The 144,179-nt window shown below is 44.5% G+C and overlaps 1 long non-coding RNA gene across 1 annotated transcript; it reads right to left on the reverse strand.

Moving 5' to 3' along the window:
* Nucleotides 1–15,278: 15,278 nt before the first annotated feature.
* On the reverse strand, nucleotides 15,279–76,133 carry LOC144689255 (uncharacterized). Its single transcript, XR_013578609.1, has 5 exons — nucleotides 75,974–76,133; nucleotides 67,841–67,970; nucleotides 65,692–65,869; nucleotides 15,753–15,881; nucleotides 15,279–15,507 (listed from the first exon to the last, which is right to left on the reverse strand). It is a non-coding gene; the product is annotated as an uncharacterized LOC144689255 (long non-coding RNA).
* Between the last annotated feature and the right edge of the window lie 68,046 nt (nucleotides 76,134–144,179).

Consider the following 144,179-nt stretch of genomic DNA (forward strand, 5'->3'; position numbering starts at 1 on the left):
GCAGACATGGCTTAGTGAATAAGTACACTGTCTAGAGTGGAACTTAACCATATAGACCAGGGAGGAACCTAGTTCAGTCTCTTCTCTGTGCTCAACTTGCGGATCTCACTTGGTACAACAGCTCGGGGCACTATACTGTGTACCTCAGGGTGAAGGATAATGCTGCAGTGCAATCATCCAGGGTTCCTATTCTGACGGGACTTCAGCAACTCTCTGTTCCTCTGACATCTCCCTTTCCCTTTACTCCACCTTGACTGTGATTCCCATTCTAACTAAATAAGTTGACAATATAATGCTAATTTACTGACCCCACACTCCCAGGATGTATGAATTATCTGGTGTTTGTTGGCAATCATGTTAACAACACCTGACCTTAAGGGCAAGCCTATTTTTTGCCACAACCTGAACCAGACACAGCAAGAAACACTGAGATGTTGAACTTAATTCTTTGCTGGAGTTCAAGTGTTGGCCACACACACACTCTACATGAACCTTCATGCCTTTATTATTCTCATCATCTTAAATAAAACAAGACTCTTTCACTGATTTGAAATTATCAAACAAACTCACTGGTCATGGCAAAATAAACTGTAGCAGATGTTGATGTTCCAGCAGATGGAACATGCTCTTGGAACTAAATATTATACCAAAGGGCCTCAAGACATTTAGCACTCAGTACCATATCTCAAGATGTTTTCTATCCTGTGTATTGGTAAATGAGTAATGTGTTCTGTCTCTTTCTGTACATTTCTTTTCCACCCCTGATGTTCTCTTTGCACATACTTCAGTCTCAGTAACATCACTCGCTGCAACACCTACTTCAGCACATCTACTGAAACTCTCCTCAAGCCTTAATACCATCTCCAGGCTCAACTATTCCAATGCTCTCCTGGCCGGTTCCCATCCTCCATGCTGCATAAACCTCATCTCATCCATAGCTTTGCTACCCTGCACCAAGACTGGCTCATGCATTGCCCATCCTCCATGTGCTTATCTAGCTTCCTCTTAAATGCATTTATGCTGTTTGCCTCCATGACTCCCTAAGGGCGGGTTCCACATTCTAACTATTTAACTAATGCGTGGAATATTTAACTGCTATGACTCGGAGAACTTTTTTTGTGCTCCTGATACAATCAGAAGAGGTGGTTTAAGATGTCTGACAAACTCTGAATTTGACAAGCTAACTAGAATTCTATTTTATCATTAGCTTATAGGAGCAATACATGGGATTGCTGCATTTGCTATAGAGAGCAAAGGTTTCCATTCTATATTAAGCATGGCCAAAGTTGTCCTGATCTCTAGTAATCACACAGACAGCATTCATACCTCATTCAAGGGGAATTGACTGGTGCAGTAGTTCTAGATGATTATCATGAAGCTATTAATGTATATAATATTATTGGAAAATATTTTCTTTCAAAATAGAGGTTTAGTCTGTGGGTCTGTCTTAATTGGATTAAAGCCAGCTAGTCTGCGTGCTTTGATGTGTACTAGTTTTGATATGTGGGAGAGAAAGAGTGTATTTGCATTTTTTGAAGCGAGCATTCAAGAAGTGGGGTGAAAACTGACACCTATCCAGCAGATACAAAGCAATATGTTTACATTACTAATAAAATTGGTACTATGAAAGGGGTTTTATTGTTAGAGAGGTTTAGTTGAGAGGTTGGTGATACAATGAGAATTTACATTCGATGTGTGGTGCTAGGTATAACTTCAGCAGTGTTGTGTGTGCAGGGGCAGATGCAATGTGAGATCAACAGCAGCTATAAGGCTCCAACTGTTTCCACAGGAACCAAAGTGAAAAGAGCCTCATTTTGAATTTGTAAGGTGAAAATGCTTTGCCTGGTGTCTAGTTAAGCCTATGAGTTGCTGTTGCCTTAATGGAGATGAGTTTGAGAATTTGTTAAAAGTTATGATGGTAGTAATTTGTAGCCATATGTATATCTCTTTTAACCTGTGTAAATTAATAAAATGTTTCATTTAGGTTAATATAAAACCTCGAGAACTGGTGGTCTGATTCCTGAATTTATAGCATCTCAAACATAACACTTAAAGTTATAGGCTATGACAGTTGTTTAAAATTTCCCTCTGGGATTTTAAAATATCTCAGCTGTACTAATTACATCGGTCTTATAAATGATAGACCAGTCTATATTGCCTGGAGAGAATCTAACCATCGCACCTTGACATTCAATGGTAATGCCATCGCTGGATCGCTCACTATCAACATCCTGGGGGTTACCATTGAGCAGAAACTGAACTGGACTAGCCATATAAATATTGTGCCTACAAGAGCAGGTCAGAGGCTGGGAATCCTGCGGCAAGCAACTGACCTCCTGATTCCCCAAAGCCTGTCCACCATCTATAAGGCACAAGTCAGGAGTGTGATGGAATACTCTCCACTTTCCTGGATGAGTGCAGCTCCAACAACACTCAAGAAGCTTGACACCATCCAGGACAAAGCAGCCCACTTGATTAGCACCCCATCCACAAACATTCACCCCCTCCACCACTGATGCACCATGGCAGCAGTGTGTACCATCTACAAAATACACTGCAGGAACTCACCAAGCCTCCTTAGACAGCACCTTCCAAACTCATGACTACTACCATCTAGAGGGACAAGGGCAGGAGATGCATGGGAACACCACAACCTGGAAGTTCCCCTCCAAGCCACTCACCATCCTGACTTTGAAATATATCGCCGTTCCTTCACTGCCGCTCGGTCAAAATCCTGGAACACCCTCCCTAACAGCATTATGGGTGTACCTATACTAGATGGACTGCAGCAGTTCAAGAAGGCAGCTCACCACCCCCTTAAGGGCAGTTAGGGATGGACAATAAATGCTGGCCTAGCCAGCAATGCCCACATCCCATGAAAGAATAAAAAATAATTAGCTTTCAATTGATTTGGGATTTGCCTTTCAGACAACAGCTCAAAAGGATGCCATTCAGTCTATCGAGCCTGTGATGGGTGACTGTTTTAAAGAACTAGCCAATTAGTCCCAATCCCTTGATCTTTCCCTATAGCTCTGCAAATGTTTCCTTTTCAGGTTTATATCCAGTTCCCTTCAGGAAACTATCACTGAATCTACTTCCACCACCCTTTCAGGTGGTGCATTCCAAATCATAACAACTTGCTGTGTAAAAGAAAAATTCTCATTTCCTCTCTGGTTCTTTTGTCAATTACTATCCTGTCACAGGAAACAGTTTCTCCTTATTTACTCTATTTAATGTACTCCTGTACAGATAATACCCAAGCAGCGGCCTTAAAGGGCAGCCAGGTTAAACACAGTTTCACCTTAAGTAGCTCACATTGTAGCCGATAGTGCAAGTGTAACATCTGTTGAAACATAAGTGCAGGCTCTCCATCATATATCCGTTTGCTGCATTGAAACTCAAGAAGAATTTATCCCAATGCGTCAACTTTCATAGTTACTAATCATAGAGTTACACATTCAGCGCCACATAAAACTCCATTGTTTCAATTGTTTATGTAGGACTGAAAATCTCTATCTGGTGTGGGTGGGAGTGCTTGATGGTGCCTTGGGCATCTAGCAGAAAGATATTGAGTTCCCGACAATGTCATCCTTCATATATAGCAGTGTATATATTATTATAAGCCACCTAGAGGCTCACACCCAAAGCCTTCATAATGCCTCCCATGCATAAGAACTGCTCAAAGGTAGATTCTGTTGGCTAACATCCCAAAACAAGGGCATGAGAATACTACACCCACTCCTAGGCTTTCCATCATTAGGGCTTCATACTGAGTCAGCAGGTTGTAGTTTCAGGTCCCACTCCGGAGATTTCAGTATAAAATCCGGGCTAGCACCTTAGTGCAACACTGTTGGAGGTGCTGTGCTTTGGATAAGATGTTAAACTAAGGCCCCTTCTGTCCTCTCAGGTGGATGTAAAAGATCCCATGGCATTATTTCAAACAGGTGCTCTCCCTGGTGTCCTAGCCAATATTTATCCCTCAAACAGCATGTCTAAAACAGATGATCTGGTCATTATCACAATGCTTTTTGTGGGAGTTAGCTGTGTGCAAATTGGCTACTGAATTTCCAACATCACAATCGTAAGTCAACATTACAAAATAGTACTGCAACATTACAAAAGTACTTAATTGGCTGTAAAATGCTTTGAGACGTCCACTGGCCAAGAAAAGTGCTATATAAATGCAAGTCTTTCTTTTCGTTCTTTTTGATTTATCCAATTCGTGCACATGGGAATTAATGTAGATAAATTGAAATCATTGTGATGTGGTGAGACCTGAACAATCCTCACATTATAATTGAACAACAGGTAGAAACCAATGTGGGGTGGATGTTTAACTCACCAACCAACGCTACAGGAATGGGGCAGAAGTAGAGTTGAAGTATCTTTGCAAAGACTTACTGTCCTGATCCTGTTAGATATTTGCCCATCACCATCTTACTGGACCATAATTTTCATGCAGCTGGTGCAAGAGGGAGCCTCATTAATACATGCAAATTGGGGTCCTTTGACTCACTGAATCGGGTAATTCGTGGGTTAGCATCAGTAAAGAAAATGACTGAAAGTTGACCGATTGTTGTAAAACCCCAACTCATTCTCCAACATCCTTCAGGGAGGAGAATATGGGCCAACACTTTCTTCTCTGGGCTACACAGGATTCCAGTTCCCATGTTGTTGACTCTTAATTCCCTCTGAATAGGGTTGCCAATTCTGGTTGGGTATGTCCCTGGAGGTTTTATTGTGTGATACACTGTCTCTAACTGCCCCACCCAAAGAACAACCTTTTTGTTTTAATCCAAACACCAGTATTTTGACAACTCATAAATGGAAGTGTTCAAAGAAACTGCAAAAATCCACAACTTCTTCAGTGGCAATAGTTTTTTTTCTCTTTTCAGATGGCTCACAGGCCATCCTTAATTCCTGGGGCTCCAAGACAATCCTGGAGGATTGGCAACCCTGTCTCTGGAGTGGCCTAGTAATGCATTCAGTTGTAGAAAAACATCTTCCATGAATAGAAGGGACAAGCCTTCTTCAATGGATGGGAAAATCCTGTTAAAATCACCAATTCTGCCATTAGTTCTATAATTGCACATTTACTGCTGGTATAAATGCAATTGCCCACAGCAATTTCTAAGCTTAAAAAGCTTATAATTTTTTGACAATGTTTTGGGAGGAAAACCTCACTTTTCAATTAAAATTTTAATTGGAAACTGCACCAAAAATCCATCTCTGTCTGAAAGCCCAAGTGGATACTGAACGGTTACTCAAAATTTAGTATCTAATTATCCATCACATTCTACAGATTAAGACACTACCTGCTCCAAGTTTATTATTGCACTGTCTCTAATCTATTTACTCTAACTGCGATGTTGAGACCTTTCCATGCAGAAGATCATTGATGTAGATATGAACATGATCCTGGGGACCCATTCTGGAAGATGGGTGTCAGCTCCTCAATGGTAAAATGATGAAAAACTTGCATTTATATAGCGCCTTTCATGACCATAGGACACCCCAAAGCATCTGACAACTAATTAAGTATTTTTAAAAGTCTAAATGCTGCGGGAAATATAACAGCTAATTTGTGCTCAGCAAGCTCCCATAAACAGCAACACGATAATGAGCCGACAATTTGTTTTTTGGTGACATTTTAGCCAGAACACCAGGGAGTTAACTCATCAGCTCTCCTTTGAAAGAGGATCTTACACATCCACCTGAGAGGGCAGATGGTGTCTTGATCTAACGCCTTATCGAAAAAACGTTAATGCCAACAGTGCAGCACTCCCTCAACACAGCACTGAAGCAAAGACAAATAGTGTGAACATTTCAGAAAACCTTTTTTTAAATCAGTTCCTCAAGGTAGTGTCCTTGGCCCAACCATATTCAGCTACTTCATCAATGACCTTCCTTCCATCATAAGGTCAGAAATGGGGATGTTCGCTGATGACTGCACAATGTTCAGCACCATTTGTAACTCCCCAGATACTGAAGCAGTCCATGTCCAAATGCAGCAAGACCTGGACAAAATCCAGGCTTGGGCTGACAAGTGGCAAGTAACATTTGTGCCAGGCAATGACCATCTCCAACAAGAGAGAATCTAACCATCGGCATTTGGCATTCAATGGCATTATCATCTCATTGTCAACATCCTGGGGTTACCATTAACCAGAAATGGAACTGGACTAGCCATGTAAATACTGTGGCTACAAGAACAGGTCAGAGGCTAGGGATTCTGTGATGAGTAACTTACCTCTGACTTCCCCAAGCCTGTCCACCATCTACAAGGCACAAGTCAAGAGTGTGATGAAATATTGTCCACTTGCCTGGATGAGTGCAGCTCCTACAACACTCAAGAAGCTTGACACCATCCAGGACAAAGCAGACGGCTTGATTGGCACCCCATCCACAAATATTCACTTCTTCCACCACCAATGTACAGTAGCAGCAGGGTGTACCATCTACAGGATGCACTGCAGGAACTCACCAAGTCTCCTTAAACAGCACCTTCCAAATCTATGACCACTACCATCTAGAAGGACAAGGGCAGCTGGAAGTTCCCCTCCAAGCCACTCACCATCCTGACTTGGAAATATATCGCCGTCCCTTCACTGTCGCTGGGTCAAAATCCTGGAACTCCCTCCCTAACAGCACTGTGGGTGTACCTACACCACAGGGACTGCAGCAGCTCAAGGATGCTTGAACTACCTTCTCAAGGGCAATTAGGGATGGGCAATAAATGGTGGACTAGCCAGTGACACCCACATCCCATGTATGAATAAAAGAAAAAGAAATACCAAGCAGATAAAATCAACATAAATGATAAGGTATTTTGGAAATACAGTGCATACAGCATGCACGGTGTAACCTAATGTTGTCATAGACTCCATTGAATCCCTTCATGACTCTCAGTTTGAGAACCCATGAATTGTAAAATGTCACTTTAAGGCATCACCTCCTTTTGTCCCACTTGCATCTCATTTGCATTCCAGTAGTTCCACGTGATAGGATAAGTGAGGCTGGGTTGCTAATTAATGCAAACATCGCTTGTCAACCAGTGGCGGGATTATCAGGATTGATAACCCTGTCAGTTGATGGGCTGCTAACCTTTTCAAAACTGCCCCGGTAACCTTGCTCGGATAACCCCTGCTTAACACTCACTGTATTCTACATTCAGAACTGTTGGGCTTGCAGATTGCAGCTACACATGTTTAACTGTTGAGATGTCCTTTCTAATGATACCACAACAAGACTGATAAATGCTAATGTGTGATTTGCAAAAGTGGCAAAACAGCCTGAGATAAACAAAGTTCAGGTGGTTTGACACTTGACCCTTAGAATCATAGAATCTTACAACACAGAAGGAAGCCGTTTGTTATTTGCTTGTGGGATATAGGCACCGCTGGCAAGGTCAGCATTTGTTGCCCATCCCCATTAACTTTAAGAAGGTGGTGGTGAGCCACCTTCTTGAACAACTGCAGTCCCCAGAGGGGAGAGAGTTCCAGGATTTTGACCTAGTTGGCAGTGAAGGAATGACAATATATATATTCAAGTTAGGATGGTGTGTGATTTGAAGAGGAACTTACAGGTGGCGGTGTCCCCATGCGCATTCAATGCTTGTTCTTATAGCCGAGGTCACGGGTTTGGAAGGTGCTGTTGAAGGAGCCTAGGCAAGTGGTTGCAGTGCGTCTTGTAGACTGCAGCCTGGTAACTGTTTGTCTTTTTTGAAAGAGTTATCCAATTAGCCCCAAACCCTTGCCCTTGCCCCATAGCCCTGCAATTTTCTCCCCTTCAAATATTTATCCAATTCCCTCTGTTATTGAATTTGCCTCTACTGTCCTCTGAAGTAGTGCATTCCAGATTAGAATAACTCTGGTAAAATCCTCTCTCTTCATCTCACCTCTGGTTCTTTAGGAAACTTCTGTAGCTTGAATTGTGACAGTAACAATATATGACAAGTTTCCCTAAATGCTGAAACTCATATTTTCATTAGTCGTTCTTTTTCTCTTTTTTTAAAAGAGGTTTTGAAGGCGATCAAAGGTCTTGATAGAGAAAAACTATCTTTTCCAATGAGTTAATAACCTGCAGTCATAGATTCGAAATCATCGGTGCAGTTCTTACATTAGAACAGTAATTACACCTCAGAAGTTCTTCATTGGCTGTGAAGAATCTGTTTTCCCTTAGAGCAGAGAAGGTTATAGAAGATTTAATACAGGTCTTCAAAATTATTAAGGGTTTTGTTAGTGTAGAGATGAAGAAACAGTTTCCACTGGCAGGAGTGTCAGAAACCAGAGGGCACAGACTTACGGGAGTTAGCTAAGGAGGAGCGGATGAAGCAAGTTATGATGTGGAATGCACTGCCTGAAAGGGTGGGGGGGAACGCAGATTCACAAGTAACTTTATAAAGGAAGTTGGATAAATACGCGGAGAGGAAATATTTACAGGGCTACGGGGAAAGAGCAGAGCCAGAGAATGGATAACTCTTTTGAAGAGTTGACATAGGCCTGATGAGTCAAATGTCTTCCTTCTGCACTGTATGATTTTAAACTCTAATCTTTGAACTTTCATGGCCTGTATAGACCAGTTCTTGGCTAGATTAACTCTGGGAGACAACATACAAGTTTTCTGACTAGATAGTTACCATTAGAGTCACCTGCTGAGTGCCAGCCAATCCACTGGGCTATTTTGCTTTTCTTTTATCTTAAAATGAGCTTTGCATTAATGGGAAAAGAAAGAACGTGTTTAAACAAGGTAAACCATCCTGAAAGAACAACGAATGACAAGACCTTGTCCTGAGAAATGTCCTCAAGGCAGCCTAAAAGGAGAAGCCCTATGTTTAAGTTGACATATGTCAACCAGTGGTGTGTGCAGTTTAATTGGCCAGTTGTATAAAGCTGTGTTGGCATCTTAAATATTCATGTTGGTGCCTGAGGAGCCTGTAGCACAGGCTGGGAAACACATTGTGTGTGGGGTGTAGTATCCAAGTTACAGGAGTAGGGCAACATTCCAAGAACCTAGGAAGGACAAGAGGTCCCTAAGGGGCCAATCTTTCAGACGGCTGAGACCAATTACTTCTAACCTATTTTTCTTGTCCCTTCAACAACTATTTTAATTAAACCACACGGATACTTCTAGTAGACCGTTTTTTTTCCCCCTGTCATTTTTCCCTGAAGGAACTAATTCATCGTTAGGTGTCTGTTACCCTCTGGTAACATCTCCAAGTGCGCATCTGGTAACATCTCCTTCATGTGCAAGCCTGGGTAGTGAGAACCAGAAGATTGTACAGGACCTAGAGTCCAGTCCTGCACTTAACTGACATGCATATGAGTGAATGGCTCTAGGAGAAATGGAATAGTGATCAGGGACAGGAACCTTGGCTGTTTAATACCCCCCCCCACTCTCCTTCTAGCCTAGTTACTACCACCCCAAAGATTCAGGTAAGCATGAATGTGGGATCCTGCTCTATTTGACTCAGTTCCTGGATGCTGCACTGAGCCACTGGAGTCTGTCATATTAAATTATTTTTAAGAGGAATTTAACTTCCAACATTTGCCTGCAAATATATCTGAAGTCTATTTACAGATTACAGGTTTAGTGGTGTGTGTTTGGATATTTAATGCATTGAATTGGTGAGTTACAGATTAACTTGTGTGATTCCTCAAACTCTGATGATCTGATCTTTATATGTTCTCCAGGGAAGTGATGGGAGGTGGCAAATGAAATCTGGGAAGATTCCTCAAATCACTCACATGGTTCTCCTTGTGTCAGACATGGCTCTGTGGTAGCATTCTTATCTCTGAATCAGGAAAGTTGTGGGTTCAGGTCCAACTCCAGACTTGAGCAAAAAATCTAGGTTTGCATTCCTGTGAAGTAGTAAGTGCTGAATTTTCAGAGCTGTCTTTCAGATAAGTTGCTACACTAAGGCCCTGAGTGTCCTCTCACTTGGCTGTAAAAGATCCCATGGCATTACTTTGGATAAGATCAGCACGTCTTGGACAATATTTATCCCTCAACCAACTTCAATAAAAGATTTGGTCATTATCATATTCCTGTTTGTAGAAGCTTAATGTGTTCAAATTGGCGGCTGCATTTCCTACATTACAACAGTGACAACACTTCAAAATGTACTTCATTGGTCAAAAAGCACTTTGGAACATCTGGAGGATGTAAAGGGCGCTATATAAATGCAAGTCATTCTTACGTTCAGTGTGGCATTGATCTGGAGGGAAATCACTAGCCTGTCCTGGTAAACTGGAGCTTGGAGAAATAAAAAGACTGCAAGGAAGGAAAATCTTAAAAATAATATAGAAGATGCTTGTGGCGGAGTGTGCTGCCGCCCTTCCATGACACCTCATGCTTGAAAGCTTCACAGCCTCGAAGTTTGGGTATAATGCAGGTACTGGAGAATTATTATTCAAGGTTCTACTCAAAAAACCAAAGACGCTCAGTGGTAGCATCCCACCTCTTGAGTTAGACAGTTGGAAGCTCATGTAGGTATAGGGGTAGGATTGAGGTACTGTTACAGGGGACGGTTGAGGTTACTGCTTGAGGATGGGACTGAGGCATGATGGACCAGAGGAGAAGGAATTGGCTTTTAAATCTAACTGTGTTTTAACTCTCTCCGCGTTGCTTGATGCAGACACTCGGTGCTGGGATTGTTTTTGTATTCCAGCACTGACATCCCTAAACTTGATCATCACGCAAAACAACTAATCACCAAAAAAAGGGAAGTGTCATTTTGTTTTTTCTCCACTCATTCCACCTTCACACCTTGCAGCATCCTAGGTGCAAGAAGAGTGTGGAACTTTCCGGATCAAAGAAGTCGTCAGCAGGACTGTCAGTGCCACTGTGTGTTCATCTGGCAGCAAACTCGCTTGAGCTCTCTCTTCACCTGAGATTCAAAGCCATGCTTCAGCACTGAGCTGTGAAAGTCTGACTGAGAAGTGCTGAAATTCCATCAACCATGCCCAGCTGTGTCTGACTGACAAGCAGCTTGGGACTTCAACTTGCAGCCTTCACTTTTCCTGCTATTCTTTATGCATCCTGCTCGATTTTAACCCCTCAAGTGCTGAAAGTTTCTTTACTTATCAGTATAGTTAAGCAGTAGCCCCATTCCTCTCTTTGTTGTACAAAACTGCAACAAGTGTTGGCCTTTGTTGCATGTTGTATGAGGTTAGGGTTCCCAACCCTGCAGGAGCTGCTGTCGTCATCGGGGCATTAAAAAAGATTGTTTTTTTCTTATTTTCTTTGAACATTTCTCTTTACCAGATATAAAAGTGTTGAAAACAGGGGTATAAAAAGCTGTTTGCACATCATCCAATTGGGTAGGGAGTCTTTTTGCTTTCTTATTGGTGTAGAAGGCAGTGCATCACAGGGATGGGTGTCAGCTGACTAATGGCTGGAGTGTGGGGGCAAGTCAACTGATGAAACCTCCAGGAATACATTTAATCACAGTTGGCAACCCTATGTGGGGAGATCACTCTAAGCTTGGGCTTTCAATTGGCTGAAAATTTAACCTTTACAACCAATCTTCAGCCACAAACATTCACTCCCTCCACCACTGATGCACTGTAGCAGCAGTGTGTGTACCATCTACAAGATGTACTACAGAAATTCACCAAGGCTCCTTAGACACCTCCTTCCAAACCCATGACCACCACCATCTAGAAGGACAAGGGCAGCAGATAGATGGGAGCACCATCACCTGGAGGTTCCTCTCCAAGTCACTCACCATCCTGACTTGGAAATATATCGCCGTTCCTTCACTGTCGTTGGGTTAAAATCCTGGAATTCCCTTTCTAGTAGCACTGTGGGTGTACCTACACCAGGTGGACTGCAGCGGTTCAAGAAGGCAGCTCACTATCACCTTCTCAAGGGCAACTAGAAATGGGCAATAAATACTGGCCCAGCCAGCAAAGACCACATCCCATGAATGAATTTTTAAAAAATGAAAATATGAGGTTTGGTTTAGTAGCTTAAAATAATAGGCCTACAGGTGTCAGTTGTGGCTCAGTTAGTAGCACACTCACTCTGAGTCAAAACATGGTGGGTTCAAATCCCACTCCAGAATTTAAACATAAAAATAAAGGCTAACTCCAATTCTAGGGGAGTGCTGCACTGTCAGAGATGCTGGCTTCTGAATGAGACTTTGAACCAAGACCCTGTCTACCATCTCAGGGGAATGTAAAAGCATGGCACTTTCCTGAAGCAGAGCTAGGGAGTTCTCCCCAAATATTTATCCCTCAACCAACATCACTAAAATAAGTTATCTGGTCAAAATCGCATTGCTGTTTGTGGAATCTTGCGCACAAATTGGCTGTCACGTTTCCTATTGCAACAGTGACTACATTTCAAAATTTCTTAATTGGATGTAAAGTACTTTGAAACATCCAGTGCTTGTGAAAGACACTATATAAATGCAAAATTTTCTTTTTTATTCAAATCTTCTTAGAAAAGTAATGTCAAGTTCACAACACGTATGTTCCAAATGCACAAATCATCCAGAAAGTTCCAGGGATAAACAGCCAGGCCATTAGCGTTCAATTACCAAACCTGCTGACCGGTTTACACCACTCCTCCACTTTCCTCACTCCTAACAGTCTTACTTTTTCTTTCTGTCTATTTTGTTGCTCTCTCTTGGTCCAATCTTTTTTTCTCTCTCGATTTCTCTTTCTATGCCTGATTTGACGCTAATTCACCCACATTAATTCAGCCGATGTCTATCTCCATTGTTCCTGTTTCCCTCTTAATCTTTAAATCTCATTATTCAAGGAGATAGACTATTGGTTCCGTGATTCCCGAGATTCCCTGTTATCAGCTTGCAATTCCACCAAGTTACAATGCAGTTTAAATTTGAGTTGAAGGATACAGGAAAAAGTCTAATTAGCAGTGTATATCACATGGTGTCACACTCCAGCCAAGATTTAGCCCGTTACTGATGCAACTTCGGCCCAGCTTAGGTGATAGTATGTCAGGACAGAAGGTTGTGAGCTTTATCACCACACTTGGGTTTGAATACTACGGAAAGCATGGAGGATATATTACATTTTAGCTTAGGCAGCAGCCTTCTAATGTATATTTTGAAGTGTAGTCACTGTTGTAATGTAGGAAATGCAGCAGCCAATTTGAGCACATTTCTACAAACAGGAATGTGATAATGACCAAATCTTTTATTGAAGTTGGTTGAGGGATAAATATTGTCCAAGATGTCCTGCTCTTATTCAAAGTAATGCCAGAGGACACTCAGGTCCTTTGTTTATTGACTTCTCTGAAGGGCAGCTCTGACAATCCAGCAATTAGAACTTCACTGGAATGCAAACCTAGATTTTGTGCTCAAGACTGGAGTGGGTCCTGAACCCACAACTTTCCTGACTCAGAGTTAAGAATACTGCCACAGAGCCATGGCTGACACAAGAAGAACCATGAGAGCGATCTGAGGAGTGAGTCCTTTTCTTTATCTTCCCAGGTTTCGTTTGCCACCTCCCATCACCTCCCTGGAGAACATATTAAGATCAGATCATCAGAGTTTGAGGAATCATTCAAGTTAATCTGTAACCCACCAATTCAATGCATTAAATATCCAAGCACATATACCGAAGTAATCTGTAAATAGACTTCAGATATATTTGCAGTGGGTGTGTAACCAAGGTCCTATTTACTTTTTCCAGTGGATGTCAATGATCTTATCGCACTATTAAGAGAAGTGCAGAAGATTCTGTGCAATAGAATAACCGACAACAAAACTAATTTGCATCTACGTAGCGCCTTATCAACCCAAAGCACTTCACAGGAGCTTTACCAAGTAAAATTTGACACCAAACGACATAAGGAGGTGTTAGGATAGATGACCACAAACTTTGTTTTAAAATAACTTTTGAGGAGCATCTCAAAATAGGAGAGAGGGGTAGAGATAGGCAAAGAGGTTTAGGAATCGAGGGAATTCCAGAGCTTAGGACCTCAGTAGCTGAAGAGACAACCACCAATGGTGGAGTGATTAAAATCAGGGAATCATAAGAGGCCAGAATTGGAGGAGCTCAGAGACCTGAAAAGTGTAAGGCTGGAGGAGATTACAAGGAAGGGAGGGGTGAGGCCATGAAAGACTTATAAACAAGGATAAGAGTTTAACCAGGAGTCAATGCCAATCAGCAAGAAGCTACGGTCATGGACTTGGTGCAAGTTAGGATATGGGCAGCAGAATTTCAAAGGACCCACAAAAAATGGGTTAAATGATGAATGAACTCATTATTGTTTTAGATGAATGGCGATTCATCTCATTGCCACTGGTGGAGATGTTGTTGGTGACTCTGTGACCTAACAATAGTCATAAATTTTGCTCAGATGGTGCTTTAAGACATTTCAATATATTTCAATATTTAAGACATTTCAAATGCAAGGACTATTGATATTACACAAGTTAGCATATCTCAAAATGACTTTCATAGAGTCACATCAGTTTGTACATGAGCTGAACACCACCAAATTCTATCAGCCAAGGGCTACAGAAATATCCCTGGACCTCCTACTAGTCTAAGAAAGGAAGAATTTACATTTGTATATCAGCTTTCACAACCTCAGGCTGTTGAAGTACTTGTGAAATAACTGTAGTCACTGTTGATAGCAAATGTACTCACAGCAAGGTTCTACAAGCAGCAATGTGCTAGTGCTTAGATAATCTGTTTTTTAAATGTTATTTATTGAGCGGATAAATATTGGCCCAGGTCACCAGATGGAACAGTCAACTGGAAATTGGGACACCTGGGCCAGTTCAGTTGGTCTCCAAATGGTCCTGGGCCAGTTTAGGCTGGCTAAATCTATTGGCCTAACTGGTTCCAGTTGAGATAAAAACAAAAAACTACTGCGGATGCTGGAAATCCAAAACATATATCTTATAAATCTTATATTTCACTCCTCTGCTAACTTTACTCAGTTCTGCTGAAGGGTCATGAGGACTCGAAACGTCAACTCTTTTCTTCTCCGCCGATGCTGCCAGACCTGCTGAGTTTTTCCAGGTAATTCTGTTTTTGTTTTGGTTCCAGTTGAGGCCAGTTACAGACCAGGTCAACTAGTTCAAGTTTGGCAGTTTGGTTCCAATCCTAAACTTGCAAATCTAGAAAATTAATTCCACTCCATATAAGCACCATTAGTAAACATCAGCATGATGCTATGCCCAAGTGAAAAAAAATCACTGAAGTGCCTGTCTGTGTGTGCAATTTAGGTGCGTCAGTCAAGTAAAAACAAATATTCTAGTTTGACTACACTATAAGTTCCAAACATTAATGGGATGCAAGAGAAGCACAGCAATAGTTAAATTGTAGAAATCCAAAACACATACAGCTGTAATCTGTCTTATCTAGGAAATACAAATTCATACTTAAGCATTATTTAGATGTTTCGCCATGGATTTCAGTGTCTTATTGAGCTCTTGGATTTTCTCAGTGATTCATCTTTCTGATCTCTTTCATGACGGTTTCTCTCTTAGCCCCTGGCTGTTGGGGTGACAGGTGAGACATGCTGTGACAAAATAAGAGAAAAAGATTAAGCTTGGAATTATCTGAACCTTAACCACAGTAGAAAATGGACTTTCAAAACAGGTACAATGGGAGAGATTTATAGATCAGAAATATGGAACCGTGGCCAGAGGTGACAACTATTTGAGGTAAGAGGTGACTTGTTAATTCAACTTGCGTGGTGAGAACAGAGGCTTTGCAGTAGCTCCAGAGTTGACAATCTGTGGCCTTGTTCTCCCACATACTGACCTGTCCCTGAGAGCGGTGGTCCACCAGACGGCAACAGCCAGGGACTTAACAAACAGCAAATTCGTCCTTCAGCCAGGTACAATATTCTACACTCTCTCTCTGGGACCTTAGTGCCACCAACAATTGCACCTGTAAGTAAAATCGGGGGCATACTCAGTATCCCGCATGTAAAATTGGAAAATAATACAGACGCTAACTACAGACAATACATGAGGGCAAATTATTCAATGGTTCAGTCTCACTGTATGACTTAAGCCATTGGCAATGGAGGCAATTTTAACACTGCAGTCACCTATATCCCATCATAATGATCGATCCTCACTAAAGAACTTTTGCTTAAACAAACAATGATATTTAAATGTTTTGAAAATTAATTATAAGGATCATAATTACCTTGCCATCATTTAGAGTGTACAATTGCTTGCTGGTTGCCTCCTTGAGTTGCTTAAGTGTTGGGGCTTGACTCAGGGTGTGAGAGAGGAGGTGCATATAATGCTAAGGGACCATGCGTGGTGGGGGTGGGGGAGGGGGTGGGGGAAGGGGGCCCAGACTCAGGCAGCACCGCTCATGTCTCAATGAACCCTGCCCCGAGACAAAGCCTTAGTGTTCGAGATTGTCCTGGAGCAAGAGCCCAAGTCCGTACAGCCATTTGGTTTGACAATCAGGGTGCATTCTGGCTGATATAGTGCGTGCCCACTTTTGGCTGTGCTCTTGTCCTTCCGCACAGGCGCCAGCTCCCTAAAGGCCTCCATGTCCTATTTTCAGAACACGTTCTCTCCCATGGGCAATTGAAATTGTCTTTGCCTGAGTTTGGTGGAGTGAAGATGTGGGCAAGGCTTGTGAGTGTTTAAGTTTCTTATTTCCCTCCTGTACAATTTCCTCTGATTTATTACAATGGCTTTAGCATTGTTCTAGTTTTGTACGTGCATGACAAGTTACACATAACTAGTGGACCATTACCATTGTATCATTACATTTTTATTTTACTCTTGCTCTCACTTTATTATTTCTTTGATTAATTGCTGATTGGCTAATATCTTAATTACCACCATTAGTCATGTTAATAATCCCTGTACTATGAATTTCTTCATTAGGTCTTTATATTTCTTAATTACTAGGTTTCTATATAGTTTATAAAATCATTTTCTCTGTTTTGACTACTAAAGTCAAATAACATTGCTATATACATGTGGAATGATCTTTGCAGCTATATTTCCAGTTCAATTATCTAACTCCTTTCTAAATTGCTTTCTCATTTGAACTGGCCATATGTACGCTATTTCAAAAGTAAATTGCCACTCGATGGTGTGTGGTCCTGGGTCGGGCCCTTCCTAACCGACGTCCTCCCTCTTGATGGTGTGGCGTGACAGTGAGTGTGAGTGAGTGAGTGTGAGTGAGTGTGATTGTGCGCCATCAGAGGTGAACACAAGGTTGGTGTGAGTTAAACTCAACTCCTTAGCTCAGCCCTGGTCCCTTCCCCTTCCCTGGTGACCAGGACTCTGGGCCTTTGCCTTCTCTAGCTCTGTTTCTTCAGTGAAAAGGCAAAAAAGATTTTGTTAGTTCTGTTGCTTCTCACTTTTTAATGGTCATTTTTTCTTAATTACTCATTCTTAAAAATAATCAATCTATTGCTTTGGCGTTGATTTTTTTTTTTTGCTCAGCAAGTTGTTTATGTTTTCTTCAAACCATAATTATTTTTTTTGAAATTCATGTTTAATGTTGTACCAAACCAGATCTCAGGCAGCAGCTGCTGGGTTCCTTGCTGAAGGGGAATGAAAGGCTCACAACCAGTCTGATTGCTTTTTGGAGGGCTGGCAAAAAGGGTTATTTCTGCTCCAACAGAAACAGCAAGAATTGGAAATGCTCAGCACATCAGGCAGCATCTGTGCAGAGAGAAACAGAGGTCAGTGACCCTTGGTCAGAGCTAGTGCAGGTTGTGGACCTGAAGCGCTGACTCTGTTTCTCTCTCCACAAATGCTTCCTGGCCTGCTGAGCATTTCCATCTTTTTCTATTTATATTTTAGATTTTCAGCATCTGCAGTATTTTGCTCTCCTGTTATTATGCTTCATGCTGGGCATTTGTAAGTATGGTTAGTTTCAATTTAAAATGAGAAAATGTTTATCACTCAATGCAAAATGTAATTTTTCTGTTAACAAAGTATGGTTAGAAATAGCACATTATTGCAGGTGAATTGGTTGGTGCTAATTTACTGGAAGGTTTTCCCATTTTTAAACTTGGGAATTAAACCGGGAGTCATGCGTCAGTAGAATGTGTCACTGTTAGGTCACAATATTCTCATTTCTACATAGGATTGTTGTTTGTGGTGCTTGTGAGGTTCAAGTCTTTTGGATGTTACTGTCTGATATTGCATAGGGCCAGGCTCAAAGAAACAGAGATGGTTGCAGAATATGAAAGACCAAGTTGTGTGCAATTGTCTGACAATGCTGTGGTTGTAACGTGAAACCTGAGCTCTCGATGGGGTTTATAAATCGAGGCATAGAGTACAAAAGCCAAGAAGTTTTGTGTAACCTATATAAAAACAGTTTAACCCCACTGTGACTACGGTTCCCAATTCTGGGCATCTGAAGGATGTGGGAGGTGGGGTGGGTAAAGTGGGGGAGAAATAAAGGGCTTGGAAACAGGAGAAACACCAGGACCCATGACTTCCCCCCCCCCCACCCTCCCACCTGGCCCTGGCTTGACTCTTTGCTTAGTGCTGGGTGGTGCATCACCAAGCCAAGGAATGCCTGGCACTCTTGCTGCAACATGGTGAGAAATAATTGGCATCATTCATATATCAGAGTGGTGGAAGGCCATTTGGACAACTCCAATTTACTCGATCAACGGTTTCCAATCAGAGCTGTTTGCTAGTCACAGAAAGAGGTGTACTAATAACATTAAAATAAGTTATATAAGTAAATATATCATCCATTTTTTGCGAATGCACCAATTCATTTTGGAGCTTGGAGTTCATAGCTTCCAGCTTCTCCTCCTCCTGCCAGAGGGCTGCCCTCTCTGCTTTCAGCCTCAGGATTGTCTCATCTTTTACCTACGCCCAGGACTGTGAAAGCACACAGGTGCCAGCTGCAATGGGGGAGGCTCAGGCACTGTTCAGATTGGGAAGGACTTGCTTTTCCTGGGACCAGGAGACTGGAGTTTTGCCCCTGATGCCCCGAGCTTTGTAGAACCAGTTGTCCATTCTTTTATTCTCCTTCCCCAAGTTGTGCTCCACTGATTCATGTAACGGGGTCCATTGTACCCAGTGCACCTTAGGAGAGAATTTTCCCCCGTTGGAGGGGTTGTGCGGGGAGGGGCGGGAGCAGGCGCGAACCTGATTGGCGTCCCCGATCAGGTCCGCGCCGCCATTTTACGTGGGCGGGCCAATTAAGGCCCGCCCAGCGTGACGTGCGCCCTGAAGCGTTGAGCGCTCCCTGTGCGGGCGGAGGGTGGGGGGCTCCCTCAGTCAGGGCCTGCGCTCTTTCGCACATGCACGTGAAAGAGCGCAGAAATCTGTGCCTCAGGGAGAGTGGTTTAAGGTTTAAAAATTTAACTAAAGAAAAGAAAATAATTTAAGGCATGTCCTCTAATGTGACAGTGTCTTTAATGAAAAAAATTATCCTCAGTTAATAACTTTAATTGATATTTAAATGGCCTTAATAGGCCTTTGACAGTTTGGCGGGTGCGCAGCTAAGTTGGCTACGTGCCCGCCGAACTGAAAATCTAAATGACACACGGTGACATCAGGACGCATGCCCGAAGTCATCGCGCATCATTTTACACCTTGGTGAGCGGGCCCCACCCCCGCTCGCCAAGCTGAAAATTCTGGTCTTCGACTCACGAGCGGTCAAAATTTTTGATGTCCCCTGCGATGTGTACAATTCGATGGACATCATCTTTGAGGCATCTAATGTCAGTGAACTCAACAACAGGCATAATGTAAGAGGAATAGATATTTTGCCTGTTAGTCATTAATGAAGCAAAGATGTAGATGTTAGTGAGTCTGGTTTGTTAGGTGGTGAAGAATTAAACAAAAAAAAAATGGAGTGATAGGTTGTATGCCTAATTTGTTTGTGAAAGTAGAGGTAATAACAAAGTGAAATGTAGTAAAGACCAAAGATTTTATAGTGAATCTATCTGTTAAATTAGAGGTGTTAATAAATAAACCATGATAAAACAGCTCTAGATAGCTTCTGTCCCCACTAGATTTTGAAGACAAAATACTGCCAGATTTCTGCCTACTCAGTCAACTATCTATATCTGTCTGCAATCTCCTTATGTCCTCTTCACAACATACTTTCCTACCTATCTTTGTGTAATCTGCAAATTTAGCTATCATGCCTTCACTCGCCTTATCTAAATCACTGATATAAAGGTAGTGGTGTAGTGCTATTGTCACTGGACTAGTAATCTAGAGACCCAGGGTAATGCTCTGGGGACCCAGGTTCAAATCCCACCATGGCAGATGGTGAAACCATTGTCGATTTTCATTAAGAACCCATTTGGTTCATGAATGTTCTTTAGGGAAGAAAAAATCTGCAGTGCTCACCTGGCCTGGCCTACATGGGACTCCAGACCCACAGCAATGTGGTTGATTCTTAAATGCCCTCAGAAATGACCTAGCAAATCACTATAAAGTCAATAAAAAGGAATGAAACTGGATGGCTCACCCGGCACTGACCTAGACAACGGCAAACCCAGCTCTGTTGACCCTGCAAAGTCCTCCTTACTAACATCTGGGGGCCTGTGCCAAAATTGGGAGAGCTGTCTCACAGGCTAGTCAACAAAAGGCCTGATATAGTCATCCTCAAGGAATCATACCTTACAGATAATGTCCCAGACAGCACCATCACCTTCCCTGGGTATTCTTGACCCACTGGCAGAACAGGCTCAGCAGAGGTGGTGGCAGAGGCAGGAGGGAGTTGCCCTTGGAGTCCTCAACATTGATTTTGGCCCTCATGAAGTCTCTTGGCATCAGGCAAACATGGGCAAGGAAGCCTCCTGCTGATTACCATGAATTGTGTCCCCCCACCTCAGCTGATGAATCAGTGCTCCTCCATATTGAATGCCACTTGGAGAAAGCACTGAGGGTGGCAAGGGCACAGAATGTACTCTGGGTGGGGGACTTCATTGTCCATCACCTCCACAGACCAAGCTGGCTTAGTCCTAAATGACATAGCTGCTAGACTGGGTCTGTGGCAGGTGGTGAGGGAACCGACAAGAGGAAAGAACATACTTGACCTCACCCCCATCCTGCCTGCTGCAGGTGTATCAGTTCATGACAATATCGGTAGGAGTGACCACCGCACCGTCCTTGTGGAGATGAAGTCCCGACTTCACATTGAGGATACCTTTATTGTTTTGTGTGGCACTACCACTGTAAATAGATTTTGAACAGATCTAGCAACTCAAGATTGGGCAACCATGAGGTGCAATGGGCCATCAGCAACAGCAGAATTGTACTCAACCACAACCTGTAACCGGCATTTCCCCACTCTACCATTACCATCAAGCCAGGGGATCACCCCTGGTTCAATGAAGAGTGCAGGAGGGCATGCCAGGAGCAACACAGGACATACCTAAAAATTAGGTGTCAACCTGGTGAAGCTACAACTCAGGACTAATTGTGTGCCAAACAGCATAAGCAGCAAGTGATAGACAGAGCTAAGCGATTCCACAACCAATGGATCAGATCTAAGCTCTGCAGTCCTGCCACATCCAGTCATGAATGGTGGTGGACAATTAAACAGCTCACTGGAGGAGCAGGCTGCGCAAATATCCTCATCCTTAATGATGGAGGAGCCCAACACATCAGTGCAAAAGATAAGGCTGAAGCATTTGCAACAATCGAGTGGATGATCCATCTCGGCCTCCTCTGGAGGTCCCCAGCATCACAGATGCAGTCTTCAGCCAATTTGATTCACTCCATATGATATCAAGAAAAGGCTGAAGGCACTGGATGCTGCAAAGGCTATGGGCCCTGACAATATTCCAGCAATAGTACTGAAGACTTGTGCTCCAGAACTTGCCACTTCCCTAGCCAAGCTGTTCGAGTACAACTACAACACTGGCATCTACCCGGCAATGTGGAAAATTGCACAGGTATGTCCTGTACACAAAAAGCAGGAAAAATCCAACATGGCCAGTTACTGCCCCATCATCTGTAAAGTGATGGAAAGGGTCATCAACAATACTATCAAGCGGCACTTGCTTAGCAATCACCTGCTCACTGATGCTCAGTTTAGGTTCCGCCATTACAGCCTTTATTCAAACATAACAAAATAACCGAACTCGAGAGGTGAGGTGAGAGTGACTGCCCTTGGCATCAAGGCAGCATTTGACCGAGTGTGGCATTAAGTAGCCCTAGCAAAACTGGAGTCAATGGGAATCAGGGGGAAAACTCTCCGATGGTTGGGGTCAGACCTAGCACAAAGGGAAGTGGTTGTGGTTGTTGGAGGCCAATCATCTCAGTTCCAGGACATCACTGCAGGAGCTCCTCAGGGTAGTGTCCTCGGCCCAACCATCTTCAGCTGCTTCATCAATGACCTTCCCTCCACCATAAGGTCGGAAGTGGGGATGTTCACTGATGATTGCACAATGTTCAGCACCATTCGCGACTCCTCAGATACTGAAGCAGTCCATGTCCAAATGCAGCAAGACCTGGGCAATATCCAGGCTTGGCCTGACAGGTGACAAGTAACATTCCTGCCACATAAGTGTAAGGTAATGGCCATCTGCAACAAGAGAGAATCCAACCATTGCCCCTTGACATTCAATGGCATTACCATCGCTGAATCCTCCGCTATCAACATCCTGGGGGTTACCATTGACCAGGAATGGAACTGGACTAGCCATATAAATACTGTGGCTAAAAGAGCAGGTCAGAGGCTAGGAATCCTGTGGTGAGTAACTTACCTCCGACTTCCCCAAGCCTGTCCACCATCTACAAGGCACAAGTCAGGAGTGTGATGGAATACTCTCCACTTGCCTGGATGAGTGCAGCTCCCACAACACTCAAGAAGCTTGACACCATCCAGAACAAAGCAGCCCATTTAATTGGCACCCCTTCTACAAACATTCACTCTGTCCACCACTGATGCACTGCCGAAACTCACCAAGGCTCCTTAGACAGCACCTTCCAAACCCACGACCACTACCATCTAAATGATCGAGAGCAGCAGATGCATCGGAGCAGCATCACCTGGAAGTTCCCCTCCAAGCCACTCACCATCCTGACTTGGAAATATATTGCCGTTCCTTCACTGTTCCTAAATCCTGGAACTCCCTTCCTATCAGCACTGTGCGTGTATCTACACCACATGGACTGCAACGATTCCAGAAGGCAGCTCACCACCACCTTGTCAAAGGCAATTAGGGATGGGCAATAAATGCTGGCCTAACAAGCGATGCCCACATCCCGTAAATGAATAAAAAAAATTGTAAAATGATGAGGCCCCAGCACAGATCCCCGCAGGACTCCACTCATGTGGAGGGGCATGTTAGTGGGGTGGTGAAAAAAGCATATGGGACACTTGCCTTTATCAATCGAAGCATAGATTACAAAAGTAGGGAGGTCATGCTGGAGTTGTATAGAACCTTGGTGAGGCCACAGCTGGAGTACTGTGTGCAGTTCTGGTCGCCACATTATAGGAAGGATGTGATTGCACTGGAGGGGGTGCAGAGGAGACTCGCCAGGATGTTGCCTGGGGTGAAACATTTAAGTTATGAAGAGAGGTTGGATAGACTTGGGTTGTTTTCGTTGGAGCAGAGAAGACTGAGGGGCGACCTGATCGAGGTATACAAGATTGAGGGGCATGGACAGGGTGGATAGGGAGCAGCTGTTCCCCTTAGTTGAAAGGTCAGTCACAAGGGGGCATAAGTTCAAGGTGAGGGGCAGGAGGTTTAGGGGGATGTGAGGAAAAACTTTTTTACCCAGAGGGTGGTGACAGTCTGGAATGCACTGCCTGGGAGGGTGGTGGAGGTGGGTTACCTCACATCCTTTAAAAAGTACCTGGATGAGCACTTGGCACGTCATAACATTCAAGGCTATGGTCTAAGTGCTGGTAAATGGGGTTAGGTAGGTAGGTCAGGTGTTTCTCACGTGTCGGTGCAGACTTGATGGGCCGAAGGGCCTCTTCTGCACTGTGATTCTGTGATTCATCACAATCAGATGAAGACCCACTTATGCCTACTCTCTGTTTTCTGCCAGGCAGCCAATCTTCTATCCACGCTAATATGTAACCCCCCGACACCATGAGCTTTCATTTTCCGCAGTAGCTTTTGATATGGCACCTTATCAAATGCCTTCTGGAAATCCAAGTACAGCACATCTGCAGACTCTCCTTTATCCACTCCTCATCTCCCATGTATGCGAATAGTTCTACACTTATCTGCTCAAAACACAATGGGTTTTAACAAGTGACCTTGTTAGCTGAATAGCTCGACTCGAAACCACCCTGTCACATGACTGAGACTTGAGCTGCTTGAATGATACAGTTTTTGGATTCCAGCTTCAGTTACTGTTTAACCTCAGAAGAGATAACAGGATTCGAGGTGAGAGCAACCTGCCTCTGGCAGCTAATAACCACCTAACAGGTAGCAACAAAGGTCTCTGCCCAGGTTTTGAGTTGCCTGGCCCTCATCTATGCCGGGTTCTACTGGAACATCTGAATTTCTGTATCTGTGCCTAGAAGACTAATTCATCTCTACGTGCATTCTTCCATCGTGGGAGTCATTGCTTCTGGAAAAGTGGATTGGTCTGCAACAGTTTCAGCCTGCTAACCCCTGAAGGAATGCACCAGTGGGCTTTTTGATTCTAGACTCTGGACTCACATGAAAACATAATTCTTATTTTTATCATGGTCTTTGCCCTGAACCCCTTTCTTTCCCCTGTCTATTTTTTATTGTACGAATGCAAAAAAGAGTGGATGTTGCATAACCCCTTCCTGAGTTTTGTGTGTGTGTGTGTGATTGGATCACTCCGAAAATGAAGGGTTGGGAAAGGTCCCACTACTTATAAAGGGGGAAATCAAAAATCAAAAAAACTTTTCCATTTACGGATTGTTAGTGAGTGGAGAAATCAGAGCTGTTCTAAATTAAACCCCCTCCTGTGCATAATGAATACTTTATTTTGATTGAGGATTAAGGGAGCACGGCGAGTACACAGGTCACTTTTATCAAAGAGCTAAACCGGCCATGCAAAGCTGAGAGATGAGGGTCAGAGAGAAAGAGGGTAGAGAGTGAGAAAGAGAGAGAGAGAGAGAGACAGAGAGTGAGAGAGGCACAGAGAGTGTGAGAGAGAGAGAGAGTGAGACAGAGAGTGAGAGAGGCACAGATAATATGAGAGAGAGAGTGAGACAGAGAGTGAGAGAGGCACAGAGAGTGTGAGAGAGAGTGAGACAGAGAGTGAGAGAGGCACAGAGAGTGTGAGAGAGAGAGTGAGACAGAGAGTGAGAGAGGCACAGAGAATGTGACAGAGAGAGAGTGAGACAGAGAGTGAGAGAGGCACAGAGAGTGTGAGAGAGAGAGAGACAGAGAGTGAGAGAGGCACAGAGAGTGTGAGAGAGAGAGAGAGAGTGAGACAGAGAGTGAGAGAGGCACAGAGAGTGTGAGAAAGAGAGAGTGAGACAGAGAGTGAGAGGCACAGAGAGTGTGAGAGAGAGATAGTGAGACAGAGAGTGAGAGAGGCACAGAGAGTGTGAGAGAGAGAGTGAGACAGAGAGTGAGAGAGGCACAGAGAGTGTGAGAGAGAGAGAGAGAGTGAGACAGAGAGTGAGAGAGGCACAGAGAGTGTGAGAGAGAGAGAGAGAGACAGAGAGTGAGAGAGGCACAGAGAGTGTGAGAGAGAGAGAGAGAGTGAGACAGAGAGTGAGAGAGGCACAGAGAGTGTGAGAAAGAGAGAGTGAGACAGAGAGTGAGAGGCACAGAGAGTGTGAGAGAGAGATAGTGAGACAGAGAGTGAGAGAGGCACAGAGAGTGTGAGAGAGAGAGTGAGACAGAGAGTGAGAGAGGCACAGAGAGTGTGAGAGAGAGAGAGAGAGTGAGACAGAGAGTGAGAGAGGCACAGAGAGTGTGAGAGAGAGAGAGAGAGTGAGACAGAGAGTGAGAGAGGCACAGAGAGTGTGACAGAGAGATAGTGAGACAGAGAGTGAGAGAGGCACAGAGAGTGTGAGAGAGAGAGAGAGAGTGAGACAGAGAGTGAGAGAGGCACAGAGAGTGTGACAGAGAGATAGTGAGACAGAGAGTGAGAGAGGCACAGAGAGTGTGAGAGAGAGAGAGTGAGACAGAGAGTGAGAGAGGCACAGAGGGTGAGAGTGAGAGAGAGAGTGAGGGGAGAGCCCTCAGAGAAAAAGCTGCTCTTCTTCACTCGAAAGGGAAAATGGGCCTTACCGTCTCATCAAGACAAAAGAAGGGTTAATTTTTTTTTTAGTTGCTCCATTATGTTTTCTAGGGCCAACCAGTATCACAAATCATTCTGGCTGGAAGGTGTAAGAGAGTTGTGTGACTTGCTCTCCGATTTCTTATTCCTGTTCCCTCAGGAGAAGCAATTCAGCTCCTCCTTTCATAATGCTTTACTCAGACAGCGAGTCAAAACCATAAACTCACAACGGAGACAACCCAGGGGGAAGTGGGGGTGGGGCTGGGTGGAGGACGGTGGTGGGAAAAGGGAACAGCACCGCTCCAGACAGCATCAACACAATGCCTCACCGGCTACCCTCATGACCTTGACCCTGGGAGTCGGATGTTCAATTACCTGACGGAGCAGACATAACCCAGGCAGACATTGTTCAATAAAAAAAACAAAACTGCACATTCCTCAGAAAGTGGGGCTAGATACTAAGCAGACCTCTGTTAAAGGCCTTTTCCCTGAAATGGTGAGCTGCAGGTGGAGTGAAAATGAAGAAGGAAGTCACGCCAAAGAGGTACTAATTCTGTTTGCAGATTGAGCAGCCCAATGGAATAGGGTTCAGCCCACTGGTCAATGAGCAACAGCTATCTGGAACAATATCTCGGTGAAGATGTGCCAAAAAGGGTACTTGACCACAAGTCAATTTTAGTTATTTCAAAATGTTTTCATTTCTTCCAACTCAATTTTATCCTCAAAGATGCTTAATACCTCAGGTACCATAGGGCTGGAGCTGTTCAAATCAAATGATTTCGCCACCTCAATCCTCAGTCTCTCTATCCATGTCTTTCTTCATCATTTGGGGCTGTTCAGATCAGTTAATGTCCCCGTCCCATCCAATATCCATGTTCTCCTTTAACGCTAAAGCAGAGTGGGATGTAGGTGGTGGGGAGCTTTTCAGGTCAAGTGATGTTCCATTTATGATCTTTTACTCCAGTGGTGTGGGGCTGATGGAGTCCGCCATCCATTATCTACTGACTGCAAGGGGGAGCTCCAATAGCTACTTGCTTTCACTTCATCTTGACCATCATCCTACGCTGTCAGAAGGGACATTCCCTCAGTCATCCTGTTCACTGGCTGGCGGTTGAAGAACAGCAGCAGATCCACCGGGGTGAAGGAGGTTTGAGGATCTCCCTCGTGCTGACAGGATGAGTAACTCTACCAACCCAGCTCCTCCAATCATATCCTCGGCGCTCACAGGTTGAGAACAAAACGAGTTTGAGTTTTAAAACACACTTCTGATTGATAAGAGCTCTCTGCTTGTACAGCAATCCATAGACCACTGCGTGTTGCAGTGACCTGGGAGAAGAATACAATACTTTTTGCGTAGGGCAGCAAACCAGGATTGAATAGCAGAGATGTGAGGACGCGCGAATGTTCTGAAGCCTTTGCTTGATTATGTTTGAAGTCAAGAGAGTAGAACGTTCCCTCAGGGGATGGGGGCTTTTTCTCGACAGAAAAAAAGGGCGACGTAATCAAACTGTTGAAAATAATGAAAGGGTTCAACAGAGTAAATGTAGAGAAGATCTACATGTCCAAAACTAGGGCAATAGGATACTCACTAATAAAATTAATAAATAATTTACGATAAACCTCTTTATCGAGAGAGTGGTTAGAACGTAGAACTGGCTACCACAAAAGTAATTGAAGTGAATAGCATAGAGACCTTTAAGGGAAAGCTAGAAATGTACACTGCGGATATGAAAGGGTTAGATGTAGGTTGGAAGGAGGCTTGATGAGCATAAACAGTAGCACAGACCAGTTGGGCTGAATGACCTGTCTCTGTGTTGTTTTATATGCAATTCTACCACGGTACTTTTTTTGTTGGGGCAGTAGTTGGGGGTGGGGGAAGGGGGGGGGAGGCTGAACCCAATAATTACCCTGAACAAGAGGGATAGCCATAATGAACAATGAAAAGTCCGCCATCCACACACACTGTAGTTCTGTTTGCAGCCGGCCTTCTGACTGGACTAACAGACGCAGTCACCTTCTGTCACCTGTGTCACATCCAGGTGACTGATTAAAGCTCTGCTGATCTGGAGGCCTCAAATGCTGTTTGTGATGCACATCAAACAGATGCTTCCACTTATGTGGAAGACCACAACTAGGGACCGCAAATGTAAGATAGCCACCAATAAATGTAGCAGGGAATTCGGGAAAAACTTCTTTACCCAGAGTATGGTTAGAATGTGGAACTCACTACCTCAAGGAGTAATTGAGGTGAATAGCAGAGATGAATTTAAATGGAAGCTAGATAAGTAGCTGAAGAAGAAAGGAATAGAAAGAGATGCTGATAATGTTAAGATGGTAAATGGTGGGGACTGTAACTGAGAGAAGCTAACTGCTTTAGGGAGCTAGCCTTTTAGCAACTATGCCTTAGGAATGATCATTATTTAATCATTATTATAATTTTATAACCTGTTATGCATTGACCAGTTAGATACGCAAGCCTGAATTTTCTGATAGGTGATATTTCAATGCTGGCACTAACCCACTCAAAGTAAGTGAGTTTGCCACTGGCAATGGAATGATCAATTGGATAATCTACCCTGGTTTGTTAAAGACAAGAAGAGGAAAAATTCGCAAGGGTTCCTGCTCCTGGTTGCTTAAGTGACCTTTCCCCTGAGCGCGTATGCGGGATGTCGGACCAGATCAGGATATGCTCAGCTGTGACGCACTTTGTGGTTGAATAGTCAACACCTGCGCACACACAGCAGACTCCACTCAGAGACGAATTGAAAGTACCTAAAGCAAATGGAACTCAGTCACAGCAATGGGGGAGAAAAGTAAAAGTAAAACTGCTTTTCCACCTTTCTTTGAATTCAGATGCCTTCTGAATCTATTTGGCTACATGTACTTGGTCATTTTCTCCTAAGTGAAGGACAAATTTTAAGAATCGTCACTGAAAAGCATATTAAAACTAGGCTGAATGTTGGCCCCCACACTATGATTTATTCATCAAGTGCTGGTTCAACTCTAACATGCACGTCACAAACACACCAACCAGTTCCCCAGGATACAGTTCCAACAGGCAAACACAAACCAGCACAGGTATTGGAATTGCCTCAGGTGGGCTGAACTCACCTTGCCTTAGGCCACAGAAACCAGGCCTCACCGATTCAATAAATTCACTGGCTGCGGATTGCAATACTGACCCTCGTCATGAGGTAGGTGATGTGGGGTGGGTTGTGGGGGCGGGGTGGGTTGTTGGTTGTGCATGGACTGTGGATGTGTCTCCACAGAGATTAGGTGGGAAAAGGAGGTTGTTGCACTAGACTCTGACAGACCCAGGATAAACTGGAGGGGAGGCGCATGAGAGCAGGATGGAAGGACATCATCGCCATGGGCAACAATACTCATTGAAAACACAAGGAAATCCAATTGCATGATGCTCAATTTGTGTCAAGTGTGCTGAGAACTGTGGCGTTTGGTAACTGTGCTGCTCCTCCATCAATAGTCTATGCTTCCCATTCCATAACTTTATTTAAATCTGGTTGAGGTGTATTTTACTCATTTACTCTTTTGCCACCTGACGATTGACCCATTGACTTGGCCCGTTGAAGTTCATTATTATATCAGGAGAATGCATTTCCTTTGGGATTTTCCCCTCTGCTGCTGGAACCTCGGTGGAAGCTCCCATTGACCTGTGCAATCAGGGCGTCAGTTGAATTTCCAAAGGACTTAAGATGACAGAGTTGAAAGGAGACTGTGAGGAAATTCACCCCCTCAAAATTTTCCATTCTGTCTGGCTCATTACAAACATTGGCCTAGAATTTGCTGGATTGGGGCATCTTGCATAAAGGGGAGGTGATGCGTAGTGGTATTGTCGCTGGACTAATAACCCAGAGACCCAGGGCAATACACCGGGGACCCAGGTTTGAATTCCGGCATGGCAGATGGTGGAATTTGAATTCAATAAAAATCTGGAATTAGAAGTCTAATGATGACCATGGAACCATTGTTGATGGTTGAAAAAACCCATCTGGTTCATTAATGCCCTTTAGGGAAGGAAATCAGTCGTCCTTACCTGGTCTGGCCTACATGTGACTCCAGACCCACAGCAATGTGGTTGACCCTTAAATGCCCTTGAACAAGGGAAATTAGGGATGGGCAATAAATGCTGGCCTTGCCAGCGATGCCCACATCCCACGAATGAATAAAAAAAGAGCTGCGATTGAACAGTTCTTCTTCATCCCTCAGCTCCAAACATTTTTGTGATGCAAATTGCTGGAAATGCAAATTGGTAACTAATAAATGCGAGGTCAGTAGGCATTTGGGATCTTGGTGACTGACAGGAGCAATATTCTATCTCCTTAGCCAATGAAATGCAATCATAGGGAAAGAAACAATGTGAAAGACGGGGAAGGAAATGTGAAGTGGAGTCAAATTAGACACAGACAAAGAGGGAAATAAAGATCAGATTGAGGGAGGAAAAAGAAAAGAAAGGAAAATGAAGAAAAAAATTAAATGTTAAATTTTATAAAGATTTTAGGTTCCTGCCTGCAGGGGTGAAAGTCCAAAGTTTCAATTATTCCCTTTCTGGGTCTCCAAGTTTGAGCTTCATGTCAGACCCATTAATCACCCCATTGACAGGGTCCTTACGTTGTTAAGTATCAGCCCTAACTTTATGCACCATGTTCATTTCTTATTTAGGGTGCATATCCAGCATTATTGAGGCACTCATGGGGACAATGGCACCCACTGATAGCAAGTTCCTGTTTCAGCCTTGTTCTCAGGATTGCAGTAAAAGCCTCAGCCTTGCTCTCTCACCCAGAAGGACACGGCAGAATCGTTCACCAACTTGTGGTGATCCGCAACTCTCGGGCTATATCTTCCTCACTACAAGTTGCTGGATCTTTCACGCACTAATAACACTGTGCATTGTGAACTCACTGTTATTTCCCCAGCAAATTCTTGGCTAATACCATGAGGCCTGATGGCTCTTTAATTAGTAAACCAGGTTCAAGTCGGAAGCAAAATAATGCTGGAAATCTGAGATAAAACCAGGAGATGCTGGAAAAACTCAGCAGGTCTGGCGGCATCTGTGGAGAGAGAAACAGAGTTAACGGTTCGAGTCCGTATGACTTTCCAATGTTTCCGGTCCATACCGAAATATTGGGCAGAATTTTCAGTTTGATGTGTGAGGGGGCGGGCCCCACACCTCCGTGTGTAAAATGACGGGTGGTCACTGCGTGCCATCGCGATATTTCACTGGGCAGGCGCGCGATGAAGTCCGACGCACGTCCGCCCGCCATTAATTAACGGGCCAGTTGAGGCCCTTTAGTTTTCGATCAACGCCGATTTTTAGGCGCCCGTGCGATCTTCGGGTCTGCGCACGGGTGCAATGGGCAGGCAAGTAAAAGACTTTTCTATGAACCTCATCCACGGGCGGGATAAGAGGACTCAGTGGAGTCGTCAATCTGCTTTGTGGAGTATTTATTGGAGAAAGTATTTTAAACTTGCCTGTGTGATCTGTAATAGCTGAGAACGCATTCCAGCAGCTTCCTGTGTACTTTCTGACCTTCAGGTCAGCTCTCTGCTGTCAGGGATCTTTTGCAGGACTGTAGCATTCAGGAAGCCTCCCCTTAGCCTGGGTATGGGATCTGACATGTCCACTGAAGGGAGCTCCTCTGAGGAGGAAGGGAGGGCTAGAAGGAGGAGGCGGCCAGGAGTGCACATTCAGCTTCCAGGGTAGCCACCTTTGGAAGGCGCAGGCACAAGGGGCGCAGGGCCAAGAGGTAGTTCAAGGTGGTAGGGGCTGCAGAAGACACCACTATCCTGCTGCCAGGGTATACAGGCGGCGAAGTAGCTACCTCAATATGACTGAGGTGCAGTGCCAAAGGAGGCTCCGACTGTCAGGGGGACAATCAACTATATCTGTCAGATGATTGGCCCTGAGATCTCCGCTAACTGTGTGGGTGGACACCCCATGCCAGTGGCTCTGAAGGTCACAGTTGCCCTCAACTTCTATGCCTCTGGCTCCTTCCAGGGCTCGGTGGGTGATCTTTGCGGTGTCTCCCAATCAGCTGTCCACACTTGTGTCAAGCAGGTGACAGACGCTCTGTTCAGGCGTGCATTGACCTTCATCCACTTCCGCTGCGACCAGGCAAGTCAGGCACAGCGAGCCAGAGGCTTCGCGGCCATTGCTGGCTTCCCCGTGTCAAGGGTGCAATAGACTGTACACATGTGGCCATCAATGCGCCAGCAGGTGAGCCCGGTGCCTTCATCAACAGGAAGGGCTTCCACCCCATGAACGTGCAGATAGTGTGTGATCACAGGATGCTGATGCTACAAGTCTGTGCAAGGTACCCAGGCAGCTCCCATGACGCCTACATCCTCAGACACTCCCAGGTGCCGGGGCTCTTCAGTGCTCCAGCCCGGCTGGATGGGTGGCTGCTGGGTGACAAGGGCTATCCCCTCAGAAGGTGGCTCATGACACCTCTCCGCCATCCAAGAACAGAAGCTGAGCAGCGGTACAATAGGAGCCACGCCTCCACAAGGGCTGTGGCAGAGAGAACCATCGGTCTTCTCAAGATACGCTTCCAATGCCTGGACCGCTCAGTGGGTGCACTCCAGTACCCCCCAGATCGTGTGTGGGTAATAGTGGTTGCATGCTGTGCTCTCCACAATCTTGCGCTGGAAAGTGGGGACACAGTGGATGATGAAGATGTCGACGCAGTGGCTGCTCTGCACACGATGAGTCCAGCACTGATTCTGAGGATGAGCACGCACAGGGCAATGATGAGGGGGTAGACGCTGACCCGAGATTACACCAAGGAGGCAGCGACACCCAGGAGGCTTTAATCCAACGAACATTCAGCTAGCACAACACAAATGGATCAGGAGGACCAGCCTTGCCTGGCGCTTCCACACTCAACACCTAAATGAAAAATCAGGTCATCAGCAGGAACTAAGGGCCTTGTACATAAACTTGAATGTCCAAACAAACACTCATGACAGTTTTCTTAAACATACACATGCAGAACAAACAAGCCACCCTCAGCCATGGTCACACATCTGAATTTTAATTTTCAAATCAGATGTTCTCCCAATTGTAAAACAATACTGTAAGCAAGCGAAAAGAAATTCTAAGGACCTAATCTCGGGCCAACACAGACGCACCAGTGAGAAACCCATGGTGTGCCTAATGTGCCTTATGTTTCCATTTGCAGGTGCCACGTCTTGGTGCTGTCCCATCGCTCGGAGTGGCTTCTGAGACAGCCTCCTGACTCTGCTGTCCTGTTGGCCTCCATGACCTTGGTGGTCGCCCTCTTACCCGTGGAGCCTGTGCTGGCCCCGCCTGGGAGGGAGCTGCCAGTTCCACAGCTGCCATCTCCCCAGTCATCGCTGCCTCACTAGAGGATATGGTCACTGGGAGAGCGGCGGAGGAACTGGTGCCCTCATCCGGAGCGCCCTGAGAGGAGCTCGCCGCAATGACAGGCAGCTGCTGCGCCGACGTGAGGTCGCCTTGGACCTCCCTGCTCACCGTCGATAGATGGGCAACGAGCTGGGAAGCTTGAAGCCCACACCATCTCCCACACTGGCACTGACCAGCTGTGGCCAATGCCACTGTGGGGATTTGTAGGTCCGAGCGCAACCCCAGGAGGACCTGATTGTTCTCCTGGAGGTGCCTCTCCATGAGAGTCGCCACTCTTTCCATGGAGGAAGCATGACACTCAGCCATGAGGCTCATCAGTGATGCTCCGCATGAACTCCTCCACCATGGACACCAAGCGAAGCACAGCCTCATGTATCACATCCAGATGCTCCCGCACACCCGGCTGCATTTCCTGCAGCTGCTGCATTGCGGACGACTCCAGAGGCACATCATCACGCCCCGACTCAGCCTGTGCCTGGTCCCCTGCAGTCCTCCGGCTGCTGGCGCCATCGGCACTCTCTGTCTCTGCCAACTCCTCCAGCGAATGTGAAGTGCCCTCTCCACTGTGCCCCGGGACACAGCCGATGTTTCAATGCCCACCGAGGTGCTAGTATCTGCACTGGTGCCTGCCTCGCAGAAATGGTATGACACTGGTGAGATTTGGGGGCCCTCAGGTGTGTGAGAGGGGGCATCTGCAGCTCCTCCTGCTGGCTGTGCTCTGATGATTCTGAAATTAATAACAAGGGTAGTGGATCAGTTAGTGTGCATATAGTGACACACTACATCCCTTTCCCCCTGGCTCATTATGTACTCAACCTTCCAGAACCAATGGACATGAACATTGGTGGGGTGCTAAATAGTGAGGAGGATAGCCTTACATTACAGGAGGATATAGATGGGCCGGTCAGATGGGCTGATGAGTGCCAAATGGAATTTAATATGGATAAATGTGAGGTGATTCACTTGGGCAGGACAAACAAGGCACGGGAATACACGATGAATGGTAGGACCCTGGGAAGTAACAAGGGTCAGAGGGACCTTGATGTGTACGTCTACCGGTCCCTTAAGGTAGCTGGACAGGTAGATAAGGTGTTTAAGAAGGCATATGGCACACTTGCCTTTATTAACCGAGGCATAGAATATAAGCGCGGGGAGGTAATGTTCGAACTGTATAAAAGGCTGTTTAGGCCTCAGCTACAGTGCTGTGTGCAGTTCTGAAATGCGCAATATAGGAGGGATGTGATTGCAGTGGAGGGAGTGCAGAGGACGTTTACCAGGATATTGCCTGTCCTGGAGAGTTTCAGTAATGAGGAGAGATTGCATAGACTGGGGTTATTTCCCCCGGAGCAGAGGAGATTGAGGGGGGACATGATTGAGGTGTATAAAATTATGTCCCCACTCAATCTGCTCTGCTCCAGGGGAAATAACTCCAGTCTGTGCAACCTCTCCTCATAACTGCAACTTATGAGGGGCATAGATAGGGTAGACAGAAAGGAACTTTTCCCCTTGGCGGAGGGATCAACCAGGGGGCATAAATTTAAGGTAAGGGGCAGGAGGTTTACAGGGGATGTGATGAGAAACTTTTGCACACAGTGGGTGGTGGGAATCTGGAACCCACTGCCTGAAAGGGTGGTAGAGGCAGAAACCCTCATAACATGTAATAAGTATTTGGATGTGCACTTGCGATGCCATGGCATACAAGGCTATGGGCCTAGTGCTGGAAAATGGGATTAGAATAGTTAGGTACTTGTTTGACCCATGCGTCCTTGATGGACCAAAGGGCCTTTCTCTGTGCTACACACCTCTGACTCTATCATTCTATGATCGAGCAATGTTGCAACTTGAACTGGCCACTGTGAGCAGCCTACAGGAGGCTGCCAGGCCTTCTTTTAAACAGACTGCCGGGTCGCCACTGGACCCGGCGGCCTGTGCACGCCCGCCGCTGCCCGCACACTCCCGCTATCCTCGGGAGTTGGCAAATACGCTGGGCAGGCCTCAATTGGCCCACCCGCGTAAAATGGCGGCGTGGACCTGATCACGGACGGCGATCAGATCCGCATCCGCCTGTGCCCTCACCCACTCTCCCCCCGCCACCCCCACAATGGAAAATTCTGCCCATTAACTCTGTTTCTCTCTCCACAGTTGCTGCCAGACCTGCTGAGTTTTTCCAGCATTTTCTGTTTTTATAACAGGTCCAAGTGTCTGGCTTTAGTCCGATGCTCTGCATCCTTGCCATGCATCCCAAGCCTTTAAATACATCAGTACGCTTTCTCTTGTCACTTTTAGGCAATTATTGTTTCTGACTTCATCAATTCTTTTGATCAGTTCTAACTGTTGCTATACAGCAAGTCCAAGAACTGGCTGGTCTCGCTGTACCTGAACTTGAAATTGGTTTGGCTTTATTCTCCCGCTCATGCACGGCACTAGAGTTTCCTATCTGGCCTGATATGCATAACCAGCTTTGCATTAAGACTTGCTCAATTTTGTGCTTAGCTCCTTGCCAACTGACAGTGGCACAACATGCCCATCTTAGAATGAATAGTTCCATAATTCACCTTCAGGTTGACAGTTCACTCAACATCGTCTCCCATTTGAATTGCAGCCAAAATGAAAGTTGTCATTCTCGGTCTCAGGTTTCCCTTCCAAATGGACCAACTTTGTTTTTTAAGATCCTTTGCTTCTCCATTGGTTTTTGTTTGCTTTACACAGCAAAAACATTTCCAATTTTTACACCAAGTACCTTTTGGCCATATCCCAGGGGGAATAAATAAATCCAAACAGGGAACTCGGGAGGAACATTATTGCCTAGAATGATGGTTAGAATGTGGAACTCGTTAGAACATACGCACACAAGAAATCGGAGGAGGAGTAGATGGTCCAGCTCCTTGAACTCAGGTTACCGTGCAATATGATGATGACTGATCCTTGGCCTCAATTCCACTTTCCTGCCCACCTCCATATCTCCTGATTCCCTGAGAGACCAAAAATCTATCTCAGCCTGAAATATATTTGATGATGGTGCATCTACAACCATCTAGGGTAGAGAATCCCAAAGACCCACAGCCCCTTGAGTGAAGAAATTTCACCTCATTTCTGTCCTAAGAGATTGGCCCCTTGTCCTAAGACTGTGCCCCCCCATGTTCGAGATTCCCCAGCTCTCAGTATCTACCCTAGCAAGACCCTTCAGAATCCGGTATGATTCAACGAGATCGCCCTTCATTCCTTTAAATTCCAGAGAGTCTAGACTCAATTCAGAACTTTACCTTCCGCGGGCAGGCACGCACCCGATCCAATCGGACGTGAGATGACGTCAGGCAAGGGTCCTGAAGCCATTGCGCGCTCGCGTGATATTACAGTCATGGGGCACGCACGGCAGACGGACAATGTGCCCACCGACAATTAAGCCGACAATTAAGCCCATTAACGGTGCAAATGAACGTGATTGTTCGTGGCCCATCCAGCCTTACGGTTGGCGAACACTTATGCATATCAATTAGTTCCTAGTTAATTAGCTCTTAGCTCTTTATAGATACTTACACATAATACAACAATAGGTGCCAGTTTGATTTTCCCTTCCCTAGCCCAGGATCCCTGAAGCCAATTGTTGGAGGGGAGTGGAATAAAGAAACTTCTTTCATACTAAGGGTAGTGGAAGTGAGGAACTTACTTCCTCAAAAGGGTGTGGTTGCCTGGGGTGATGGCGGTGGTGGTGGTCAGTGGAATTTTATTTTCTTTATTCATGCATGGGGTGTGGGTGTCACTGGCAAGGCCAACATGTGTTGCCCAACCCTAATTGCCCTTAAGAAGGTGATGAGTCACCCTCTTGAACCACTACATGTGGTGTAGGTACGCCCACAGTGTTGTTAGGAAGGATGTTCCAGTGACAGTGAAGGAACGATGATATACTTCCAAGTCAGGATGGTGTGTGATTCGGAGGGTAACTTGCTGTGTGGATTTGTTGCTATGTGCCTGTTTCCCTTGTCCTTCTGGGTGAGAGAACAAAGCTGAGGCTTTTCTAGCAATATTGAGAACAAGGTCTATTAATCCCGAGATTGGTAGATTTTCATTAGGTAAGTTTATCAAGGAATATTAAACGAAGGTGCGTAAATGGATTTGGGGTATAGATCAACCATAATATAACTGAATGCTGGAACAGGCTTGAGGGGCTGAATGGTCTACTCCTGTTCTTGTGTTCTGTTGCTCCTATATATGTGGGCTGGATTTTACGGCCCCCTGCTGGTGGGTGGGGGAGGTGTCAGGCAGTCTGCCTGCTCTTGGGACTATTATGGCCGCTTAAGTGCCTCCATCTGCCTCCGCCAGTATTTTACCCACAGCTGGGGAAGCCCACATTAGGTGTAGGCCAACAGCTTTTACTGCACGGCCTGGTGTCAGGCAAGGCAGGGGTTGGGGGAACCTCCTTTGGGCTCCCTTATGCCCAGCGGAGGCAACACCCACAAGGCCATAACCCCCTTTAACCCTCCCACCACCCGGCTTCTCAAACCGTGCCCCACCGATACCCCGGCACTAACCTTGAAGTCTGGTTCCATGACCTCCTCTTGTTTGGGAACTGCCTGTAGTCCCAGCAGTGGCCACTACTCGAATCTGGCACTGTTGGGACTACAGAGCCTCCAGCCAATCTGATTGGCCGGCAACTATCTAAGACGTGACTTCCCCCCGAGAGGGGGGCAAAAGTCTCGAACCTTGGGCAAATGTTGGTACTTCCAGCGTAAAATGGCTGCTGTGCAGCTGGTGTTTTTCCTCAGTCTCCCTGTCGACATTTTAGTCAGGGTGGGGGTTGGGCAGGAAATTACGCCCCATAAAATCCAGCCTTTTATTTCTGAAGCTCTGAATGACCTCATTCCAGAAAACAATGATATTGTGCATATTATCTACAAATTGGTAACCTTGAGGTTTTTTTCCTCTCCACTTCCTTTTGAATTTTCAGTTATTTTTTCTGACAAGATCAAAACAAATGCAAAGAAATCCTACTGATCCTCTGAACCATTTGTGCTACATTTTCTTCCTCTGTTTCTAAAGGCGCTGAATGATTGCACTGATGTTAGCTGCCTTCCACTCAGTGGCCACTCTTCAAAACACGTCAAAATAACTCCATTTCACTCATTGTCAGGGAGAACAGCTCTCACAAACTAATCACCGAGTGATTGTGCCCAGATATTCCTGATAGGTTCATGTCATTATGAGCAAACTGTTGATAACCGGCATTATATTAGCAATCTTGAGAAATCACAAGAATGCCCTGCTGAGGATCCCACATTACAGCGACCAGTAAGACTTTCTGCGGTCCATTCAGTCAGTCCCCTTTTAACTCAATCCTCAGCAAATCTGCAATAGATTTGAGGGCTGCTGAAGGTTATTGAAAAACTAACATGGAATGTGATTGACAAGAGAGCAAGAGAAGGTGAAAAACACAGCAATTTCCTCTGGGTAGTGAACTTGTACCTATGACCCTTGTGTTGCTCAAACAGTCCATCTCCCAGTGCAGAAAGAACGTACAGTCAGATGTGAGAAAGGTCTTGGCTTGACAGACCACTTGCAAGGACCTTCTTGTTGGTGCTGTTGATGCATGCCGAGGATCGTCACCTGATCGCTTTCACTATTACTGTTATGTTCCTTCTATCGGCTCACTTTGTTCAATGAACAGGGTTGCATGCCTATCTACTGATGAGTGAGTTGGTAATCAAGACGATGTAGACGAAGAGACCATTGTAAAATGAAGCACATGCTGTTTATTCACATAAGTAACGGAGCACTAACACAAGTGCCTTCTCAAACCCAAAACCCATTCTAAAACTACTGATTAACAATGTAGTCCACGCTACACAGCGCGTAATTGGGTAATATAATCACGTGTCACTCTGCCCACATTCTCTTAAAGGTGTATTGCACCTCAGATTACCACAATTACACTGCCACGTTTTCTCCATCCTCCTGCCATATTTTTCCTGCACAATATTGACCTAATCAAAGATGGCAGTCGCACTAAAAATGGCTCCCGCCATCTTATCACATCCAAAACATTGCACATCAAATCCTGTTCACCCACCACCCAGGGCTCGTTGACCTGCATTGGCCGTGAGTCCATTATTGATTTGGTCTTAAAATTCTCATTGTTGTTCCACGGTTTTGTTTCTTAGTCTTTCTATAACCAGCTTCAGCTCTCCTGAGAAATCTGAATTTTTCTAACTCTGGCCTCTTGTGAGTCACCCACTTCCTTTGCCCCACCAGGCGGATGCACCTTCTAGTGTCTGAGCCCTAAACACTGGAATTTCCTCTCTAAACCTCCTTGCCTCTCTTTCCTTCTTTTAAAATGTTCCTTAAAACTTAGGCCTTCGACTGAGCTTTTGGTCCTGTCTCATTCTTTGGTCCAGTATCACTTTCTCAGTCTGATTGCATTGCTATGAAGCACCTTGGTACATGTTATTAAGTTAATTTCATTATCTTAAATCTATCAATCTAATGGCTGGAGATTGAATAAACAGCACATAGTCAGTGAAGGAATTAAGCATTTTAAGTAAAGCTTGAGGCATAAACTAAAACTGAAAGAATGTCCTACCATAATTTCAGGGCAGCCCAAATTGTTTTACAACCAATGGGTTTTGAAGTGTAGCCAGTCACATTTTCAGAAATGCAACAGCTAATTTGGGCACAGCAAAGTCCCACAGTATCACACTGAAGTGTCTGCTTAGCTTTTGTGCTGAAGTATCTGAAATGGGATTTGAATCCTCAGCTTTCAGACTCAGAAAGATGAGATTGCTGCCAACTGCGCCATGATCAACATACTACAGACAGCCTCTTGTTATTGTTCCTTAAATAGACAACAAAATTGTACATGGTGCTGGAACTAGGAAAGGAATGGAAGGTTTACAGATTCTTGATCATGTCAGACGAGGGAAAATTTGGAGAGGCATGGGAAAAAGACCCTGATTTTGTAATAACCTGGAGAGTGCAGGATGAGTTTCTTGTAAAAAAAAGTAAACTTTATTTACAGACTTCAGAGGAGACTACATGCTTGTTCCAAGACCAAAGCTAAAAAGTTCCGCCCCTAAGATTCTCCACGCTTAGGGCTGATTGGTCTACACAGTCACATGATCCCTATAGCGGTAAGAAATGGTTTAACTGACAATCATTACAGATTTGTATACAAAAACAGGATAAATATTTGGCACATGACATAGATAGTAAGCACGCCCGCCGACAGTTAAGCTGGCAATTAAGCTCATTAATGGCGCCATTGAACGTGATTCCTCACGGCCCATCCAACCTTCCGGTTGGCAGATGGGACAATCGACCAGACGGCCTTTACATTTTTGATGAAACCTCATCCGAGGGTGGGATGAAATCTCCGTTAGGTTATTAAAATAAAAAAAAGTAATATCTGGGGATAGCATTTTTATGAGGTATGCTTTCAGGTGCTTGATTGTGCTGCATGGGCATTTTGTTTGCAGGTTTTGTGTGTGTTATTTTATTCTTTTTAGGTCTGCAGCTCCCTGAGGCAGTTAGTTGCCTTCAGGGGGCTCTCTCGAAGTGCTCACCTGCGCCTGCGGTGGCATCGTCGCCTGCCCTCTTCCTGCCCCCATCCCGGCAGTGCTCAGCTTTACAGCACATCTTTCGTGCTGGCTGGCCGTTAATTGGTCAGCCAGAGTGATATTGCGATTGGCGGCCGATCTTGGTCAGTGGCCCGTTTACTGACTGCCCCCCGGGCCCGCCGATCATGCATGCCCGACGAGGGAAAGGTTCAGGCCCCAATTTACTCAGCCTCTCATCGTAGGTCAACCCACTCATCCCAGGGACCAACCTATTGAACATTCACTGTACTGCCTCCAATGCAAATATATCCTTCCTTAGATATTAAGACAAAACTGCATGTGGTACTCCAGTGTGGTCTCACCAATGCCTCGTACAATTGTTGCAAGACTTTGTTATTCCTGTAATAAAAGCAAAATACTGTGGATGGGAAATCTGAAATAAAAACAGGAAATGCTGAAAAAACTCAGCAGGTCTGGCAACATTTGTGGAGAGAGAAAGAGAGTTAACATTTCGAGCCTAATATGACATGACATCAGAACATACTCCCATTTCTTTGCAGTGATGGCCAACATGCCATTTGCCTTCCCACTAATTTGCTGCACCTGCATGCTAACTTTCTGTGTTCCTAGTATGAGTACACCCAAGTCCCTCTGAACGTCAACATTTACTAGTTTAATGCTTTTTAAAAAAATATTCTGATTTTTATTCTTCCTACCAAATATATGAATAACCTCACAGCTCCCCACATTATATTCCATCTGCCACATTGATGCCCATTCACTTAACCTGTCTATATCTCGATTTTTGCAGCCTCTTTGTTTCCTCCTCCCAGCTTACATTTCCACCTAGCCTTGTATGGTTAGCAAACTTAGATATTAGTTGAGGGGAATAGCATAGATGCATTTAAGCAGACGCTAGTGTTATGGCATGGCTGATGGTAAATGCCAAGCTGCCCAGGTCCCAGAAGGAAATGTGAAACAGCTGCTGAAACGATTTTTGCAATTTGTATAGTATGAGGAGCAGTTCTGAAATCAGGAACTGATGTCCCCAACTTCTTGTGATGATTTTATAGTAAAGTAAACATTTATTAAAAGAATAAAGGGGAACAAACACAATTACGCTTAAACACAAGAATGGCTTTACCCAGTAAAGAATGCTTTCAAACAGTTCCACAAGATCTTAACCACCTTCAGAGGTAACCTTCCCCTTTTCTGTTCAGCAACTATCCTCATAGATGTTAAAATCTATAGAATTCCAGCAATTTTTACCACACAGTGCCTTGTTTCCTTGGGTTTCCTCTAAGGCTGACAACAACTGCGTTCTCAGGTCTGGCCTTGTTCACACTGTCTTCTGGGAATTCTTCCCTACTATCCTGCTGTCTTCTGGGAGATCTGACAAGCTACCTCTACCTAGGCATCAATATTTCTTAAAATGCATTTCTTCCCTTTGATCTCTCTATTGTCTCAACCAGTCTCTTCGGAAATGCTTTCTTTCTGGAATTGATTAAATTAATTTCATCACCCTAGCTCTTGGACTTGTAAAAGCAAACTTTCCCTATCTTTATCTTACTTATACCTTTTACAACCTGCATATATCCCCCTTTGAACGAAAACAACTCCAGTCATAAACAGTCCTGTTATTGCTTTACGTAAAACTCTGATTGAAGTTTTTCTTTGTTCATTAACATACCAAAGCTACTTCTTACTGTTGGTTTTAGACTTGTGCAGTCACTTTGGCTCTTACTCCAATTACCTCAACTGCCTGTCTTCCAGTACATAACCAAAATGACTGATATTAGCAGATGAAAAATGTTACAATTTCTTGTTTTCTTGACACTAGATGAACACTTGAGGGCAAATTGCATAGAAGGGTATGTTGATAGGGTTAGATGAAGAGGGTGGGAGGAGGCTTGTGTGAAGCACAAACACCAGCATGGACCAGTGGGGCTGAATGGTTGGTTTCTGTGCTATAAATACAATGCAATAAAAATAAAAGAAATAGAAAGTTTCCAGCTCAAAGCAGTCCAAGTCGGACAAGTGCAATGTGGCATCATACAACAGAGTTGCTGATTTCACCTAAATATTAACATGGTCAGTTCACCAAGGCTCCTTAGGCAGCACCTTCCAAACCCATGACCACTACCATCTAGAAGGACAAGGGCAGCAGATACATGCGAAGACCACCAGCTGCAAGTTCCCCTTCAAGCCACTCACCATCCTGACGGTCACTGTCCACTGTCACTGACTCAAAATCCTGGAACTCCCTCCCTAACAGCACTGTGGGTGTACCTACACCACATGGGCTGCAGCGGTTCAAAAAAGAGCTCACCACCACCTTCTCGAGGTCAATTAGGGATGGGCAATAAATGCTGGCCCAGCCAGTGACGCCCACATCCCATTAATGAATTTTTAAAAAAGCTGGCCTTTTGCCCATGAAACCACTCAGGAGGAAAGCGAATCCTGGACAATGTTTTCTCTCTTATACTACTCACAGTCAGCCAAGTAGTTGTGAGTTTTTTTGTATTGAGATGAGATCTCTCCTCCACTCATGTTATTTACAGTACTGCAAGGGTTGCATTAGTGCTCAACTTGCATTACATTGTCTTCCATTGTTCTGCAATTGTTCTCTCCTTTTTAGATTTTTATTCCTAGTGAGTTGGCTGTTCGCTTGATAGCATAAATTACCCAATTTTTACAAGCCTGTGTATCACGGACCATCACTTACTGACCTTATTTCTTCTGAGATAGAATATCCCTTAAACTTTATAATACCTTCAGACTCCATTCATCTTGCCCATTATATGTAAATGTATTAGACATTTTATCACTTACTGTCTATGGCATGTGCTAAAATATTTATCCTGTTTCTGTATACAAATCTGTAATGATTGTCAGTTAAACCATTTCTTACCGTTATAGGGATCATGTGACTGTATAGACTAATCAGTCTGAAGCGTGGGGAAGCTTAGGGGCAGAGCTTTTTAAGATTTGGTCTTGGAACAAGCATGTAGTCTCCTCTGAAGTCTGTAAATAAAGTTTACTGTTTTTTACAAGAAACTCATCCTGCACTCTCCAAGTTATTACAAAATCAGGGTCTTTTTCCCATGTCCCTCCAAATTTTCCCTCTTGTCTGACATGATCAAGAATCTGTAAACCTTCCATTCCTTTCCTAGTTCCAGCACCATGTATAATTTTGTTGTCTATTTAAGGAACAATAACAAGAGGCTGTCTGTAGTATGTTGATCATGGCGCAGTTGGCAGCAATCTCATCTTTCTGAGTCTGAAAGTTGAGGATTCAAAACCCATTTCAGATACTTCAGCACAAAAGCTAAGCAGACACTTCAGTGTGATACTGTGGGACTTTGCTGTGCCCAAATTAGCTGTTGCATTTCTGAAAATGTGACTGGCTACACTTCAAAACTCATTGGCTGTAAGACAATTTGGGCTGCCCTGAAATTATGGTAGGACATTCTTTCAGTTTTAGTTTATGCCTCAAGTTTTACTTAAAATGCTTAATTCCTTCACTGACTATGTGCTGTTTATTCAATCTCCAGCCATTAGATTGATAGATTTAACATAATAAAATTAACTTAATAACATGTACCAAGGTGCTTCATAGCAATGCAATCAGACTGAGAAAGTGATACTAGACCAAAGAATGAGACAGGGCCAAAAGCTCAGTCGAAGGCCTAAGTTTTAAGGAACATTTCAAAAGAAGGAAAGAGAGGCCGGGAGGTTTGGAGAGGAAATTCCAGAGTTTAGGGCTCAGACGCTGGAAGATGTGCCGCCAATGGTGGGGCAAAGGAAGTGGGTGACACACAAAAGGCCAGAGTTAGAAAAATTCAGAGTTCTCAGGAGAGCTGAAGGGGGTAACAGAAATACTAAGAAACAAAACTGTGGAGCAACAACAATGAGAATTTTAAGACTTAGGCATTAGTGGACTCACGGCCAATGCAGGTCAGCGAACACAGGGGTGATGGGTGAACAGGATTTGATGTGCAATGTTTTGGATGTGATAAGATGGCAGGAGCCATTGATAGTGCGACTGCCATCTTTGATTAGGTCAATATTATGCAGGAAAAATATGGCAGGAGGATGGAGAAAACATGGCACTGTAATTGTGGTAATCTGAGGTGCAATACACCTTTAAGAGAATGTGGGCATTGTATTACCCAATTATGCACTGTGCAGCGTGGGCTACATTGTTAATCAGTAGTTTTAGAATGAGTTTCGGGTTTGAGAAGGCACTTGTGTTAGTGCTCCGTTACTTATGTGAATAAACAGCATGTGTTTCATTTTACAATGGTCTCTTCGTCTACATCGTCTTGATTACCAACTCACTCATCAGTAGATAGACGTGCAACCGTGTTCGCTGAACAAAGTGAGCCGATAGAAGGAACATAACAGTAATAGTGAAAGCGATCAGGTGACGATCCTCGGCATGCATCAACAGCACCAACAAGAAGGTCCTTGCAAGTGGTCTGTCAAGCCAAGACCTTTCTCACATCTGACTGTACGTTCTTTCTGCACTGGGAGATGGACTGTTTGAGCAACACAAGGGTCACAGGTACAAGTTCACTACCCAGAGGAAATCGCTGTGTTTTTCACCTTCTCTTGCTCTCTTGTCAATCACATGTCATGTGAGTTTTTCAATAACCTTCAGCTCCCTCAAATCTATTGCAGATTTGCTGAGGATTGAGTTAAAAGGGGACTGACTGAATGGACCGCAGAAAGTCTTACTGGTCGCTGTAATGTGGGATCCTCAGCAGGGCATTCTTGTGATTTCTCAAGATTGCTAATATAATGCCGGTTATCAACAGGTTACTCATAATGACATGAACCTATCAGGAATATCTGGGCACAATCACTCAGTGATTAGTTTGTGAGAGCTGTTCTCCCTGACAATGAGTGAAATGGAGTTATTTTGACGTGTTTTGAAGAGTGGCCACTGAGTGGAAGGCAGCTAACATCAGTGCAATCATTCAGCGCCTTTAGAAACAGAGGAAGAAAATGTAGCACAAATGGTTCAGAGGATCAGTAGGATTTCTTTGCATTTGTTTTGATCTTGTCAGAAAAAATAACTGAAAATTCAAAAGGAAGTGGAGAGGAAAAAAACCTCAAGGTTACCAATTTGTAGATAATATGCACAATATCATTGTTTTCTGGAATGAGGTCATTCAGAGCTTCAGAAATAAAAGGCTGGATTTTATGGGGCGTAATTTCCTGCCCAACCCCCACCCTGACTAAAATGTCGACAGGGAGACTGAGGAAAAACACCAGCTGCACAGCAGCCATTTTACGCTGGAAGTACCAACATTTGCCCAAGGTTCGAGACTTTTGCCCCCCTCTCGGGGGGAAGTCACGTCTTAGATAGTTGCCGGCCAATCAGATTGGCTGGAGGCTCTGTAGTCCCAACAGTGCCAGATTCGAATGGTGGCCACTGCTGGGACTACAGGCAGTTCCCAAACAAGAGGAGGTCATGGAACCAGACTTCAAGGTTAGTGCCGGGGTATCGGTGGGGCACGGTTTGAGAAGCCGGGTGGTGGGAGGGTTAAAGGGGGTTATGGCCTTGTGGGTGTTGCCTCCGCTGGGCATAAGGGAGCCCAAAGGAGGTTCCCCCAACCCCTGCCTTGCCTGACACCAGGCCGTGCAGAAAAGCTGTTGGCCTACACCTAATGTGGACATACCCAGCTGTGGGTAAAATAGTGGCGGAGGCAGAAGGAGGAACGTAAGTGGCCATAATAGTCCCAAGAGCAGGCAGACTGCCTGACACCTCCCCCACCCATCAGCAGGGGGCCATAAAATCCAGCCCACACATAAAAAGGAGCAACAGAACACAAGAACAGGAGTAGACCATTCAGCCCCTCAAGCCTGTTCCAGCATTCAGTTAGATTATGGTTGATCTATACCCCAATTTCATTTACCCACCTTCGTTTAATATTCCTTGATAAACTTACCTAATGAAAATCTGCCAATCTCAGGATTGATAGGCCTTGTTCTCAATATTGCTAGAAAAGCCTCAGCTTTGTTCTCTCACCCAGAAGGACAAGGGAAGCAGGCACATTGCAACAAATCCACACAGCACGTTACCCTCCGAATCACACACCATCCTGACTTGGAAGCACATCACCATTCCTTCACTGTCGCTGGAACTTCCTTCCTAACAGCACCGTGGGCATACCTACACCACATGTAATGTTTCAAGAAGGTGGCTCATCACCACCTTCTTAAGGGCAATTAGTGATGGGCAACACATTTTGGCCTTGCCAGTGACACCCACACCCCATGCATGAATAAAGAAAATAAAATTCCACTGACCACCACCACCGCCATTACCTCAGGCAACCACAGCCTTTTGAGGTAGTGAGTTCCATACTTTCACTACCCTTAGTATGAAAGATGTTTCCTTATTCCACTCCCCTCCAACAATTGGCTTCAGTGATCCTGGGCTTGGGAAGGGGAAATAAAACTATTATCTATTGTTCTATTATCTGTAAGTATCTTTAAAGGGCTAGGAACTAATTGATATGTGTAAGTGTTCCGGTGGGCCACATTTCACAGCTACACAAGAGACTGATATCACGTGATCAAGAGAAGGATTAGTTGAACTCGTCCCTCTTTTGTACAAGGTAGCTTGGCCAGTTAAAAATAAAGAGTTATGATCTTTCCAAGCTTAAAGTGGAATTGTTACCAACATCTGGAAACCAAAAGACTAGAAGACATAGCACAACTAACGTTTGAAAACAGTACTGGGCTACGACTGGGTCTGTCATTGAATTGCCTATCGATACTCACCTTCAGTATTCACACATAATTCGTGGATGAGGCATCGGCAAGGATGAAGAGGGGCAAAAAAGAGCTTCTTCTCAAAACTACATAAATTGGTAGCATCAGCTGTATGATATTTCGATATATCACCTGGCTCCTAGAATTGCCAGTGTGTCTGTGGGAATTAACAATTGCACAGTAGTGTGCTATGATGGGTACTGTGACTTGTTATTTATTTACAATATATTGCTACTGCATCTGCAAAGCCTATGATTTGTATACTACATATTTTAAAGGTATGTTCAAGAGCCAATGCATCATGAGAATGAAGTCACAATGACTCATGTTACAACAGTTTGTCAGAACTCAATGTTTTAATCTGTGGGCACTGGCAAATCAGAGCCAAACTTTAATACCAGGATATATGGAGCTCATTTCAGTCTCAGCAACTCTATCGACCAAAGGATCCAGTTATGTTGACAAATAGGATCGCTGTACTCGAGTTATAAACTGTACCAGACTGTTCAGAACTTTTACCCTTTGTTAAAGACATTCCTGATGAATATTTAACTATCAAGTGACTGGTTCTGAATGTCCTAATTGAGATTAGAGGTTGATACGGCTGGGCCACCAAGAGTTTGGACACTCTGAAGGAGACTCGCCACCATCTTCTCAAGGGTAACGAGGAATGGGTGGACATAGGGCTTAATCCTGCACAAAGAGGCCACAATGTGGTTTGTGTGTGAAGTGGGAAAAAGTCATATGGTTCAATATGAATTGCTCTTGAATGCTTATGGAGCTTTATCTTGTATCTAATTCACAGCACATTAGGCTGAAGCGTGTTTGATTTTGTTTGTGGCCCACTTCAGTCATACTGCCAAGCAACACTGAGAAAAAGAAAGGATGAGCTTGACATATATAGATCAGAGATGTTTCCTAAAATTAATCTCTCCCTGTGAATACTATGTAATCAAGCAGCAGAAAGGATGCTGAAGAGCACAGACTGAAGGCTTCCTCTAGAGCGTATGTACCATAAAAGTTATGTTACTAATGATAAGCCATAGGCCTGGATTAATGATTCAGAGACATGAATTCAAATCTCACCACAACTGCTATGGCAGGCGGATGGTAAATGCCGAGCTGCCCAAATCCCAGAGGTAAACTTGAAGCAGCTGCCACAACTATATGCAATTTGTACTTATTTTGAGATGCGGGCTTTGAATTCAGTAAAAAGACGGCCATCAAGTCTTGCAGGTTTCTTATAAAACTAAATTAAACCTTTATTAATAGAAGAAATGATTTTGAGCACATACATAGATCTACAAATTTCTATTATGATAACTTCTAAATCCCATAATTAATCTAAACCACAGTTCCACCTCCGTTAAGGCAACAGTGAGACACATAAATTCTAAAAGACCCAGGCGAAGTAACACAGTATCTTGAACAGTCAAATTCAAAGTGAGTTTTTCTCAGCTTCGGTTCCTTGTAGGCAGCAGCTTGAGGCTTAGATGCTGGAGGCTTTTCGCACTTGTGTTAGATCTTAGAATTCCCACCCTTACACAGTGCCTTCTCTCCTTTATACATATTTTCCCCTTTGAATGCAAATTCCCATTGTTTCACTATGTCTTTGGACTTTACCTCTCCAATAATAAAAATCTATCATAGTACCAATTTTACCAATAATATTTGGGAAAAATAAAGACACAGTTTTTTAACTTCTCCTGGCTAGGTGTAACATTTCACTCCCTCGTTTGAATTCAAGCTAGTCTGGTTTATTCAAAAATGGAAATGTTCTCTTTACACCTTACATTATAAAACTTGCCCTGTGTTTACCTACTTAACATTTCAAACCTAGCTTATCTTCTGATACATCAAAGCCTTCAGACCTGCTGCCTTTAATTCAATTAAGTCCCATATACACACACGCACGTAGACACAGATCCCACTGTTACTCTAGTTTACAATAAATTCCAATAACAGTGTGAAAATTATTATACCTTCTTGACAACAACCCAGAGATATCACAGACAGAGAGGGAGTTGCAGTTTAGTCTTTGTATAGTTTGCAGCTGACTGGGAGCTGGAGAGCAAAAAGATGGATGTTAGCCAGGCCTGCACCTTAAGCAGAGAAATAGTGACTTTACTGTTCACCACACGGGATGCCTGTCGGAGCTCGGGCTCAGTTTGAAGACGAAGTTTGTGAGAAGTTAGAACCAGGCTGGAGAGTTCGCCTAGCTGGAGCTAGAGGAAGAATCTCCAGGAAACCTCTCATGGTGGAAGATAGCATTGGGAAAGGAAAAGAAAAGAACTTGGGAGCCACAAGACACTTTGGATTGGTTCCGGGAGAAGTGAATGTTTACTTAAGAGGCCGAGTAAGGTAACAGAATTGGGTTTTTGGTTGTCATTAAAAGCAGAAAGGGGCAAACTCTGTTTGGTAGATTAAAGTATAAATTGCCAATGAAGAGTTAATAGTGCCTAATTAATAGTGCTTAGTCATTGATACAGTAAAAGTTATTTTAAAAGGTGAAATTTTGTTGTGTTAACCTTTCAGGTAATAACTAGAAGCTCCAACTTCTCATTTAACTGTGATCAGTTTCCATAGAGATCATAACACCCTTTAGTTCTTAGTCTGTACCCCAATGCACACAGCATTTCCTCTCATACTGTACCAATTATTGTATTACACAACTCACAAGAGCACTCTCTCCATTAATGTCAGCCAGCAGAACCAACAGATATGAACAACAAACATTAACTCATCCAAGATTCTGATGGAATATTTAGAGATACAGACAGTTTAAAGAGGGAAAGAGTCTAGAATTCCTGTCCCTAATCAACTAATCTGGCAGCCCAGATGAGATATATAACTCTCTCATTTTATTTGGTCAGACTCTCTTTCAGGATGGCATTTCAAAAAGTTTAAAGCTTAACCTCAACATCCTTTTATTTTTAATTAATTGGTTAGACCATAAATAAATCATATCCTTTAAAAATGCTGAATACATGGGAAGGCTTTCATGTTTCCCACTTGCCTGAGCGTTATTGGCAGGAACACTTGTTGAGACTTTGGAATGGGAAATATTGATGGGGGGAGGAAATCATCCCAGATTTGCCCTAAGTGTGGTCACGGGCGGGAAAGAGGACGTTTAACCCGCCAACCGCCATGGCAGATTTTTGCGCTGTATCGTCCCAATCCCACCTCATTAATCTTGCATTCCTGGGAAACATGCTGTTTCACTGGTGGTCGCCCTCTGATTCGCCTGCCATGCCGCCACCTCACCATTTCCTCATGCCGGGCGCCATATTTAAGGCGCAGCCGCGCACATACCTCTCAGTTCTTCCAGCCCAGGGCTGCTGCACAGAAGACATGGCCCCGAAAGGCAAGGAGACTGCAGCCCCCTGATTCAATGATGCATCCCTGGGATGCCTTCTGGACACCATTGGAGCCCATTGCAATGTCCTCTACCCCCGCTCTGGCCACAGGAGGCCCATCAGTGTCACCACTCTGTCTTGGGAGGCAGTGGCAGTGGTGGTCAGTGCCAATGCTGTAGAGGAGAAGTTCGTCACCCAGTGCAGAAAGAGGATGAATGATCTCATCTGTATCACCAGGGTAAGGCAGCCATCTCATCACTCCAAACCCACAAGCCCATCATACATTCCCTGGCATCTCCCTCACTGCCAGCTCAAAGGACATCACCACTCACTCTCTCACACACACCTGCCCATCTCCATCTGTCCTCATCTCCTCTGGAGACTGCCTCCTCAGCCCTCACCATCTTGAGGCCACTTGAACAGGTCAACTTGTGTCCCCACACACACCCTGGTATACGCCCCCTTCGACAGTACAGCCCTCGCCCTGCAGCCTCTTTCCTTGCCTGAGGCAACTTCTTCCCCTCCCCCAATCAAGCCCTAGCCTTGCAGCTGTTGAAAAGCCTTACGGCTGGTCCGGTAAGTAGAGACTCGCTAGTGAGTCCTCCTAAAAGTGATGTGGTGATGCCTGTGAAGCCTGGCGCTGATGACTGTGAGTGCTGCCCGAAACAAGGTAGGCAAACAAACCTCAAAGTCCCGAGCGAAGTGCAGCTCACCAGGTGCATGTCCCTTATGTATGGTTGTGAAATATATTGGCATGTAATCCTGCCAATGTGCCCGGATGGGGGGGATGATTCCGGCGAGCAGGGCTTATAATGATATGCAGATGTATTAAAATGAAGTTCCTGATGTCCAGTGGTGGGAAAGGCAGCCCGCCATTGATGAGTGGAGCGGATGATTGCAAACTGATTTTTGGCATTCCTGCCATATTGTCCACTCGTGCCCACGTTGACGTCCGTTGCCTACGGGCACCGAAAATTCCGCCCTACGTGTCTGCGGAACAATAGTCACTGCTGGGTATGCAGAAACATATCACTTACTTTGTGGCGTTTGCTTAATGTTCTTATTACAGAGACAGCAGGGGAGTGTTTCAACCTGACCTATCACCCTGACCAGTTCTCTTAATGGAATGTTTAACTTGCATTTATATAGCACCTCTCAAGATTACAGAATGCCCCAAAGCACTTTTCAGCTCATGAAGTAATTTTGAAATATAACCACGTTGTAATGTAGAAAACACAGCAGCCAATTTGCACACAGTAAGCTCCACAAACAATAACGTGACAATAGCCAGATAATCTCTTTTTTTCAGCGATGTTGAATGAGGGATGACTAATGGCAGGACACCATGGATAACTCCTCAACTCTCTTTGGAATATTGCCATGAGATCTTTCATATCCACCTGAGAGGGCCGACGGGGCCTCGGTTTAACGACTCATCCAAAAGACGCCACTTCCAACAGTGCAGCTGTCCTTTACTAGCTACAGCACTGGAGTGCTATCCTCGATTTCATGCTCGAGTGTTTGGAGCCGGGCTTGAACCTGGCCCTTCTGACTGAGAGGCGAGAATAGTAAGATGAAGCTTTATCAATTGGTGTGCTAGAGGAAGCATTGTTACACAGTCAACAAAGTTATGGGAAAAATGTAAGGGGAAGAGTGTTATGGGAAGCCAGTGTGACCCTTCCTGGTAGTGTGGGCTGTACAAAGAATTTTAATACAATATAGATGCAACATGAAAATAACAAAACTGCAGATGAGAGCCCTGCTGAGGTCAATAATGCAGGAGTAGGCCAAAGGGGTTATATTTCTTCATTCAAAACAGATGTACATCAAGTCTACACATACCTAGTCAAAATATAGTTTCATTTAATACATTAAAAACAAACTATAACACATGTTCATAACCACATAAGTCTCTCTTCCTTTCTTTCATTAAGCATTCCTGTTATCTGCTTGTTATCTAATACTGCCCTAAGAATCTGCAATAAACCAAATAATTCTTCCCCAACTTATGATTAAATAATTGTCTGCCTTTTTTTTGCCCTCTGCCAGAGATTGAAGCTTAAGAAAGGCAGGAAAATTGCTTGCTGATTACATAATTATTGTCCTGGAACATTACTGGACACTGAATTCTGCCACAATCAATCAACGTTTATCCTTGAAATCTGCACCAATGTTGCTTATGAATGAAATATTCTGTTCCTGTCTCTCTTCCTTTCCTGGAGGTGTGACTCAAGCTGAGGCAATGCCCCCACAGGTGACATTCAGTCTCCCGTACCTTATTTAAATGGACATTATGGTAATTATGGTTTTATGTAATGTGTAGTATATCTTTAAGGAGGATGTGATAAAGGAAGATCACATGATTTTATGTAACCAATAGAGGGGTAGCGTGGGCTACCTCTGTAGTCAGTCGTCTATAGTTAGTAGTCAGAAGTATGGAGACAGGATTTGAGTTGAAAGCACTCAAATGTAGCTGCTGAGTAAATAAACAGAATGTGTTCCACCTAAGAAGTGTCTGCTGATCAACTTTGTCTATTATTATATAATAATTCTCATTATGTTATTGGAATTTATTATAAAATAGAGTGATAGTGGGATGTGTCTATATGTGTGTGTGATTGAATTGGATTAAAAGCAGCAGCTCGGAAGGCTTTGATGTAAACATGGTAAACATGGGGGATGTTTAGAAGGTAAGGATATTTGCATTTTTAAATAAACCAGATTAGATTGTTTTCAAAGGAGGGGTGGAATGTGTCACCTAGTCGGGCGAAGTTTAGCTGCAGTGTGTTTATTTTTCCCAAAGATTACTGATAAAACTTTGTGCTATGAGAGGTTTTTATTATCATGAAGATAAAGTCCAAAGACATAGTGAAACAATGATAATTTGTATTCAAAGGGGAAAATATGTATAAAGGAGTGAAGGCTGTGTATAAGAGTTGGCATTTTAAGATCTTAAAAGTGTGAAAAGCCTGCAGCATCTATGCCTCAAGCTGTTGTTTTCAAAGAACTGAAGTTAGCAAAACACACTTTGAATTGAACTTGATCAAGGTATCATGTTTCTTTGCCTGGGTCTTTCAAAATCTATGTGTCTTACTGTTGCCTTAACGAAAGTGTAACTGGGAGTCAGATTAAGTAGGGGATATAGAAATTATCATAGTAGTAATTTGTAGATCTATGTATGTATTTAAAAATCATTTCTCTTATTAATAAATGTTTAATCTAGTTTTGTAAAACCTATAAGACTTTGTGGTCTTATTACTACTGAATTCAAGGAACACATCTCAAAATTTATATAAACTGCAAAACAAGCTGTGGTGGTTGTTTCCAGTTTCCCTTTGGGATTTGAACAACTCAGCATTTACCATCGGCTCTGCCATAACATCTACCAATTCGTCCATCCCACAACAAGCATGCAACAAACTGTTGATTACAAACTGGTGACAAGGAAAAACCAAGGAAAAAGTGAGGATAAAGTGAAGATACAATAAACTGGCTTCAAGAATAAAATAAATTAACCGAAGAAATCAAGAGAAACGAAATTGGGCTGTAGCTCACACGATAATTGTGAGTAGAATTTCCATCCTAATCGTTGAAGCAATCCCCTCACAGAATGCCGCAATTTAGAGAATTGATCCTTTCGATCCAGCTGCGGACGATTGGTCTCATTGTATTATACACCTCAAGTTCTTTTTCCAAGCGATTGACATGACGTGGGAAGAGAAGAGGTGAGTGATCATCTTATCTACGTGTGCGAATAAAGCCTATGGTTTGATGGCACCCCAGATTCGAAAAGTTTTGATGAATTGGTGGATCTCCTGAAGGGTCATTACCAGCCAAAGGCCTTGGGAACAATGCAACGGTTCAAATTTAACTCAGGAAATAGAACCACGGGGGAGATAGTTGCTTGTTATGTGGCAAGTTTGAGACAGTTAATGGAACATTGCGAGTTTGGTACGACTTTAAATGACATGCTCAGAGATCGTTTATTGTGCGGTGTGAATGAGGACACAATTCAGAAGCAATTACTGTCCGAAACAAATTTGGATTTTAAGAAGGCACTAGAGATAACACTGGCCATAGAAAGCACAGTAAGGGATTCAAAAGCCATACAGGGAGTGCAAAATGACATCGTCCTTCATGTTGGGCAGGAAGCCGCAGCCTAAAAGGGTGCAAAAATGTAAGACTCTGCTGTGAAGCGGGAAACAGCCAACACTAGCAGAAAAATAAGAAGAAATTACTTAGCAGTGAAAGCAAGGAACGGAGATGGAAACAAGCAACCTTATAACGATTGGCAGTTTTTTAAAAATTGAATGTTTTTATTGTCCTCCAAACAGACACATAATGAGACAGTACAAGGAAAGAATCAGGCAGCCTTTCAAACAAAAGAAAAAACCCTGTGGGATCGACAATGTAGAAGAGCCTGAAGCAACAAATTCAGATGTTTATTCGTTAATTAATTTCAAGTTTGGAAAGACAGAACCAACATATGTAACAGTGAAGGTAAATGACAGACCTATTAGAATGGAAGTGGACACAGGAGCTTCCACTACAGTAATTGGTGAGCACACCTTCAAATGTTTGAATTATGGTGAACAGAAATTAAATTTGGAAGAAACTGGTGCCAAATTAAAAACTTACATGGACGGAGACATCCAAGCCAAAGGCATAAGCAGAGTTACTGGCCATTATGGAAACCAGTTGGTAAAACTACCCTTGATGGTGGTAGCAGGTGAGGGGCCAAACCTCCTTGGACGATACTGGTTAAAGGAGATTAAGTTAAAATGGGCTGAAATTTTTCAGCTGAGAGCAAGAGGTTCTACAAAAATACACCTCAGTCTCCAAGGACGAACTTGGGAAGATCCAGGGGCTACAAACAAAAGTTCATGTGGATCCAGAGGCAACTCCCCCGATTCATGAAGGCAAGACCAGCACTCATGCACTGCGGGAAAATGTCGATACCGAACAGGACAGATTAGAGAACCTGGGCAGTTCTCAGAACGGGCAGCACCAATAGTCCCTGTCCTTAAACCTGACCTAAGCATTCCAATTTGTGGAGATTGCAAATTGACAGTTAATAAACTGGCTGAGCTAGACAGACACCTCATACCAAAAACCGAAGACCTGTCTGCCGAGCTGACAGGTGGAACCGTCTACACGAAGCTTGATATGAGTCATGCTTATCAACAATTAGAGTTAGAGAAGGCCTCCCGGGAACTTGTCACAATTAATACACACAAAGGGTTATACCAATATAGCCATTTGCCATTCAGCATCTCTTCAGCTTGCGCCATATTCCAGAGAACAATGGAAAGTTTACAGCAGGGACTGCCCCACATCGTAGTTTATTTAGATGATGTTCTGGTGACAGGATTCATTGAAAAGGAGCATTTGGCGAACTTAGAAGTCTTAAAACATTTCTCGCAGGCTGGAGTGCGTTTATTAAAAAGCTAAGTGCATGTTCCAAGCGAGGGAGGTAATCTATTTGGGTCACTGGGTAGATTCACAGGGCCTCCACCTGGTTGGGGAAGAAGTAAGGCCCATAAGAGAGGCACCTGCGCCAAAGAACGCCTCGGAGCTCAAATCATCGCGAGGAATGAAAAAATTTTGTGGGCCATTCTTACCCAATTTGTCTACAGAACTGGCCCCCCTGCATTATCTACTCAAGAAGAACCAATGTTGGTCTTGGCAGGTACCACAGAAAGAAACTTTCATAAAGGTGAAACAATTGTTGCACTCGTCCAATCTACTATGGTTGAGACCATTATGACCAGAGGAAAGAATTGGTATTGACATGTGATGCATCTCCCAACGGAGTGGGAGTAGTGCTCTCTCATCGAATGGACAATGGCACGGAATGACAGATAGGATATGTATCAAAAACGCTCACCTCAGCGGAAAAGGGAAACTTGCAGATAGGAAAAGAAGACCTGAAAATTATCTTTGGTGTCAAGAAATTTCACCAGTATGTACACGGCTGTCATTTTACTATCCTTTCAGAGCACAAGCCATTGTTCGGATTGTTCAGCAAGGACAAGGCTATACCACCCATCACCTCAGCAAGAATACAACGATGGGCGTTGATCCCAGCAGCATACGAGTATACTTTCGTCCATAGGGCTGGAAATCAAATTGCAAATGCTGATGTACTGAGTCGTTTGCCCTTACAAGAAAAAGTTGAGGATGTCCCAGTTCCACAAGGACTAGTTTTATTGCTAAATTTCTTAGATTCATCGCTGGTATATGCTAGGCGGATCAGAGACTGGACAAGTCAAGGCCCAGTCTTATCCAAAGTACGAGATCAAGTGCTTCATGGTTGGTCACAAGAGCAGGTATGTGATGAAATGAAACTTTAAGAGAAGACATGAAACAATGAGCCAGGATGGTATCTTATTTTGGGGAGCACGAGTGATTGTTCCTCCATAAGGATAAAAGCCTTTGTTGATTGAACTACATAGTGCACATCCAGGAATATCCCGAATGAAGACCATGACATGCAGCTATTTATGGTGGCCTGGATTGGATGGAGAAATAGAGAGCTTAGTGAAGAGTTGTGTGCAATGTCAGCAATTGCAAAAGTTACCTCCAACAGCTCCGATACACCCTTAGGTGTGGCCAGGAAGGCCATGGGTACGATTACACATTGACTATGTGGAGCCTTAATTGGGAACAATGTTGATGCCCACTCAAAATGGATCGACATATATATGAGGTGAATTCACCAATGTCTTCTGCTACAATTGAGAAGCTACGTCAAAGTTTTACCATTTACAGACTACCAGAAGTGGTCATATCTGATAATGGCACAGCATTTGCGAGTGTGAGTTTCAGCTGCCTATCAGCCTCAACGGTATCACTCATGTAAAAACTTCACCGTACCACCCTTCCTCAAGTGGATTGGCTGAAAGAGCAGTTCAAACGTTCAAGTCAGGCATGCAAAGGTTAACTGGAGATTACGTAGCAACCAAGCTAGCACGCTTTCCTTTCCATTATAGGATGATCCCTCACACGACAACATGTGTCACACCTCTGGAATTATTGTTGAAACACTGCCTCAGGGTGAGATTGAGCTTAATAATGCCGAATTTATGGGGGAAGTTGGAAAGGAATCAGGGAAGTCAGAAAACTAGACCAACTGGCATAGTCATGACAGGAAGTTTAAGTGGGAGAGACAGTATACATGAAGAACTTTGGAGAAGGACCAAAGTGGTTACCGGGTGAAATATGTGCAGTGACTGGACCTCTACCTTACCACATGAAGGTGGAAGGTCAAGTCATACAGAGACATGTGGGTCATCTAAGGAAGAGAGAAACAAATCACCAAGAAATTATTCTACTACTGTTCACGACCAGGCCAACGTTTCCTGTTGAGAGAACTCAACCTAGTACAGATGTGTCTGATGTGTCAGTTGTACCTGCAAGAGTTGAGGAAACAGATTTGCAGGTGCCCACCGAAGAACCTGATGTTCGGACAACTCCAGAAAAGGAGGTTCCTGACAAAGCATCTGAAGTTGTAGAGCTGAGACATTCCACATGCATAAGGAAACCCCCAGAAAGACTGAATTTGTAGATTGCTTATCTGTGTAAATAATTTGCTATTTTGAGAAAATTGTACTTGTAAATGTAAAATCCGCTTCTGAGTAAAAGGGTGAGGGATGTGGTAATTATGGTTTTATGTAATGTGTAGTATACCTTTAAGAAGGATGTGTTAAAGGAAGATCATATGATCTTGTGTAACCAATAGAGGAGTAGTGTAGGCTATCTCTGTAGTCAGTAGTCTGTAGTTAGTAGTCAAAAGTATGGAGCCAGGGTTTGAGTTGAAAGCACACAAGTGTAGCTGCTGATTACCATTGTAAATAAACTGAATGTGTTGCATCTAAGAAGTGTCTGCTGATCAACTCTATGTATTGTACCAACTCGGCCCACAACAAGTGTGCAACCAGGATCCATAAGTCTCAACAAACTGCTGACAAGACATCCATGTGAAATCTTAAACACTCTGTGTAAGCTGGCTGTTGACCTCAGGAGCAGCTATTGTATTTATATAGCACAGGAGTGTAATCAGACAAATGTTGGCACCAAGCCAAAGATGGGTATTTTGGGCTGAATTTTACTGGCCCCCGAATGGTGGGAGTGGAGGTGGGTGGGGCAGGAAGCTATGTCGGGATGGCTGCCTGACGCTGTCTTCCAGCAATGGGCCGCAAGATGTATCAGCTGGCCACTCCACGAACGGGCAACCAATTTGCATAATTAAAGCCCCAATTAGGGGCCACCTTACCGGGCCATTTTGTTGATGGCGGGCCCGACCATCCTCTCCCCCCCACTCTTCCTGGGGAGGATGCCAACTTCATGGAGGTGCCCCCTGTAGTAGCCAGAGGCTCCATGGCCCAAGGAGGGGCCTGCTGGAAGGGAAGGCTGCGCCTGCAGCTGTAACATTCACCCCAGATGGGTTTCTCCTATAATCAGCATGGTTCCTGCCCTCAGCCATCCTAAGTTTTAATTTTTACTTACCTGTCCAATGGCATCTCCATATTGTGGTGGTCCAAAGGTCTCCCATCTGCCTCAGCAGCACCCACCACTCCCAGTGGGACTGCTGAAGCTTCAGGGCTGCCGCCCATCGGACTAAGCCAGCAGCATCAGGAGCGGACCTGCCATACTTTAATTCGAGAACCCAAAGCTCACGGTGAAATTCGGTCCATTTGGACACATGGCCAACAGCGCAATCAAAGAGGTAAGTTTTAAGCAGCATGTTACAGGGGGAGAGAGAGGTAGAGAGGCTGAGAATTTGGGGAAGAAATTCAAGGAATTAGGACCTAGATGACTGTAGACATGACTAATAATGTTAGAGCAAAGAAAGTGGGGTTTGCGCAGGGACCAGAGTCGGAGGAATGCTGCGTTGGGGGAGGGCTGTAGGAGATTACAGAGATGGCAAGGGGTGAGGTCATGGAAGAATTTGAACATGGGCTGAGAAATTTAAAATTGAGGCATTTGGCTGCAGGAGCCACTGTTGATTAGTGAGATCATTAGTGAAGCACAATCCTGTCCTCACCCAGTGTCGACAGATAGGTATTTTCTAATACTGGGCACTACAGAATAACAGAATTGCTATAACGCAGAAGGAGGCCATTCAGCCTATTGTGTCTGCGCCACTCTCTGAACAAACAATTCCCTTAGTGCCATTCTCACACCTTCTACCTGTAACCCTGCTCAATCTTTCTTTTCAGCTAACAGTCTAATTCCCTTTTGAATACTTCTATTGACTCTGCTTTCGCCATACTCTCAGGCAGTTAATTCCAGACCTTAACCACTCGCTGAGTGAATAAGTTTTTTCTCAAATCGCTTTTGCTTCTTTTGCCAATTATTTTAAATCTGTGCCCTCTCGTTCTCGATCCTTTCACAAGTGGTAACAGTTTTTTCCCTATCTACTCTGTCTAGACCCCTCACCATTTTGAATACCTCTATCGAATCTCCTCTCAGCCTTGTTTTCTCCAAGGAGAACAGTCCTAACTGCTCCAGTTTATCTTCATAATTGAAGCTCCTCATCTCTGGAACCATTCTCGTGAATCTTTTCTGCACTCTCTCCAATGCCTTCACATCCTTCCTTAAGTACGGCGCCCAGAACTGGACGCAATACTCCAGCTGAGGCCCAACTAGTGTTTTATAGTTCAACATAACCTCCTTGCTCTTGTACTCTATGCCCCCATTAATAAAGCTTAGGATACTGTGTACTTTATTAACCACACTCTCAAACTGTTCTGCCATCTTCAACGATTTATCCACATGTACACCCAGGCCCCCCTGCTCCTGAGCCCCCTGTAGAATTTTACCCTTTATTTTATATTGTCTCTCCGTGTTCTTCCTTCCAAAATGAATCATTTCACATTTCTCCACATTGAACTTCATCTGCCACCTATCCACCCATTCACCAACTGGTCTCTGTCCTTTTGAAGTACACTATCCTCACAATTCACAATGCTTCCAGGTTTCGTATCATCCGCAAACTCCGAAATCGTGCCCTGTACACAAAGGTCTAGGTCATAAAAGCACTAAATGGCAAACAAGAGCAACAACCATCGCCCTTATTTCCTTTCTCTCTCCCATGCCACCCCCACCTCTCCACCCACCCCTCCAAGCCTGAAGTTACTAAGAACAATTCTGGCATCCCCTGCTGCCTTCACAGCTGAGATCAGCCAACTCAGCACAGGCTGGGGGATAGAACCAGGAGTATTTCACAGTTGTATGGCAGAGTTCAACACAGGGCAACATGCTTGTGAATGGACACAACAGGAGAGCATACAAAGAGCATTGTGTCAACTGTTGTATTGTCCAGTCTAGTTCTGTTGTGAATAGAACTTGTGGCACAGAGTCACCTCACGGGCTGGAGTAGAAAGGCCATGCTGCTTACTCTAGGAGTTGTTTCCCAGAAGGGCACATTGCCAACCACTGAGGAAATAATGAGGAGGAAGCAAAGGATTGTCTTCTGAAATTGGCTGTTGTGCTAAGTTCATGACAGTACAAATCATGGAATTGAGGAGGGGGAAGAAGGGGCTGAGACTTTTTGAATTTAAGTTTTATCAGGCATACTCTGTGAAACCGTTGAGTCATATAATACATCATTGCATAGATCGCTACCAACAAACTTGGCAAAAAGAACACTGTACCAGATAACAATGCTTTCTTAATATATGCTAATAGAATTGCAGCTTAGCATTCCCAAATCCATAAACTTCTTAATTAGGCTTCATGAATATAGCAATGACACAAACGTTTCCCACCATGTTACCAATCAAATATTAACTGTCAAATACTATCATACCTTGGTATCATATTTGATCCCGAGATGTGCTTCTGACCACATACCTGTGCCACCACTAAGACCGCCTATTTCCCCGACTTTGCCCAGTCTCAGCTCATCTGCTGCTGAAAATCTCATCCATTGCTTTGTTACCTCTAGACTTGACAATTCCAATGCTCTCTTGGCTGATTTCCCACATTCTATCCTTTGTAATCTTGAGGATGTCCAAACCTCTGTTGCCCGAATCCCATCTTGCACCAAGTCCCTTTCATCTATCACCACTGAGCTTGCTAACCTAGGTTGGCTCCAGGTTGAGCAACAACTCGATTTTAAAATTCTCATACTTGTTTTTAAATCCCTTCATGGCCTTGCCCCTCTCTATCTCTGTAATCTCCTCCATTCCCACCCTTCAAGATATCTATGCTTTTCAATTCTGGCCTCTTGAGCATCCCCAATCTTAATTTCTCCACCTTCGGATGGCCATGCCTGCAGATGTCCAGGCCCTAAGCTGTGGAATTCTCTTCCTAAACCTCTCTGCCTTTCTACCTCTCTTTCCTCCTTTAAGGCGCTCCTTAAAACTACCTCTTTGACTATAAGCTTTGGGTCATCTGCCTCCTTAGGTGGCTTGGAGTCAAATTTTGTTTCAGAATGATCCTGTGAAGTGCCTTGGGATACTTTATTGTGTTAAAGGCATGAATGGACACACGGTGTTTTTATCATACCAGCAGTATTAGTAATTTGTAATTTGACAAAGCTACGTAATCAAATATTGATTGAGTGATATATCTGTCTTTACCAATATCTCAACTTGTTATAGACGAGAACCAATTTTAAACTGCTGGATGGTGCTGAGTTGCAGCCTAGCATTAACAAGCGCATAAAAATTCCTTGACTGAACATCAGTGAAACTTGAACTCCCTAAACTGTTTAACATCTGGACTTTGTAGAATTAAAGGAATATTTGTTCATCAATCTACCACATTAGTATGCTTAATCAGCATTCATAAATATTCCTTGCTATCATAATTAGTTCACAGTAACTTATATTCCACACCACAATATCATTAAACATTTTTTTCCTTATTAAGGTATGTTAAAAAAATGAGATTTAGTAAGCCACCATGTCCAACTATTTAATGTGTATCAATAATAGATTATTTTCCCTTCAGAATATTACACTGGCCATCATGTTGCATTGCCTGGTTAAGACAGTGTATCACCCAATGTATTGTGAGTGACGCCACTGGAGATCCACTAGAATAGAAAACCTGACATCTAATGTGCAGCTGTTAAACTTCAAAGTGTCAAAAGAAGAAAACCAGTGATTTCCTAGTGGTTTTTCTGACCTTGTTAACCCGGCTTCTCCCCAAGGAGGGGAACGAGGGATGTACAATGGCAGCTAATCTGCAGTAACATCCTTCAACAGTTAACTGTCTGTAGGTTCAGTCTCTTGTCTTTTAAGATGATGACTCGCGGGGAGCCCTCTTGGCAATGGCACATTACAAGGGATAGGCCAGCTAGGATAAAGACAGCTGCATCATCGCAAGCAAATAGCAGTGCCAGGGGAGGTCGCCTCGTTTTTTGTAAAATTCTCACTTCAGGCAGTAATGAAGACGGCACTCAAAAAAAATCTACTGCCTCCTGGCAGTATGGCTCATGCTTTCCCGCTTGTAGTTGGCCCCTCACCATTATCCCTAAACTCAGATTATAAACACAGCCTCCGCCGCATTTACTGGGTGGGCTTGTGGTGAAGTAATTTGCCTATCATGCACACTGAATAGTTTAAACCCATGCAATGAAATAACTCCAGGGGTGCAAGAAGTCTCCCCAACCACTGGGATGACTTAAACTTGAGGTGGAATTTTATGGCCCCATTGCGGCGGGGGCGGGGCTGGTGAATATGGCGAGCCGGTGAAAAGTCCATCGCCTTATGCGGTACGGGAAGATCACGCCTGCGGGAGGAGCCGTAAAATTCAGCCCTTGGTGTATTTTCTAACACGTTTACAGGATGAATGGCTGATGGAGACCTCGGGCAGCTTTATTCAGCTGCTTGCACTGTTAATCACAGCAGGAGGCAGCCTGAAAGTGAAGTCTTCGAACTGATGAATGAAGATCTGACTTTGTTTCAAATCAGCAGAGTCTTTTCAACAGGGCTAAACACTTACTGAAATGCCCGAAAAAGCCTGTGCACTTAAATACATTATAAGTGGTGCCTTCTCCATTGACATTTGTGGTAATGGAAAATATTCAGTGTCATTTTCCTGATATGGACAGTCTGGGATAAGAATGGATGGTGTAAATGTGGGGAACATATTGGCAAATTCTACATACCCATTATAATAATAGTTCTCAGTGAATCACTATCGCTGTATTTTGATGTACTGTTGTTTGGTTTCTGCTCCTAGGAAACAGTGGAAGTAGACTGTGCATCTCTCAATCTCCCTTGAAAATGCACTCAGGGAATGTGGATAGACAAGATCCCTATAAACTATAGTTGTGCAAGTGGTTCCATACCGGAAGTGCTCAGCATGTGGGTGGTGTTTATGCCTTGGTCGCCTCTGGATTTGACTATTCCAACCCACTCCTGGCCAACCTCTCACATTCTACTCTCTATAAACTTGAAGTCATCCAAAACTCTGCTGCTGGTGTCCATACTTGCACCAAGTCCTGTTCACCCTTCACACTGTTGTGCTCACTGACCTATGCTGGCTCCCAGTCGAGCAACACCTCGATTTAAAATTCACATCCTTGTTTTCCAATTCTTCTGTGGTCTCACCCCTCCCTATCTCTATAGCCTGCTCCAGCCCCACAACCCTCCGAGCTACCTGCATTTATCCACTTCTGGCTGCTTGAGCATCCCCGATTTTGATCACTCCATTATTAGTGGCTGTGCCTTCAGTTGCCTGGGCCCCAAGCTCAGGAATTCACTTCTTAAACCTCTCCAACTCTCTACCTCTCTTTCACCCTTTAAGATGCTCCTTCAAACCTAAGTTTTTGTCCATGCTTTTGGCCCTCATCTTCCCTAATATCTCCTTTATGTGGCTTGGAGTCAAATTTTGCTTTATAATGCTCCTGCAAAGTGCCTTGAGATATTTTATTACATGAAAGCATTATATAAACATAACTTGTTGGTGTTGTTGTTGTTCCACTGGGACCCTTCAGAAAGCAGACTCCTGCAAGCTATTGACTGATGAAAATCGATATCACTGTGAAATAATACTGGTCTTCATATTCAGTGGTATTACCCAGTGGTTCAATCAGGAATGGTACATAAGTGGAAATGTTTACAATTTTGCCCAGGATTAGATGCAGAATTTTAAAATGTATTCTTGTAAAGGCCAATCTCCCCCTCCCCTTTCCAAAAACATGTGATTTTAATACAGCCGTTAACTTGGCAGACTATTTGACTGTTTAGCTCATTGTCCCTCTCCTCCCAGTTGCTGCTTTTTATTGCTTTCTTGTACATATGGTATCATAGATTCATACAGAACAAAAGGAGGCCTTTCAGCCCATCATGTCCATGCCGGCTCTTTGAAAGTGGTAACCAATTAGACCCATACCTGTGCTCTTTCCCCTTAGGCTCTGCAATTCTTTTCATTTTCAAGTAATTCAAATGCAAGAGCAAATATTAGCCTGGACTTTGCAATGAAAATTATAGTAAGGCTAACAGTACTCACTGTATTTTGGAGTAAATTGAGTAAGGACTTCTGGAGTCTGTACATGTGCAGTTAAATGTGGAGATGTGGAGATTGCTGTCCAAGTTGCCCTACTCCTCCACTATCTTCACTACGTTGGGCTCTTGCTGATAGACTCAGCATTAAAATCCATGCAAGGACATGAAATTGCTGTTCTTAACTAGTTAACAACAGAACATGCTAGAAAATTTTCAGTTTGATGAATTCAAACGTAAGTGAATTTTTAACTGTGATGTCATAGTTACTGCCAAATAACATCTCTGGCACTGAAATTTTAATTTTACAAGTGTAGAGTCTATTCCTTCAGAATTTAATTATTGTTAGAGATTTTAACAAAGATAGAAATTAACATTTATTTTTATGTTTCTTTCTGTCTCTTGTATCCCTCTATTGATTTGATCTTTCCTTTCCTTACTTTATTTCACTTTCTGTACATGATTTTTTATAGAAAATTAAATGTTCTAATTTATACTTCCTGGTTTAGACTTTGTATGTTTCGGGGAGGATTCTTCAATCTGATTAGTTGAGGAGCTTCACTGTTGCTTTCCCTGCTCACACTTGCTACAGATTCCCTGCAGAGGGCACCACACTGGATCAAATGCCCAATGATATCTTGTTGCTGCTCAAAAGCCCACAAAAAGTCTGTGGGTAGCTTTAACATAGTGAACAATGACTTCGCCACTGACTGCAAAATCTGGGCCATTGTAATTTACAGCATTGACAGATAACACACTATATCTGAACCGACTGTGAAGACTGGTGACCTCATCGCTGTGGGCCTAATAACAGTCCACAGGCTGGGAGGCTCAATTCAATGTTCCCCTAACAACCCAGCTGATTGAAAGGAATGATGTACAACAGGAACGATAATCCCAGAAAACATGGATAGCTAAGAAACCTTTCATTCTGATTACCTGACTTTGCCAGTGCGGTAAACATTTTGCATGTCGCTTATGGCCAATAATGGTTGAGAGAAGAGCTACTGTCTAAGATACTATGACAAGCACTATAGTGTACTTCAGTTTACTAATGGCTTCACCAAAGGCTTTTTGTAGAATATATCTATAGCAGCTGATGCATATAAGATAGTTACAATAAATATAAGATAACCATAATAAATCCAATAAGAAATTCAGGAACTTGCTACCATTTGGTGTTGTTGAGACAAATAGCATAGATGCATTTAAGGGAAAGCTAGGTAAGTACATGAGGGAGAAAGATGGTTGGATGGAGTATATGTAGAGATGTTTCCACTTCTGGTGGGGGAGTGCAAAATAAGAGTCTTAAATATAAGTAGTCACCATTAAAACTAACAAGGAATTCAAGAAAGTGGCGAGAATGTGGAACTTGTTATCACATGGAGTAGTTGAGGTCAATAGAACAGATATCCTTAAAGGGAAGGTAGAGAAAGAAGCACACGAGGGAGAAAGGAATAGATGATATGTTGATAGGGTTAGATCAACACCAGCATCGACCAGTTGGGTTGAATGGTCTGTTTCTGTGCTGTAAAGCTCTACATAATTCTACGTCAGGCTATAAATCAGAGGCAGACATGATCAGTGCTCTGGGCAGACTGTACCTTCATCATTCAGTCTAGTTCCGATTGCCAAAGCACAACAGAGAAACCTAAGAGCAGGAAGCAGTTCCACACGACTGATCCCTAATGTCAAAAGTTCACAGTACTTTTGTGAAGCTTCAGCTTTTCAGCCTGGTTATGAGGGGTCTTGAAAGGTGGCCTTTTAAAGATAACAAGTTAGTTAGAAGAATGGAAGAAGAAAATTGTTACATTAAGCAGCAGGACAAGGAGAGAGTCTTAAACTAGGAAAACCTGAATGGCAGCAAATTTGAAAAATTTCCCCTCCGCCCTTCACGCTCAATCGACATCATAAATTCTCAGTTCCTCCACATGGTGTTTTTCCCTTCCCAAATAACGGACTTTTGATTCATTGGGATGGAAGAAAAATACTGTTCTTCATAATGTATTACAAGTGTTTTAAATCAATACAGATGGTGCTTACTGTCAAAACACAGAACTGCCACACATGAATGATGTCCCTACTTAGAACAAAGGCTGCCAAGGCAGTTTGGTTAGATTCTTCTACTGTGTGCACAGTACTTGTGGAATACTTACAGGCCCCAGAGGTAGCCTGTTTCCCTCATTTACAGGACATCCAAGAAATTTCATCCAGTGCTCCATTTGTAGTCAGATTAATCTGGGTGGTAACTGGTTAGTGAGCAGGCGCTAACTCCCCAACAGGTTCCTAGGATTGTGAGATCAAAGTAAATTTATCACCATCAGGAACCTGAGAAAAAAATTACAAACTTACAAGTTAAGTCGAGCATTAATGTTTTTTTTTTGGAAAATGGTTTAAAGGAGTAAGAGAAAAAAATAAATGATTTTGTTTATACAGCATTCTCAACCTCAGGAAATCCAAAAGTGTTTTACTGCCAATCAAATAATTTGAACTGCAGTCCCTGTTGTAATGTAGGAAACACAGCAGCAAATTCAAGCATAGAAAGCTCCCACAAACAGCAATGTAATATGATCCTGAGTGTGCTAATTACTACACTAACAACCAAGTTAAGATTATCAATTGATATCGCAATGTGGCTCACTTACACTTGCTAGAAGCTACATATATTCATACAAAGAGATCTGTCCTCTTCAGGCAAAAGGAACATGTACAGGTCTTTTTAGAATTAAACAAAAATTTTGGGGGGGCAGGTGGGTGTTGGTGGTGGGCAGGGTACTTAGGCAATAGTTCCCTATTTATATTTTCCATTGCAATGCCTTGACTAATCAGAGTCAACTTGCCAATCAGTCAGCACCCTTTTCTCATGCAATATAAATTATTGCTTCCTTTGGAATTTGGCATTCTTGCATCTGTCCTGATGAGTGCAAGCTTCAGTAAGCATGTCTCTTTTTTCAGCAATATTCAATGTGATAATGACCAGATCAACTGTTTCCTTTTTAAGTGATGTTGTTTTGGATAAAAAATGTTGGCCAAGACACCAGGGAGAGCTTCCGTATTCTTCTTAGAAATAGTGAGGTGTGATATTTTACATCCACCTGAGAAGGCAGGCTGGATCTCAGTCCCACCCAAAAGACACTCCTTTGACAGTGCAGAATCCATCATGGTAATGCCACTTATAGACTGGGAAAATCTCAGGCTCCATCCTTAATCTGTGCTGAGTTAGTTGATCTCAAGTTGGGGTAGGAGTAGAGGCCCTGTAATTGAACACAGCACTCTGTGAGGTAGAGGTAGATGGGGTTTCAGGAGTGAAGAGAAGATAATTTGCCAGGAATTGTTCTTCTGATTACTGTCTAATGACGCAGGGAAAAAAGAAATATTTGTATTTATATAGCACCTTTCACGATCATAAGAACATAAGAACATTAGAACTAGGAGCAGGAGTAGGCAATTCAGCCCCTTGAGCCTGCCCCACCATTCATTACGATCATGGTTGATTTCATTTCAGCCTCAACTCCAATTTCTCGCCCTCTCCCCATAACTTTTCAACCCGTTATTAATGAAAAATCTGTCTCTCTCCTCCTTAACTTCATTCAGCGTCCCAGCATCCACTGCACTCTGAGGTAGTGAATTCCACAGATTCACGACCCTTTGAGAAAAGTAATTCCTCCTCATCTCTGATTTAAATCTACCACCCCTTAGCCTAAAACTATGGCCTCTCGTTCTAGAATACCCCACAAGGGGAAACATCCGCTCCATGTCTACTTTAGCATCTTTATATACCTCAATTAGATCTCCTCTCATCCTTCTAAACTCTAGCAAGTATATGCCTAACCTGCTGAATCGCTCCTCATAAGACAAGCCTCGCATCTCTGGAATCAATCTAGTGAACCTCCTCTGAACCGCCTCCAATGCAACTACATCCTTCCTCAAGTAAGGGGACCAAAACTGTGCACAGTACTCCAGGCACGGTCTCACCAATGCCTTGTACAGTTACAACAACACTTCCCTAATTTTATACTCTATTCCTTTAGCAATAAATGCCAAAATTCTATTTGCCTTCCTTATTACCTGTTGTACCTGCTTACTAGCTTTCAGCAATTCATGCACGAGGACACCCAGCTCCCTCTGCACTGAAGCATTCTGAAGTTTCTCTCCATTTAAATAATAAGTCACCTTTTTATTCTTCCCACCAAAATGGATAACCTCACACTTATCCACGTTAAACTCCATCTGCCAAATTTTGGCCCATTCACCTAACCGTCCACATCCATTTGTAAATTTATTTCTTCATTGCAACTTACTTCCCCACCTATTTTGGTGTCATCTTCAAATTTAGCTATAGTACCTTCTATCCCTGAATCCAAGTCATTAATATAGATTGCAAATAGTTGGGGCCCAAGGACCGAACTCTGTGGCACCCCACTAGTTACAGCTTGCCATCCAGAAAAAGACCCATTTATTCCGACTCTCTGCTTTCTATTGGTTAGCCAATCCTCTATCCAAGCTAATATATTACCCCTAACTCTGTGTGATCTTATCTTGTGTATTAATCTTTTGTGTGGTACCTTATCAAAGGCATTCTGGAAGTCCAGATATACTCCATCTACAGGATCCCCATTATCCACTTTGCTTGTCACATCTTCAAAGAACTCTAGCAAATTAGTCAAACATGATTTACTCTTCATAAAACCATGCTGACTCTGATGGATTGCATTTTGATTTTCCAAATGCCCCATTACTACTTCCTTAATAATGGATTTCAACAATTTCCCAACGACAGACATTAAACTAACTGGTCCATAGTTTCCTACTTTCTGCCTCCCCACCTTTTTGAATAAGGGCATTATATTAGCATTTTTCCAATCCACTGGAACCTTTCCAGAATCCATGGAATTTTGGAATATTATAGCCAATGCATCCGCTATTTCCGCTGTCACTTCCTTTAAGATCATAGGCTGTTCAAAGCGTTTACAGTCAATTAAGTACTTTTTGAACATATTTCATACATTACAACAATGAATATGGCCACAGAAAACTCCCATAACCAGCCATGTGATAATGACCAGATTAACTGTCATTTTTTTATGGTGATAGAATATCAACGTAAATATTGGCCAGGACACTTGACATTGCTCCCCTGGACTTCTTCAAAATATTGCCATGGGATTTCTTACATCCAAGCAAAAGAGCAGAAAAAACCCTGGTTTTTGCGGTTAATGCGGTTTAATGTCTCATTTGAGAGACAGGATCCCCAACAGTGCAGCACTCCCCACCAGAGCATCAACCTAGATTGTTATAGGACTTGAACCCAAAACCTTCTAACTCAGAAGCATAAGTGGTATCATTGAGCCACAGCTATCACATAGTGCTAAAAGCCACATGTGCTTGGGTGGGATCAAAGCAGTCTGGGATGTCTTTCACACACTGCCCTTCCTTCTATCCACATAGGCAATGTCCAGCCTTGGCTCAGTGGTAGCACTCTATCTCTGATTTGGAAGGCTGTAAGTTCAAACCTCACTCCTGAGACTTGAGCACATAATCTAGACTGACACTCCAGTGCAGTATTGAGGAAGTGCTGGGCTGTCAGAGGTGCTGTTCTTTGAATGAGATGTTAAACCAAGTCCCTGTCTTCGCACTCACTTGGACACAAGAGATCTCGTGGCATGACTGTAGAAGAGCCAGGGGATTTCCTGGCACCTTAGCTAATGTCTCCTTGACTAACACCAGGAACATAGAATTGTTTACCAGAGGGAGAGGGAGGCCATTTGGCCTGTTGTGTCTGTGCTGGCCTTCTGCAGGAGCAATTCGCATGGTTCTTAGTATTGTGTGACAACTGTAGCTCAATCATAGCACTTGTGCCTCTGCGTCTGAAGGTTGTGGGTTCAAGACCTGCCCTAGAACCTGTATACAACAATCTAGTTTGAGGGAGTGCCATTTCACTGTACCATTCTGCCAATTTTCCTTTTCAGATAATGATCCAATTCCCTTTTGAATACCATGATTGTTACAAATATGAGGTTTATAAGATTGTTATGTTTGGAGGCTGTGTTTTTAATTTAGGATAAAATGTCAGGTGACCTGTACTGAAGTCTACCTGAAAACAGGCCTGAGTGATGTGGCTGTTAAAGATTAAAGGGAGGCCTGGGTTGTTTTGGAAAGAAGGTGTGAGGTATTCACACTTACAGATAATGGCAGCAGCATCTATGCTTACAGTATTTATACTGCTAGTCTCCAAAGTCCCAGGAAGGTATTGAGAGTCAAAAACAGAAAATGTTGGGAAAACTCAGCAGGTCTAGCAGCATCTGTGGAGAGAGAAACAGAAAAAATCAAACTCTTGAGGATTTGAAACGAAGCTAAAAAATTGACCTAGCTTGTGCTACGGGGTGGGGGGAATCCCCAGGAAGAACATTCACGGTCAAAGATAATTCTGGAGTTAAAAGTTACCAGGCCGGGAAAGGAAAAGAATGGAATTAAACCCTCAGGAGCTAAGAATCGCTTTGGACTGGTTCTGGGAGAATTCAACGTCTACCTAAGGGACAGTTTAAATTATAATCGTAAAGTAGGATTTTCGGTTGTGTTAAAAGTAAAAGGGGAAAGTTCTGGTCTGTAGTTTAAAGTACACGTTGCCAACACAAATAGTGCTCAGTCATGATTGTTTTTCCTAGTTTGCACATTACAGTCTTAAAACATGAAATCTTGTTGTGTCAGCCTTTCAGGGAGTTCAGATTTCTTTTTAAAAGTCGATAGGAATCATAACACTGCCTCCATCACACTTTCAGGCAGTGCGTTCCAAATCCTAACTACTCACTGGGTAAATTGGTTGTCATTTGTCACTTATTTAATTATTGTTTGTTGGACTTTGCCATAAGCAAATTGACAGCAGTATTTCCTACCTTAGGATAGTAACTACACTTCAAATTGTCTGTAAAGCACTTTGGGATGTCCCAAGGCTGTGAACGGGCACTTTATAAATGCAAGTCTTTTTTTTAACAAGGATGGCTGAATAGTGATCTTGGTCGCCTTTTTTCCTTTCTAATCTGTTTTGCAATAGACAAACGTGGACCTTCTTGTGAGCATCAATAGGGAACAAGTTAGAATTTGAGGAGGCATTTGTTGAGAGGGGTGGTTTGTGCACAGAGAACATGTTAAACTGAGCTTACGTAGTTACAATATTCTTTACATCAATTTGGCTTCATGTTATCAAGGTGTTTCTTGGTTTAGGTCTATCAAGTTTTACATGTGAAACTTTCTCTTCCGCTCTCTGTCTCTCAGATCACACTATGGGATAGTTATTCCTCTATCACTATGAGGTCCATTCTCCAGCTCACCTAAAACCCATCCCATAAAACTAATAGAACTCACTTATCACCCCCAGAACACACCAATCTTCACTGGCTCTCCATCTCCTGTTTCATTGACCTCAAATCTTAATTCTCACTTACAAGTCCCTCCAGGGTCTCTCTTTGTGCTACCATTTTTTTCCTTTATTTGTTTTCATGGGATCTAGTGCAAGGCTATTTGTTGCCCATCCCTAACTGCTGTTGAACTGATTGACTTACTTGGCCACTTCAGAGGCAGTTAAGCTGTGGGTCTGGAGTCACATGTAGGCCAGACCAGGTAAAGATGGCAGATGTGAACCAGATGGGTTCATGGGTTTTTACAACAATCAGTAATAGTTGGTTGACTAGCTTTATATTCCAGCTTTATTAATTGAATTCAAATTGCACCAACTGCTATTGTGGGATTTGAACCATGTCCCCAGTGCATAAGTCTGGCCACTGGACTACTAGTCTATGACATTACCACTACACCACCATCTTCTTCCCCCACCCTGGCTCCCTGTCAACATCTTCCAACCTTATGCTCCAGTTCATTCCCTCCAGCTCTTCCTACTCTGGCTGACTGTGCATCTTCCCACTTACCCCATTCAGCTTTGTGACCTTGCACTCTACAGCTCTCTTCCTAAAGCTTCCCCATCTTCAAAAGTCTCCTCTTAATCTCACTCTTCAACCAAATATTCAGTCCCTCCCTCTAAATCGTGCTCAGTGCCCATTTCCCTCCCATGCCTTGGGATGTATTGGGGGCTATATAATAGCAAGTTGCTATTGGGATGGGGAAAGATTATATCATTCTTTTACTATAATTTGTGTAGACTCTGTGGTAAAACCTGGTTCTGATCAGGCCAGTTTTTAACTATTACAATCAGTAATATTAAAAACTAACTCAAAACTGCAAGCCAGCTGCAGAGTGGCGTTATCAATGGAAACCCACTCCATAATTTTGGTTCAGATTGTAATCAGTCTTGTATTTGTCTTTATATCACAGTCCCTCGAGTGGTCATGCTCTCAAATGCTTTTGGCAATTCTCCCACTCAGTTATCAAAATAGAATGAGGTCCTCGATTCTGGAAAACTCTGGTCACTGTGTAAATGCTCCAAAGGGAAATGGGAGTTCAGATTGACTTGTGCGGCAGGGGCTTTTGAACTTTCAGCCAGGAATGTTTCAGTGAAGATCATAAGAGCTAAGAAACAGATGGCTAAAATATGACAGGATTCAACCAGTTTCAGTAATGAATGAATGGTTGTGTTTGAAAGTGAATAATGGCATCTCCCTATTTTTGTACAATGGGCACATTCCCCACGAGGAATACACCAAAGGAACAGGAATTTTTCATTGACCTTTTAAGGCTCAGTAATGAGCATTGTTTTTTCATGGCTGATTGGGGTCCAAATTAAATGAGTGATAAATGAGTGGTGCAGTTAGTTGGAATACTGGTCTCTGATTCTCAAGAATCTGGATTCAAACCTAGTGTAACTTGCTCTGATCTTACTCTCTCTCCAACTGTAATGACCAAAACCCCTCTTACTCCCCCTCCAACTGTAATGGTTTGAGTATGAGAAATTATTGATGTTCCCTTAATATTGCTATCAATGCTTCAATTAAGTAACGGATTAACAGAAGGCAAGTGAAGTCAGTATGCAAGATGAGTTGAGAGTTCCTGAATGCGAAACTAACAACAGAAAATGTTGGGAATGCTCAGGAGATCAGCTGGCATTTGTGGAGAGAAAAATGAATTAATATTTCAGTTCGATTACCTTCCGTCAAGACATCAGAATTCTATTTTTCTTTCAGATTTCCAGCATTTGCAGAGTTTTGCTTTCCCTGAAACTCTTTTCGAGTCAAAACAATAAACTAAATTAACAAAAACAAGGGAGAAATCAAGCACAGCCCCTAAGTCAGGTCAGCTGTAAAATCAAGGAAAAAAACTTTAAAGGAACCTTACAAACATCAAACTAGGATGTGATTAAAGGGGTCAACAAAACACCCCAGTCCCCGCGGTGCCCACCGGGCACGGAAGTTGCTTTCCCTGAATGTGAAGTGATTTTCAACCATTAATAAGTGATCATTCAACACCAGATTTAAAACAATACAATACACCATCAGTCCAATGATCAATACTTGGGCACTAATTAGCATTAAATAGACAATTTCACTTGGTGAGGCCATAAGGATTGCAGATGTTTGGAAATAGAAATGCCCATGCAGTAACAGGTGCCTGACAGATCGAGATTAAGGCAGAGAGAGATGCTGAAGCAGTTTTACTCTTAGCCTGTGAGATGGGATGTTAAATCGAGTTCCCATCCGTTCTCTCAGGAGCAAGATGCTGTCCCAGACCAGGGGAGTCCTCCTGGGGGTTATTGATGTGAAAGAAGTGACTTGTATCATATAAAAGCAAAATACTGCGGATGCTGGAAATCTGAAACAAAGACAGAAAATGCTGGAAAAACTCAGCAGGTCTAACAGCATCTGCGGAGAGAAAAACAGAGTTAATGTTTCGAGTCCGTATGACCCTTCTTCAGACTTGTATTATATAGTGCCTGTCACACACATGAAGGTTCTTAAGCGTTAATGTTTTGGTGGTGTTATTTGAAGAATGAACATTGGCCAGGATGCCTGCCCCACTCTTCTTCCAGTGGTGCTTTGGAATCTTTAACACCTGCCTGGGAGGGCAGAAGAGGCTTTAGTTTAACATCTCTTCTGAGAGCCAGCATTTCCGACAGTACTGCTCTGACAGCCTAGAATACATGCGTCAGTTTTTAAAGGCTTCAACATTCTGCTGTTATCATTTAGCTAACACTGGTATTTGGAAGCAGCAAGTTCTAATGCAGCAATGTCCAGCTCAGACACAAGGTCGCCCTGGCCCTGTAAGAAGTATAAGGTGGTTCCCTCCTTTACATGCCCAGTCAGGAACCCTGGTTCAATGCAGCAACAATTAAATTCAGGACCCACCAGAATCACAAGAAACAGACTTCTCCAGCGCTCCTTTTTCAAAATAAAAACTTAATTCCCTTTGATAATTATTCACATTGCTTCTCTTTGATTGCGCACATTCAATAAAAGATAATGCAGGAAAGTTGGTGCTCAATCCAAACATTCCCTCTCCCAATTATCTAACATTCTTCCCGCTGCTTGTCCTAACCCAGTCTGGAGACCTGCAAATCCCATTGCTAACAGGGAGGGAAAGGATTTCCAGGCATTCGGTTCTGACGGGAGACCTAACAGGCCACAGCCTGCAATGCCATCAGGTATCCAGAAATCACATCATTTATATTCAAGATTGCTGTCAGCAGCACAACTGCAATCAGTGGCTCTTCATTAACATGAAAACTGCCGTCAATCCTTCAGCAGAGTTTTAAAATCGGAGCTGGCCAGGGTAAAAGAAGAGCACTTCTGCCGAATGGGTTTAACTCATTGAGTCGTCTTTTCTAATGGACTTTCTTAAAACCTAGAACTTGCACCATGTTTGATATTTTCTTTGGATGAATTGTCATTGTCCTGTTCGGGATATCTGTGCCAATTGATTCTCTCCTTGCAAACATGGTGCAAAAACAATGGTTGAAAAGGAAAAAAACAAGAATAGAATGTTCTCTAGAATGTTCAATAGAATGTTCAAGAATAAAAAAACAAGAACTGTAGATGATGGAAATCTGAAATAAAAACAGAAAATGCTGGAAACACTCAGCAGGTCAGGCAGCACCCGTGGAGAGAAAAACAGTTAGCATTTCAGGGCTGTGATCTTTTGTCAGAACTGATGAAAGCCAGCTTTCTGAAGAGAAGCCACAGGGCTGAAAGTTTGGCTGGGGTTTGGCTTTTGTTTTGTTGGCTAGCGCCTGTGCCACAGGCCAGGTTTAAAGACGTTCCTTTTGGTGAAACCTCTCCGCGAGGTAAAAATCATTTTCACATTGCTGCATGCGTAACTTAAATTAAATGCTCGTGCACTTTGACTCAAGTGTGCCTAGTGAATGGGTCAATTCATTTAAAGAAAATATTTGCTCGGGATGCTGACTCATTTTTAAACAAAGGAAACTTGTCAAATACAGGAAGGATAACCTTTTTTTTTCATCAGCAAAACGTTTCATCAGTGCTTCAACTGGTCCGACATTAAGTTGTCAAATATAATAGTTTTAGCGAAAGAGAAGTTCTTTTTAAATCTCCGTTCCTAAACATGCTAGCTCATGCTGGTGCATGTATGCATGGTTATTGGCACAACAACAATTTGTGTTTATATATTGCCTTTAACACAGTAAAGTGCCCCATGGTGCTTCACAGGGTAGTGGGTGGGGGGGGGGGGTGGTAACAAACAAAAACTTTACACCAAGTCAGGTAAAGTGATATTAGGACACGTGACCAAAATGCTTAGTTAAAGATATAATTGTCAGGGAGTGAATTAAAGGGCGCGAGGGAAGTAGAGAGAGTGCAGCTGTTTTGGGAGGACCGCAAAGAGGTTGCAAAGGGACACCAAGGTTAACTGAGTTGGCAGGAATATGGCAGATGGAATATCGGGCTAGATATAACATTCCTGATGCAGGTGCTGCTCACCAGTTGGAGAAGTGGTCGGAAACCCACGCCGTTTCTGTGGGGGAGGCCCCGACTAAATTAATGCCTCTCAGGGGCTTAACTGGTCAGGGTCGGGCCTCCTCTGAGATTTAGGGCCCCACCCACCGGGAACAGCTGGCCAATCCGATTGAGGTCGGCAATGCCATCGGGGCTTCACCAGGGATTGCCACTGGATCCCTGGACTCAGGTGAGTGAGGGCGGGATGTAGGGAGGGGGGCCAAAGGAGAGGAGGGGCAGGAGGGTCAGAGGCAAAGGCAGGGGGCATGGCTTTGAGCTCCCCCTCCTCTTCCCAATGCTGGGGCCCTCAATCAGGCACAGAATGCCTGACAACGAGGGGCCTCACCAGTAGTCTGCTGGTAAACCCTGAGCTACCACGAAACTCTAGTGGGCTCAGGGGTAATTGGTGTCGATTGGCTCATTAATGAGCCTAATTGACATCTATTGGCAAGTGGGTGTGTTTCCCACCTGTGCCCCTTCCTGTCTCTTTCTTAATTTTGGGAGCTTTTCCAGCCACCAGGAGACTGAAGCACAGCCTATCCTGCGATTAAGTGGGTCTAGCCACCATGTTTTCTGCTGCGATGGACTGGATTAATCCCACCACCGACCGTGTGGAGAAACGTAAAGTTATCCAATTTGGTAGGAAAAATAGAAAAGCACAATATTTTTTTTTAAAAAGGTGAGAGACTGGGAATTGTTGGGATTTAGGGGAACCTGGGTGTCCAAAACACAGGGGGCCATACCTACCTTGGAGTGGCAATCTGCGCCGGATTGCCACTCCGTGCTCACTTACCTACACCAAAATTCTTCCCTGCCTGTCTCGCCCGACCTTCCGACTCAGGCCAGGGGAGATCCAGGCAGCGCAGCCGTCTCCGAAGCACAGAGTCGCAGTCCAGCACCATCGAATTGACTGTAAAGCAGGTCAGTTTAAAGGTCCGATGGAAATTGACAGGCCAGGGAGAAGGTAAGTGGATAGGGTTTGGGGGGGTGGGGGTGTTCGGAGGTAGGGCGGGGGTGGGGAAAGGGTTTCGGACATCGGGACGGGGTGCGGGGTCAGACATTCGGGAGGGGGTTGGTGGGGGCCGACATTTGTGGGGCTGGGGGCGTCAGATGTTCAGGAGGGGGTGGGGGGTTGGGAAATTTGGGGGGGTGGTGGGGCCGGACATTCGGGAGGGGGTGAGGGGGTGAGGGGGTGGGGTCGGACATTTGTGGGGTTAGGGGGGATTGGACGTTCGGGAGGGGGTGGGGAGTCGGAAATTCGGGGGGTGGGGGGATCGGGCATTCGGGAGGGATGGGGGGAGCGGCCGGGTATTCGGGGTGGTGGAGGGGGTTGGAATTTTGGAATTTCATGGGATGGGGGTTCAGACATAAGGTGGGCCTGGGGGGCTCTGGGGTTTGGGCATCGGGAGTGGGTGGGGGAGTGCGTGGGTCTGGTTAGACCTCTGGGGTGGGGGTCCCGTCGGGTCGGAGGGGTCAGGGTGAGAGTCGGGAATATGGCGGTGGATGGGGGGTGGGGGGAAGAGGGTGAGCAGCCCCAAGCAGATGGGGAGAATCCCATGGGGGGTTGGGGGATGGGGAATCTGTTGGGGGTGGTTAGTCTGGAGTGTGGGAGTCTCTGTGGGGTCTGGGGTGTTGAGGGAGTCCCGTGGGGTCAGTCCGAGTTTTTATAATAGTTACCCAGAAGTTAGAAGAGGTTTTAATTCTTCTAACTTTTTCTGGGAAACTATTGGTGTAACCCTGTCGGAACTATCCGAAGTTTGCATTTTCAGATGGTTCCCAGTGCAACGCAATTGTCCAGAGGAAGTGTGAACTCCTGGGCAATTGCCGTGCAAGCCCTTACCTGGGAACTTCCCAGAGGGATTCCCCAGCGCATCTTTGGGGTACGCCCCCAATCCGATGCTGGGGAGCTCGGAAGTTACGGCCCAGGAAGTCAACATGCAGATGCAGCAAGCAAATAGGAAGGCAAAAGGTATGGGAGCCTTTAGTACAAAGGGATTCGATTTTAAGAGGAAAGAAGTCTGGTTGCAATTGTATAGGGCATTGGTGTAGCCAAACTTTTTTATTCTTTCACATGATGTGGGTGTCGCTGGCTAGGCCAGCAATTATTTCCCATGCCTAATTGCCCTCGAGAAGGTGGTGGTGAGCCTCCTTCTTGAACTGCTGCAGTCCCTGTGTTGTAGATACACCCACAGGGTTATTAAGGAGGGAGTTTCAGGGTTTTAACCCAGTGACAATAAAGGAACAGTGATATACTTCCAAGTCAGGATGGTGTGTGGCTGGGAGGGCAACTTGCAGGTGGTGGTGTTCCTATGTGTCTGCTGCCCTTGTCCTTCTAGATGGTTGAGATCACAGGTTTGGAAGGTGCGGTCTAAGGAGCCTTGGTGATTTGCTGCAGTGCATCTTGTAGACGGTACACACTGCTGCCACCGTGCGTTAGTCATGGAGGGAGTGAATGTTGAAGGTGATGGACGAGGAGCCAATCAAGCAGGCTGCTTTGTTCTGGATCCATGGTTACTGGCACAACAGCAATTTGTGTTTATATAGTGCCTTTAACAAAGTAAAGCATCCCACGGTGCTTCACAGTGGTACAGTGGGGGCGGGGTGGGGGGAGTGGCTGGTAACAAACAAACATTTTACTTCAAGCTTCTTGAGTGTTGTGGGAGCTGCACTCATCCAGGCAAGTGGGGAGTATTCCATCACACCCCTGACTTGTGCCTTGCAGAGCATGGGCAGGCTTTGGGGAGTCAGGAGTTGAGTCACTCACTGCTGGATACCTAGCCTCTGACTGCTCTTATGGCCACAGTATTTATCTGGCTGATCCAGTTCAGTTTATGGTCAATGGAAACCCCAGGATGTTATAAGGGGGATTCAGCGATGATAATGCCATTGAATGTCAAGGGGCGATGGTTTGATTCTCTGATTCTCTCTTGTTGGAGATGGTCATTGCCTGGCATTTATGTGGTGTGAATGTTACTTTCCGCTTATCAGCCCAAGCCTGAATGTTGTTCAGGTCTTGCTGCATATGGACAATATCTGAGGAGTCATAAATAATGCTGAACATTGTGCAATCATCAGCAAACATCCCCACTTCTGACCTTATGATGGAGGGAAGGTCACTGATGAAGCAACTGAAGATGTTTGGGCCTAGGACACTACCCTGAGGAACTCCTGCAGTGATGTCCTGGGACTGGGATGATCGACCTTCAATAGCCACACCCACACATGGAGTACTCTGTACAGTTTTGGTCTCCTTACTTAAGGAAGGGCATGCTTGCCCTAGAGGGAGTGCAATGACGGTTCCCTAGATTGATTCCTGAGCTGAGGGGGATGTCCTATGAAGAGAAATTGAGAAGACTAGGCCTATATTCCCAAAGTTAAGGAGGGTGAGAGGTGATCTCACTGAAACGTATAAAATTCTTAAGGGGCTTGACAGGATAGATGCTGCAGGTATGTTTCCCCTGGCTAGAGACTCTCGAACTAGGGGTTATAATCTCAGAATAAAGGGACTAAAGGGCATTTAGGACTGAGATGAGGAAACATTCTTTCACTCAAAAGGTTCTGAATCTTTGGAATTCTCTACGCCAGAGGGTTGCAGATCCTCAGTCATTGAATACATTGTTACAACCAATCCCAGACCAGATCCCCAATTTGTGCTGTTGTTGTCTGGCGCACTGACCTTTACCTCGCAGAGGCTGAGCGTCAACTCGCAGACACTTCCTCCTACCTCTCCCTGGACCATGACCCCACCACTGAACATCAAGCCATTGTTTCCAGGACTGTTACTGACCTCATCTCCTCTGGAGATCTTCCTTCCACAGCTTCCAACCTGATAGTCTCCCAACTTCGGACGGCCCGCTTCTACCTCCTACCCAAAATCCACAAACAGGACTGTCCCGGCAGACCGATCGTGTCAGCCTGTTCCTGCCCCACGGAACTCATTTCTTGCTATCTTGACTCCATTCTCTCTCCTCTTGTCCAGTCCCTTCCCACTTACATCCGTGATTCCTCTGACACCCTACATCATATCAACAATTTCCAGTTCCCTGGCCCCAACTGCCTCCTCTTCACCATGGACGTCCAATCCCTCTACACCGCCATCCCCCACTGGGATGGTCTGATGGCTCTCCGCTTCTTCCTCGAACAGAGGCCCGAACAATCCCCATCCACCACTACTCTCCTCCGTCTGGCTGAACTTGTTCTCACACTGAACAATTTCTCCTTAAACTCCTCTCACTTCCTCCAAATAAAAGGTGTGGCTAAGGGTACCCGCAAGGGCCCCAGCTATGCCTGTCTCTTTATAGGGTATGTGGAACATTCCTTGTTCCAGTCCTACTCCAGCCCCCTCCCACAACTCTTTCTCTGGTACATCGATGATTACTTCGGTGCTGCTTCATGCTCTCGTCTGGACCTGGAAAAATTTATTAATTTTGCTTCCAATTTCCACCCCTCCATCATTTTCACATGGTCCATCTCTGACACTTCCCTTCCCTTCCTTGACCTCTCTGTCTCAATTTCTGGTGATAGACTGTCCACCAATATCCATTACAAGCCTACTGACTCCCACAGCTACCTCGACTACAGCTCCTCACACCCCGCTTCCTGTAAGGACTCCATCCCATTCTCTCAGTTCCTTCGCCTCCGTTGCATCTGTTCTGATGATGCCACTTTCAAAAACAGTTCCTCTGACATGTCCTCCTTCTTCCTTAACTGAAGTTTTCCACCCACAGTAGTTGACAGGGCCCTCAACCGTGTCCGGCCCATCTCCCACGCATCCGCCCTCACACCTTTTCTCCCTCCCATAAACATGATAGGGTCCCCCTTGTCCTCACTTATCACCCCACCAGCCTCCGCATTCAAAGGATCATCCTCCGCCATTTCCGCCAACTCCAGCATGATGCCACCACCAAACACATCTTCCCTTCACCCCCCTGGTGGCATTCCGCAGGGATCGTTCCCTCAGGGACATCCTGGTCCACTCCTCCATCACCCCCTACACCACAACCCCCTCCCACAGCACACCTTCCCATGCAATCGCAGAAGGTGCAACACCTGCCCCTTTATTTCCCTTCTCCTCACCGTCCAAGGGCCCAAACACTCCTTTCAAGTGAAGCAGCATTTCACTTGCACTTCCCCCAACTTAGTCTACTGCATTTGTTGCTCCCAGTGCGGTTTCCTCTACATTGTAGAGACCAAACGCAGACTGGGTGACCGCATTGCAGAACACCTTCGGTCTGTCCGCAAGCATGACCCAGACCTCCCTGTCGCTTGCCATTTCAACACTCCACCCTGCTCTCATGCCCACATGTCCGTCCTTGGCTTGCTGCATTGTTCCAGTGAAGCTCAACGCAAACTGGAGGAACAGCACCTCATCTTCCGCCTAGGCACTTTACAGCCTTCCGGACTTAATATTGAGTTCAACAATTTTAGATCATGAACTCTCTCCTCCATCCCCACCCCCTTTCCGATTTTCCCCCTCTTTTCCTTTTTTTTCCCAATTATTTATATAGATTTTTCTTTTCCCACCTATTTCCATTATTTTTAAATGTATTTCCATCCATTGTTTTATCTCTACCTTTTAGCCTTTCTCGATTCCTTCACCCCACCCCACCCCCACTAGGGCTATCTGTACCTTGCTCGTCCTGCTTTCTACCCTTAATTACCACATTCCTTTAGATAATATCACCACCTTCAACACCTCTTTGTCCTTTTTGTCTGTGACATCTTTTGGTTATCTCCAAATATCACTGGCCCTCTATCCAGCTCTACTTGTCCCAGCCCCCCTCTTAAACCAGCTTATATTTCACCTCTTTCCTATTTTTACTTAGTTCTGTTGAAGGGTCATGAGGACTCGAAACGTCAACTGTGTTCTTCTCCGCAGATGCTGCCGGACCTGCTGAGTTTTTCCAGGTATTTTTGTTTTTGTTTTGGATTTCCAGCATCCGCAGTTTTTTGCTTTTACCCCAATTTGTTCTGACTGGGATGAGACCCCAAGTTTGTTATGATCCTGGGTGAGGAGGAATGAGCTGGACCCTCTCTTCATTCAATCCCCTCGGCTGGTCACAACAAGGTTTGTTTAAAAATCCTTTCCCCGTGGATACCTTTTCCCAGTCTCAGATGTATTTCCTTTTTTATAAGGAGGCAATTTAACCAGGCTTTCTTGAGTTAAAGAAAGAGTAAGTTTATTCGTTACCAAAACCCGAGGAAAAATAATAAAATGATGTGATACACACATACACACACAGATCAGAAATGAGAGGTTAAGCGTCCAAATAAAAATGAAGAAATAATACAAATCAGTCCTTGGCTTGTCCGTGAGGTGTAGACGGTGGCACATTGTGGCTGTTAAGTTGGGTGATTTCGGTAGAGCTGACTTTGGCAGATTCGCAGTCTGTTGGAGACACTTGTTGGCTTGTCCTAGGGGGAGGAATCCTGGTTCTCTCTGCAAGGTAACTAAAGGGGCTATCTTGTTTTTTTTTACTTGTGGTCTCTGCTAGAACACACTTGCCCTCCCAGCAAAAGGGAGAGAGAGAGAGAGAGAAAGCGCCTGCTTGTGTTTGCAGGAGTGACTCACTGGTGTTTCTTCTTGTTTCTGTCACTCACAAACACTTGGCTGCAGCCAGCTTTTTAACCCAAAACAAAAACAAAAATACCTGGAAAAACTCAGCAGGTCTGGCAGCATCTGCGGAGAGGAATACAGTTAACGTTTCGAGTCCGAATGACCCTTCAGCAGAACTAAGTAAAAATAGAATAGAGGTGAAATGTAAGCTAGTTTAAGGGGGGGGTGGGAGAAGTAGAGCTGGATAGAGGGCCAGTGATAGGCGGAGATAACCAAAAGATGTCACAGACAAAAAGACAAAGAGGTGTTGAAGGTGGTGATATTATCTAAGGAATGTGCTAATTAAGGGTAGAAAGCAGGATGAGCAAGGTACAGGTAGCCCTAGTGGGGGTGGGGTGGGGTGAAGGAATCGAAAAAGGCTAAAAGGTAGAGATAAAACAATGGATGGAAATACATTTAAAAATAATGGAAATAGGTGGGAAAAGAAAAATCTATATAAATTATTGGAATAAAAAGGGGGGAGTCGGAAAGGGGTTGGGGATGGAGGAGAGCGTTCATGATCTAAAATTGTTGAACTCAATATTTAGTCCGGAAGGCTGTAAAGTGCCTAGTCGGAAGATGAGGTGCTGTTCCTCCAGTTTGCGTTGAGCTTCACTGGAACGGTGCAGCAGGCCAAGGACAGACATGTGGGCATGAGAGCAGGGTTGGGTGTTGAAATGGCAAGTGACAGGGAGGTCATGCTTGTGGACAGACCAAAGGTGTTCTGCAAAGCGGTCACCCAGTCTGCGTTTTTTAACCCATCTTTCTTGTGTATTCCCAAGAGGGGAAATAGTCCTGTCATGCACCCAGAGTCCGTTTTTCTTTCATCTCTAACCAATTTACACATTCTGAGACATAAGTCAACAAGAGATGGATTTTTGGTTGGCTGCTAAGATGTGGGAATCAGTCTCCATTGTCTCCGCAAACACAGGAGATTAAAAGTCCAGCCTCTTGCATTCTCCATATCTCCCTTTCAAGTGTCTCTGTTTGAAGTAGGCCTTGACACCTCCTAAGGTGCGACATTCCACGTTCTCTCAGGACTAGTCTGTCAGTATAATCCGCACGGGAATTTTCCAGAAAGTGGTCACTTTGCATTATCAGCCATCTTTTGATCCGTCTTGACTTGTATTTTTTTTAAAAAAACGCAGGTCTTCCTTAAAAAAAAAATCAATATGCCCGTAGCTAGTTGGTGGCTGTCGTCCGCTGTCGTGACAACATTCACGACTGAGATTGATAGATTTTTGCATAGTAAGGGATCATTTGATAAAGCAGCAGAGTGGAGTTCAGGAGGAAACCCAGCCATATTATTATTAAACGGCCACTAAGTCTCAAAAGCCCTGCATCTGCTCTTCCTTCTTATGTTCTTACGTTCCAGGGCTTAAGGCTTTGGCAACAAACAGCACATCCGCTAATAAAAATTGCGGCTGTGCAAGAAACCAGAATGTGAGGAGCGGGGAGACCTCAGAGGGTTGTAGGAGCTTCCAAAAAGTCTATGGAAGAATTTGAACGGCAGGATGAGAATATTAAATTTGAGGCGTTGCTGGCCAGGGATCCAGAGACCAACCGGACTTGGTGTGAGTTAGGATATGAATAGCAGAGCTGTGAGTGAGCTGAAGTTTAGGAAGGGGCGAGGAGCGAGGTGGGCCAAGAGAGCATTGGAACAGTCGAGTCTGGAGGTAATAAAATTCTTCATGTGCGATTGAGCTTCAACAGGCTTTTCAACCTCAGAGGCCAAGGCACCGGATCCTAATCCTATACATACAACCCACCTAATTTCCAGCAGCAAACTAATGTTTCCACGGACTCAAAACGTTAACTCTGTCTTCCTCTCCACAGATGCTGTCAGACCTACTGAGTTTCTCCAGCTATTTTTGTTTTTGTTTCAGATTTCCAGCATCCACAGTATTTTGCTTCTATCTTAATGTTTCCCCTTCCTTATCCCCCAATTATAGAGAACATGGTACACCCTGACCGAGATCATCTGGCTCAATGTTCGGAGGTTGAACGCATGACCTTCCTCGTGGCTCAATCCCATGGTGGACAGTGCATTTATCAAGTGTGTCCAGCAGTGGGTGTTATTCTTCAGTAAAACTTTAATACTGAGTTATATCGAGCCTCAAATCATCCTCTATAAAAACGCCAAAGTCTGATTTGTTTTTCCATCTGTTTCCACACATTTGCCTTTTCATTACTATTTTTTTTAACCAGCAGTCCTGATACCATCCATAGGGAATTTGTTTATGGGGAAGTTCTCACGTCTGGAAAAGAAGAATTAAAAACGGGCAACTGAGAAACACACTTCGTGAGGTACCCTGTGTTAAATGTGAATCTCTGCCAATATTATTTCAGCTCCCTCACATCAGGCTCAATAGCTTTTGTCATTCTCTTCTCTTTCCTCTGGTGCTCTATAAAAAAGGTCCAGGCAGATGTCAAAATCAGTCAGAACTCTAACTGATCTTAGAAGAAGGACCCATGACAAGGCTTTGGCTTTAATCGGAGATTATCACAGTTTTAGGGAGCGAGCTGTCTGTGTATTCTGTTTATTCAATCTTAACACGACAATGTTGCACTCAAGAAACTCAATGAGGTCTTTGCAACGCAAATTACATATTTAGAAATGGTGAAGAAAGATTTTTTTTAAATCATCTTAAATAATCTTTTTTAAACTCCACAAGTGGTTATTTAAGCACCAGCCTGAGTCAGTGATAGCACTTATGCGCCTGAATCAAAAGGTTATAGATTCAATCCCCACTGCAGGATTTGAGCATGTAATCTAAACCGATGTCTCATATTCAGTACTGAAGGACTGCTGTATTGTCAGGGATGCCATCCTTCAAATGAGATTAGAGTGTTGGATTTAAATGGGTGTAAATAAATTCCATCGCATGACTTGAAGTTTGTGAGAGTTGTTCTGGCTGATAATTAGCCCACAATCAACACCACTAAAAAAATTGATTAATTGGCCATTTATATCATTGCCATGTGTGACTGCTGCATTTGGCTACAGTCAGTACACTTTGACAAGGAAACCCATTGGTCAAGGATCACTTTTCGGACATCCCAAGGATGCGAAAGGTATGATATAAATGCAAGTTCTTTCTTTTCGTTGTAATTAATTAAGGTAAGGGATATTAGCACTGGGAATGGAACAGTTTCTCATTCTGGGCAGCTCATCTTATGCACTTCCATGTCAGATGTAGCACAGTAAAGTTTTTTGTATTGTGCTCCAACAGTGTACGTTAGCTCACCTCAGAGAAGCACCATTTCACAAGCATCTTCTTCAGAGTACAATGCAACAAGACTTCTACTTAGCATCCATGCCAGCCAAACACCAGGTCAAGTCTGCCAAAACACATTTCGTGTGGAAACCTTCAAGTAAGAAAAGGGAAGAACTGAGGCCCTAACTGCTGGTTCCAGTTTAGGTAGATGGAGGAGATCTCATGACGCTAAGAGAAGAGAGTTCGCCCTGTGTCCTGGCCAACATTTCTCCCTCAACCAATACTGTGAGAATAATTGGACACTCAGCACATTTGCCATTTGAAGACAAAACTGAAGCCAAACATATAAGATTTTGAGGGGTCTTGACAGGGTGGATGTTGAAAGGATGTTTCCCCTTGTGGGAGAATCTAGAACTAGGGGTCACTATTTAACAATAAGGGGTTGCCCACTTAAGACTGAGATTAGGAGAATTTTTTTTTCTCTCAGGGGGTCGTGAGTCCTTGGAAAGCTCTTCCTCAAAATGCGGTGGAAGCAGAGTCTTTAAATATTTTTAAGGCAGAGCTAGATAGAGAAGCAAGGGATTGAAGGTTATATGGGGTAGGCGGGAATGTGGAGTTGAGGTTACAATCAGATGTATGATCTTATTGAGGGCGGAGCAGGCTTGAGGAGCTAAGTGGTCTACTCCTGCTCTTAGTTCATATGTTCGTATGTGCAGGAAAAAAAGAGCGTGCCCAAGCCCATCCACTCTTCCACCTGTTCAAACGCATCTTACGGTCTGTGTTAAGTGCTCATTAGGTTTCTCAGTATAAATTAGCATGACTGAATGAATATTGTGTGCTTACATTATTGTAAAGAATAGGCCTAGCCCCAAGGTATTCTATGACCCAAGCTCACATGCAATAATAGGTTTAATTGGTGAGCTGTGATGAAGCATTGCTGACAGAAATCAGTCCATTACTACCTCATACCAATCATGTTTCTCACTCTACAGTGGTATTTAATATTATCTGTATTTATGTGCCACTTATTTATATCAAAATACTTGCCATGGTGAATTGGCTTTGAAGTTCAGTGGCTGCTGTTATGTAAACCCACACAATAACCATTCTGCACGCATAACATCCCATTCACAACAATGACTAGTTTAATCTGCTGGAATGAGGAATATCAACCTGGACACAGGGGAGAATTCTCTGCTGCTCTATGAAAAGTCCCAAGGGATCTTTGTCATCTATCTGAATGTACCAAAACGGACCTAAGGAGCCTAGGTTGTAACATCTCATCTGAAGGACAGCATTTGATAGCCTAGAAGTCCCTCAATACTACACTAAAATATCAGCCTCAAATCTGAGTTAAAATTCTGGTACATAGTTGAAACCCAGGACCACCTGGTCCCAGAGTGGAAGAGCTATTAACCTAACTAATTCAACACGTTCTGACATTTGACTCTTTAGATCCATAACATGCCAGCCAGGACCTCTTGTGGTTCCGCTTCTAGTCTGCATCAACACACTAAAGGAAGCTGCCATTAGGCAGCCAATAGATCCATCATTTTCTTTCTCATTAGTCAGGAACACTTCCTTTTTAATTGTTATTCTATAGTGAAACAGTAACTTGGCTGTTTTTCAATTTGTATTAAAAAAAAAGTGGCTCATTAACAACAGGGAGGAAGTCACATCTCACTGTTACACAATGTCTAAATATCTTAATGCATTGAGCACTCTTGGTACCTGGAGGAGACCCACCTGCTACCCTGGTCACGCTGTCTACTTCGCTGTCGCCACACAGATGGGATCCGACAGATCTTGAGTTCAAAACTCTTACTTATTGTCTCGGCCAAATCTAGATTCCAAGTGTAGACGCGCAACAGCTGCCAAAGGTTATTTTACTGTCACATTTGATGAATTTTCTGCAAATTCCTTGAGCTAATATGGACTGAACATATCAGCTGCCTTCGATTAGAGCATTTTACATTGCACAAAGGATGGTCTTTTCTCTACTCTTTACTTCACTTCCTTACATTCACTCAGGGAATTGAAAGCTGTTGAGTGATGCCATACCACTGTCACTGCTAAGGAAGGAAAAGAAATATCTGTGAAACGACCAGTATTTAACAAGATTTAGGCTCGCCAGCTAGTGATGTGGACATAGTTCTGTTTGGGTTTGAGAAGCAGTTGCCCAGGCAGTGCTGACAGACATTAGAATATTCCCAACCTAAGGTATATTGAATTGGTGAGGAAGAAAGGTCTTGGATTCGTATAAGGTCTTGTGGCATCCTCAAGATGTCCTAAAGCACCAATGAATTACTTTCTGAAGAGGGGTCATTACTCCCCCGTGGGCAAATGTAGCAGATAGCGATGTCCATTAAACAGAAAATGAGATGAGTGACCTGCTAATCTTGTAGTAGGAATGTTGGCCAAGGCACCAGGACCACTCCCTACTCTTAGTTGCTATGCAACCTTCTACATCTACATAAACTGGAACCAGCAGTCAAAGCCTCAGGTTTAATGTCTCATCTAAAAAACAAAACCTCGGACAGTGCAGCACTCTTTCCATATTGCATTGAAATGACAGCCTTAATTAAGTTCCCAAACCCCGAAGCTGGGCTTGAACTCACAATATTCTAATTTAGAGGTTATGGTACTACCAGCTGAGTTGAGCTGGTAGGGAAGATGTGATGACTGTATCATTGCTTCCCAATTATCTTTAGGCTCAATAGTTTGACTTTTACAACACACTATGTGGAAATTTCTTAGCTCTCAACACGATGCTCAAAATTTATGCTTTAAAACAGTACATTTTCCTGGTCTAAATGTGTGAGAAATCAATGGTGCAAAGATTGGCAAATGCTGAGAGGTGAAAATTACCGTCCTTAGTGTTTATTATTACCATCAGTCAAAATTGACAGCTGGTATTTGTAGGGGTAATTTCCAGGAAAGATCCTGTGCTTGTGGCAGAGTTACTCTGGCTCACATCTGAGTAGTGGCATGGGTATTGAAGAGGTTCTTCAGCTCCTGGAAAATACTTCATTAAGTGAGTCGTTATCTTCACTATCTCTTCCATTGAGGGGCATTGTGCAGGATCTTTCGACCAACAGCAAGTCATTCTTTCATGGTGGTTTACTTTCCCCTGTTCTAGCTTAAAAGTTATTATGCCATCAGTGGTTTCAAAGTTTGCTTGTTTTGAGGCAGATTATAACTGATAACAGAAACTGAAAAGGGAAACCGGCAAAGGGAACAGTTAAAGAAAACTGGCCCTCCCAGTTTCTAAGGAAACAAAAACTGAAATGGAGATTGAAAACCAAAACTTCTAGGTAGACTGAAACTAGTTAAGGTGATATAAAGGGACGCAGAGCCTTCCCAGCTCAGTAGTAGCAGTTGATGAGTCCAGTGGTGCAGTACAGGCACGCTGAAGAAGACTGAGGCCAGATCGAGAAGCTGAGAATAAGTTGCTGTAGCTGTTTCCATAACTTGAAGATAACATTGCGGGATCCAAACCATATAGATTAAGTTGAGGAGGTTCTGCATACACGTGCCATTTTTGGTGAAGGCTGTGCTGTGGAGCTCAATTGGTCCAGTGCTGCTGTCAGCTGGGGATCAGGCTACATCCTAGAAGGAGAGAAGCGGTAATTCTTCATAAGGAAGACGGAGTTTTGAAGGACTTTGCAACTGAGTTTGATGACCAATATACTGTGAGGACTCTTGAGTCAATTTGTAAGATCCAACTTAGTTGTATCTGCTATTGAATTTATAGTTTATAATCTACTAGAATTTGCTTGTTAGTTATTGTTTAACTTATGGTGATTCTGGGTTTTATGATATCGGTAGCTAGCTATGATAATATCTAGTGTTTGCCTTATCTTACTCTTGCATAATAAAAATTCTTCATTTTTAAACTGTGGAATCTTGTGGCTTCATTCTTTTATTGAACACCTTGGATTTTAGATTTCTTTTTTAGAAATAAAAGTTACAGGTCTTCACCAAAATCGTAACCGCATTTGTTGTTGACCAATTATTTTATACAAAAACTTTCTTCCCAATTGATATTCCATCATAAGACAAAAGTCTAACCAATCACGTCCTGGCAAAAGAGATTCATGGATCATTGGAATTCTATACTCCAGGGAGCCAATGGCTGCTCAGTTGTTGAATATATTCAAGACTGAGATCGATAGAATTTTGGACTCGAAGAGAGTCAAGGGATAGGGGGATCGGGCGGGAAAGTGGAATTGGAGGCAGAAGATCAGCCTTGACTCTAATGAAAGGAGGAGCAGGGCCATATGGTCTATTCCTGCTCCTATTTCGTATGTTGTTAGGTTCTTATGTTCTTAATCAGTCTCACCTCATTATTAAAGTTTTGCATCCTTCATGACACCTTCGTGGTTCTGTTGAATGAACAAGGCTTCTCCATCTGGAAAGATCCTACAGTTTCCTCACTGCAGCTTCTAATGCACTGCTGAGAAGTCTATTGCAAAAGTCGATTGTGCCTTTAAAAGAGAAAGAGTTAATGAAGGTAAAAGCAAATTCTAGACGTTTCCCCCCTCTTAGAAAATGCCTTTTCTATTCTTGTAAAAAAAAATGGAATTTCACATTTGTTCTTGGGTTTGTTTGGAAATATGTAGAATTGACATTGATTAATTTTGAGCCACAAGCAATTTTTTTTGTATTATCATCAAAATGTGCTGCGGTGCTGTCCTTACATTCCCCCCAGGTATTGGTCATTTTGTGACAAGAATGATATAATAACCATAAATCAATATGTGTGCGATTTGTAAATGGAAGAATCTAAATCTCTCATCAATGGTTTTACCCTAAAGGTCGGTGAGACCATTAATCATCCACAAATATCATTGACTAAAAGTATAATCAATTAAACAATCTGAACGGCTGGCACTGGCATCACACTGGTGACATTATAATTATATCGAACAGAGTATAACGCTTCCTCAGTACTGCACTGGGAGTGTCAGTGTGGATTATTTCCTATCTGGAAAGTGCTTGTTGTGGATGTTAACTAAGAATGACATTGGGATTATTTACGATATCTCGCCATTGAACATCTGGTGACAGTCACTTGGCTGAATACAACTCAGGACGACTGGTATCCACAGAATCATACTCCAGTGAGGAATTTTCAACATTGAGAGGCATGGGGAGAATATAATTGGGAATAAGAAAAGGATAAAATGGTAATTATTACAAGTCTGCAATGCCAATAGAATTCGACTGCTGACAACACAGGTTGGAAGCTCAGACAAACAATGCCCATCAGTTCCCAAACATTATAGTTGGGAAATCATTTGGAACAAACAACCAAGTTTGCATTATGTTCCACCAGGAGGAATGGAGCCTTTGATCACAGGCAACCATATATATTAAAGCAAAATACTGCGGATGCAGGAAATCTGAAATAAAAACAGAAAATGCTGGAAAATCTTAGCAGGTCTCACAGTATCGATGGAGAGAGAAATAGTTAATGTTTCGAGTCTGTATGACTCTCCTTCAGAGCTAAACAGAAGTAGAAAGTGGTGGAATTTCTTCTGCTTAAGCGAGGTCGAGCAAGTAGAGCAGGATAGAAAGTCTGCGATAGGTGGGGTCTAAGGAGAGATTGACAAAAATGTCATGGACACAAGACAAAGGGAGTGTTAATGGTAGCGGTAACGGCTGAAGAAGGTGCCAATAGTGGCATAAAGGTAAGAAAGCAGAATGTATTAATAGCAGAACAAGGGTCAGCACTCTGTGAAAGGTCAACATAGGACAAGTGACCGATGGCCCTTTTGATGGTGTGGGGGAGGGTGCGGTGTTTGTGGATAAAGGATAGAAAAGGGGATAAAAATGGATTAAAAAAGGGGGATAAAACAATGAATAAGAATAAAAACAAGTAAATAAAAAATACATTTTAAAAAAGGGGTGAAGGTGGAGGGCAGAGTTCATGGTCTGAAGTTGTTGAACTCAATGTTAAGTCCGGAAGGCTGTAAAGTGCCTAATCAGAAGATGAGGTGCTGTTCCTCCAGTTTGCGTTGAGCTTCACTGGAACAATGCAGCAGACCACGGACATGTGGGCATGAGAGCAGGGTGGAGTGTTGAAATGGCAAGCGACAGGGAGGTCTGGGTCATGCTTGCAGACAGACCGAAGATGTTCCGCAAAGCGGTCACCCAGTCTGTGTTTAGTTTCCCCAGTGTAGAGGAGAACACATTGGGAGCAGCGAATGCTCTAGACCAATTTGAAGGAGGTACAAGTGAAATGCTGCTTCACCTGAAAGGAGTGTTTGGGCCCTTGGACGGTGAGGAGGGAGGAGGTAAAGGGGCAGGTGTTTCACCTTCTGCGATTGCATGGGAAGATGCCTTGGGAAGGAGATGAGGTGTTGTGGGTGATGGAGGAGTGGACCAGGATGGCCCGGAGGGAACGGTCCCTATGGAATGCTGACAGGGGAGTGAGGGGAAGATGTGTTTGGTGGTGGCATTATGCTGGAGTTGGCGGAAATGGCGGAGGTTGGTCCTTTGAATGCAGGGCCTGGTGGGGTGATAAGTGAGGACAAGGGGGGCCCTATCATGGTTCTGGGAGGGAGGGAAAGGTGTGAGGGCGCGAGAGATGGGCCGGACACTGTCAACCACAGTGAGGGGGGAATCCTCGGTTAAGGAAGAAGAAAGACATGTCAGGAGTGCCGCTTTGGAAAGTAGTATCATCAGAGCGGAGGCAACAGAGGCGGAGGAACTGAGAGAATGGGATGGAGTCCTTACAGGAAGCGGGGTGTGAGGAGCTGTAGTCGAGGTAGCTGTGGGAGTTGGTGGGCTTGTGATGAGTATTGGTGGACAGCACATCAGCAGAAATGGATACAGAGAGGTCAAAGAAGGAAAGGGAAGTGTCGGAGATGGACCATGTGAAGGTGATAGAGAGACAGAAATTGGAAGCAAAATTGATAAAATTTTTCCAGGTCCAGACAAGAGCATGAAGCGGCACTGAAGCAGTCATTGATTTACCGAAAAAGGAGTTGTGGGAGGGGGCCTGAGTAGGACTGGAACAAGGAATGCTCCACATACCCCATAAAGAGACAGCCATAACTCGGGCCCATGCAGGTACCCATAGCCACACCTTTTATTTGGAGGAAGTGAGACAAGTTAAAGGGGAAATTGTTCAGTGAGAGAACTAGTTCAGCCAGACGGAGGAGAGTGGTGGTGGATGGGGATTGTTCGGGCCTCCGTTCGAGGAAGAAGCGGAGAGCCCTCAGACCATCCTGGTGGGGGATGGAGGTAGAAACATAGAAACATAGAAGCTAGGAGCAGGAGTAGGCCATTCGGCCCTTCGAGCCCACTCCGCCATTCATTATGATCATGGCTGATCATCCAACTCAATAGCCTGCGGTTAGGGCCATGGAACTGGGAATTGTTGATATGACATAGGGCATCAGAGGAATTGTGGATGGAGGTGGGAAGAGACTGGACAAGGGGAGAGAGAATGGAGTCAAGATAGGAAGAAATGAGTTCCATGGGGCAGGAACAGGCTGACACGATCGGTCTACCAGGACAGTCCTGTTTGTGGATTTTGGGGAGGAGGTAGAAGCAGGCTGTCTGAGCATGGGAGACTATGAGGTTGGAATCTGTGGAGGGAAGATCTTTGGAGGGGATGAGGTCAGTAACAGTCCTGGAAACAATGACTTGATGTTTGGTGGTGGGGTCATGGTCCAAGGGGAGGTAGGAAGAAGTGCCTGAGGCTGGGGTTTTCTGGCCCTGTCACGGGCGGGACCTGCTGCAGGCGAGGTGGCTCCCCAGCCAGAAGCCCATGGACTTTCGGCAGGACTGGAAGATCACGGCTTCGGGCAGGTGCGGAAAATCCCGCCGTGAGAGTTGGCACTCAGCCCCTGCGAGGTAGAGGTTAGTATGCCAGGCAACAACAGCACCACCCCTGTCGGCAGGTTTGATAACAAAGTCAGGGTTGGACCTGAGAGAACAGATTGCGGCAAGTTCAGAAGGAGACAGATTGGAGTGGGCGAGAGGAGGGTAGGTGTTCAACCATCCTTATTAATCCCAAATAGTAGAAACCCATGGAATGTCATCTGTAATTCAGTGGGTAATTCAGTGGGTAGAAATCTCATCCCTCAGTCAGAATGTTATAGGTTTAGTTTCCAATCCAGGAACTTGAATACAAAGATCTAGGTTGACATTTCAGTGCAGTACTGAGGGTGTGAAACACTGCCAGAGGTGCTCTCTTTCAGATTAGATGTAATGCTGGGACCATGCTTGCAATCTCAAGTGGATGTAAAGGATGCCATGGCACTATTTTGAAGAGGAGCACAGGGAGTTATCTTCGGTACCCGAGCCAATATTTATTCCTCAAGCAAGATCACCTTGCTGTTGTGGGAGCTTGCTGTGTGCAAATTGGCTGCTGCATTTCCTACATTACAACCATAACTACACTTCAAAACAAGTACTTCATTGGCTGCGAAGCACTTTGGGATGACCTGAGGTTATGCAAGGTGCGATACAAATGCAAGTTTTTCAAATTTTATTTTTAATTCAATTGATGCAGTGACCCATTTGCTAGGCTAGTAAATTCATCTGCAGCTTAACCCTTGTGTGCTACCATGTGACTCCAAATCCAAAGCACGCTTTAAATTCCAGTCCTGTCTTCTGTTGTATCTGTCATATGTAACTTTAACTAATTGATGCACACAAAGTAAGTGATGTAAGGTCACAGGGCTTTACTGAAATTATTTCAGAAAGTGGCAGGAAACAGCAAGCAAAGAGAACTCAATTAATAATGGTTATTCAGCTATAAAATTTATAGTCCATTACTTTGGAAATGATTGAAGTGAATGCTTGAGTAATTGCTAAATAATCACTACATTATTCATTGCACGTCACATTTACACAGAACAGGGTCTAGAGGACTTGGGAAGTCATTAGCAAATGACCACTTAGAGCAAAGTCATTGAGGGCTGCAGTAGTTGTTCAAAAGAACAATTGTTAAAAGGTGACGCTGTTTGAAATGAATAAATGCTGCATGAATAATCACACAATACTTATTACTTTCCACAGAAGTAGTGATGTCCTGCTGCTTGAAAATCTGTGGCTCTGAGGAAAAACCCTTAAAGTCACCTCTAGGATGCCACGCTCATTGGTACACTGGGAGGTCATGTCAGGGCCATTAACAAACTGCTCAAAAATTCCAACCAAATTTATCAAGTGTCTCAGTAATACAGGTAGCAGGTCAGCACAGGTCAGTTGCCTTGTGTGTACTCCTTATTAAATACGCCATTAGGTATTGTAAATGGTAAAAAAAAAAGGTTCTCATTGATTTGTATACAAATCTGCAGCTCGAACATCTTTCTCCTTGATCTCATTCAATGCTTGCCTGCATATGTATTATATCAGTTCATCAGTATAAATATTGTCTGTATCGCATAGGCTACATAGAGTTTATGGTACAGAAACAGACCATTTGACACAACTGGTCTCAATGCCAGTCTTTATGCTCCACAATCCTGCAACACTACTTCATCTAACCCTATCAGAATAACTTTCTATTCCATTCTCTCTCAGGTAATTGTCCAGCTTGCCTTTAGATCATCATCTCTGCTACCCCATGTGGCAGTGAGCTCTACATTCTTACCATTTTTGGAAAAGGAGTTTATCCTGAATTCCCTACTGGATTTATTAGTGACTATCTTATATTTATGGCCTCTGGTTTTGGTGTCCTCCCAGCAAGTCAAAACATCATCTCTGTGTTTGACCTGCCAAACCCCTTCATAATCTTAAAGGTCACCCCCTCAGCATTCCCTTTTCAGGAGAGATGAGCTTCAGGCTGTTCAATCTTTCCTGATAGATATAACCTCTCAGTTCTGATATCATCCATGTAAATCTTTTATGCACCTTCTCCTTCTTGAAACAGTCAAAAGCCAGCTTTCGTAAATATTAATGCTTCACCTTTGAGTAATTAGGTTTCTGTCACATTGTAAGAAGGGGAAATTCATATACCTTGGCAATAGAGAGAACATCATATCAAAATTTACAGCACAGATACAGGACTTTCAGCCCAAATGGTCAATGCTGGCCTTGATGCTCCACATAAGTCTCTTACCATCCTATTTCATCTAACCTTATCAGAATAACATTTTATTTTGTTCTCTGTCATACGCCTGTCTAGCTTCTCCTTAAATGCATCTATAGTTGCCTCAACTATTCCATGCAGTGGAGACATTCCAACCACTCCCAGAACAAAGAAGTGGGTAAAGAAGTTTCACCAGAATTCTCTACTGGATTTATTAGTGACTATCTTATTTATATGATCCCTAGGTCTAGCCATTGTTATTATTAAAGAATAATTTAATTTCATTATACATTTGAATACCAGCTCCTGCTTTGGCAGCCTGGCTCTTGTGGTGGACTAGGGGTGAGAAGTCAAATAACAGCAACTGTACAGTTTAGTTGTCCAAAAGGCTTGAGAGCATAAACACTGTGGGAGCGCTGCATTGTCGGAGGTGCCATCTTTCAGATGAAATGTTAAACTGAAGCCCCATTTTCTCTCACAGGTGGACATAGACAATCTCGTAACGCTATTCTGAAGAAGCCCCGTGGCATCCTTCACAGTGCCCTGGTGAATATTCATCCCTCAGCCAACATCACTCCAAAAAAAGATTATCTGATCATTTTCTCATTGCTATTCGTGGGGTCTGGCTGTGAGCAGCTTGACTGCTGTGCTTCCTACATTATAACAGTGACTACACTTAGAAAAATACTTAGCATTTATGCTCTGGGACATCCTGAGGCTGTGAAAGGCGCTACACAAATGCAAGTTCTTTCTCCTGACAGAGGATGGAAAGGGAAAATAATCCCGTGATAAATTGGTTTGCTTTCATGGGCATTGAAGTCAAGTCAAACTATGTAAAAAGTAACAGGGAAGTATGATTCGTGAAACATCCCCCGTTCCTGTGGTTTTCCATATAGAAATCAACTTAGAGATAAATGTTACGCTTTCATCTGAGTCAGGAATAAGAACAAACTGAGTGACCTACTGCTCTCACCATTAATTTCAGTGGTAAAGTTTGTCTCATGTGTAACAGCACAAGTGATGCACTGAAGGGAATCTCTCTCATTCAGAACGCTTTCAACAGCAAAGCCTGTAAGCTGTGTTATATTTTAGAATATGTAATGAACCAACCTTTTTGCACCGTCATTGATTTCAAAGGAAGAGCTTATTCTGGTTCAGAATGCTGGGCAGCTACTTAACGGAACTCTTACACTGCATGTCTTTCATGGTACCTCTCGCCACCGCATTACACTTCGAAATATTTAATGGGGAAATCTCTTGTGCTACTGTTGATCAGAAGGGAAAGGCAGTCTTGTTTGGAATAACATTAAATTTAGATCAAAATGACCTTTGCACTGCCCTATGTAATTTTAATGGGGAACCCAGTCTAGTATGTAATGTAAAATACATGAACTAAGCTAGCTTCTTGCACTCCTGTTGAATTTCTTGGGAAGGCCAGTCTACTGAGTAATACTATAAATTGAAGAGATCTCACACAATCCAATATAATGTTTATATATTCCACATGCTTTTCTATTCACATCACATCAATTTGCAAAGGAAATCCAGCCTAGAGCAAAATGCTTATGAATGTCTGGTGCATAATACATTTCCATTACTCCTTTTCCATGTAGCATATTGATTTTCTTTTTTTTTATCAGAAATGAGGGATGTGGTACACAGAGCCCTTTGTATTTACTGAACATAGAAATTGGGCTATTTATACTGAGGGCTTCCACACTCCGATCTCTTGCTAGGAAACCTTGACAGCTTCAACAATTTATCAAAACAAGATAAATGACATTAGAAATAATTTAGGAAAATTTCATCTAAGCAACACAATTACTAAAATATCATTTTAGCAGTGAAATGTTAGTGCTTGAGTTGTTCGGAGTCTACTGGTAGCTGAAGCTCCTCACAAACAACACAGTTCACTCTGAAACCTGTGAGTGTATTACCACCACCCCCGCTGACTGTAGAATGACTTTAACCATTGAATGGTGGTCAGAGGTGCAGTGTTCCAGCAGCTTAACTCTTTCCAACCCCACCCTGGTGGATACCAAGCTGTGAATATATGAGCGCGTTCTCATATCCAACATGCAGTTAATATCTCCCAGTGCCTTATCATCCTGCGTCTTAGAGTTACCTCATCAGCTGCATGATTGACATCTGTCTTTAAAGTACTACACAGGGCACCTTCTCTTGCGCCAGTCACCTTGTTGATCTAGATGCCCAAACACAAAGCCATCCACCAGCTTCAACCAGGGCAAACCTCTCAGCCCTGTTCCTTGTGTGAAGAACTTTGGTAATGATTTGTGGCTACTTTGAGGCACTATGTATTGCATTGGGGTGGGCTAGAGCCCACCCACTCCATAGTGCCATCCTCTTTTTGCCAGATATCCACCTCATAGCTTGGTCCTGGAGATTACACATGAGGTAGAGAAAGCCCTTCTGTTGCATGCTGAGGAATACGGTATTAGCACAAGTGCAAATTTTGAAAGCCATCCTTGAACCCTTTCCCAAGTTACTTGCCCTCAATTAATCATTAAGAGGCAACATATTGAGGAAGGATGAGGAAAGTCCTGCAGGAGCAGTCTCTCCCCGTCTGAAGCATGCTATGATCAGCTGGTACAGGATGAGCGTGAATCAATGATAGCAGGAGTGTGGTATGTGGTCCAAACCATTCCATTCCCCTTGAAGAAAGAGGCCAGCGTGCCAACACCGGTGGACGGGAAATAGATATTGGTACAGCAGAACTTTTGAGTAACCTTTCCAAAAGACAAGAGGAGATGGAAAGGAGATGCCAACCATGGTGTAACTCAGTGATTTCGTCTCATTTTCATGCCAAAAGCGAAATAATCAATCGTGAAGGAATGAAGCACTGCCAATAAAATTTGGCAACTCTTATCATTTCTTATTGACCTAAACAATTGCAATCTGGCCGGAGAGAGGGGGTAGGAAGTAAAGAGGGGGGAGAGAGGGAGACAGACACTCTGTGCCACTTTTTTATACCCCTTGCCACTTAGAGAGATGCTGTAACATGAGGCCAGGTGTTAAACTTCTGACGGCCAGTTGGTGAAGGAGACTCAGTTCAAGATTTATTCACAAAGTGAAATACTACAATTGTATCGCCCCTAACTCTACAACCCACCACCATGGCCAGTAAGTGTCATTTTATACTCTTTTGAGCAAATTAAAACAAATGAACAAATTAACTAATTGAGAACCCCTTAAAGGGGCATTGTAACGAAAACAAAAACTATAAAGGAACCTTATCGAATTAAAATAACATTCTCGGGGCTGATGAGGCACTTCACCCCATGGCACCTACTGGCCGCAGAAGGCTTCAAGCCAACTGGTGGACACCGCATGCTCCCTTTCCAGGGACACTCGGGTGTGACCGTAGCTGCAGAAGAGCGATATGGAGTCAGGTTGAATGACCCCCTCAACCGGCTGCTGCCCATTCCTGCTAATGGCCACTTTGGCCAAACCCAGGTTCAGGCTAACGAGCAGGTCCTCTGACCTGCCTACCCCTACCACCCCCTCTCCAAAAAAAGTGTCGCTTTACACGCTTTTGAGTAGAGCAGTGGAACAAGTAAAGCAATTAACTAATGAGCCAATGAACTAATTAACAGCCCCTTAAAAGGGCATTGGAACAAAAATCAAAACTTGAAAGGAACCTTATCAAATTTTAAATTAAAGTAACATTTCAGGGACTGATGATGCACTGCAGCCCTGAAATGTTTCTTTATGCTCCTTTGAGTGAAAATCAAATAAACAAATTAACTAATTGAAAGCCCCTTAAAGGGGTAAGTGTCTTTTTATACTCTTTTATGTACTTGTTAACAGATGAACTAATTATGCAAATGATCCATCCCTTTTTAATGGGTATTTCTAGGTTATTGTAACAAAAATAGTTAAAGGAAACATCAAATTAAAGTAATATTTTGGGAAGAGTGTCTTTACACTATTCTAAGTAAAAATCCAATAAACAAATTAACTAATTAACTAATTAACAGCCCCTTAAAGGGACACTGTAACAAAAAAAACAAAAACTCTAACAGGAACTTATTAAATTAAAATAACATTCCCTGGGCTGATAATGCATTCTAACCCCTATGGTGCACACCGATCATGAAAGGCCTTAAGTGTACTAGTGGAAACCGCATGCTCCCTCTCCAGGGACACCGGGGTGTGAACATAACCATGGAAGAGAGGCAGACTGTCCTGTGACCCCCTCAATTGCCTGCTGCCTGGACCTGTTAATGGCCACAAGCAGGCAAACTAAGAGGCCTTCCAACCTGCCTGCCCTGAAAGGCAAGAAGAATGCAGCCCTCGAGCACCTTTTGGACACTGTGGAGGCCTGCTGTGATGTCCTCTACCCCCCGCTCTGGCCGCAGGAAGGGCAGAAACATTACCACTCTGCCTTGGTAGGTGATGGCAGTGGGGGTCAGTGCCAATGCTGCACAGAAGAGGTTGGCCCTCCAAGAGGATGAATGATCTCATCCGTGCCGCCAGGATATGGCAAACAAGCTATTTGCTCTAAACTCACACACTAAAGCCCATCACACATTTACTGACATCTCACTCACTGCCAGCTCAAGGGACATCACCACCCATTCTCACACACATACCCTCAACCCTTCTAGAGGCTGGCTCCTCAGCCCTCACCATCTTGTGGCCACTTGCACATGTGCCCCTCCCCACACACCCTAGGATACCCTCTTTTCCCAGTGCAGCCCTCATCCTGCAGCCTCTTCCCTTGCCTGAGGCCACTTCTTCCCTAAGCAAGCCCTAGCCCTGCAGCCATTGAAAAGCCATCCCCACTGTACGGCTGCTCTGGTAGGTACAGACCTGCCCGTGAGCCCCCTTAAAAGTGATATGGTGCTGCCTGTGAAGCCTGGCGCTGATGACTGCGAGTGCTGCCCGAAGCGAGGTAGGCAAACAAACCTCGAAGTCCCGAGCGAAGTGCAGCTCGCCAACTGCACGCCTTCTAAATGCTGTTGTGAAACACGTCAGCGTGTTTTCCCACCAACGCGGGCAGACAATCCAGTGGCGGGGGGATGAGTCCGGCATGAAGAATCCCAGATAATATTTGACTGGCACCTCATACAGCAAAAATATAGCCTCTTCTTGCTTGTACTCTATCACAACATCAATATAACTCAGTGTGTTATTTGTCATTCTTTAATGTACGAAAGAACAGTCTGCTGCTTTCATAGACATAGCATACCTCTCTCTTTCTTTAGTTTCATTAGGTTATCATGCTGTCTCTGATATGCTGATGTATTACAATGATGTTCCCGACGTCCAATGATGGGGAAAGCGGCCCTCCATCGATGGGCTGAGCAGACGATCGCAAACTGGTTTCACAACGTCGTGAAACCGATTTTTGGCCTTCTCGCCATATTGTTCGCTTACGCCAACAAACATGCCCGATGCCAGCGGGCACGGAAAATCCCAGCCTAGGTCTTTGAATATGTTCAAGGCTGAGTTAGACAAAGATTTGATTGTTAAGGGTTATGGGGGGCAGGCAGGTAAGTGGAGTTAAGGCCATAATCAGGTCAGCCTTATTGAATGGCAGAGCAGGTTCAAGGGGTCGAGTCATCTACTCCTACTTCTATTTCTTATGATCTTGCTCTGTTAGTTAGACATGTTCTTGCATGTTTAGGTTTTAAAAGTCTTTTGCCAACAAAATTGTTGGAAGTGTGAGCTTATAATGGTGCAGCTAGAGCAACTGGGCATCTGGAACCTTGGTGAACATCAAGACTAAAGTGCATCACTTTAAACAATGTGATTTAAGGATTGTGAAATGAGCAGTGCATAAACTGAGTGGTAGGTAGGTGAATTAGAATGCGTGAATTTAATGCAAAATAAGGTACAGAAAAGAAATAAAGAAAAGGAAAGAAAGATTGGAATGAGAGAGGTAGAAAGTAATGAGAGTTAGAAAGGAAAAGTAAGGAAAAATATAAAAATAAACTTAAGTTTGACATGTATAAAATTTCCTAAAACGATTCAAAACCTGAAGGCATGAGACCCCACATTAATAATTATTCACTTGCTGGGCAAGGGATTTTAATTGGCAGCCATTAACGTTAACAGGGCACTTATACACTCGACTTAACTGTCCGTGGTGAGTTTAATGGGCAATTAATGAGCAAATGCAGCAACTTCATTAAAGCAATAGGACGGCTAAGTATGAGATGCATGTTCATAAAGCTAATAGCAGAGCAATGCAAATTGCCCAGCTACTTACGCTGATTCACAATTCATGGGATTGCTCTTCTTTGTCACAAGTTATTGGGTGATTTGTGCATTAATAACCAAATGCGTCATTCCGCCACTATTATTCCTTTCAGCAAATTCGGAGTCTTGTGCCAGCGTGTATTAATATTTTATAGGGGTGTGTGAGTAAATAAAGTAGAGGCCAGAATTTGTGCAGACTGGATGTTGGACTTTATGGATGTGTATTTAATAAAGTTTCTAAATTCCCACTTTAGCAGATAGGATGCCGTGATCCTGGAACATTTTTAAAGCAAATTTCCCAGCACATTAGACATTGCTAGGGAAAGTCATGCATGATATACAGAGATAGCATGGTAGCCTAACGAAGCTATAGAAAAAGGTATGCTATGTCCAAGAAAGCAACAGACTGTTCTTGCATACATTAAAGAATGACAAGTAACACATTGAGTTGTATTGATGTTCTGATAGAGTACAAGGAAGAAGAGGCTATATTTTTGCTGTGTGAGGTGCCAGTCAAATACTATCTGGGATTCTTCATGCTGGGCTGATCACTTAAACACTGACCTTGAGGTACCAGGGATCTATGTGAAGAAGCTGAGTATATTCTCCTTAGAGCACAGAAGGGTAAGAGGAGATTTGACAGAAGTGTTTAAAAGGGTTTAAATAGAATAAATAACAAGAAACTGTTTCCAAGGGTTGATAACCCGAGGGCACAGATTTAAGGTGATTGGCAAAAATAAGAGGTGACATGAAGAAAAACTTATTTTACTCAATGAGTGGTTAAGATTTGGAATGCACTGCCTGGAAGGGTGGTGGAAACAAATTCAACAGTAGCCTTCAAAAGAAAATTGGTTAAACACTTGAAGGAGAAAAAAATTGCAGCAATATGGGGGGAGGGCTGGGGAGTAGGATTAACTAGGTTGCACTTTGGAAGAGCTAATAAGGACTTAATGGGCCAGATGGCCTCCTTCTGTGCCCTACTATTCTATGATTTTATGAGGCTATACAGAGGAGGGCAACATGATGACTCCAGGTATCAGGGAATTTATTCTGAGGAAAGATTGTGAACTTTGCACTCATTCGTCTAGGAAAAGAGGTGTTATGGGATTCTGCTTGAAGTTTTCAAGATTGTACAAGGAATTGAGAACGCTGATCCAGGCACATGTTCACAATGACAAAGGTTGAAACATTAGCAGACACAAGTTAAAGACAAGGTAGAACACAGGGAAATCACAACAGGTTTTTCAAAGAAAGAATTCTCAACTTATTGAAAGAGCCTTGAGGAAATGTCATTGAACCAAACAGGACAAATGCATTAAAGAAATAGCTAACTAAGTTTGCCAAGAGAGGAGCAATGGAAGAATATGGCGATAAGGCGGCAGGTAAAGTTAGTGGGCCAAATAGCCTCACCCTGATTGCTCATCATCAATATATTAATGGAAAACAGAAAGGGACTTACAAAGGAATTCCATAGGATATACTGCACAGAAACAGGCCATTTGGTCCAACCACTCCATGTTGGCATTAAGCTCCACTCGACCTTCCTCCTTTCTTTTCTCTTCTAAATCTTCCATTGTAACGCTCTATTCATTTCTCCTGCCAGATGCTTGTCTGGTTTCCCCTTAAATGTGTCTATAATATTCGCTTCAACCGCTCCCTGAGGGCCAGTATGTAAAACATGCATTTGTAGGGTTAAAAACTGAGGCTAAGTAGTAATGCAAGTACACTATCTCGTGGCTGAAAAGTGGGGGTTTGAATTATACACCAAATATATGCATAAAAATGATTTTGGGGGCTGAAAAAATGGGGCCACCTTATACGCTGGGTTGACTTATATGCCGCGATTGACAGTACATTCTTATATAAACGTTCATAATCAAAAGTCTTACATCTAGAGCACTTCTGTGTCTGTCACACATCATCGCCTCTAGTAAACAGAAAGGAAAGAAAAGATCCTAACCTCTGCCTACAGTTTACACGAACGCTGAATGCGTCTCCAGATGTATTAGATGTCCCATGACACAACTCATGGTAGACTGCAGGATACTCAGTTTTAAGAAGCAAGGTACATTATACCATGTAACGTGCAATGTAATATCCAGCAAGTGTCTGTAACTTAAAGGATACAGGGTGTAATTTTGCTGGCAACTTTGAGATCAATTGTATGCTGATTGTTTGTAATAAGTGATCAGCACGCTTAGCGGTCGGAGTGACTTTCTCTCCTTGTGTGACTTTGAAGTCAGATGGAAGATCCTTTGAGTGCCTTTCTCAAGTCAATTAGAGACTGAGCAGTCAGTAGATTCTTGAATCAATAGTAGGTCTGACTGGTTTTCTTTTGTATAAATCTGAGGTTGTGACCATAAAGTGTGACATTTAAAATGTGACGGCTACTGGCTGTGGGCTATTAGTTTTAACTCTGAACATTTGAGGGTATTCAGAATTGAGATCAACTAGGGCTTCAAACTTATTCAAATAATGGGTTTATTAACATCAAAACACAACAAGTTTACAGGTAGAGATGATTACAACCTTTAAGTCAATAGTATCACCCGAAACTTGAAATGTAAAACTCTCATCTTTGTTTTCAAATCCCTCCATGGTCTTGCTCCTCCCTATCTCTGTAATCTCCTCCAACTCCACAATCCTCCAAGATATATGTGCTCCTAAAATTCTGCCTTCTTGTGCAGTTCCAATCATAATTGCCTCATCATTAGTGGCTGTGCCTTCAGTTGTCTAGGCCCAAGCTCTGGAATTCTCTCCCTACACCCCTCCACCTCTCGCTTTCCTCCCTTAAGACACTTCTTAAAACCTACCTCTTTGATCAAGCTTTTGGTTGTCTGACCTAATATCTACATATGTCGCTCAGTGTCATACTTTGCTTTATAATCTTCCTGTGAAGCACCTTGGGATGCTTCATTACGTTAAAGGCGCTATATAAATATAAGTTGTTGTTGTTGAAGCTCAGAACGGCCAATTCTTCTACTTTGTATACACTGAAAAGTTAATAATTCATCGACATTCTGCAACGTGTTCCTCCAATCTGTCTCGTGCACCATGCCTTCTTTTCACTTAGGGATGGCTGCTCTTCTATCATTCTTGCTGATAAAACATTCCATGTTCAGTAACTTCTCATCCTCTTTCTCCCATGGGTGTTGTTACAAAAGCAACACCTGAGGGGAGAACTTCATCCACGTAGAGCTGCTAGAAGCAGCGCTATGCAGATTTACCTCGCATTCACGGGAGGCAAACAACATCACAGGCTGCTAACTGCGTGACGTTCTTCAATGACACGTGAACAGGTTTCTCCCTCCTGCTGTTTAAATAATTCTCACAGTCTCTAAAGGCCTCCGCATTTGTAGCCTTCCAAATGGTCCCCACCATAATTTTACAAAACTGGCTAATCTTTGTAGCATGCCTTCTTGAACAGTCAATTTATTTAGCTAAACTCAGCTTGTCTTGCAGGTAAATAATCCAGGGCGTTGTATGTTGGCTGTGACTGGCAAAGGAATGATTGCTGAGAAATTGGTATGTCTAAACAATAACTGGTTTATTGGGTATAACAGAACTATGTACAGATATACATAACTAGGTGTGTTACTCTGTCTAAGCTAGAAGCATTTTCCCTCTCGACTCTTGGTCATGTGTCTCTTACATCATCACTTGGGTGTTTCCACAGTCCCACATATTAATCCTTTAAACCGTAATAGTACATCTCCCCTACCAACTATTTGTCCATAGATAGTTTACATTTGTATTTACATCTCCCCCCAAGGATCTGGCTTCATAGATTCAATCTGTCAGGAGGCTTCACGATTCTCTCTGTTATTGTTTTTGTCAGACTTGGAAGATCAGTAGTCTCTCTTTGAACTTCTTTTTCTTGACATGGTTGATCTTCAGTAAGAGTTACAGTATCTGGGTCTTTGTTAGTTTGTGACTCAACATCTGGTTCTTCCAAATGTGTGATTGCTGGTTGTCTTTGGGGAATGAAGATAAGATTTCTCCTGTTCCTTCTTGTAGTACCATCTGAAGTATGTACTAAACAGGATCTCTGTTGATTGAACTTCTCTCTGAACAATTACAACTTCTCTGCCTTGGTCTCTTATCCAGACCTGGATTAATCCTTTTTTCTCATCTCTTTGAAGTTATACTTTTCTCGATCACTTGTCTCTCTCCCTTTCTTGATTAGATTTTGTAGGATTATTGCTCTCTTGCGTTTCGCATGTCTCCTCTCCTGTTGCATTTTCCCTGGTTCCTTCAGATGATGTTGTCTGTCTTTCTTTACTTCTGGAGTGATGACTCCTTGTCACCTCTCATTCATGAACTCTTTGAGAACCCTGGACTGCTATCTCTGGACTGCAGTGGCTCAAGAAGTCAGCTCACCACCACCTTTTCAAGGGCAATTAGGGATGGGCAATAAATGCTGGCCCAGCCAGCAATGCCCACATCCCATGAATGAATTTTTAAAAAATTGTTTAGGTGGAATGTGAAGCTGTGAAGAATGCACTTGATCAATATTTTGTTCTCCCTCAAAATCCCGCAGGCCTGGTGTAGCAATAAGCTCAGTGGTGTGGAAGAGGCGAATGTTGCGTGGTTTGGTTCTGTGTCTAGTTCTGGACTTGTTTGACTGCTAGCATCCTTGACCAGCACTTTTGGTGGATGGATAGGTGCAAGTGCACTTTCTAAAACATCACCACTGTTGGATGAATTGTAACAGTGTATTCTGTCACTTGAATTTCATCTTCCATCTTTTCAGCAGAACCACAAAATGACGAAAGATTGTTGCCATTCTCAAGTACTCTCTGGTCTAATTGGTTCACTATGCCTTCGGTGAGAACGAGTTCACTCACCCCCCACCCTGGACATCTTCCTGGGAAAGGGCTGGATTATCAATCTCTGTGAAGAATGTCAAAAGAAATTGGCGCTGAAGTTCCAATTGCAACTTCAGTGCAGTTGGATAGTTTCATTCTTGGATGTCTGTTGACTGATGTCATCCACTGTCTTGAAGAGGTTGAGGTCCACACAGGAGAGAATTCCTGATTGCATAGAACATACATTTCCAGTATCTGTTTTCCCTTGTACTGGAGCATTGCTTGCAATGTTCCCTTGATTTGTAGTTTGATCCCTCCTGGACCATGCAACTGGGTTCCTGTGGGCTTCAGGCATTGTGTTACTAGCCACAGTTCTTTGTCTGATGCTGTCACACTCACTCTGGTACCCAGTTTAAAGTTAGTGATATATCCATTGACGCAGATATCTGCATTCCAGAACATGTACTTGGGGGTCATGGATCTCCTCAATTGGAATTCCTCAATTTCATTGATGGCCATGTGTGCGAAGGTTTTCTCCTTATCACCAGTAAAGTTAGAGGCTTTACTTTGGCGCAACTTCCCAAAGTGTCCAATCCTTTTACAATGAAGGCATTCTGCAGTGCTAGCAGGACACTGTTCCCACCTGTGGAGCTTTTTGGTGCCACAGCGCTGGTATAGTTTGATGGCCTCTTGTACTTCCTCCATATGATATCTCATTTCCTGGAATTTCTTTGACATATCTATATTTAATAAATTGTACAGTCACTGGAGGTGTCCTGAACCAAGGGGTTTTTTTCACCTCTAAGTATTACCCTTTTCTGTTTACGGACCTCTGCTTGTCTCACCAGCTGTATTGCTTTCTCCAAGGTTAGTTCTTCCTTAGATTGCAATATGTCTGAAAGGGTGTCATCACTAACACTGATTACAATGAGGTCTTGCATTAATTCCATTTTTAGGTCATCATATTCGCAACCTTCAGACAGTCTGTAAAGGCCATTAATAAAAGCAGCCACTGGTTCACCTGGTTTGTGGGCCCTTTTGTTGAATTTGGCTCTTTTGCAGAATCTTGTTGCTCCTTAAGTTAAAATAATTATCAAAAGTTTTTAAGACTTCTTCGAATTTGTCTGAGGTCTCATTAATGCCTTGTCTTACAATAACATCATCTGCTATTGTTCCAATCGAGTACGGTAATGTATTGATTTGTTCATCTTCAGAGTTAATTGTCCAATCCTGAAGCAATTTGGAACCCAGAATGTTTTTTACCCAAAGTGACCAATTCTGAGCTTGATTTAATCCTTCCAGATGACCAAATCTGTCAGGTAATGTAAATTTGGAATCCATAGCTGCTCTAAGCCTCTAGATGGTGTGCTTTAATTTTTAAACTTCTCTTGCAGTTATGCAATATTCCCCTGCTGATCAAGTTTTCACTGATACCCACTGCAGTCATTGACCCTTTTAGATATTTGCTTCTTAAACTCTGCAAAGCCTTTAAACTCTTTGCTTAAAGTTATTACCATACTCTCTTCACTCCTTTCCCCCAGAACATCAAATATTGCGGCTGTTTTTTTTCCTTGCCTTGCAGTCACCTCTTGTAATGGCGCCAACTTCGGACCAAACTGCAGGATGTATAGAAACATGCGCCCGCTAAGAATGTTACTTGCCCACCGCTGTCTGCTTACTGTGCTGTTAAATTGAAATTTTTACCCTTTTTTAAGGGTTGCTCACCATTCGTCGATTATCACCGGGTTCTCCGACTCTATCACTAGATCAGGGTTTCTTGATGGACGACCATGTGCTGTGGTGAAGCCCTTAATGGGTTGAGCTGTTGATTTTCTGAATCTCCCAGCCTCTACCTCTTCAATGGAGCAGCTTTTGGAGTCCTTCAACTGTCTTACTGAGTTCTGCAATTTTGGTGCTACCTTTCCAGGTCAGACCTGCAATCTTCTTAAAAACTGATTTTTCTGAAGATTTCAGGATCCTTCAGAGCTGCCACCGTGTTGTATGTTGGCTGCGGCTGGCTAAGGAGTGATTGCTGTGACATTGGCATGTCTAAACATTAACTGAATTATTGGATATAGCAGAATTATATACAGATATACACGACGAGGTGTTACTCTGTCCAAGCTAAAAGCATTCTCCCTCATGACTCTTGCTCATATGTATCTTACATCATCATGTGGGTGGCTGCACATTCCCACACATTAACCATTTCAACCCTAATACTATATAGGGTTCCAGTCAACTCTTTGGTTTCCTTAGAACTGGTGTTGAAAAGTCTACAAAACCTTTCAAGTGAATGGGCAAAGCTCTGCCAGAGGCCACAATGCAGGCAAATGTGAGGTCATCCACTTTGGACCTAAGAAGGTTAGAACAGGATACGTTCTAAATGGTGGAATACTAGAAGCAAAAAGACTTGGCGGGGGTGTGGGGGGTGGGCAGTACATAGATCATTAAAATGTCATGGACAGCTACAGAAACTAATCAAAAGGGCTAAAGGGAATGTTTTATATCTAGTGGATGAGAATACACGAGGATGTAGAAGTCAACCTACAACCAAACAAAGCCCTGGGCAGACCATACCTGGAATACTGTGAGCAGTTCTGGGCGCCATCCTTGAGAAGGATATATTGACGTTAGAGGAAGTGCAGCATAGATTTACCAGAATGACACCGGAACTCTTAAGGGTTAAATTATAAGGTTGCCATTCAATGCAATTTCGAAGGTTAAAGAGCGATTTGAGTGAAACTTTCAAAGATATTAAGGGTAAAAAACAAATTAGGTGGAGAGAAACTATTACTGCTCGATGGGAGTCTGGGATTACGGTGCACAGTCTATAAATAAGGCCAGGCCTTACAGAATTGAACACACAAAGGCTGGTAGAAGTTTGGAACTCTCTTCTGCAAATGGAATGCTAGATTAATTATTAATTTTAAATCTGAGATTGCCAGATTTTTGTTCACCAAATAGGGCAAAGGAGGGTATATGGAGCTAGGCTGCAGATCAGCCATGATCTCATTGAATGACAGAACAAGCTTGAGGGGATAAATGGCCTCCTCCTGTTTCTACGTTGCTACAAGTAGAACAATAAATGTAGGGATCTGGAAGATGTGTGGAGCAGTGTATCTGGCTATGAGTGCAGAGAAAGGGCTGCTTCAAAATTCTACACCTGGCTATGCTGAAGAACCTGCAACATCAGTGGGCTGGACAGGTGCATCTGGGAAGGAGTTCTGTCAGGTAAGTTGGAAAGTCCAGCGGAAGTGCATGATGCCAGGGGGAAGGGGAGTGCAAACCAATCAGCCCCATGAAAGGGACAAGGTGTGACAATTAAGCAGCTTTATGATTCGTGAGCTGCTGAAACTATATTGTCTGTTTGGCCAAGACTCCTGCTCTCTAAATGAGTGGAAGTCTTTGTAACGTGAGAGGTGTAGGTATCTCTGGAGGGGTCGGACAATCTCAAAGTGATCTGACATATGAAGAACAGAGCTCTGAGTTGGCTGGTATGCCAGCTAACTTTCCCAATGCAACATCCCAGATTGTGTGTGCACTTTTGGAGTTTTAAAAAAAAATTTCAAAGTGACAGCTACCAGATGAGCCAAAACCAACAAATTTAGAACATCTGTTTTGTTCGAGATGATATCAAGAGTTCACTACTTCTGGAAAGCAGAAAGTAAAGATGCCTATTTGACAACCCACTGACCTTAAAGCCTAAAAAGTAAACAGTTAGAAACATGTGAGCGTTGACAGTCTGACTGTACATACCTCAAGGGATTAACAACACTCATAAACAACCCAGGCAACCCAAGACATTTACAGAAAGTGGGGCAGGGTGAGGAATGGTGGTGGCAATGTGCAAAAAAAAACAGTGAGAGACACAAATGTTATCCCAGCTGTCCTCAGTTGGTAACACTTTTTCCTCTGTCACAAGATGTGAATTCAATTCCCAGCCCAGAAGCTTTAACATAAAAATCTAGGCTGACACTCCAGTGCCAGTAGTGAGGGAGTGCTGCACTGTCAGTGTTACTGTCTTTTTAGATGAGATGTTCAACTGAGGCCCTCTCTGCTTTCTAAGGTGGATGTAAAAGAGCCCATCGCACTATTTTGAAGATGAAGCAGGGAAGTTATCCCCAGTGTCTTTGCCAATATTTATCCCTCATGAAAGAAAAAACAGATTATCTGGTCTTCATCACATTGTTGTTTATGGGAGCTTGCTGCACATAAGTGAGCTACCACATTTCCCACACTCCAATGGTGACTATGCTTCAAAAGTAATGCTTTTGGCTGTAAAGCATTTTGTGATGTCCTGAGGTCATGGAATGTGCTATATAAATGCAAGTCTGTTTCTTTCTTTTAAGACTGGAAGACCTACAAAAAGAGATGGGAAAACAAAAAAAAAAAAACATGAAAGAGGGTGAGACAAGCAGATACAGTTATAGGAAGAAAAATACCATTTTCAAATGATTGTGAGCAATGCCAAAGGAAATCAACTAGTAGATTTGAAATTGCCCTGAGGAGGAAGTTGCTCTTAATCGACTTGCTTTTAAGTGAGGGGACCGGTAATGGATACTCTATCAGTTGAGATACATTATGCAGAGTGCTGGGTTGCAAAATACTGCTGCAGTCACGAGCTTTAAATACCATGACCCATTTGGGACAATTTCTGCTGATCAACCTGTCCGCAACAAAGCCAGGCAAACACAAGTGGGATCTGGCTCCTACCTACTGCTCAATCACCAGACCATTAGTCTGAGGGGTTCAGCTGTTACTGAAGTGCCAGGAAAAGTCCTGTCAGTATTATAAGCACGCAATGGTTATAATAAATGCAGATCCCCTGTCAGAAATTATTTTAATAAATACTTGCAGGCCACAATGGTAAAAGTAAACTTTACTTTGCCACTGAATTACATGAGCTGTACAGAAAGATCCATTCCCTAAAAGCCCCAAGGGAATTCACTGAAGGAAAAGACCAGAAGAGTTAGAAGAGATAACTGAAACCACAGAATAAACCAACAGATTTTGAAACCAACAGTTTTTGTAACAGATTTTGAAGATAGTTTTAAAAGTGAGGTAAGACCTAGCAAGGAGTTGGGGTTTAGGGAGCGAATTTAAGTTCAGAGGGTAGGGACAAGGTGACGATTTTTCTCCTCTTGTTGGTTCAGACCTATGTTATTGTGGTGTGATTCTCCCCCAAATTAAACACATATCCATGATTTATGGAACAGTACAGCACAAAAGGAGACCATTCGGCCCATTGAGACCTCATCCGGCCCTTTTGAAAAGCAATCCAGTTAGTCCCATTTCTTTCTCCATATCCCTGCATTCTTTTCTTCTCTTTCAAATATTTAGATAATTACCTTTCAAAGACTACTTTGAATCTATTTCCATACCAACCAATGCATCCCAGATCCAAACCATTCGTTGCAGAAATAAGCTTTTCCTCATGACTTAATGAAGTAAAATGTGGTTTTAAAAATAATGGACATAGGGCTCCAAATGATTATAGAACAATGCAAACTTCTACAAAAACAGACGAGCCCAACCCATACAGAAGAATTGCAAGTTAACCGTTCTCCTGCGTTGCTTCATTCTCCTTCCCTGTACCAGACCCTCCTACCTCACACCCTCCAATTGCCCCACCTCCTTCCCAGCTACCCTCCCTGTGCCTTTTGTTCTGGCCTGTCGACCAATTCTTCTCCAACTCGCCTCTAGTAATAAAGACGCGATGAAAAATGCACCACAGAACTGTTAGGATACATTACTCAATCAACCTGTTTTAACTGGTTTCTACTGCTTAGATGTACTCCCGCTGTCTTTGGACTGTGTGAGAGGTACATGCAAAACATTAGGTGGATCACCAGGCCAACCATTGTTACAACCTGGACTCAGGGACATAGCAATTGTTGAGGCAAGAAACCAAGGTCCACCTCACTCATCTTCTACCAAGCAGATGGTCGCATGATTCAATGATAGTGGAGCTGTTGAATAATCAAAGCCTATCAATTAGTCTACAAAAGACCTAGACCAATGTGACGAAAATCACCAATGGTGGAAGGATTTGGGAACCATAGGTCAAAATTCACCTGTTTGTCTTTTCCTTAGCATGTGACAAACAAAATTTGACAAAAATTGAGCTGGGTGTAAAATGGGTGGCCGACTTGATTCCATCAATTACCCAATGGACGGTTTATGTTAAATTTAGACTCCAATTCCAGACTGGAAGTTTGGGGCGGAGTTTTTAGGTCAGCATGCGGGAGCAATTGGCGGGCCTGGGAGCGGCCGGGGAATGGACCGCTGCCCGCAATTGGCCCCTGACCATGATTTCACTCTGGCTGGCCAATGCCAGCGCTGCCGGGGTTGGGGGTGGGAAGAGGGCGAGCGCTGGCATAAGCACGGGTGAGCGCTGAATGAAAGCTCCCTGAAGGCAGAGAGCTGAAGACTTCAAAACAATTAAATAAAGATTTTCAAGTTTGGAAAAAAAGTCCACACATCACAATCAGTTACCTGAACATGTACATGATGAAAATTCTGTCCATACATTTTCATTTTTAAAAATTTAATAACGGAAACCTCATCCCGCCCTTGAATGAGGTTTCATCAAAAATGCAAAGCCCGCCTGGCAAATTCGCCTGTCCGCTAACTGTAAGGTTGGGCGGACCACGAAAAATCGGGGACAATTGGAACTTTAACAACTTTAATTGTCTTCTTCGTTGTCGATGGCCACGCCCACCGAAATATCGCGCGAGCGCGGCTTGACGTCGGAACGCTCGCCTGACGTCATCTCGCGTGATTTCCTATCTGATCGGGTCGAGCGCGTGCTCCCGCAGGCTGACCTAAAAATTCCACCCTAGGTCCTGTTTGCAAGTGAGCTGTTCAAAGTTACAAAGAGGGAAACTGAGAATGCTCCAATCTGCTGCCTATGAGGCTGGTGGAGGTGGAGACGATGATGAATCATTTCCAAAGGAAATTGGATGGGCACTTGAGGGAAATAAACTGCAGGGCTACAGGGATAGAGCGGAGGTATGGGATGGAGTGGATTGCTTTACAGAGAGCCAGCATGGACTTGATGGGCCAAGTGGCCCCCATCTATGCTGTAACGACTAAGACTCTGATTTTATCTGTTCCTATTTAAAACAGAGGGGTAATTTTAACTTAATGGTTTGCCGTTGCTGTCCAATAGATTCAATGGAGAGTAAAATCAGGAAGGGTATAAAACCAGCAATATTTTTGATCCCATGGGTTCCCTGATGGATGGGATAGGTTACGATTTTGGGCCCTGATCAGACTTCTGTACAGTCCCACCATTTGCTGTTTTCGTCATGATTCATTATCCAAATTCCATTTTAATAACCAATGGATAACAATGTTTAATCAATTCCGTGCTCAGATTTCCTGACAGCACTTTCAACTGCACTCAACTCATTTTCCTGCATGAAGACCAGTGCCGAGAGGGACCATTAATTGTGCTGAATATAGAGCAGATTTAATTATATCAAATGCACTTTTCTGAATCTGTTAAACCCATTCTAAATTACCTAAATGATCCAATCTTAATTGTGTTCATCTGCCTTTCAGAATCATCTTGGGAAAGTTTGAATTTGGTCCCCCAACTTAATTAAATTGTTCAATCCCATTTGTAGCAGCAATCACCAATCATTTCTTTTCATCTGCTCAGGCCTACTGTAACACACTTTTCTATAAATTATTTTCCTTTGACTGGGTAGAATTTAATGACTGGTTAATCTGTACTTAGCTGATTTCTATTCAGCAAGGGATCTTTCACAGGACACCTGGAAACCTCCCCTGCTTTTTTTTTCACATAAGGCATCGATATTGTTTGCAAGAATCTGAGCCATTGGAATGAGTAATTGCATCCCGTGGTAAAGGGATGACCTCTGACAACGCAGTACTCCCTCAGTAATACACCGGAGAATCAGTGGAGATTACTTTCAGTCCTGGGATGGAACTTGATCCTACAGCATCTTTCTAGTGAAGAGGTGAAGTTTCCACATACATGCTGTCCACACCCAGCTCAACCCCATCACTACCTCTCTCGACAACTCCACCATCTCTAAACTGTCAGACTGTTTTGTGGCCATGGTGAAAAGAAAACTGGCCATGTGGGGGCGACGCTCCCTCTCCATTGCGGGTAAGAGCCTAATCATCGTGTGTGAGGCACTCTCGCTGTTGCTGTACCTGGCGCAGGCCTGGCCCAATCCTGACTCCTGCGCTGTGGCGATCGCCTGAGCCATCTTTCACTTTATCTGGAGGTCGAAAATGGATCATGTTCGCAGGGACACGATGTACAAACCTCTAGATAAAGGGGGAAAAAACATGCCCAATATCATCCTCATCCTGATGGCCACCTTTGTGTGCGGCTGTATCAAGCTATGCGTAGACCCTCGGTATGCAAACACCAAGTGTCACTATGTGCTGAGGTTCTACCTGCCCCCGGTGTTGCGAAGGATGAGTCTGGCCATGCTGCCAACAAATAGTTGGACCGTGCTGCACCACCTGTCCCTCGTGGAAAAATTTATATGGAGAAACTCCTTTGACCACAAGTCCCTCAGGCAGTGGTCAGCACGTAACATTCTAGATGCCCTGTGGGAAAAGGAAATGGTGGATCCTGTCAGATGGTTCCCCGAGCAGACTGTCAAAGTCAGAACTTTCCAACAAGCACCAAGACATAGCTTGGCTGTTGGTGAGAAAGGCCCTCCCTGTCAGATCCTTCCAACACGCCAGGGTTCTCACCCTCTCTGCACATTGCCCTCGAGGTGGCTGTGGTGGGGAAGAGACCATTGTTCACCTCCTTGTGGAATGTGCCTTTGCAAAGAAGGTCTGGAGAGAGATGCAGGGGTTTTTGTTGAGGTTCATCCTGAGCAGTTCTGTGACAGAGGACTCTGTGCTCTACGGGCTGTTCCCAGGGACACACACCGAGACAAACATCAACTGCAGCTGGAGGATCATCAACTCCGTGAAAGACGCTCTTTGGTCTGCCCGAAACTTGTTGGTCTTCCAGTGCAAAGAGTTGTCCCCGACCGAGTGTTGCAGACTGGCACATTCCGAGGTCCAGGACTATGTGCTGAGGGACGCACTAAAGCTTGGGGCAGCCGCTGCAAAGGGGCAGTGGGGAAAGGTCGCTGTCTAAGACCTTTCTGTCATAGTGCACCGAGGGGCTGGGAATTGTATAGACCCCTCGGGCTGTATGACCCACATTGAATGTATGCAGTGAATACTATATGTATCATAATTGTATTGGAGCACCTCAGAGTGCAACATGATCTATGTCGATATCTTGAATACCATTGCATGGTCTGACTGTCTGTAATGACCATGTTGAAATGTCTATAATGTTCATTGATTGTATTGAAGCACCTCATGATCTATGTGGAAAAGTTGAATATGATTGGACTTTTTGTGATGGCCATTTTGAAATGTTTTGTAATGTCCTTTCAGATATTTTATGAATAAAATATATTTTTCCAAAAGAAAAAGTCAGACTGCTTGTCCAACATATTGGGAGGACTGAAGCCATTGGGCAGAATCTTGTGCCCTCCCCATTGGTGAGTTTGGTGGCAGAGAGACAATTAATCGGGTGGGAGGGTGGCAGGTGGGGAAACTGCCACCTTCTCGCCTCCACCCTAATTAAGTCCATGGTGGGAAGACCCGTGGATGGTCTACCCCTCCCGTTGCCAACTGAGGCCCTTAAGTGGGCATTTAATGCCCACTTAAGGGTCTCATTCTGCCACCACTGGTATTAATCCTGGTTGCAGGTTCCCATGAGGGTGGTGAGGAGTGGGGCTGTGTTCCCTCGTTCGAAGGCACTCAGTGCCTGATGTGGTCTCCAGCATCAGGAAGCAAGGGTCCCACTGAGAGCTCCCCCAGCCCTGCTGCTGACCACCCTTCCCTCCCCAGGCCGCATATCCCCCACTCAGTATATCCCCTCTCACCATCACTCACCTCTGGCCTGGGATCCAGTGACAATCCAATGCCTCAGCTGGGTGTCACCAGCCATCTCCTCCATGGTGGCGCTGCCTCTGATTGGCTGGCAGTTCTGGACAGCTGGGACTTCCACCCCTGGGGTCCTTCATCCTGGAGGATAGTCCACCACTGGCCTGCCATGTGCTTGAGTGGCACAAAATGGGGTGGAAAAATGATGTGACGCAAAGGGTCTCCTGAGACCCCCATTGCCTCCACAAGGTTCTGCTCATTGTCTTTGGTCCCCACTACAAACTCTGTTCCCTGGTCATTGACTCTATCCCTTTCCCTGGCAACTTTCTGAGGCTGAGGAGACTGTTCACAACCTTCATTGTATTTGACATCGAGATGAGCTCTCGACAACATATCCACATCATCACCAAGACAACCTACTTCCATCTCCTGACTGCACCCTTGCCTTAACTGATCTGCTGCTGAAACCCTCATCTATGTCTTTGTTACCTCTAGGCTTCCTGGCTGGTCTCCCACGTTCCACCCATTATAAACTTGAGCTCATCCAACCTCTGCTGCCCATGTTTTAAGTTGCACCAAGTACTGTTCACCCATCACCTCCGTGCTCGCTGACCTACATTGGCTTCCAGTCTAGAAAAATTCCCATCCTTGTTAAATTCATGGCCTCACACCCTCCCCATCTCCATAACCTCTTCCAACTCTATAACTCTCTGAGATATCTGTACTCCTTCAATTCTGGTCTCTTGAGTATTTCCAATTTTAATTGCTCCACCATTGCCCGATATTCCTTCAGTTGCCTTGGCTCCAAACTCTGGGATTCCCTCCCTAATCCTTTCTAGCTCTCTTTTCTCCTTCAAAATATTCCTTTAATCCTACCTCTTTAACCAAGCTTTTGGTCATCTGCCATAATATGTCCTAACATGAATTGGTACCACATTTTGCTCCATAAAGCACCTTGAGATATTTTACTACATTTATGTGCCATATAAATGCAAGTTACATACGAACATACAAACATACGAATTAGGAGCAGGAGTAGGCCACTCGGCCCCTCGAACCTGCTCCACCGTTCAATAAGATCATGGCTGATCTGATTTCAACCTCAACTTCACATTCCTGCCTATCTCCTTTCAACCCCTTGCTTCTCAAGAATTTATCTACCTCTGTCTTAAAGATATTCAAGGACTCTGCCTCAACCACCTTTTGAGGAAGAGAATTCCAAAGTCTCACAACCCTCTGAGAGAAAATGTTTTTCCTCATCTCGATCCTAAATGGCCGGCCCCTTATTTTGAAACAGCCACTCTGAGTGCTAGAAGTTGTTTTTGTTGTTGTTGTTGAAAGTGCGTCGGACTGAGCCAGGGTGTCACACTTACCTATAGGAGGTGATGGTGAGCCATTAGACCAGAGCAATGATACTGGACCTGCCTTGCGCTTTACCGGATAGTGATCCGCTTAGTGCTTCTGTATTGTGGTTAGACTTTAGTGTAAGCAGAGTACAGTGGCAATAATGGACCTTTGCTGACATTACAAAGATCCAAGCCTCTGAAATTCCATGTGCTGTTCCACTGCTTTCCCACCATAATTCTGGTCAAAGGCCCAAGAAATGGTTGCAAACGACTGTGTTCCTGGTGTCTCCCACTGGTCTCCCATCGTGAGTTACAGGAGGAGACTGGATGTATCTCTGTGGAATTTCAGGGGCCCAAGCTTCATCAAGGCTTTAAGGGTGGCTGCGCACCAGGCTGCAGTTATACTGCAGCCACTGTAAATCCCAAGCAGTGTTCCTCCCTATAGGAATGCTATTTCATTCACATTTAATGCAATCAGATTGTCAATATTACTGTTGAGTTACATCCTAGTTTGTATCATGGTGGATCCAATATTGTATTGCATTAACACGAGATCAGTAGTCTAACTAGTTCATTAGCTGCTCACTCCCTGGTGGGTCTATGGTTGTCATCTTTGGTTAAGTTATGTAAGAATATTATGATTAGATTAGTATTTATAAATCAGACAACAGTATGAAAATCACCAACCCAGTTTTAAGGCTTAATGAAGAGTAGTTATGTGAAGGAGGTGCTGTGGCACAGTGGTAGCATCCTAATTCCTAATTTGGTGGCCACGGAAAGTGAGTTCACAACATGGTCAAACAGGCTGACTATCAGCCTGTAAATCCTTCCAATATGCCTGTTGACAGGTGGTAAGAGCGGGAGAGTTTCTTGGTCAGCCATACTGTAGAAGGCAACGGCAAACCACTGCAGCACTTTGCCGAGCATAATCATGGACCAATCCAATGGAAGTCCATGGTTGCCAACACCCTCTTAGGGCATGGTACCTGGAGGAGGAGTTACATAGAAACATAGAAACTAGGAGCAGGAGTGGGCCATTCGGCCCTTCGAGCCTGCTCCGCCATTCATTATGATCATGGCTGATCATCCAACTCAATAGCCTGCTCCCACTTTCTCCCCATACCCTTTGATCCCTTTCGCCCCAAGAGCTATATCTAACTCCTTCTTGAAAACAGACAATGTTTTGGTCTCAGCTACTTTCTGTGGTAACGAATTCCACAGGCTCACCACTCCCTGGGTGAAGAAATTTCTCCTCATCTCAGTCTTAAATGGTCTACCCCATATCCTCAGACTGTGACCTCTGGTTCTGGACTCCCCCACCATCGGGAACATCCTGCCTGCATCTACCCTGTCTAGTCCTGTTAGAATTTTATAGGTTTCTATGAGATCCCCCCTCATTCTTATGAACTCCTGCGAATATAATCCTAATCAACTCAATCACTCCTCATGTGTCAGTCCCGCCATCCCAGGAATCAGTCGGGTAAACCTTCGCTGCACTCCCTCTATAGCAAGTACATCCTTCCTCAGATAAGGAGACCAAAACTGCACACAATATTCCAGGTGTGGTCTCACCAAGGCCCTGTACAATTGCAGCAAGACATCCCTGTTCCTGTACTCGAATCCTCTGGCTATGAAGGCCACAGAGTTATGTAGGATAAGCGTGAATAATTCATATTTATTTTAATTAGGCAGCTCAAGTATTACATGCATGTGCATACAGGTTGACCCGATGGGGTCAAAGCTCCATTGTTCTTCCAGGGTTGCTGTCAGGAATTGCCATTGGATATTGGAGTTGGTTGATATACTAGTTGCTATTGCCTCTCAATAAATACTCTTCGTACTTTATTTTGCCCCTTTGAATTTAATCCGAAAGATGCAGAATTTTCCGTTCTGGAGATTAAGTCCGGTGGAGGGAGCGAAAGTTGGAGTGACTTCCACTGGAAAGTGGGGCGGCTGAATACATGTGATCATGCACTGTTCAGCTCATTAGTTATGCATCCATGAAGAGCATGTTGAATCTCGTGGCAGGGTGGGCAGGAAGTGGCCCACTCCATCTTTACCTCATAGGCTCCAACATCCGGGTGCCATATTTAAATGCCACTCAGACAGCCATTCACTCTTATGGGCAATAAATTCCGAGAATGAATTTGGATTAAAAATATACACAGGAAATAGGCAGCTCTGTGCAAGAAGCAGTCAAAATGAGTAGCTAACAGGCTGAAAATGAATACAGATCCATGAAAGGCCATTAAAAGAAAAGGAATGAAAAACTGGGCAATTGAAGCTGTGGTCGGGAAATGGGATGCAGGGAAATGAAGAAACGATTGGAATGAGAGACAAAACTGGCTTCAATTTATTGGAACCTTTGGCCCTCAGCTTACCACAATTGAACGTGAATCATGAGGGCTGGGGTTTTGTTTTATTAAACGTAATTAAAATCAAATTCGAAATATATAAGTTTTTAAAGATGTGCTTTTATGTTTTCGTCTTGCGTTTACAGATAGCTGGCTGGATGTGGAGAACTCTTGGAAATACTTTGAACAGGCATAAGCCAGTGGTCCAAGGGCATGCTGTACCCAGATTGGATAACCATGCCAGCTCAATCTTTTTAAGCTCATTCGTTCCTGTTTGCTGCTGAGGGTTCTTTGGTGCTCACAACAGGAAGTTGGATTTACATCGAGAGAGGGCTACAACGCTAGGCCTAATTCTTCAATCTGTGATTCTTGCACATGCTGTTCCCACCCCTGGGGACATAATACCTGTTTTAATTACCTTTCTTATCACTTAAAGCACCTGACTTCCTAAATACATACAGTATCCCTCTTCTCTTCAAACAAAAGAATAAAAAGAAAGATTTGCATTGTTTCTTATAGCAATACGTTGCAGAACCTACCCGGGAACAGGCTATTTTAGATCTAGTAATGTATAATGAGGTAGGATTAATAAGAGATATCATGGTTAAGGATCCTCTAGGGGGTGGCGATCACAACATGGTAGAATTTCAAATTCAGTTTGAGGGCGAGCAACTCGGGTCTCAAACCGGTGTCTTCAACTTAAGTAAGGGCAATTACAGAGGTATGGAGAAAGAATTGTCTAAAGCGGGCTGGGAAAATAGATTAAGGGGAAGGTCAGTGGATGAGCAGTGGCAGATATTCAAGCAGATACTTCATAACACTCAGCAAGAACTTGTCCCGGTCAAAAAGAAAGACTCGATGAGAAGGATGAACCACCCATGGTTAACAAAGGTGGTCAAGGAGAGTATCCAGTCAAAAACTAAGGCATACAAAGCGGCGAAAGCTAGTGGTAGGCCAGAGGGTTGGGAATTTTTTAGGAATCAGCAACAGCTGACTGGGAAGCTAATAAAGAGGGAGAAAATTGATTATGAAAGTAAATTGGCAAGAAGTATAAAAACAAACAGCAAGAGCTTCAACGAGTATATAAAAAGAAAGAGAGTAGCTAAAAAGTAAGCTTGGGACCCTTGGAGGATGTGAGTAGGGAATTGGTAACAGGGAACAGGGAAATGGCAGATAATTTAACCGATATTTTGCATCGGTCTTCACTGTTGAGGACACTATAAACATCTCAAAGATATCAGATCAGCAAGGAGCTAACGGGAGGAAAGATCTTGTAACAGTCTCTATCCTGAGGGACAAAGTATTTGACAAATTAATGGGACTAAAGGCAGACAAGTTGCCAGGGCCTGATGGCCTGTATCCAAGGGTTTTAAAGATGCTGCAGAGATAGTGGGGGCATTGGTCGAAATATTCCAGAACTCATGGATTCTGAGATTGGAAATCAACAGATTGGAAAATCGCTAATGTGACACCCTTGTTCAAGAAGGGAGGGAGACGCAAAGCAGGAACCTATAGGCCTGTCAACCTAACATCTGTCATTGGGAAAATGTTGGAGTCCATTATTAAGGAAGTAATAGCAGGACGTTTAGAAAAGCTTAAACCAATTAAACAGAGTCAACATGGTTTTGTGAAAGGGAAATAACGTTTGACAAATTTGCTAGAGTTTTTTGAGGATATAACAAGCCGATTTGATAAAGGGGAACCAGTAAATGTAGTGCATTTGGATTTCCAGAAGGCATTCGATAAGGTGCCACATAAAAGCTTATTGCACAAGATAGGAGCCCCTGGTATTGGGGATAATATTTTAGCATGGACTGAGGATTGGTTAACACACAGAAAGCAGAGAGTCGTGATTAATGGGTCTTTTTCAGGTTGGAAAGACATAACTAGTGGAGTGCCACAAGGATCAGTCCTAGGCCCTCAATTATTTACTATCTATATTAATGACTTGGAGGAGGGAGCAGAGTGTAATGTACCCAAATTTGCTGACAGTACAAACATAGGTGGGAGGTCATGTTGTGATGAGGACATAAGAAACCTGCAAGGGGATGTAGACAGGTTGGGTGAGTGGGTGAAAACTTGGCAGATAGAGTTCAATGTAGGAAAGTGTGAGGTCATGCCTTTGGTAGGAAGAATCAAAAGGCAGACTATTATTTAAACGGAGAGAAACTCCAAAAAAGTGCAGAACAGAGGGGTCTGGGTGTCCTTGTGCATGAAACACAAAAAGTTAGCATGCAGGTGCAGCAAGTAATTAAGAAGGCAAATGGAATTTTGGTCTGTATTGTTAGGGGGTTGGAGTTTAAAAACAGGGAAGCCTTGTTACAACTGTACAGGGTTTTGGTGAGGCCGCACCTGGAGTACCGTGTAAAATTTTGTATTTAAGAAAGGATATACTGGCATTGGAGGCAGTTCAAAAGAGATTCACTAGGCTGATTTCTGGGATTAAGGTTGACTTATCAAAAACAGCTAAACAGGTTAGGCCTTTATTCATTAGAGTTTAGAAGAATGAGGGGTGATCTTATTGAAACGTACAAGATTCTGAGGGTGCTTGACAGGGTAGATGTTGAGAAGATGTTTCCACTAGTGGGGGAATCTCGAACTAGAGGACATAGTTACAGAATAAGGGGACACTCATTTAAAACTGAGATGCGAAGGAATTTCTTCTCTCAGAGGGTAGTGAATGTCTGAAATTCTCTACCCCAGAGAGTTGTGGAGGATAGGTCACTGAAAGTATTTAAAGAGGAGGTAGATAGATTTTTGAAATATGAGGGCTATGAGGAGCTGGCATGAAAGAGGAGTTGAGGCCTGGGGCAGATCAGCCATGATCTTATTTAATGGCAGGGCAGGCTTGAGGGGTCCAATGGCCTACTCCTGCTCCTATTTCTTATGTTCTTATAGCACCTTCATGACCACATTCATCCAAAAGTACTTTACAGCCAATTAAATACTTTATAAATGTCGTCACAGTTGTAATGTCAGAAGCTCATCAGCCAATTTGCTCACAGCAAGATTCCACATACAGCAATATAATAATGACAATAACCTGTTTTGTGATGTTGATTGAGGGATAAAGTTGGCCAGGACAGCAGAGATAACTCCCCTGCTCTTCTTCACAGCAGTGCCACGGGGTCCTTTACACCCATCTGAGAGGCCAAATGGGGCCTCGGTTTAATGTCTCGCCCAGAAGCCAACACTTTGACAATGCAACCCCCTCAGTACTACACTGGAGTGTCAGCCTAAATTGTTGCGCTCAAGTCCTTGAGTGGAATTTGAACCCATAACCTTCTGACTCAGAGACATCCTGACTAACATTACACCCACAACCCTGAGGAAGATTGCTTGCCACATTATGTTAATTGTCATGTTGAAGTATAGCATTGATTTATCACACTTCAAATACGAGTTTTTAGATGTTTGACTCCTGTGGATGGAAGTCTCCATTTGTGAGGCAGGAATGGACATGCTTGTATTACCACCCTTCTTCACGAGTGGAATTGTCAGGAACTTGTATAGTGAAGATACTCTCAGAGTTATGTAGGGAACTCTTAGGATTTTGACTCAGTGCCAACGAAGGAATGATAATGTATGCCCAAGTCAGGATCATGTGTGACTTGGTGGGGAACTTGGAGGTGGCGGTGTTCCCAAGCACCTGATGCCCTTGTCTTTAGGGGTGGTAGAGGTTGGGGGTTTGGGAGATGCTGTCGAAGGAGCCTTGATGAGTTGCTGCAGATCCTCCTGTAGAAGGTACACACTGCAGTCAGAGTGGGCCATTGGTGGAGGAATGAACGTTTAAGGTGATGAGTGGGATGCTAATCAGGTAAACACCTTCAAAAGAGAAGGGGAAGAAAAGTGTTTTTTTGGAGCATCATAGGGTCACTGGAGTTAAATTTTCCAAGGCCCTGTTTGGTACTCACACACAGCTGACAGCTTATTGTGGTGGGGGGGAGGGGGAGGGGGGGAGGATACACTGCCCGCAATTTTCCGATTACACACCCATTGTGCACAAAAGCAGCAGAGCAGGCCTGGGGTATTTCCCCCTTTTAGATCCATTGAGCATTTGAGGAAATAATTAGTTCAGATGTTATAAAAAAGGCTGAAAAGGAACTTGCCCCCAATTCTCCAACCCATCCCCTCCTTTTCCGCCTAGGGGAAAATTATGACCATTGCAACTTCCATAGATGACACCCTTGCTGGCACAAAAATTCCACATTCCACTAGCTTTCCTGAATTTCATGATTCTCTCAAATTCTCCCACTTTCCCAGGGTCAGAGTGATCTCCTGGGACTTGCCTGTCGGAGAGGGATTTCCCATATTCCACACTGTTATGGCACAACAGATGGTAAATGCTGAGCTGCTCAAATCCCAGAGGGAAACTTGAAACAGCTGGCACAACTGTTTTGCAATTTGTGTTTTTATTTCGTGATGCGTGCCTTGAATTCATTAGTAATAAGGCCACCAAGACTTAGAGGTTTATTTCACAAAACTAAATTAAGCATTTATCAATCGAAGAAAAAATTTTAAGCACATACATGGCTCTACAAGTTACTACTATAATAACTCCTTAATCTCCTAATTAATCTAGCTCCTAGTTACACCTCCTTTAAGGCAACAGTAAAGCAACATACATTTCAACAGACCCAGGCAAATCACGCAGTACCCTGGGCAGTGATATTCAAAGTAAATTCTCATAGCTTCGGTTCCTGTAGACAGCAGGTTGATTAATCGAGGCTAGAGGCTTTTCACACTTGTTAGATCTTAGAATTCCTCCTTTCCTTCCACATTACCTCATCTCCTTTATAGATGATTTCTCCCTTTTTAATGTAAATCCCATCATTCTAATATGCCTTTGCAACTTTACTTTTTCCATAATATAGGGCTGAATTTTCCCTTTGGCATGTGGGGGCGGGCCCCTCATGTCTGCGCGTAAAATGACGCGCGGTGATGTCGGGCGAGCGTCCCAACATCGCTGTATGCCATCGCGATATTTTGCTGGGCGGGCATCATCATGCCCCCGCCATTAATTAACGGCCAGTTAAGGCCCCTGAGGTGCCAATTGATGCCAATTTTTTGGCGCCTGTGCGATCTTCGGCTCGGCGCACGGGCGCAATGGGCAGGCAGGTAGGGCACATTTGTATTAACCTCATCCACGGGCGGGATTTTGAAACTTGCCCATGTGATCTGCAGTACTTCAAAACGCGTACCAGCTGCTTTTTCTGGACTCTTAACCTTCAGGTCAGCACTCTGCAGTGAGGAATCTTTTCTGGGCCTGCAGGTTTCGGGAAGCCTTCCCTTAGCCTGGGAATGGGAGCTGAACTGTCCACTGGAGGCAGCTCCTCTGAGGAAGAAGGGAGGGCTAGAAGGGGAAGGAGGCCAGGAGTGCACATTCAGCTTCCAGTGGAGCCACCATTGGGAGGACAGGCGCAGGCTCAAGGAGCGTACAGCCAAGAGGTAGTTCAAGGTGGAAGGAGCCACAGAAGATGCCACTATCCTGCTGCCAGTGTGTACAGGCGGTGAAGCAGCTACCTCAATATGACTGAGGTGCAGTGCCGAAGGAGGCTCCGACTGTCAAGAGAGAAAGTCAACTATATCTGTCAGATGATTGGCCCTGAGATCTCCCCTAACTGTGTGGGTGGACACCCCATGCCAGTGGCTCTAAAGGTCACAGCTGCCTTCTTCGCCTCTGGCTCCTTCCAGGGCTCGGTGGGTGATCTTTGCGGTGTCTCCCAATCAGCTGTACACACTTGTGTCAAGCAGGTTACAGACGCTCTGTTCAGGCATGCATTGCCCTTCATCCTCTACTATTGGGACCAGGCACAGTGAGCCAGAGGCTTCGCGGCCATTGCTGGCTTCCCCCGTGTCCAGGGTGCAATAGACTGTACACATGTGGGTGAGCCCGGTGCCTTCGTCAACAGGAAGTGCTTCCACTCCATGAACGTGCAGATAGTGTGTGATCACAGGATGCTGATTCTACAAGTCTGTGCAAGGTACCCAGGCAGCTCCCACGACGCCTACATCCTCAGACACTCCCAGGTGCCGGGACTCTTCTGATGGAGGGCTGCTGGGTGACAAGGGCTATCCCCTCAGAAGGTGGCTCATGACGCCTCTCCGCCATCCAAGAACAGAAGCTGAGCAGCGGTACAATAGGAGCCACGCCTCCACAAGGGCTGTGGCAGAGAGAACCATTGGTCTTCTCAAGAAGCACTTCCAATGCCTGGACCACTCAGGGGGCGCACTCCAGTACCCCCCAGATCGTGTCTCGGTGATAGTGGTTGCATGCTGTGCTCTCCACAATCTTGCGCTGGAAAGGGGGGACACAGTGGATGATGAAGGCGTTGACGAATTGGCTGTGGCTGCACACGGTGAGTCCAGCAGTGAGTCTGAGGATGAGCAGGCACAGGGAAATGCTGAGGGGGTAGACGCTGACCCGGGCATACTCCAGGGAGGCAGGGACACCCGGGAGGCTTTAATCCAACGAATCTTCAGCTAGCACACCACAGATGTACCTCCAGGACAAGCCTGGGCTGTATGCTCAATACTCGACACCTTAGTGCAAAATCTGCCAGGTTAGGAACAGTAACTAAGGGCCTTGTTAATAAAGCTGAATGTCAACCAAGCACTCATTACAGTTTTGGAAACCATACACACGCAGAAGGAAAGAGGCACCCTCAGCCATGGTGAAATATCTGAATTTATTCTGTCAAGCAAACCAATTTATCCCAAAAAAAAGAGAATAGTGTTACCAAACAAAACAAATCATAAGGATCTCGGGCCAACACAAAAGCACCAGTGATAAACCCGTCGTGTGCCTAAGGTGCCTTATGTTTACATTTCCGGGTGCTACGTCTTGGTGCTGCCCCATCACTCGGAGTGGCACCTGAGCCAGCCTGCTGACTCTGCTGTCCTGTTGGCCTCAATGACCTTGGCGGTCGTCCTCTGGCCCGTGGAGCTAGTGCTGGCCCTGCCTGGCAGGGAGCTGCCAATTCCACAGCTGGCATCTCCCCAGTCGTCACAGCCTCACCGGATGCTATGGACACTGGGAGAGGGACAGAGGAGCTGCCGCCCTCATCCGGAGCGCCCTGAGAGGAGGCCGCAGAGATGACAGGCAGCTGCTGCGCCAACGTGAAGTCACTTCGGACCTCCCGTCTCACCGTGGATGGATGGGCACTGAGCTGGGGAAGTTGATGCCCAGACCATCTCCCACACTGGCACTGACCAGCTGAGGTCAATGCCGATGTGAGGGCTTGCTGGTCAGAGCACATCCCCAGGAAGCCCTGACGGGTCTCCTGGAGGAGCCTCTCCACAAGAGTCGCCACTCTCTCCATGGAGGACGCATGGCGCTCGGACATGTAGCTCATTGCTTCGGCGATCGTCCACGTAGACTCCTCCACCAAGGAGACCAAGCGAAGCATAGCCTCATGTATCACTCCCAGATGCTCCCGCACACCCGGCCGCATTTCCTGCAGCTGCTGCATCACGGACGACTCCAGAGGCTCATCATCAGGCACCGACTGAGCATGTGCCTGGTCCCCTGCAGTCCTCCGACTGCTGGCACCATGGGCACTCTCTGTCTCTGCCAGCTCCTCCAGATACTGTGAAGTGCCCTCACTGCTGTTCCCCGGGACACTAGCTGATGTTTGAATTCCCACCGAGGGGCTAGTATCTGCACTGGTGCCTGCCTCACAGAAATGGGGTGACACTGGTGAGACTTCAGGCCCCTCAGGTGTGAGAAGGGGCCTCTGCTGCTCCTCCTCCTGGTCCTGCTCCAATGATGCTGAAAGGAAGAACAAGGACAGTGGATCAGTTAACGTGGAGACAATGTCAATGTGCATCCCTGTCCCCCGGATCATTATGCGCTCATCCTTCCATAATTAATGGTCAAGCCAAATTGCAAAATTAAATCAATTAACATTCAGCAGTGCTATGGCTGTTGGGAGGACAATGCTGACCTCACTGTTGGGCATAAATACCTGGCCGTCACCCCAGCCTCACCGACACCAGTGGACCTTGGCGGATGGCGCCTCTCCAGATCCAGGGCCTCCTGCTTGAAGCGGCTAAGAATGGCGATCTGCACATGGTCACCACCAATCCCCACACACTCTGCTGCGTTCTGAGCATTCTTCTCCAGAAAATGAGAGAAGAGCATTGATTAGTGTAAGTTGCACATGGACTCTTTTCATGCACGGCCCACCCCAACCAGAGTGGGACATATCAAGACTCCAGAGCCTCCTCACCCCGCTGCTGCCGAACACTCACACAAAGATGCTAGTCCTGCTCGACACACCCCAGCTCCCCATCACCCTCCTTGGACACATGCTGCCTACATCACATTAGGCACCACACGGTATATCCTTCCATAGCAAGGAGGCGCAAGCACATGGAGCACAAAAGACAGCAGACTGATCATTGCCACACCACCTTGAAGCTCCCCTCTCAGCATCTCATCACCCTGACTTGGACATGTCCTGGAGCTCCAGCCCTGCACCTAGGTACAGCTCCTCCAGGCTGCCCCCAAACCAGTCATGTGGGACTCAGTGTAACACATGCTGCAGGGGGTAATACACATCTCTTCATCTCCCTCTGAGGCTGACCTCAGCATGGGCAGTATCTGCTGGCCCACCCAGCGAACAACACATGCCGTCAATGGTTCAATGCGGTCACTACACTCAGACTTGGTTGGGGGAGGGGGGGACGGGGGCAGCAGGGGGAAAGCCGACTTGCTGGGTTAAAAGACCATTGCTGACATGGTGCTCACCCTGCCAGAGCGCAACAAGTCATCGAAGAGCTTGCGACACTGGATCCAGGTGCGCCGCACCATGTCGCGGGAGCTCACCACTTCCCAGGCACGTTTCGTCATGTTCGGGGGGCCTCCTCCTCCCATCCTGGGAAACCAGCACCTCTCACTGTGCTGCCACCTCCTCCAGGAGGGCAGCAAGGCAGTCATCTGAGAAACGAGGGGCACACTGGCCCCCCCGCCCTACCCTCCAGCCTCGCCTGCTCTGCTGGCCTACCCTCTGGACTGGCCTGTCCCACTGCCCTACCCTCCAGCCTGGCCTGTCCCACTGCCCTACCCTCCAGCCAGGCCTGTCCCACCGCCCTACCCTCCAGCCTTGCCTTCTCTGCTGGCCTACACTCCAGACTGGCCTGCTCACCAGGAGTCCGCTGGTGAGCCTTTCCAGCTTGACATTGTGAGCAGCTTTGCAGAGGCTCCCAGCACTTCTGATTAACAGGCCGCCTGGTCGCCATTGGACCCGGTGGACAGTGCACACCCGCCGCTACCTGCCCACTCCCAGTATCCTCGGGAGTCGGGCATTATGCTGGGCGGGCCTTAATTGGCCCACCCACATAACATGGCGGCGCGGACCCGATCACGGGTGGCGATCAGGTCCACAGCCGCTCCCATTCCGTTTCCCCCCCCCCGCCAAACAGAAAATTCAACCCATAAATATTTCATAGTACTCATATGATCAGTAATCTTTGGAAAAAATAAACACACTATTTGGCTTAGCCTCTGTTGGCTAGGTGTAACACCTCACCGTCTCATTGAAACTCACTACTTCAGGTTTACCTAAAAATGCAAATGTTCCTCACCTCTCATATTCTAAAACTTCAGTCATGTTTACGTATTTAGCATTTCAAACCTAGCTTCTATTTTGATAGCTCAATAGCTCCAGACCAGTTGTCTGCAGTTCAATTAAAACCCCCACACACACAACCTCACACACATAGAAACTAATCCACACCCCACTATTAACCCACCTCTATAATAAAGCACAATAATATTATGAGAGTTATTATATTTTCATGACAACATCCACCCCCTTTCCCCTTCACCTGTATGGGTCAGTATCTGTTCTTTTTTTTACCTCTTCCAAGAGGTCACATGGTTTGGATGGGGTGCAGAGTATATACATTGTGAGGTACAAGGTTCCTCCATTGAGTGGGACAAGCTAGATGGGCTGACAAGACTTTTCGTGTCTGTGATTGTTCTTATGCTCCTGAAGACTTGAGTTTGCTCAGCTTTTGATGAAATGGCAAAGGACCAAATCAAACTGAGGTACCAGGTTTTGCAATTATCTGAATGCAGAGAAGGACTTAATTTACCTAATTGTAAAGTAATATGTCGCAGCTCAGGCTGCACAAAACCCAATTTGTGGTTAAACTGCGAAAGAAAGCTGTCTGATGTTGAAGCTTCACTTGAGGCTGCACGTGTTCTTATTGTAAACACACTCATCCTTCCACTGGCTTTGAACAGGCCTCCATTGAAACCCGCACCTCGACTCAAGGTACAATGTGGGGGTAAAAAAAAGTTGGAGCGATCCTTATCATCTGTGAGTTCAATCGGGAATATGTAGTTTCAGAAAATTCCAATTAATGTTTGCGAAAGGCAAATTAAAAGCAAGTCTTGCATTTATGTACCACCTGTCAGGTCTCTCAAGTGGCTCAGAGCTTTTCACATACTCTGAGTTATTCCAAAGTGCAGTGACTGCTGTTATGTGGGAAAACATGTCATCTTGCAACACAGCAAGATCCCGCAAGCTTCTGATAGGGTAAAACTTTCTCTGGTGGGGCTGGTGGGGTCCAGAACAAAGGGGTATAACCTTAAAATTAGAACTAGGCTGTTCAGGGGTGATTTCAGGAACCAGCTATGTACACAATGTGTATTGGGAATCCGTATCTCTCACTCTCTCTCACTCCCTGAGGCTGAGGCTCAATTGAAAAATTCAAAACTGAGATTGATAGATTTTCCTTACATGAGGATATAAAGGGATATGGTACCAAGACAACTAAATGGAGTTAAGATATAGATCATCTATAACCTAATTGAAAGGGGGACCAAACTCAAAGGGTTGAATGGTCTCCTCCTGTTTCTGAGCCAAGAATTAGATTGGTTGAGGAAGAAATATTGGGCAGGATATCACCAGTGAGGGCTCTTTCTCATCTTTGAATAGCTCTGTGGAATCTTGAATATCTATCTAAGCAACGAGAAGAAGCAGACCGGACCTTAACAATAAATTGAGAAAGAATTCCAGGCGGATTTTAGTTCAGGCTTGCTGCTATCTTGAAAATGAAGTTGTCTGAACAAATGAAATGTAATATCACTGGGTGAAAATAAAAGCCAACCCAAACATCAAAGGGGAAAAGTAAATAGGATATTTTAAATCTGAAATCCTAGAATATGCTAAACAAAATATAATACACAACAGAAAATTACAACATGATTAGTTCAGGTAATTCAGTTAAACGTCACCATCTAACAATGTAAAATTACTCTAACATATATAGGCACTTGAGGGAAATAAACTTGCTGGGATATGGAATAGAACAGGGGAATGAGACAGACTGGATGGATCTGCAGAGAGTTTTCATGGACTTAATGGGCCGAGTGGCTTCCTTCTGTGCTGTGATGACTCCATGGGTGGAATTTAATGCTTTCCCCCGATGTAAGATTGGTGGCAGGGGCATTTAATTGGGTGGCAGTGGTGGGTGGGGACACTGCCGGCTTCCTGCCACTGCCCCAATTAGGTCAGGCGTGGACGGCCTTCCTGCCCTATTGTCAATTGAGGCTCTTAAGTAAGCAAAAAATCCCCACCTAAGGGCCTCATCCCGCCAGCGCTGTATTCACCCAGTAGCGGGAGGCGGGTACCCACTGAATGCCACTCCTTGCCCTTGCTGCCAACCTCCCTCCCCTGCAACCCCCCTTCCCTCCTCCATGATCCCCATCCTGTCATCACTCACCTGTGGTCTGGGTCCCTTGGCGATCCTGGGCCTCAGCTGGGGATGCATCGCTGGCAGCAACCACTGTTCCCACTGGCCCAGTCGAGCAATGCACAGCTCCCAGCCTCTGATTGGTGGCAGTGCTTGGGGGAAGGGCGTAATTTTCTCCTTCATGGTCCTTGATCCCGGGTGTGATAAATTTGGTGTACCGGACAGGTTTCTTGTTGGAAATAGTAAACTTTATTTACAGAGCTCCCGATGAAGCTATATGCTTGAAACAAGACCAAGGCTGGAAAGCTCCTCCTTTAAGATTACGCGCGCTTAGGGCTGATTCGTCTGCACAGTCACATGATCCCCAAAACAGTATGAAAGGTTTTACTTACAATCACTACACCAGGGGAATCCCATCGCTGTCTAGTTAAGTGCCTGACTGGCACTTAATTTGGCAGGTCTTCCTGAAAGAAGGCAACGTGGGGCTCTTGCCAGCTCACCAGCCCCTGGTGAGACTCCCATCACCTCCATTAAAGGTGGCTCTATAAGTTGGTGAGGCCCAGGTTGACAAAACTGCTCCAACATCCTTCCACAACCTGCTGGAATTTCTGGCCCATGGCATGTCTTCCTTGGCATGTGTTGCTTCGACCTCTCACAACCTGACTGTCCAACGCTCTGGCTGGCCCCAAGCGCCGACTCCCTGTCATTCGACAAACATCCAATCCCCCACCCGTGTTAAGGGGGAGGACAGTCATGCAAAACACTCTTCATATTGAAAAATGCTAAATGTTAAGTATGAATGGTCCCCACTCGCGGGATGGAATTTTACAGCCCGATCGCGGTGGGGGTGGGGTAAAATGCACCAAGCCAATCAAAAGTCCATTGACTTTGGCGAGACCATAAAATTCCGTCAGCATAAATATCCGCCCTTGCAATTATAAAAGGGGTACATGTTGATCAGCAAATAATATGCCACATTTTACTCAATTCAATATCAGCTTATTTCCTGAACGGTGTTGAAAGATTTAAGTAGCTGTAGACGAACCTCCAAATCATTTGAGCACAAACCGAGGACCCCCACCTCACCTAGACCCCATTTAGTTTAAATGATGCCAACTGTCAAAGGTGAATTCTGAAAGGATTGAGTGGCATCAATAAAGCAAATGGTCTTCCGTGATTTGTGCTTGACTGTAGATTTATTGGATCACCTCTTTGTGGAACTTATCACCATGAAATGCATCGCTATTTAAACATGAAAGCAAGATTCTAATTATGGATCAATGGAAAGTTAAGACTCTTCGGAGGCCATATCAACTAGGTGCAAGGTCAAAATTATACAGCACAGTAACCCCAATACCCTATTCACCAAGTTACAAAGAGTAGTTAGTATGTGGAACTCACTAACACTGGAAGTGGTTGAGGTAAATAGCTTGGCCACTTTCAAAAGGAAACTAGATGAGTACATGAGGGAAAAGGGAATAGAAAGATAAGCTGAAAGGCTGAGATCAGACAGATAAAGTAGGAAGAGACTCGGAGTGAGTATAAACACCAGCACAGACTAGTTGGACTGAAGGGCCTGTTTCTGTGCTGTATAGTCCATGTAATTTTATATAAAATGAAGTATATCTGCATGTCCTAGTCTAATTACCCTTTCTCTCCAACACTACTACATCTAAAGACTCCAAGGCTAAAATCAATGGGTTAAAAATGTGCTGGATGCTATAATAGGCAAGTGGTCTGCTTCACAAAGCTACAGCCATGGCAACAAAAGGTCTCAACTCCCTTCTAATCAACAAGTCTCACTTATACTCAGCAATTTATTGGCAACATATATTCATCGCTTATTCAAAGGTGAATCAATAATCTGTCACTTTCCCAACCATCTTCCCAATCTCAATGCAAGCAACAACAATTTGCATTTAGGTAGCATCTTTAAATGAGTAAAACATCCCAAGGTATTTCACAGAAGTGGTTATGAAACAAAATTTGACCAAAAACTTGGTGAGTGAGGTAGATTTTAAGGAGTGTCTTAAAGGAGGAGTGAGAGATAGAGAGGTGGAGAGGTTTAGGGAGGGAATTCGGGTGCTTAGGATCCAGGCAGTTGAAGAAACGGCCACTAATGGTGGAGCGATTAAAACCTCGGATGCTCAAATCAGATGAGCTTAGGTGTTTTGGAGGAGCTGGAGGAGATTACAGAGATAGGGAGGAACAAGACAATCAAGGAATTTGGAAACAAGGGCGAGAATTTTAACATTGGGGTGTTGGTGGTGTTGTAGGGAGGGATTAAAATTGGGGATGCGCAAGAGGACAGAATTGGAGGAGTACAGAAATCTCAGAGGAGGTGGGACTGGAGGAGGTTACAGCGATGGGGCGAGGGTGGTGAGGCCATGGAAAACAAGGCTGCAATAGCGCTGTAACAAGGCTCTCAAGGATTATGGGTGGAATCGACTGTGCCCGCTGGCATCGGGCGTGCTCAGCAGTGTGAGCGGACAATATGGTGAGAAGGCCAAAAATTGGTTTCATGACGTCGTGAAACCGGTTTGTGATCGTCTGCTCAGCCTGTCGATGGTGACCTGCGTTCTCCACCATTGGACGCCCGGAACCTCATTGTAATACATCCGAATATCATTTATAAGGCCAGCCCACAGGAATCATCCCCTCCTTGCTGGATCGTCCAACCACATCGGTGTGATGGCGCGTCGGTGCAGAGCACATCTTGACAAGTGTGACGCTCAGAAGCCGGGACTTACTGCCAGGGCCTTGCTCACATCGCGGGCATCTGGGGAGCAGAGGATGCTGGAGCCCGATACCAACAGCACATTGGAGAAAGGTCCATGGCATGCTGGGTGGATTCTCATGAACATGGCTCCTCCACGAAGCAGCTCACAGACATCGGAAAGTCACTGTTGAGGGTCTGCTCACAACGGATGATAGTCGAAGGGATGGAGAGGAAGGTCCAACTGCGTTTGGGAGAGGAAGATGTACCGGGGGGGTGGGAGAGGAAGGTCTAGGATCGACTGGGAGAGGAAGAGGTGTCAGGATGAGGAGAGGTTAGAAGTGGGGGGGGCGAAATGAAGGCGTTAGGTGGGTGGAGGTTGGGAGGTGGGGGCGGAAGGGGTAACAGGGGAGAAGACAACAACTGGGAAGGTAGGGTGTAAGGTGGGAGGGGGGACAGTGGAAGGTGTAAGGGAAGGAGTCCAGAGGGGAGAAGGAGTGCGGAGAGAGGAGGGAGTCAGTGGGGAGGAAGGAGTGCGGAGAGGGGAAGGAGTAAGGCTGGAGGAAGAAGAGTGGAGGAAGGAGTCAGGAAGGGGAAGGACTAAGGCTGGAGGAAGAGGTAAAGATGTCTGAAGGAGTCAGGAAGGGCTAAGCCGGGGTGAAGTCTGGCGGTGGGGTGGGGGTGGTGGTGGCAGAGGACCAAGGTGGGTGGTGGGAGGAGTCCGGTGGGTGGGAGGGAGGTGGGGTGGGGAGGGGGGGGTTCCAATGGGGCAAGGGTTCCGGAGGGGGAAAGGGCTGGGGGAAGGGGTCCATGGGGGGGATATCCAGGTGAAAACGCAAGGGAGGTCTCTGATGAGTCCAAGACTGCCTCCCGGGTGAGGTGGGTGCGGAATGAGGGAATTTGGGAATGGGAGAGGGCGGAGTGAGTTGGTAGGGTGGGAGGGTGAGGATTCAATGGTAGTGGTAGAAGGGACGGCGAGGATGGTTGATGGGGACTCGGAGGCAGACACAGACCTTGGGGGTGTGAAGGAGGATGTTGGGGAAGTGAATGTGGATGAGGGTGGGATTTTCCAGAAGGAAGGGAACATGCAGGTTCACCTGGACATCCCGGATGGGAAAGGGCTGTGGCTGTAGGTCACGGAGGGGAGGTGGAAGGTGATGTCGGGGGTGTCAACAGTGATGGGGGAAAGGAAATGGGTGACTGGGGGAGGGGAAAAGACGGGGGAGCTGACGAATAAACGAATCCAGGCTGTGCTGTCTAAATCGATAGTGAAACGACAGTTGTGGTGGGCGAGATCGGGCGCTGCATGGGAGTGTGATCAGTGGGTGGGCGGAGATGCAGGTCAGCTCAGATGTTCAACTGAAAGTGAACCCCAGCAGGCAGCACTGAAAATGCTCAGGACATTGAGATGAGTGTGATACGGGAAGGATCTGCGTACGTGGGAGAAAGCTTGCACAAGGCTCCGAAAGGTCCTGCCACACACACACATTTCTCCCTCCAGAATCACTCATGGGCCGGCTGCTCTCTCTGTGGTGACAGAGGGCGAGGTTGAAGGGGGTCACAGGCAAAGACTGGGAGGGAGAGGACAGCCTCTGAGATTCCTGAGCGGATGACCCAGGGGTGTCCAGCTGCCACTCCTCCTCCCTTTCAGTGCCCAAGGGCCCTGGCCTGATTCTTTGAGGGGAAGGACCACCTGGAGGGACATCGAGGTGCCCTGTTTCCCTCTCACATTGCCACTGCAGGAACTCACCTATGTCTCCCGCGATGGAGTGCAGGTCTGCACACAGCTTCGCATTCTGCTGAACCAGGGTCTCCATGGCATCTGCCATCCTCCCCATGGAGACCTCCATACGCACACATGTGGGCACCACTTCATCAGAGAACAGGCGGATGCACTCCCCCAACTCGCAAGCCACTCTGTTGAGGGCTTCCAACAGCTCTACATGATGTTCCCCCGCCTTCTGCTGACTCTCCAGGATGGGTTGGAAGGCCGAATGGAGAGGCTCATCATCTGATTCGGACCTCACAGATGCCTCTTCCCCAGCAGTCCCCCGAGTGCCGGGGAGCTTTCTCAAACCTGCCTCCTGCTGCTGCGGACACATGTCCGTGCAGTGACAACCAGATTGTGAACCCGAGCCTGCTCTAGATCTAGGCCCCTCCGAGGTGTGTGTCTCTGCGCTGGTGGAGGGTGTGGGTAAGTGCCGTGACGGGTCTTCCAGGCTGCTTAGTTCCAGCTCTTCAATGGAGGAGGTGTCCTCTTGGCTGAAGGTGAGGATGTGGGTGGAGTTGAGGGATTGTCTGGCTGAGGGGGTCAGTCACTTGGCAGAGCTCCCTGTGAACCAAAGTAGAGATGATTAGTGCATGTCAGCAGAGTCAAAAGCAGGATAGAGAGCACTCACATTTGCGTTGAGAGAGGGGTGATGTGGTGCAGGATCCAGTTTGCCGCCGACCTCACCGTCACCGCAGGCACGGTCCACATCCTCACCAGTCAGCGCGATGGCACACTCCTCAAAGTGAATGAGGGGCCTAATGTGGGCCACTCCACCCCCCGGTCTGGGACCTCTTCCTGCTGCTGTAAACCAGCTTCTCCTGCATGAAAACAGATGGAGAGGGTGTGAGCAGGACACATGGCACTGCATGGAGTGTTTGTGTAGTGAGCGGAGCCTTGGACAGGATGGGGATGTGAGCTCCAGAGGATATGAGCCTGATGCAGATGTGAGGGTGTGTGTGAGAGTTAGTGGTGTTGTCCCTGGAGGTGTGAGACCCCTGTAGATGTGTGATGGATTTGTGAGTTGACACTGGGTGGCTGCCCTCTTTTGCAGGGCATTGGCACTGATCACCGCGGCCACCACCTCCCATGCTGCATTGGTGATGCAGCTGCCCCTCCTGTGGGTAGAGCGGAGGTAGAGGACATCAAGGCAGGCTTCCACGGGCGTTCAAAAGGCACTCGGGGGACACATCACTGAAGCTGGGGGGGGGGGGGAGGGGGGGCTGCAGTCTTTTTGCCTTTCGGGGCCATCCTATCTTCCGTGTTGCAGTCCTGGGCTGGGAGCACCGAGAGGTGTGGGCACAGCTGCACTTTCAATGTGGCGCCTGGTGTGATGAAGCAGTGAGGTGATGGCTTGGCGGGTCGAATGAGACCCCGCCCGGCATGGTAACAGCGTGTTTCCTGGGAATGCATAATTAATGCGGCGGGTTCAGGACGATAGGACGTGAAAAGCCGCCATTACGGCCGGTGGGTGAGACGTCGTTTTCCCCGCCCGCTACCGCACTTAGTGAAAATCTGGGGCGATTCCGCCCTCCGTGTCACATTAACAGGCCAACTGACTCATTGCAGTGCTCGCAGGACTTTGCAGGCGGGAATGATTGCTGAGTCTGTTAACACTGCACTCCAAAAATACTTCAGTACCTGAAATCCTTTGAGTTATTTCAATGATTTGATAAGATGCAACAGAAATGCAAGTATTTGTTTCTGAATAGTGCGTGTGCAGCTTATGATTCTAGATTGCCACCCAGTCTCCACTGTGCCCAGTATGACACATCTAGCAATAAAAGACTGACAACACTGTGATTTGGTTCTTTAGCTAGTATCACGGCTGCCATCATAAATGTGACAGCGTTCAAATTTTCCATTATCGCTGCTTTGATGAATGGGAAGCCGTTTCTAAAGGATAAAAGAAAGTTGCTTGACATTCTATGTTAATGCTTTGGCACTTTGCATATTTTCATCTGGCTTCTGCACGCTCTGAAGTAATATCGTGGAGCAGTGACTTATGAGTGATGCGGAAGCCTCTGGGCGCACAGGGAGCTGGAAGGAGTACAAAGGTCAGTGGCACAAGAACCTGTAAAGGTTGTCAAGTGCCACTTAACTGTGCAAAAGGTGGCAGGACGTGGCAACACCTGTGCATTTGGTAAAAGGGGATGGCACATGGCAGGCATGTAATCAACAGTTACCAGGCAACAAACTGTTCAGCTAATTTTTCAGCCAACTTGCATAATGTGATGTGAGGTCAGGATGTCCCCATGCAACAGCTTGAGGGCAGGTTGCCCAGCCCCATCAAATTGGGGATGTGATGGCGCAGTGGTATTGTCGCTAGACTAGTCAATCCAGATGCCCAAGGTAATGCTCCGGGGACCTGGGCTCAAATCCTGCCATGGCAGATGGTGGAATTTAAATTATTGAATTCAACAAAAATCTGGAATTAAAAGTCTGATGATGACCATGACCATGAAACCATTGCCGATTGTCGTAAAAACCCACCTGGTTCGCAAATGTCCTTCAGGGGAAGGAAGTCTGCTGGTCTGGCCTACATGTGACTCCAGACCCACAGCAAATGTGGTTGACTCTTAAATGCCCTCTGAACGAGGGGAATTAGGGATGGGCAATAAATGCTGGCTGAGGCCACATCCAATGAATAATAAAAAAAATGCTTTCCTGAAACCTTGAGCCACTTTCTGTGATCCAAACATGCAATTGCACATAACTGTTTTGGAGGGGGTACAAGTCTGGAGAGAACATCTTTGTGCGCTCACCTCTAGGGGTACCAACTCTGGTTTGACTTCCCCCTGGAAGCTTTCTCTCAGGACCACCCATCTCCCACTGCTCAGCCTCCATCAGATTAACAACACGACGGACCCAGGAATGTACTGTCTTCCTTAAGCCAATTGAGAAGTGGACAGACTTCTCAGTACCTAAATATATGATTTTCAACTTCAGTTAAACTGCCTTTTTTCCACCCCCAGTGTTTCTCTTATTATTATTAATAAGCAAAAGTGTTCAAAGGAAAGACACACGTATTTTTTAATGCCTCATTATTTTTCTCCAGGATTGCTCACATCACTGTTCTGGAAATTAATTTTTAATTCCTGGAGAAGACTCCAATCCTGGAGGATTAGGAATCCTACGGACCTCCCTATTTAGAATTGCCATCAGCTGCTACTCTCCATCGGGGCTCCGCTGTGTAATCGGGTCATAGGATTGCCGAAGAGTGAAGGCTCATTGGACCGCTGTTCATTTAGCTTATAGCATGAAGATCACTCCTGGTAGATATTGATCTGGGTCCAGGTTTTCAAGGGCCTTTGATGATAATGGTTCTATACTTGAGACTTCTGGGTGACAGAGAGACAATCACATATGCCTGTTCCGACCGGGTGAGGGCAGAGGCAGGACTTGTCCTTTCTTTCCTATTCCTCGATTGATCATGACAGAGTTTTTTTGAACTTTATAAGGATGAAGGTATCAATCCAGTGTCTGTACTTAACCATCTACATGTTGATTGCAAAGAACTCCGTCCAACAGGATTTAGGGGTTTAGTATTTTTATTGAGGTAAAGAAATAAAAACAATTTTTAAATGGAAACACACGTCCTGACATTGGCAACACACATGGACACACAAGCGTGCAAAATTACAAGTTGTACAGTAGAGGAGGTTAACTTTTGGCCAAATAAAGATTCAATGATAAAAGGCAAAAAATAGAGGGTTCACCATTATGAGCCCTCTGCTGTTGTTCATGGCTGATGCAGATTTTAATGGTGATCCTGGCTTTCCCTCTGGAAACACTGCTTTGAGATTTTGGAATGTCCTCCAGAACTTCTCTTTCTGTTGACCACAGGATGATATAAGCAGACAAAGTTCCTTTCAGTTGAAATTCTCTGTTTCTGTGATGTTTTCCAAAATATAACAGAGATAGGGCTCAGAACTTGAAAAAGCAGAGAGAGAAATAATATTACTTGTCCATTTGTAGACTTCTTATGCAGACTGTCAAAAGCAACCAGGGTGAAGAAGAGACATTTAAAAATGATGATTCTTATTACATGACCTCTCTCTCCATAATGATTTGCGTATTCCACCAAAGATAATTGATTAACTCATGTGTTATGACCTGGGTGATTAGTTTCTTTTTTAAGTGCTTCCGAATGGATCATTCTTCCCTGAAATGAGCTGGAAGAACAAAGCAACACCTTCGAATCCCACTCCAGGCCTTGATGGCCAAGGAAGGTGAAATACGGTAAAAGAGGTTATCAACTTGCAAATCCTTTTAACACATGCAAATGGCAGGCAGCAAAAGTGGGAGAGATTCCTGGTCAGCCATATAATGGAAAGAAATTGGAACCTCTACTATCACTTTCCATAGCTCCAGCCTACAATATGCATGTAAAAGTGCATGTTGCCGCAGCAGCTCTAACTCCTTGGGGGGGCCGGTTGGCTCAGTTGGTTGAACAGCCGGTGCTGAGTAGAGTGGTGCCAACAGCACGGCGTTTGATCCCTATTCTGGCTGGGATGGATTTGGGACCTGCCTCCTTGCCCTACCCATAGTGGAGATTGCAGTGCTGTGGGTCAGACCTGCTTTGGCAGAGAATTGAAGGAATGTTTTCACAACCATGAGGCGTCCCGAAGTACTTTTGAAGTGTAGTCACTGCTGTAATGTATGAAACGCGGCAGCCAATTTGACACAGCAAGCTCCCACAAACAGTGATGTGATAATGATGAGATAATGTATTGTCGATGTTGATTGAGGTATAAGTATTGGCCAGGACATCAGGGATAACTCCCCTGCTGTTCTTCGAATAGCACCACAGGATCTTTTATGTCCACCTGGGTGAGCAGATAAAGCCTCTGTTTAATGCCTCATCCAAAATATGGCACCTCCAACAATGCAGCACACCCTCGGTACTGCACGGGAGTATCAGCTTTTCGATCTTTATGCTCAAGGCTTGAAGTGGGACTCGAACCACAACCTCCTGACTCAGGGGCAAGGGTGCTACCCACTGAACTATGGCTGAAGTCAGGTGGAGGGGGGAAGGGGGAGGGGAGGGTTGGGGGTGGTGGGTCGGGTATGTAGGATTGATGGATGCTGGAGGCAGATAAGGAATTGAAAAGCCTCCTTAATCAGGCCTCAGTTTGTCACATTTCTGTGTCCAGTTTTGGACTCCACACTAAAGCTTACTGCTGTTATTGAGAGGGTGCAATGCAGATTCACTGGAGACTACCCGGTAATGAGGAAATACAAGTACCAGCCACGATGAAAAAATGGGAGATTACAGGATGATTTGAAAGTGGTGTTTAAAATTACAAAAGGAAGGGACAGAGCATAAAGAAACTGAATATTTCTGGTGACAGGTGGCCTAGAATAAAAGGACATTGAGAAAAAATTGAACATAAGAGAGAAAGCAGCAGATTTTTTTTTTACACTGAGCATTGTGAAGCTAACACTTCAAAAGTTAATGACTGGAGCAGAGAACAGAGGTTGAAGAAACAGGGAATAAAGGTAACAAGTAAATATATATTAGAACTACTGCACACATGACCTGACTGGCTCAAGCAGCCTGCTTCAGCGTTATAATTTCTCCGTTATTCTAGGTTCAGTGAGAGTGAACTTACAATTGGGTTATCATTCACTTGGGTTGAAATTGTGCTTTGTAAATATTAGTGAGAAAAGTGTTAATGCAATTCAAATAAAATTCCTTTGTGTACTATTGTGGCAAAGCATGAGCACAAAAGCCTTCGATGGCCTCGTGCCTTTGGTTAAAGCAATGGACATAATTAACATGTTCACCATTAGTGTTGCATTGTATGATCTCAACTCATTTTAACCGCATTTGTAGTCACTGATTATGAAGGCCAACACATCAGGTGCT

Source organism: Cetorhinus maximus, chromosome 13 (genome assembly GCF_964194155.1).
Source record: "Cetorhinus maximus chromosome 13, sCetMax3.hap1.1, whole genome shotgun sequence".
NCBI lineage: Eukaryota > Metazoa > Chordata > Chondrichthyes > Lamniformes > Cetorhinidae > Cetorhinus > Cetorhinus maximus.